The sequence below is a fragment of the Oncorhynchus gorbuscha genome, linkage group LG18 (assembly GCF_021184085.1).
Source record: "Oncorhynchus gorbuscha isolate QuinsamMale2020 ecotype Even-year linkage group LG18, OgorEven_v1.0, whole genome shotgun sequence".
NCBI classification, from domain to species: Eukaryota; Metazoa; Chordata; class Actinopteri; order Salmoniformes; family Salmonidae; genus Oncorhynchus; species Oncorhynchus gorbuscha.
This window is the reverse complement of record NC_060190.1, coordinates 46,566,778-46,710,956: the sequence shown is the minus strand read 5'-3', so window position 1 is coordinate 46,710,956 and position 144,179 is coordinate 46,566,778. Positions and strand designations below refer to the sequence as shown.

At 44.8% G+C, this 144,179-nt stretch overlaps 2 protein-coding genes and 1 long non-coding RNA gene across 5 annotated transcripts; all 3 read right to left on the bottom strand.

Annotated features, from left to right (window-relative positions):
• Nucleotides 1–21,090: 21,090 nt before the first annotated feature.
• LOC124002510 (collagen alpha-1(VII) chain-like) lies at nucleotides 21,091–46,952 on the bottom strand. Of its 3 annotated transcripts, XM_046309956.1 has the most exons (34): nucleotides 46,883–46,952; nucleotides 46,686–46,754; nucleotides 45,417–45,453; nucleotides 41,797–41,856; nucleotides 41,590–41,634; nucleotides 41,456–41,491; nucleotides 41,325–41,360; nucleotides 41,179–41,238; nucleotides 40,870–40,995; nucleotides 40,696–40,767; nucleotides 40,266–40,301; nucleotides 40,118–40,177; nucleotides 39,950–39,994; nucleotides 38,716–38,751; nucleotides 38,541–38,576; nucleotides 38,293–38,349; nucleotides 38,010–38,081; nucleotides 37,818–37,889; nucleotides 37,501–37,536; nucleotides 37,251–37,331; nucleotides 35,877–35,930; nucleotides 35,563–35,616; nucleotides 35,340–35,402; nucleotides 35,174–35,236; nucleotides 34,016–34,132; nucleotides 33,854–33,931; nucleotides 26,382–26,435; nucleotides 26,149–26,197; nucleotides 25,926–25,934; nucleotides 25,323–25,412; nucleotides 24,749–24,880; nucleotides 24,284–24,346; nucleotides 22,291–22,473; nucleotides 21,091–21,804 (listed from the first exon to the last, which is right to left on the bottom strand). In XM_046309956.1, exons 3-34 carry the CDS (start codon nucleotides 45,429–45,431, stop codon nucleotides 21,776–21,778), a joined length of 2,019 nt encoding a protein of 672 aa, XP_046165912.1. In that variant the 5' UTR covers nucleotides 45,432–45,453; nucleotides 46,686–46,754; nucleotides 46,883–46,952; the 3' UTR covers nucleotides 21,091–21,775. The 3 variants fall into 3 exon arrangements, with proteins under 3 accessions (XP_046165912.1, XP_046165913.1, XP_046165915.1); XM_046309957.1 differs by lacking the exon at nucleotides 24,284–24,346; XM_046309959.1 differs by lacking the exon at nucleotides 25,323–25,412.
• A 1,036-nt stretch (nucleotides 46,953–47,988) lies between these two features.
• LOC124002512 lies at nucleotides 47,989–50,937 on the bottom strand. The gene is made up of 4 exons (XR_006833042.1): nucleotides 50,271–50,937; nucleotides 48,337–48,372; nucleotides 48,206–48,250; nucleotides 47,989–48,018 (listed from the first exon to the last, which is right to left on the bottom strand). It is a non-coding gene; the product is annotated as an uncharacterized LOC124002512 (long non-coding RNA).
• Nucleotides 50,938–76,214: 25,277 nt separating this feature from the next.
• LOC124002509 (collagen alpha-1(VII) chain-like) lies at nucleotides 76,215–129,430 on the bottom strand. Its single transcript, XM_046309955.1, has 41 exons — nucleotides 129,046–129,430; nucleotides 110,707–110,779; nucleotides 110,442–110,622; nucleotides 110,110–110,266; nucleotides 109,856–109,949; nucleotides 109,297–109,455; nucleotides 109,010–109,167; nucleotides 100,199–100,328; nucleotides 99,573–99,692; nucleotides 95,827–95,982; nucleotides 93,461–93,580; nucleotides 92,650–92,799; nucleotides 90,739–90,855; nucleotides 90,273–90,419; nucleotides 90,013–90,138; nucleotides 89,770–89,916; nucleotides 89,271–89,393; nucleotides 88,899–89,171; nucleotides 86,867–87,010; nucleotides 86,512–86,643; nucleotides 85,499–85,645; nucleotides 84,954–85,085; nucleotides 84,596–84,742; nucleotides 84,215–84,334; nucleotides 83,902–84,051; nucleotides 83,649–83,785; nucleotides 83,428–83,554; nucleotides 82,758–82,901; nucleotides 82,298–82,473; nucleotides 82,059–82,097; nucleotides 81,888–81,914; nucleotides 81,737–81,781; nucleotides 81,525–81,638; nucleotides 81,106–81,177; nucleotides 80,645–80,680; nucleotides 80,323–80,376; nucleotides 80,143–80,217; nucleotides 79,919–80,033; nucleotides 76,596–76,622; nucleotides 76,404–76,457; nucleotides 76,215–76,270 (listed from the first exon to the last, which is right to left on the bottom strand). The coding sequence occupies exons 2-38, from the start codon at nucleotides 110,774–110,776 to the stop codon at nucleotides 79,920–79,922; spliced, it is 4,560 nt and encodes a 1,519-aa protein (XP_046165911.1). The 5' UTR covers nucleotides 110,777–110,779; nucleotides 129,046–129,430; the 3' UTR covers nucleotides 76,215–76,270; nucleotides 76,404–76,457; nucleotides 76,596–76,622; nucleotide 79,919.
• Between the last annotated feature and the right edge of the window lie 14,749 nt (nucleotides 129,431–144,179).

Below are 144,179 nucleotides of genomic sequence, written 5' to 3'. Positions count from 1 at the left end.
ATGCAGGCCATGGAAGAACTGGGACATTTTCAACTTCCAGGAATTGTGTACAGATCCTTGCAATATGGGGCTGTGCATTATCATGCTGAAACATGAGGTGATGGCGGCGGATGAATGACTCGACAATGGATCTCGTCATGGTATCTCTGTGCATTGAAATTGCCATCGATAAAATGCAATTGTGTTTGTTGTCCGTAGCTTAGCCAGGTTCACCAACTACCTCTCAGATAGAGTTCAGTGTGTCAAATCGGAGGGAGTGTTGTCCGGACCTCTGGTAGTCTTTATGGGGATGCAACAGGGATCAATTCTCAGCCGACTCTTTTCTCTGTATACATCAATGATATCGCTCTTCCTGCTGGTGATTCTCTGATCCACCTCTACGCAGACGACACCATTCTGTATACTTCTGGCCCTTCTTTGGACATGAATATTCTCATATTCTCAAAAATGTTGTCAACTAACCTCCAGACGAGCTTCAATGTCATTACAACTCTCCTTCTGTGGCCTCCAACCGCTCTTAAATGCAAGTAAAACTAAATGCATGCTCTTCAACCGATCGCTGCTCGCACATACCCGCCCGTCCAGCACCACTACTCTGGATGGTTCTGATTTAGAATATGTGGACAACTACAAATACCTACGTGTCTGGTTAGACTGTAAACTCTCGTTCCAGACTCACATTAAGCATCTCCAATCCATAATTAATTCTAGAATCGGCTTCCTATTTCGCAACAAAGCATCCTTCACTCATGCTGCCAAACATACCCTTGTAAAACTGGCCGTCCTACCAATCCTTGACTTCGGCGATGTCATTTACAAAATAGCCTCCGACACTCTACTCAGCAAATTGGATGCAGTCTATCACAGTGCCATCTGTTTTGTCATCAAAGCCTCATATACTACCCACCACTGCGACCTGTATGCTCTCATTGGCTGCCCCTCACTACATATTCATAGCCAAACCCACTGGCTCAAAGTCATCTATAAGTCTTTGTTAGGCAAATCCCTGGCTTATCTCAGCTCACTGGTCACGATAGCAGCACCCACCCATAGCACACGCTCCAGCAGGTATATTTCACTGGTCACCCACAAAGCCAATTAATCTTTGGCCGCCTTTCCTTCCAGTTCTCTGCTGCCAATGACTGGAACAAATTGCAAAAATCACTGAAGATGGAAACTCATATCTCCCTCACTAACTTTAAGCATTAGCTATCAGAGCAGCTTACAGATCATTGATGTCAATTTCCCACCCAACTACCTCATCCCCATATTGTTATTTTTTTATCTTGCTCCTTTGCACCCAAGCATCTCTACTTGCACATTCATCTCCTGCACATCTACCACTCCAGTGTTTTGATTGCTAAATTGTAGTTATTTCGCCACTATGGCCTATTTATTGCCTTACCTCCCTAATCTTACCTCATTTGCACACACTGTATATATACTTTGCTATTGTGTTATTGACTGTACGTTTGTTTATCCCACGTGTAACTCTGTGTTGTTGTTTGTGTCGCACTGCTTTGCTTTATCTTGGCCGCAGTTGTAAATGAGAACTTGTTCTCAACTGGCCGACCTGGTTAAATAAAGGCGGGGAAGAAAATGCCGGCCCATACCTTAAACCATAACCCCCACCGCCACCATGGGGCACTCTGTTCACAACGTTGACATCAGCAAACCACTCACCCACACGATGCAATACACGCCCTGCATGCCCAGTAGAGTTGAAACCAGGATTCATATGTGAAGAGCACACTTCCACAGCCTGCCAGTGGCCATCGAAGGTGAGCATTTGCACACTCAAGTCGGTTACAACCCCGAACTGCAGTCACCTTGGTGAGGACGACGAGCATGCAGATGAGCTTCCTTGAGACGGTTTCTGACAGTTTGTGCAGAAATTCTTTGGTTGTACAAACCCATAGTTTCATCAGCTGGTGGAGATTATAACAGAACATTGTCCCTAGAATTTCTAAGCAAACAGCTGGAGGCAGGGCTTTCTCCTATAGAGCTCCATTTTTATGGAACGGTCTGCCTACCCATGTCAGAGACGCAAACTCGGTCTCAACCTTTAAGTCTTTACTGAAGACTCATCTCTTCAGTGGGTCATATGATTGAGTGTAGTCTGGCCCAGGAGTGGGAAGGTGAACGGAAAGGCTCTGGAGCAACGAACCGCCCTTGCTGTCTCTGCCTGGCCGGTTCCCCTTTTTCCACTGGGATTCTCTGCCTCTAACCCTGTTACGGGGCTGAGTCACTGGCTTGCTGGGGCTCTCTCGTGCCGTCCCTGGGGGGATGCGTCACCTGGGTGGGTTGATTCACTGTTGTGGTCGGCCTGTCTGGGTTCCCCCCACCCCTTGGGTTGTACCGTGTCGGAGATCTTTGTGGGCTATACTCGGCCTTGTCTCAGGATGGTAAGTTGGTGGTTGAAGATTTCCCTCTAGTGGTGTGGGGGCTGTGCTTTGGCAAAGTGGGTGGGGTTATATCCTTCCTGTTTGGCCCTGTCCGGGGTGTCCTCGGATGGGGCCACAGTGTCTCCTGACCCCTCCTGTCTCAGCCTCCAGTATTTATGCTGCAGTAGTTTATGTGTCGGGGGGCTAGGGTCAGTTTGTTTATCTGGAGTACTTCTCCTGTCCTATTCGGTGTCCTGTGTAAATCTAAGTGTGCGTTCTCTAATTCTCTCCTTCTCTCTTTCTTTCTCTCTCTCGGAGGACCTGAGCCCTAGAACCATGCCCCAGGACTACCTGACATGATGACTCCTTGCTGTCCCCAGTCCACCTGGCCATGCTGCTGCTCCAGTTTCAACTGGCCTGGGCCCTAGGACCATGTCCCAGGACTACCTGACATGAGGACTCCTTGCTGTCCCCAGTCCACCTGGCCATGCTCCTGCTCCAGTTTCAACTGTTCTGCCTTACTATTATTCAACCATGCTGGTCATTTATGAACATTTGAACATCTTGGCCACGTTCTGTTATAATCTCCACCTGGCACAGCCAGAAGAGGACTGGCCACCCCACATATGCTCTCTCTAATTCTCTCTTTCTTTCTCTCTCTCGGAGGACCTGAGCCCTAGGACCGTGCCCCAGGACTACCTGACATGATGGCTCCTTGCTGTCCCCAGTCCATCTGACTGTGCTGCTGCTCCAGTTTCAACTGTTCTGCCTTATTATTATTTGACCATGCTGGTCATTTATGAACATTTGAACATCTTGGTCATGTTCTGTTATAATCTCTACCCGGCACAGCCAGAAGAGGACTGGCCACCCCACATAGCCCGGTTCCTCTCTAGGTTTCTTCCTAGGTTTTGGCCTTTCTAGGGAGTTTTTCCTAGCCACCGTGCTTTTACACCTGCATTGTTTGCTGTTTGGGGTTTTAGGCTGGGTTTCTGTACAGCACTTTGAGATATCAGCTGATGTACGAAGGGCTATATAAATAAATTTGATTTGATTTGATTTTGAAGATGTTCAAATGTTCATAAATGACCAGCATGGTCGAATAATAACAAGGCAGAACAGTTGAAACTGGAGCAGCAGCACAGTCAGGTGGACTGGGGACAGCAAGGAGTCATCATGTCAGGTCGTCCTGGGGCACGGTCCTTGGGCTCAGGTCCTCCGAGAGAGAGAAAGAAAGAGAGAATTAGAGAGAGCATATGTGGGGTGGCCAGTCCTCTTCTGGCTGTGCCGGGTGGAGATTATAACAGAACATGGCCAAGATGTTCAAATGTTCATAAATGACCAGCATGGTCAAATAATAGTAAGGCAGAACAGTTGAAACTGGAGCAGCAGCATGGCCAGGTGGACTGGGGACAGCAAGGAGTCATCATGTCAGGTAGTCCTGGGGCATGGTCCTAGGGCTCAGGTCAGTTGAAACTGGAGCAGCAGCATGGCCAGGTGGACTGGGGACAGCAAGGAGTCATCATGTCAGGTAGTCCTGGGGCATGGTCCTAGGGCTCAGGTCCTCCGAGAGAGAGAAAGAAAGAAGGAGAGAAATAGAGAACGCACACTTAGATTCACACAGGACAACGAATAGGACAGGAGAAGTACTCCAGATATAACAAACTGACCCTAGCCCCCCGTCACAAACTACTGCAGCATAAATACTGGAGGCTGAGACAGGAGGGGTCAGGAGACACTGTGGCCCCATCCGAGGACACCCCCGGACAGGGCCAAACAGGAAGGATATAACCCCACCCACTTTGCCAAAGCACAGCCCCCACACCACTTTTAATATTTTATTTATTTAACTAGGCAAGTCAGTTAAGAACAAATTCTTATTTTCAATGACAGCCTAGGAACAGTGGGTTAACTGCCTTGTTTAGGGGCAGAATGACATATTTGTACCTTGTCAGCTTGGGAATTCGATCTTGCAACCTTTCAGTTACTAGTCCAAAGCTCTAATCACTAGGCTACGCTGCCGCCCCCAAATGACATTGAAGGCGGCTTATGGTAAAGAAATTAACATTAAATTCTCTGGAAACACCTCTGGTGGACATTTCTGCAGTCAGCATGCCAACCGCACGCTTCCTCAAAACTTGAGGCATCTGTGGTATTGTGTGACAAAACTACTCATTTTAGAGCATATGATAGTTCATTACAAATATTTCCATGGTCATAACGTCAATGGGAAAAAACAACAGGCACAAGCAAGAGTATGAAAGAGTTGTATGAGTGAAATGAAAGCAATCAATTCAGCGATATTTAAGTGACAAGTGGATTTTGCACCCCTTATACACAGGAAATATAGATGGCTGAAAAAGACAGATCCTCAGATAGGTGGGGCACCCACATTGCTACTAATGGTAATTGAGAAAGGCAGATAGGGTATGTATAAAGAGGCAGAGAGTAAGGTGTGTAATATCCATTTCTAATTCTAATTAGTTTGTAGTGAAACTGCTTACTGGCAGTGGAGAGACAGCCAAAAGCACTGCAGGGCGCAACTAAGGTTCGGATCAATAGGCCAAATAAATGCTTACAGTGGCACTACTCTGAGTTAAATTCTTAGAGGACAGAGGGAACTTTGAATGCCCGCACTCACACACTCCTGCAGACACGCACAGGCACGCACACACACACACACACGCACACACACACACACACACACACACACGCACGCACGCACGCACGCACACACACACACACACACACACACACACACACACACACACACACACACACACACACACACACACACACACGATAGATAAAGGGAAAGGGGGATACCAAGTCAGTAGTACAACTGAATACATTCAACCGAAATGTGTCTTCCGTATTTAACCCAACCCCTCTGAATCAGATAAGACATGAGTTCGAAGCCTGAAAGGAGCTGACGGGTAAAGTAGGACACACGCATGTGCTCTCACACATGACATGTGCACACTCCTTCACACCAAACACACACACACGGTTATCTGAGGATTAAACAAAAGCATCATAGTTACATATATCACATGACAGAGGAGGGTAAAAAGCAATGGAAGCAAAAAATACATGCCAGTAAATGTTCATTGCCATGGCAATAGCCCTTGGGGTACTTGGATAGGGAAGTTGGCAGGAGAAGGAGTGAGCGGAGGAGAGAAGGAGGGAGGGAGAAAGAGTGACTTCTTGGCATGCGCTGTCCTCCTGTTGGCTTGTTCCTACCACTCTAGCGCTCTGCCAACCACAGACCCTGCGGCTTTAAGCAGACAAGGTCACTCAAGAGGAAAAATGAACAGCTTCAGAATGTGCCTCTGCTTCATGCTGATAGGTGTTAGGGTGCAGTACTGGCGCATGGAGACAGGGGGAGCCACCTCTGTCTAATACAGTCATTTTGGCAGCTATTTTAGATGTAGTCTTTATGATTAAAATACTTTTTAGTCTTAGCCTCATTTTAGTAATTTCATCCTTCTTAGTTTTAGTTGCTATTAGTAGACTAAAACTCTGCACAATTTTAGTCTAGTTTTAGTCACAGTTGTTTAGTCACATGTAGTCACAGTGCATTGTTTTCCATTTAATAATTCACCTTTAATAACTTTGATCATGTGCACATTAATATAGCCATGTCCAATTAGGCCCACTATCCCCTCATATACAGGTAACTAACAAAGTAAAGGAAACACTTGTGTAAATGACAGATATAAAGTATATTGAAAGCAGGTGCTTCCACACAGTTATGGTTCCTGAGTTAATTAAGCAATTAAAATCCCATCATGCTTATGGTCATGTATACAAATGCCCAGTTTCATATTATTTTGTCTACCATGGCTAGAAGAAGAGATCATATCCTGGTTACGCATTTGGACTAACAGCAGACATATCCATGAACGTGTCCTGTCTTGTTACCTGAAGGTATAAAGAAGAGATCTCAGTGACTTGAAAAAGAGGGGTCACAAAGGAGCATAGGGGGTTTAAAGTCAGTCAGTCAGTCAGTCAGTCAGTCAGTCAGTCAGTCAGTCAGTCAGTCAGTCAGTCAGTCAGTCAGTCAGTCAGTCAGTCAGTCTGTCTGTCTGTCTGTCTGTCTGTCTGTCTGTCTGTCTGTCTGTCTGTCTGTCTGTCTGTCTGTCTGTCTGTCTGTCTGTCTGTCTGTGTCATTAGATCTCATCCCAAATGAACACCTATGGGAGATTCTGGAGGGGTGCCGAAGAGAGAGTTTTCCACCACCATCAACAAAACACCAAATGATGGAATTTCTCATGGAAGGTTGATGTCGCATCCCTCCAATAAAGTTCCAGACACTTGTAGAATCTATGCCAAGGCGCATTGAAACTGTTCCGGCTGGTCGTGGTGGCCCAACGCCCTATTAAGACACTTTATGTTGATGTTTCCTTTATTTTGGCAGTTACCTGTAGCTGGCACATTGCTATTATGGTAGATTTTAACCAAAAACACCCAGAACAAAAATTATTTTTGCATGGGTTAATACATTTTTCAAATCAAGTCTGACATTTTAAAGTGGAAATGACTAACTTTAGAAGCATTTTTAAACCTCAAATACAATGCAAGCTTTATTTCCTGCGGCGAAGGAACATTTCTCTTGCAAAGGGGTGGTCAAATTAAGATCCTATATACTGTAGGTCTAACAACCAATTATATGTATTGACAACAACAAACAGCCCAGCAAACTGGGAACATTCCCAGAACATTAGCTAACGTTCCCATTAAGTTCTAGTTAGGGTTTGAGCTAACATAAGTATGAAAACGTCCCACAAACATTCAAAGAATGTTTTTGATCACCAAATATTATTTTCAAGAAAATGTTAGAAATTAAATATAATTGGAACGTTCTTATAACATTCACTAAAATGTTCACAACATCAGTAAAAACTACTACAGAACATTCCATTAAGGTTATCATTATGTTGCCAGGGAATGTAATAACAGTGTTCTGATAATGTTCTTAGAACATACTGGCAACAAAATGTGGGAGCAATAGAAGTGGTTCTGAGGAAACATTACAGGAGCATTCTGGATGTGTTATCCTTAACAACAAGCAGGGGATATTCCTACGATAATCTCATAAAATTATACTGTGACATTATGACATGATGGCTATAATAAAGTTCACTGGACATTCAATACTTCAGCAATAAAATGTTGGAGATTCCTGGATCATTCAGTTCGTCTTGATGGAGATATTACCACTAACACCTATAACAACAAACATTTGTGCTAGACCGTTATAAAGTTATTCTATAAGGTATATGATGATCCAGGGGCCTCATTTATCAACTGTACATATATGTCTTACTAAATTCTGGCGTACATGGAGATTCTAGGATTTGCGTGCACACACACAGCATATAGTATTGGCATGTTTTCATTGATAAATCAGAGCCATATTATATTTGTGCACTTGTGAGCGAGCTCTTACAACCCTCCTGGAAAACACCCTCTATTCACCTTTTGGTAACACTTTACTGGTCACTCAGCGCCATAACACATTAAGACACGGTCATAACATCTCACATAACCTGTTATAATATGGTCATAACACTGTCATGACACATTTAGACCTGTTGGGACATATATTGCGTTATTTTATGGCTATAATGGAAGTAGTGATGAAAACATTGCTGCAATGTTCTGCTAATATTGATGTGAAATGTAACATTAATGTTACGGTAAATGAGTGAAGAGGTGTGGAGTCAGGCGCAGAGAGCAAAGGATGTGGGAAAAACAACACGCTTTAATGTCCCGGGAAAAATAACGTGTACAAAAGAGGAAACACAAATGAACAGAAATATAAACGGACAGCGTGAAACCCAAATGCCAACAAAAATACACTCAAACAACAAAACAGACAAACAAGCCCGCACGAAACAGAAGCGGGCTAAACAGACTATATATAACCCTATCCCAACAACCAAACTAGAAACAGGTGCTACCAATTAGACAAAACTAAACGAACACAGAACAACGGATCGGCGATAGCTAGTAGACCGGCGACGACGACCGCCGAGCGCCACCCGAACAAGAAGGGGAGTCACCTTCGGTAATATTCGTGACAGTACCCCCCTCCTGACGCGCAGCTCCCGCAGCGCGCCGACGCCGGCCTCGGGGACGACCCGGAGGCCGAGGCGCTGGGAGATCCGGACGGAGGCGATGGAATTCACTCAACATGGATGGGTCTAGAATATCCCTCACCGGAACTCAGCACCTCTCCTCCGGACCGTACCCCTCCCAGTCGACGAGGTACTGCAAGCCTCTCACCCGGCGTCTCGTGTCCAGAATAGCTCGTATCTTGTACGCCGGGGACCCCTCGATGTCCAGAGGGGGCGGAGGAACCTCCGGTACCTCATTTTCCTGCTACCACCGGCCTGAGAAGAGACACATGAAATGAGGGGTTAATACGATAATACGAAGGAAGTAATAATCGATAACAAACCTCATTTATTCTCCTCAGGACTTTAAATGGCCCTATACACTGCGGACCCAGCTTCCGGCAGGGCAAGCGGAGAGGCAGGTTTCGGGTCGAGAGCCAGACCCTGTCCCCAGGTGCAAACACGGGGGCCTCACTGCGGTGACGGTCAGCGCTCTTCTTCTGCCTTATACTCGCTTGGCGTAATGACTCTTGGACTGCCCTCCAGGTCTCCTTAGAGCGCTGTACCCACTCCTCCACCGCAGGAGCCTCAGTCTGGCTCTGATGCCACGGTGCCAGGACCGGCTGGTACCCCAACACGCACTCAAATGGTGACATGTTGGTAGAAGAGTGGCTTAGTGAATTCTGGGCTATTTCTGCCCAGGGAATATATCTCGCCCACTCGCCTGGCCAGTCCTGGCAATACGACCGCAGAAACCTACCCACCTCCTGGTTAACTCTCTCCACCTGACCATTACTCTCCGGGTGATACCCTGAGGTAAGGCTGACCGAGACCCCCAGACGTTCCATAAATGCCCTCCAAACACGGGAGATAAATTGGGGGCCCCGATCAGAAACTATATCCTCGGGCACCCTGTAGTGCCGGAAGACATGGGTGAAAAGAGCTTCCGCAGTCTGTAGGGCCGTAGGGAGACCGGGCAATGGGATAAGACGGCAGGACTTAGAGAACCGATCCACAACGACCAGGATAGTAGTGTTACCCTGAGAGGGGGGAGGTCAGTAAGAAAATCCACCGAAAGATGGGTCCACGCCCGTTGTGGAACGGGAAGAGGTTGTAATTTACCTCTTGGCAGGTGTCTAGGAGCCTTACTCTGGGCGCACACCGAACAGGAGGAAACATAGAATCGCACATCCCTCCTCAAAGTGGGCCACCAGTACTTCCTCTCAAGACCTCTCACTGTCCTATAAATACCTTGGTGACCCGACGAGGGTAGACAATGAGCCCATCGAATCAATTGATCACGAACAGCCAGCGGCACGTACCTACGACCCTCCGGACACTGTGGAGGCATAGGTTCCCCCCTTAGCGCCCGCTCGATGTCCGCGTCCACATCCCATACTACCGGTGCCACCAGCTTAGCTGCCGGAATGATCGGAGTAGGATCGATGGACCTGTCCTCAGTGTCATAGAGTCTTGACAGCGCGTCAGCCTTAGTGTTGAGGGAACCTGGTCTATATGAGATAGTGAAACGAAATCTGGTGAAAAACATGGCCCACCTTGCCTGACGAGGATTCAGTCTCCTAGCTGATCGGATATACTCCAGGTTACGATGGTCAGTCCAGATAAGGAAAGGGTGCTTAGCCCCCTCAAGCCAGTGTCTCCACACCTTCAGGGCCTTAACCATAGCCAACAACTCCCTATCCCCCACATCATAATTCCGCTCCGCTGGCCCAAGTTTCTTAGAAAAAAAGGCACAGGGACGGAGCTTCGGTGGCACACCCGAACGCTGTGAGAGCACCGCTCCAACCCCAGCCTCGGATGCGTCCACCTCTACTATAAATGCCAAAGAAGGGTCTGGATGTGCCAACACCAGCGCCTTAGTAAACATCGCCTTCACCTTATGAAAAGCTCCGTTCGCCTCTGCTGACCACTGTAAACGCACCGGCCCCCCCTTCAGCAGTGAGGTAATAGGGGCAGCTACCTGACCAAAACCCCGGATAAACCTCCGGTAGTAATTGGCAAATCCCAAGAACCGCTGCACCTCCTTTACCGTGGTCGGAGTCGGCCAATTACGCACGGCCTTAACGCGGTCACCCTCCATTACCAAAACCAGAGCTGGAAATGCGATAACCCAGGAAGGAAACTGATTGTTTGGAAAACTCACATTTCTCCGCCTTCACATACAGGTCATGCTCCAGCAGTCGTCTAAGAACCTTGCGCACAAGAGATACATGCGCAGAGCGTGTAGCGGAGTAGATCAAAATATCGTCAATATAAACCACTACACCCTGTCCGTGCAGGTCTCTGAGTATTTCATCCACGAAGGATTGAAATATAGCTGGAGCATTCTTTAAACCGTATGGCATGACGAGGTACTCATAATGGCCCTACGTAGTGCTAAATGCAGTTTTCCACTCATCTCCCTCCCGAATACGCACCAAATTATAAGCACTCCTGAGATCCAGTTTAGTGAAGAACTGCGCTCCGTGAAATGATTCCACTACCGTAGCAATGAGAGGTAGTGGGTAACTAAAACCCACTGTGATGGAATTTAGACCTCTATAATCAATACACGGACGCAAACCACCATCTTTTTTCTTCACAAAAAAGAAACTCGAAGAGACAGGTGACATGGAGGGCTGAATGTACCCCTGTCCCAGAGCCTCGGTGATATAATTTTCCATAGCCACCTTCTCCTCCTGGGACAAAGGATACACATGACTCCTGGGGAGTGCAGCATTAACCTGGAGATTTATCACGCAATCCCCCTGCCTATGGGGTGGTAATTGGGTCGCTTTCTTTTTACTGAAAACGATAGCCAAATCATCATACTCAGCTGGAATGCGCACGGTGGAAACCTGGTCTGGACTCTCCACCATTGTAGCACCGATGGAAACCCCTACACACCTGCCTGAACACTCATCAGACCACCCCTGTAGAGTTCCCTGTTTCCACGAAATCGTAGGATTATGAATAGCTAGCCAGGGAATCCCCAGAACAACTGGAAACGCAGGTGAATCGATAAGGAACAAACTAATTCGCTCCTTGTGATTCCCCTGCGTAATCATCTCCAACGAAATTGTGGCTCTCTTCACCAGCCCTGACCCTAATGGTCGACTATCTAAAGAGTGCACGGGAAAAGGGGGGTTTACTTTTACTAACAGAATCCTCAACCTCTGAGCGAGTCCGCGATCTATAAAGTTTCCAGCTGCGCCTGAATCTACCAGTGCCTTATGCTGGAGAGAAGGAGAATAATTTAGGAAACAAATTAATAGGAACATGTGACCAACAGGAAACTCTGGGAGAGTGTGGTGCTTACTCACCTGGGGTGACCGATGAGTGTTCTGCCTGCCCTCATGATTCCCAGATGAATTCCTCCAGGACCGACCAGACGTGTGCCCTCTCCGGCCACAACTGGTACAGGAGGAGCTTCCTCCTCCGATCTCCCTTGACGCGGTACCTCCTAGCTCCATCGGGATAGGGGCAGGAGGATCAGGAGGTAAAACTGACAGGACCCTTTCAGAACGTCCACGAGCAGCTAGCAGATGGTCCAACCGGATCGACAGGTCTATCAGTCCATCCAGGCCAAGTGTAGTATCCCGACAGGCCAGCTCCCTACGGACGTCCTCTCAGGGCCCTGTCGTTCCACCCTGCTCCCGCAGCCAAGGTCCGGAACTCCAGCGCGAAGTCCTGCGCGCTCCTCGTCCCCTGTCTCAGAGGGAACAATCTCTCACCCGCCGCACGACCCTCTGGAGGGTGATCGAACGCGGCCCTGAAACGGCGGATGAACTCTGGGTAGTTGTCATTCGCCTAGTCGGGCCCGTTCCAGACCGCATTAGCCCACTCCAGGGCTCTACCGGTCAGGCAGGTGATGAGGACCCCTACTCTCTCCTCCTCCGAGGGGGCCGGTCGAACGGTGGCCAGGTAGAGGTCTAATTGCAGCAGGAATCCCTGGCACCCTGTCGCTGCTCCATCGTAATTCCTCGGAGGCGTCATGTGCAGAGCGCTGGAACCGGATCCAGATGGGGGAGATGGTAGAGTTGCTGGTGGGAGGGTCGGTGGGGTAGTAGGGAAACCATTCCTCTCCCAACGATCCATCCTCTCCATCATCTGATCCATCGCTGATCCTAGGCGATGGAGGATGGATGTGTGATGATGGACTCTCTCCTCCATAGTGGGAAGAGGAGTGGTCGCTGCTCCTGCTGACTCCATATCGAGGTGCGGGCTTCTGTTACGGTAAATGAGTGAAGAGGTGTGGAGTCAGGCGCAGAGAGCAAAAGATGTGGGAAAAACAACGCGCTTTAATGTCCCGGAAACATGTACAAAAGTGGAAACACAAATAAACAGAAATATAAACGGACAGCGTGAAACCCAAATGCCAACAAAAATACACTCAAACAACAAAACAGATGAACAAGCCCGCACGAAACAGAAGCGGGCTAAACAGACTATATATAACCCTATCCTAACAACCAAACTAGAACCAGGTGCTACCAATTAGACAAAACTAAACGAACACAGAACAACGGATCGGCGATAGCTAGTAGACCGGCGACGACGACCGCCGAGCGCCACCCGAACAAGAAGGGGAGTCACCTTCGGTAATATTCGTGACAATTAATATATCAAGTTGACTAACTTCGATTGGCATTTACATTTTCTTACAACATATTTTCTTAGATTATTGTCCAAACATATTTATTTAAAAGAATGACAATGAAGTACATAGATTTTAACCTGCGATTTGCCATCATCGAGCCTTGTAGGTTATTTAGTCTGCGGCACCACCAGGATCATAATGTTTCTAGTGGATTTCCCTTTGCACTGAAATGGCTATATGTCTTAGTACATACAGTGTGTTGGGAAAGTATTCAGACTCCTTGACTTTTTCCCAAAAATGTTCACATTACAGCCTTATTCTAAAATTGATGAAATTGTTTTTCCCCTAATCAATCTACTGTATACGCAATACCCCATAATGACAAAGCAAAAGCAGGTTTTTAGAAATAGTTGGTAATTTATGAGAAATTCCCCCCTGGAAATATCACATTTATATACATTTGAAGTCGGAAGTTAACATACACTTAGGTTAGAGTCATTAAAACTCGTTTTTTAAGCACTCCACAAATTTCTTGTTAACAAACTATAGTTTTGGCAAGTGGGTTAGGACATCTACTTTGCATTTACATTTACATTTAAGTCATTTAGCAGACACTCTTATCCAGAGCGACTTACAAATTGGTGCATTCACCTTATGACATCCAGTGGAACAGTCACTTTACAATAGTGCATCTAAATCTTAAAGGGGGGAGGGTGAGAGGGATTACTTATCCTATCCTAGGTATTCCTTAAAGAGGTGGGGTTTCAGGTGTCTCCGGAAGGTGGTGATTGACTCCGCTGTCCTGGCGTCGTGAGGGAGTTTGTTCCACCATTGGGGGGCCAGAGCAGCGAACAGTTTTGACTGGGCTGAGCGGGAGCTGTACTTCCTCAGTGGTAGGGAGGCGAGCAGGCCAGAGGTGGATGAAAGGAGTGCTCTTGTTTGGGTGTAGGGCCTGATCAGAGCCTGGAGGTACTGAGGTGCCGTTCCCCTCACAGCTCCGTAGGCAAGCACCATGGTCTTGTAGCGGATGCGAGCTTCAACTGGAAGCCAGTGGAGAGAACGGAGGAGCGGGGTGACGTGAGAGAACTTGGGAAGGTTGAACACCAGACGGGCTGCGGCGTTCTGGATGAGTTGAAGGGGTTTAATGGCACAGGCAGGGAGCCCAGCCAACAGCGAGTTGCAGTAATCCAAACGGGAGATGACAAGTGCCTGGATTAGGACCTGCGCCGCTTCCTGTGTGAGGCAGGGTGAACCTACAGGAACGGGCCACCGCCTTGATGTTGGTTGAGAACGACAGGGTGTTGTCCAGGATCACGCCAAGGTTCTTAGCGCTCTGGGAGGAGGACACAATGGAGTTGTCAACCGTGATGGCGAGATCATGGAACGGGCAGTCCTTCCCCGGGAGGAAGAGCAGCTCCGTCTTGCCGAGTTTCAGCTTGAGGTGGTGATCCGTCATCCACACCAGTGGTGAGAGCGCGTGGTGAGGAGACAGATTCTCACCACGCCACCTGATAGGAGCGACCTGTCAGGTAGGACGCAATCCAAGCGTGGGCCGCGCCGGAGATGCCCAACTCGGAGAGGGTGGAGAGGAGGATCTGATGGTTCACAGTATCGAAGGCAGCCGATAGATCTAGAAGGATGAGAGCAGAGGAGAGAGAGTTAGCTTTAGCAGTGCGGAGCGCCTCCGTGATACAGAGGAGAGCAGTCTCAGTTGAATGACTAGTCTTGAAACCTGACTGATTTGGATCAAGAAGGTCATTCAGAGAGAGATAGCGGGAGAGCTGGCCAAGGACGGCACATTCAAGAGTTTTGGAGAGAAAAGAAAGAAGGGATACTGGTCTGTAATTGTTGACATCGGAGGGATCGAGTGTAGGTTTTTTCAGAAGGGGTGCAACTCTCACTCTCTTGAAGACGGAAGGGACGTAGCCAACGGTCAGGGATGAGTTGATGAGCGAGGTGAGGTAAGGGAGAAGGTCTCCGGAAATGGTCTGGAGAAGAGAGGAGGGGATAGGGTCAAGCGGGCAGGTTGTTGGGCGGCCGGCCGTCACAAGACGCGAGATTTCATCTGGAGAGAGAGGGGAGAAAGAGGTCAGAGCACAGGGTAGGGCAGTGTGAGCAGAACCAGCGGTGTCGTTTGAATTAGCAAACGAGGATCGGATGTCGTCGACCTTCTTTTCAAAATGGTTGACGAAGTCATCTCCAGAGAGGGAGGAGGGGGGAGGATTCAGGAGGGAGGAGAAGGTGGCAAAGAGCTTCCTAGGGTTAGAGGCAGATGCTTGGAATTTAGAGTGGTAGAAAGTGGCTTTAGCAGCAGAGACAGAGGAGGAAAATGTAGAGAGGAGGGAGTGAAAGGATGCCAGGTCCGCAGGGAGGCGAGTTTTCCTCCATTTTCGCTCGGCTGCCCGGAGTCCTGTTCTGTGAGCTCGCAATGAGTCATCGAGCCACGGAGCGGGAGGGGAGGACCGAGCCGGCCTGGAGGATAGGGGACATAGAGAGTCAAAGGATGCAGAGAGGGAGGAGAGGAGGGTTGAGGAGGCAGAATCAGGAGATAGGATGGAGAAGGTTTGAGCAGAGGGAAGAGATGATAGGATGGAAGAGGAGAGAGTAGCGGGGGAGAGAGAGCGAAGGTTGGGACGGCGCGATACCATCCGAGTAGGGGCAGTGTGGGAGGTGTTGGATGAGAGCGAGAGGGAAAAGGATACAAGGTAGTGGTCGGAGACTTGGAGGGAGTTGCAATGAGGTTAGTGGAAGAACAGCATCTAGTAAAGATGAGGTCGAGCATATTGCCTGCCTTGTGAGTAGGGGGGGAAGGTGAGAGGGTGAGGTCAAAAGAGGAGAGGAGTGGAAAGAAGGAGGCAGAGAGGAATGAGTCAAAGGTAGACGTGGGGAGATTAAAGTCGCCCAGAACTGTGAGAGGTGAGCCGTCCTCAGGAAAGGAGCTTATCAAGGCATCAAGCTCATTGATGAACTCTCTGAGGGAACCTGGAGGGCGATAAATGATAAGGATGTTAAGCTTGAAAGGGCTGGTAACTGTGACAGCATGGAATTCAAAGGAGGCGATAGACAGATGGGTAAGGGGAGAAAGAGAGAATGACCACTTGGGAGAGATGAGGATCCCGGTGCCACCACCCCGCTGACCAGAAGCTCTCGGGGTGTGCGAGAACATGTGGGCGGACGAAGAGAGAGCAGTAGGAGTAGCAGTGTTGTCTGTGGTGATCCATGTTTCCGTCAGTGCCAAGAAGTCGAGGGACTGGAGGGAGGCATAGGCTGAGATGAACTCTGCCTTGTTGGCCGCAGATCGGCAGTTCCAGAGGCTACCGGAGACCTGGAACTCCACGTGGGTCGTGCACACTGGGACCACCAGATTAGGGTGGCCGCGGCCACGCGGTGTGGAGCGTTTGTATGGTCTGTGCAGAGAGGAGAGAACAGGGATAGACAGACACATAGTTGACAGGCTACAGAAGAGGCTACGCTAATGCAAAGGAGATTGGAATGACAAGTGGACTACACGTCTCGAATGTTCAGAAAGTTAAGCTTACGTAGCAAGAATCTTATTGACTAAAATGATTAAAATGATACAGTACTGCTGAAGTAGGTTAGCTGGCAGTGGGTGCGTTGTTGACACTACACTAATCAAGTCGTTCCGTTGAGTGTAATAGTTTCGACAGTGCTGCTATTCGGGGGCTAGCTGACTAGCTAGCAGTGTTGTTTACGTTACGTTGCGTTAAACGAACGACAATAGCTGGCTAGCTAACCTAGAAAATCGCTCTAGACTACACAATTATCTTTGATACAAAGCCGGCTATGTAGCTAGCTCTGTAGCTAGCTACGATCAAACAAATCAAACCGTTGTACTGTAATGAAATGAGATGAAAATGTGATACTACCTGTGAATGCGACCGGGTTGTGAGTCTATTCGGTAGACGTTGGCTAGCTGTTGGCTAGCTGTCGGCTAGCTGTTGGCTAGCTGTTGCCTAGCTAGCAGAGTCTCCTACGTTAAGGACGACAAATAGCTGGCTAGCTAACCTCGGTAAATTAAGATAATCACTCTAAACTACACAATTATCTTGGATACGAAGACAGCAAAGTCAGCTATGTAGCTAGCTAACACTACACTAATCAAGTCGTTCAGTTGAGTGTAATAGTTCTACAGTGCAGCTAATCGGTGGACGTTAGCTAGCTGGCTAGTGAAGACTACGTTAGGACGTGCATGACACAAGTAATTTTTCCAACAATAGTTTACAGACAGATTTTTTTCACTTATAATTCACTGTATCACAATTCCAGTGGGTCAGAGGTTTACATACAGTACGTTGACTGTGCCTTTAAACAGCTTGGAAAATTCCAGAGAATTATGTAATGGCTTTAGAAGCTTCTGATAGGCTAATTGACATGATTTGAGTCAATTGGTGGTGTACCTGTGGATGTATTTCAAGGCCTACCTTCAAACTCAGTGCCTCTGCTTGACATCATGGGAAAATCAAAAGAAATCAGCCAAGTCTGGTTCATCCTTGGGAGCAATTTACAAATGCCTGAAGGTACCACGTTCATCTGAACAAACAATAGTACACAAGTATAAACACCATGGGACCACACAGCTGTCATACCGCTCAGGAAGGAGATGTGCTCAGTCTCCTAGAGATGAACGTACTTTGGTGCGAAAAGTGCAAATCGGGAGGCTTGCTAGCTGAAGAACACCATCCCAACCGTGAAGCACGTGGGTGGCAGCATCATGTTGTGGGGGTGCTTTGCTGCAGGAGGGACTGGTGCTCTCCACAAAATAGATGGCATCATGAGGTAGGAAAGTGATGTAGCTATATTAAAGCAACATCTCAAGACATCAGTCAGGAAGTTAAAGCTTGATCGCAAATGGGCCTTCCACATGGACAATGACCCCAAGCATACTTCCCAAGTCGTGGCAAAATGGCTTAAGGACAACAAAGTCAAGGTATTGGAGTGGCCATCACAAAGCCCTGACCTAAATCCTATAGAAAATTTGTGGGCAGAACTGAAAAAGCACGTGCGAGCAAACAGGCCTAGAAAACCTGACTAAGTTACACCAGCTCTGTCAGGAGGAATGGGCCAAAATTCACCCAACTTATTGTGGGAAGCTTGTGGAAAGCTACCCGAAACATTTGACCCAGTTAAACAATTTAAAGGCAATGCTACCAAATACTAATTGAGTGTATGTAAACTTCTGACCCACTGCGAATGTGATGAAAGAAATGAAAGCTGGAAAAAAATAATTCTCTCTACTATTATTCTGACATTTCACATTCTTAAAATAAGTGGTGATCGTAACTGACCTAAGACAGGGAATTTTTTCTAGGATTAAATGTCAGGCAATGCGAAAAACTGAGTTTAAATATATTTGGCTAAGGTGTATGTAAACCTCCGACTTCAACTGTAAATATTCAGACCCTTTCTTTACTCAGTACTTTGTTGAAGCACCTTTGGCAATGATTACAGCCTCGAGTTTTCTTGGGTATGGCGCGTTACAAGCATGGCACACCTATATTTGGTACCTCTGAGGACAGCCCTTTGTCCTCAGAGGTACCACAGCCCCCCAGCCCATCTCCTCTGAGGTACAACAGTCCCCCAGCCCCCTTCTCCTCAGAGGTACCACAGCTCCCCTCTCCTCAGAGGTACCACAGCCTCCGAGCCCCTCTCTCCTCAGAGGTAGCTATTCCTCTTTAAGGAATACCTAGGATAGGATAAGTAATCCCTCTCACCCCCCCCCCCTTTAAGATTTAGATGCACTATTGTAAAGTGACTGTTCCACTGGATGTCATAAGGTGAATGCACCAATTTGTAAGTCGCTCTGGATAAGAGCGTCTGCTAAATGACTTAAATGTAAATGTAAGGTACCACAGCCCCCTCTTCTCAGAAGTACAACATCCTCCCAGCCCCGTCCTTAGAGGTACCACAGCCCCCTCTCCTCAGAGGTACCACAATCCCCCAGCCCCTCTCTCATCAGAAGTACCACATCCTCCCTCTCCTCAGAGGTACCACAACCTCCCAGCCCCCTTTCCCCAGAGGTACCACAACCTCCCAGCACCCCTCTCCTCACAGGTACCCCCATCCCCCCAGCCCCTCTCTCATCAGAAGTACCACATCCCCCTCTCCTCAGAGGTAACACAGCCCACCAGCCCCCTCTCCTCAAAGGTACCACAGCCCCCAGCCACCCTCTCCTCTATCAGATACCACAGCCACCCTCTCATTTCTCAGAGGTACCACAGCCCCCCTCTCCTCTCTAAGTTGGTACCACAGAGGAAAGCAGGAAAGAAGCCCCCCAGGCAGAGGCTCATGGGAAGGGTAACCCCCTCTCTTCCCTTGATCAGGCAGGGTGAGAAGATGTAACTGTATGCACCACCGGCTGCTAAAATCTGTATCATTCAATGCCCAGATGCTGTTGATCAGATATAAGGAGAGGAAAATATTTACTCTACACAGCAAATTGGCAAGTGTTACCTCGTGTTCATTTTTCAGTGAAACATTTCTAGTAAAAGAACCCCAGTGTTGGTGTTAATGACCAGTGTTGAGTATGAGAGTAAAACATTTCCAACAAAACCACACTCATCATTATCAGATTTCCCAGCATGCCCTACTGCATTTTTTGGGGGCAATGTTTTAAATATCTATGTTTTTGCATGTACATTGATTAATTAATCTTATGCTAGACAAAGATTTGGGAACATAGATTTTCGCAAACTAATACAATCAGTCCTAACTCTGGCTGGATTCAAATAAAAATGACACATCACTTTGCAAGCCAGCATAATGTTATTTGCAGAGCCAGCCTGATGTACTTGCAGTGCCTGATGTGAGTGACCTGTAAACCAGGAGTTTAGGGTAAAACTTGTCCATCAAAGTAAGGCCTTGATATACAGTATGTAATGTATTGTCAACTAAGGAACTCACTTTTTGACGGCCACAGGACTTTAAAAGGAACAAATTTAACAACCATGTCGCTGTCACTAACAAATAAAGTAATGGGTGGTAACGCTACAATTCACTTGAAAAGGCAAGGCACCCTGGGAAATATGCAAATTAGGCTTTACACCAGACAGTATTAAAACATCAAAAAATGAGTTACTGTAACACTATAGGTGTTACTTTCTTAGAGAAAGATGAACAGTATCAGCACTAAGCAAAGCGATAATTGTACACTGACATTTGTGAACCCATATAGACAGTGGAATAGTGTTAAACTTAACACTCTTAGTGTTGATTCAACACTGGAGAATTTGCTGTGCACCATAGACAACACACACACACACACACCCACCCTGAGTAACAGTAATAGACAGAGGAACTGAGCAGATTGAGGGCCAGGCTGGGTGCAGGCTGGGTGCAGAGAAGTGTGATGAATGCTAAAACACATCCAGATCTTAAGCCGCCCCCACACACAACTGTAATAGACATGATTAAACCTGTAATAACCATGTAATAACATTTATTTAAAATAGGGCTTGTCCTGAAGTGTCTCCCCAGGGGAAATCAGAGGAGAGAGAGAGAGAGAGAGAGAGAGAGAGAGAGAGAGAGAGAGAGAGAGAGAGAGAGAGAGAGAGAGAGAGAGAGAGAGAGAGAGAGAGAGAGAAAAAAAAAAAACAGGGGAGGATGAGTCACACCCAACTGTCAGAACATCCTTCGAACATTCAACGCAGTAAAGACGTGTGAAGGAGGGAAGTGTGAACAGATCGTAGCATCAGCCTCAACATGGTCATCATCAATATCCTCATCTTCTCTATGCTCAAGGTGGTGCCATCAATAATTCATCCTTACTCAGGTACAGGAACTGCACATGACATAGCTAAAACTAAGGCCAGGAATCTTTCCTGACCATGTAACCTGACCAGGAAAAACTCTTGTCTTCTCAGGACATTATCATATTTCCCAGTGTGCTGACCCAGGGCCCAAACAAACTACCACTTCAAAAAGTATCTTTCATTAAAAAACATTGTACAAATACTTTCTTTATATATTTAATAAAACAATTATTAATGTTGTCAAGCCAACATGTTTGTGTTCCTTTGCAATTTGAACATTAAACTTGATGAAAAAAACGAACTTAATTTTTTTCTTTGAAAACAACAAATGAAAAGTGCAATACAAATATACATTTTAAAATAGCACCTTACCTCTGTCAGGTAAAACAATGCAGAGTTTAACATGAATCATTAGGACACACAAAACACTTTTTCCCAGGTAATACAAATATACATTTATATGTACATCACATTGGCAAAATATTATAACATACTGTATAACGTATTGTGCGTGCCTCTTCATACATACAGAACAGCTCTGTTCTTTAGTGGACAGATTTGGAACTCATGAGCTGTACATCCACCAAAGGCAGATCCTGCTTTCTGTGGTAAGGTTGCGTCAATGTTTGGACAACATTGTCTTCCAGTAATACAGTACTGCTGTAATCGCTAGATGTAATTCTGAGAGGGATTAAAACGTTTGGCTGCAGTTAATGTAATATAAATGTACTTGAAATAAATAAGCAAATCAACAATGTGACCTGTGGCAATGAGACAAGATCCATCAAAGCTTTATATATATATATATTCAAAACCTTGCCAATGTTTATAGTTTTCAATATTAAACAACCATTTGTTGACATTCTTTAGGGTGGAGAGGTGGTCATGACATGCCGTTCATCATCGCCCCTTCTTCAAAGGAATAGCACCTGCAACAAAAGAAAATGTGCCGTTTTTGAAAATATATTTGCTTGTGTGTACGTGTGTATGTGCAGCATGAATGTATCTGTATTCAGCATAATGTACAGGTAACTGCCTAAATATAGGAAACACTTGAGTAAATGAGGAATACAAAGTATATGGAAAGCAGGCACGTCCACACAGGTGTGGTCCTTGAGTTAACTAAGCAATCAACATCCCATCATGCTTAGGGTCATGTATAAAAATGGCCAGTTTAAGTATAGGGGAGTGTATATCTGTCTGTGGGTGTGCACGCGCGTGTGTGTGTGTGTCTGTGTGTCATCAGCTCTCAACCCAATTGAACACTTATGGGAGATTCTGTAGAGATTCGTGGTGGCCCAACAACCTATTAAGACACTGCGATGGTGTTTCCTTTATTTTGCCAGTTAATTGTATGCACGTGTGTGTGTGTGTGTGCACAGTAGGTTACTATGTCTGCTTGTGTGTGTGTGTACCTGTGTCCTCCCCGAGGCAGCGCTCCTCACAGGTCTCCTGCTGGAGGAACCGGTTGGCATTGCCCTCACAGCCACTGTAGATGAAGGGTCGGCAGGCCTGGACCTGGCTGTTAAAGTACCAGCGCAGAGTAAATCTCCCACAGTTGCCCTCCTCCAGGGGCAACATACAAGGATCCACTGGAGCTGGAATACATCACACACACAATGAGGCAGATGGAGAGAGAGAGGCAGAGAGAGAGAGAGAGAGAGGCAGAGAGAAAGAGAGGCAGAGAGAGAGGGGCAGAGAGAGAAAGAGAGAGAGAGAGAGGCAGAGAGAGAGAGAGAAAGAGAGAGAGACAAGCGAGAGAAAAATCAAGCTTCAAAAGCTATAGGTGAATGTTAGTTGAATGTGATATTAGTATTAATGTTACTGTACAGTTGCTTAACATTCCATCATTATCATGAAATAAGTGATCATACAATTTAAGAGTTTATTTCCAAAATGCTATATCCACAAATGTTTCACATGTATGTTTTTCATCAGAAATGAATGCTTATGGGTACCTTTATGTGTTCGTAAAATACTACTGTCCTCAGATTTTGAATTCATTTAAAAAAAATGTGTATTGCAATAGATTTAGTTGCAAAACACTATATATCTAATGTTTAGCTTGAATGGAATTCTTGTTTCCCGCATAACAAGGTTATTATATTTTGGCGTTTTTATTTATATTATTCTAATTTTATTTTTTTCAAATTTAGTTTAGTTTCAGTTAGTTTTCAGACCTGATATGCTAGTTTGATTTAGTTTTGATTGTATAGTTGATTGTATAGTATTCCATATTTATATGATTTAGTTTCAGTTTTAGTGACTAAAAGCATGAGTAGGAGGCTAGGGGGGGCCGTAGTACACAGGGGATGGGTCAGGTCATAGGTTTAAAAGTCCTGAACAGTCAGTCTGATAAGTACTTTTTCCGCTCATGGCTAACTACCTGGAAGTTTGAAAAGACAGGCTCAGTGGGCGGTGTGCTTAGATTCATGAGCTCACCTTGACTGACAGTTCTTTGAAACGCTTATGTCACGCAAATTGGATGTCAAATCATCTCAAGCAAATTTGGTGACACACAAAGCAACTCAAACACATTCAAATTGCATCAATGATGTCATTTCTTTTTATACATTTTCCACTTGGCATGTCTCATGTGATGCAGTTCACAGCGGAACTGACGGATGTGTTGACATGACAACTGCGTCAGAGTTTTGAATGACCCTCCTCCCCTTTTGTTCCATGCTGGCTGGAGATTTAGCTAGCCTGTAACTAGCTAACACCAAACACAGATGAAAAGGGAAACATATAAGTATCTTTGCCATAGATGAATAGGGTAAACAGATAGTAAAAATATTAAGTTTGTGTGTCTGTCCTATATCTGAGAGATATAAGAAAGACTAATTTCTTTTTTTATACCCATATTTAACACCTTTTTTTGGCACTAAACTACTTCCATATATACTGTACTTCCATAAAATATTTGAACTTGTACCGGGCTACCGTCACACGAGTCTTATGGGTGTTATAGCGCAAAACAATGTACATGTTCATGAGAGTGTTCACATTAGTTTTGATGCCAAACCGCTCAGACACTACAGTCGTTTTTCTGACAAGATTTTCTGGATGCCTCCTGGTCTGACAAACATCGCTGTAGCTTGGCCACCTTCTACCGCAGACGCAGAAGGCCGACATTGGTGGATGCGGTGGATTGAGACGCAGCCCATACAAAACAAACAGCTCTCGCTTTGGTGTTTTGAATTGTTATCGACAGCAATCAAAGAAAAAAATATTTTCTCAATTGGTTATTTGGGATATTTTTTCTGCGAGTGTGTATGTGTGTGTTTGCGTGTTCTTCAGAACATCAATAACCATCATGCTGGAGAGGTCCATAACATACAAAGATGGCTGGTGGAGTAAGCCCTTGAAACACCCCAGTAGTGGAGAGGAGGAAGTGGGCGGGTTTACCTTCCCCTTTGACCTCTCTCCTGGGCCTCTTTGTTTTCAGAGGGTCAACAGTGACTCTCTCACCTGCCGACACGTAATCATACAACCAACATCAACATTTATCAACAGACATACTGTAATAAGCACCCTAACAACACAAAACAGAAACACTTCAGACACATTAACACAAACAAATACAATCCTAACTTGAGAAACATGAACATAATTGAACAATTCATGTAAATCCCCCATTGTTGGAAATGAGAAATTTGCAGACACCCAGGAACCTGCATGTTGACAGCAAGAGTGTGAAGGGGAAACAGGGTTGGTCTTAGTGTGGGTGGGACTGGGTTTAGTACTTGAAGGTTAGTTAAGTGGAGGGTTGGGCTGGGTATGTGAGAGGGATACAAGGGTGAGTTTGTGTGTTAGACTGACCTCAGTGTGTGAGGTTGGATCCAAGGTTAAGGGTGTGCGTGTGTGACGTACCATGGCTCTGATTGGCAGTGGGAGTCAGGTGGATGCTCTGCTCCATGGCCATGGGTTCGTCGTAACTCTCTATAGAGTAGAAGTGTTCGTAGTCGGGGTCGTTGGTGTTCACCACTACACGCAGCTCACGCCCTACAACATATCACAGGGCAGGGGCCGCCACAACGGTCAGAAACCTAACCCCCGACCCCTCACTGACCACCGCAACTCCTACAGCACAACGCTGGACTTTCACCAAGGGCTCAGTCCACCAAGGAACGGCGATGGCCTTTATTCAGCTGGAATACCCTCACTTACAAACCCCCTAACTTTAAAAATCAGACAAAACGCAGAGTTAAAAAGTGTGCAAAACTGTCAATAGACAGACATATTATTCCTAATGTTCAGAGACTATTGATGAGAAAACAGTGTTCACAGCATCCCCCTGGGCTGTTTGTTAAGACAGACCAACAGATACAGACAGACAGACGGACAGACCAACAGACACAGACAGACATACAAACAAACAGGCAGACAGACAAGAGGAGTGATGAGGGATAGAAGGACAGTTGGACGGATGGATGGACACACTCACCGTCCTTGCCCTGCTTGCCCTTCCGGGCCAGCTGTTGCTCTGGAGCAGGACGTACCCTGGGGCTGGGCAGGGTTTCTGTCACAACAATACCTGAGAGCCGGGCCGGAACAAGGTACAGGGGGGGAGGAAGAGGGTCCAGGAACATAAAAACAACAGGACATCCAGGTTGGTCAGTAAAACACAAACATAACAACCAGACACCACCGAAACCCACAGGCAGCCACACACTAACATATACACACACATGAGAACATACACTACAGCCAGTGCTTGACGTGGACTGAAATAGGTACCGGTACTCATTTTGGGTGCCGGTACTATTTATATTTAGTTGCCGATACTCATCATATTTTAGAACAATATTCTGTACAGGTCAGTTCTGTACTGGCCCACTTCAAGCACTGAGTAGAACACCTACATGGACCACACCACATGACAACAGAACCAAGACTACATATAGTACAAACACATGTCAGAACCAGAAACACACTGAGTACATACAACTAATAATAAAGCTAATCTAATTGAATAGTTCATGTCAAAGCGAACTACTGCTACTGCACTTAAACCACCTAGTCCACATGTCAGACTGAGCCCACTCACCTCCACAAGCTGAAAGACAAAGAGAGAAGGGAAGAGAAAATAGAATGTTACTCTCTCTTTCAGTCAACAGCACTGATGACAGAGGATCTGCATAATACTCTGTTAGCACCATTACTTGTTTCACTTGATGATGATGATGATGATGATGAACTGAAGTTCAACTGAGAACACCAGCATGTTAGTTTGGGACATTGTGTTTTTGGCAGGTGACTTTAAGACTTACCACAGTGTTGGCTCATCTCTGTGCGGACGTATGCACGAATCTCATCCTCCTGCCACAGAGAGCCAGAGGGGAAGAGGAGGAGAGTAAGGGACAGGCAGAGAGACATGACTACATTATAATGTGTGTGTGTGTGTGTGTGTTTGTGTGGTTGTGTGTGCGTGTGCATGTGTGTGTGGGCAGGTTGGTGGTAGAACCTGCAGATTTGGGCCCTGAGGCCAAGGTGAAGCACTGACCGTCAAGCCTGGCTCTCCTCTGTCTCCCTTGGCTCCATCTAGACCCAACTCCCCCTGCAGCAGAGACATGTATTAGAACACACAGCACACAACTGACATAAAGACACTGTTCTCAGAGCAGTTGGGCAAACTAATAGCTATACAACCCCAAGGTCAGATGTACTACACACTGGTTACCTACAGTGCCATGCGAAAGTATTCGGCCCCTTTGAACTTTGCGACCTTTTGCCACATTTACTGTCATGTTTTGTCATTGATTATCATGCCTTGTCCCTGTTCTTCTCCTTCTATTCGTTTCCCTCTGCTGGTCTTATTAGGTTCTTTCCCTCTTTCTATCCCTCTCTCTCCCCCTCCCTCTCTCACTCTCCCGCTCTCTCTTCTCTCTATCGTTCCGTTCCTGCTCCCAGCTGTTCCTATTCCCCTAATCAATCATTTAGTCTTCCCACACCTGTTCCCGATCCTTTTCCCTGATTAGAGTCCCTATTTCTCTCCTTGTTATTCGTTTCTGCCCTGTCGGTTCCTTGTCTAGAATTCACCGTGCTGTGTTTGTGTATCGCCCTGTCGTGTCGTGTTTTCCTCAGATGCTGCGTGGTGAGCAGGTGTCTGAGTCTGTTTGGTTCAAGTGCCTTCCCGAGGCAACCTGCTGTTCACCTGCTGTTCAAGATCGAGTCTCCAGTTTGTCCTCGTCATTTCGAGTGAAAGTTGTGTTTTTTGATTGTATTTACTTTACTGGATTAAAGACTCTGTTTTCGCCAAGTCGCTTTTGGGTCCTCTTTCACCTGCATGACAGAAGGAACCGACCAAGGAATGGACCCAGCGACTTCAGACGCTCGTTACACTGCCGTCGAGATCCAAGGAGCCATGCTCGGCAGACACGAGCAGGAATTGTCTGCTGCTCGCCATGCCGTGGAGAACCTGGCCGCTCAGGTTTCCGACCTCTCTGGACAGTTCCAGAGTCTTCGTCTCGTGCCACCTGTTACTTCCTGGCCTGCCGAGCCCCCAGAACCTAGGGTTAATAACCCACCTTGCTACTCCGGGCAGCCCACTGAGTGCCGCTCCTTTCTCACGCAGTGTGAGATTGTGTTCTCTCTCCAACCCAACACATACTCTAGAGAGAGAGCTCGGGTTGCTTACTTCATTTCACTCCTTACTGGCCGGGCTCGAGAATGGGGCACAGCTATCTGGGAGGCAAGGGCTGATTGCTCTAACAAGTACCAGAACTTTAAAGAGGAGATGATTCGGGTTTTTGACCGTTCAGTTTTTGGTAGGGAGGCTTCTAGGGCCCTGGCTTCCCTATGCCAAGGTGAACGGTCCATAACGGATTATTCTATTGAGTTTCGCACTCTTGCTGCCTCTAGTGAGTGGAACGAGCCGGCGCTGCTCGCTCGTTTTCTGGAGGGACTCCACGCAGTGGTTAAGGATGAGATTCTCTCCCGGGAGGTTCCTTCAGATGTGGACTCTTTGATTGCTCTCGCCATCCGCATAGAACGACGGGTAGATCTTCGTCACCGGGCTCGTGGAGGAGAGCTCGCATCAACGGTGTTTCCCTGCTCCGCATCGCAACCATCTCCCTCCTCTGGCTCAGAGACTGAGCCCATGCAGCTGGGAGGGATTCGCATCTCGACTAAGGAGAGGGAACGGAGGATCACCAACCGCCTGTGCCTCTATTGCGGAGTTGCTGGACATTTTGTTAATTCATGTCCAGTAAAAGCCAGAGCTCATCTGTAAGCGGAGGGCTACAGGTGAGCGCAACTACTCAAGTCTCTCCATCAAAATCCTGTACTACTTTGTCGGTCCATCTACGCTGGACCGGTTCGGGTGCTACATGTAGTGCCTTGATAGACTCTGGGGCTGAGGGTTGTTTCATGGACGAAGCATGGGTTCGGAAACATGACATTCCTTTCAGAGAGTTAGAGAAGCCTACGCCCATGTTCGCCTTAGATGGTAGTCATCTTCCCAGTATCAGATTTGAGACACTACCTTTAACCCTCACAGTATCTGGTAACCACAGTGAGACTATTTCTTTTTTGATTTTTCGTTCACCGTTTACACCTGTTGTTTTGGGTCATCCCTGGCTAGTATGTCATAATCCTTCTATTAATTGGTCTAGTAATTCTATCCTATCCTGGAACGTTTCTTGTCATGTGAAGTGTTTAATGTCTGCCATCCCTCCCGTTTCTTCTGTCCCTACTTCTCAGGAGGAACCTGGCGATTTGACAGGAGTGCCGGAGGAATATCATGATCTGCGCACGGTCTTCAGTCGGTCCCGAGCCAACTCCCTTCCTCCTCACCGGTCGTATGATTGTAGTATTGATCTCCTTCCGGGGACCACTCCTCCTCGGGGTAGACTATACTCTCTGTCGGCTCCCGAACGTAAGGCTCTCGAGGATTATTTGTCTGTGTCTCTTGACGCCGGTACCATAGTGCCTTCTTCCTCTCCGGCCGGGGCGGGGTTCTTTTTGTTAAGAAGAAGGACGGTACTCTGCGCCCCTGCGTGGATTATCGAGGGCTGAATGACATAACGGTTAAGAATCGTTATCCGCTTCCCCTTATGTCATCAGCCTTCGAGATTCTGCAGGGAGCCAGGTGCTTTACTAAGTTGGACCTTCGTAACGCTTACCATCTCGTGCGCATCAGAGAGGGGGACGAGTGGAAAACGGCGTTTAACACTCCGTTAGGGCATTTTGAGTACCGGGTTCTGCCGTTTGGTCTCGCCAATGCGCCAGCTGTTTTTCAGGCATTAGTTAATGATGTTCTGAGAGACATGCTGAACATCTTTGTTTTTGTCTATCTTGACGATATCCTGATTTTTTCTCCGTCACTCGAGATTCATGTTCAGCACGTTCGACGTGTTCTACAGCGCCTTTTAGAGAATTGTCTCTACGTAAAGGCTGAGAAGTGCTCTTTTCATGTCTCCTCCGTTACTTTTCTCGGTTCCGTTATTTCCGCTGAAGGCATTCAGATGGATTCTGCTAAGGTCCAAGCTGTCAGTGATTGGCCCGTTCCAAGGTCACGTGTCGAGTTGCAGCGCTTTTTAGGTTTCGCTAATTTCTATCGGCGTTTCATTCGTAATTTCGGTCAAGTTGCTGCCCCTCTCACAGCTCTTACTTCTGTCAAGACGTGTTTTAAGTGGTCCGGTTCCGCCCAGGGAGCTTTTGATCTTCTAAAAGAACGTTTTACGTCCGCTCCTATCCTCGTTACTCCTGACGTCACTAGACAATTCATTGTCGAGGTTGACGCTTCAGAGGTAGGCGTGGGAGCCATTCTATCCCAGCGCTTCCAGTCTGACGATAAGGTTCATCCTTGCGCTTATTTTTCTCATCGCCTGTCGCCATCTGAGCGCAACTATGATGTGGGTAACCGTGAACTGCTCGCCATCCGCTTAGCCCTAGGCGAATGGCGACAGTGGTTGGAGGGGGCGACCGTTCCTTTTGTCGTTTGGACAGACCATAAGAACCTTGAGTACATCCGTTCTGCCAAACGACTTAATGCCCGTCAAGCTCGTTGGGCGTTGTTTTTCGCTCGTTTCGAGTTTGTGATTTCTTACCGTCCGGGTAGCAAGAACACCAAGCCTGATGCCTTATCCCGTCTGTTTAGTTCTTCTGTGGCTTCTACTGATCCCGAGGGGATTCTTCCTTATGGGCGTGTTGTCGGGTTAACAGTCTGGGGAATTGAAAGACAGGTTAAGCAAGCACTCACGCACACTGCGTCGCCGCGCGCTTGTCCTAGTAACCTCCTTTTCGTTCCTGTTTCCACTCGTCTGGCTGTTCTTCAGTGGGCTCACTCTGCCAAGTTAGCTGGTCATCCCGGTGTTCGAGGCACTCTTGCGTCTATTCGCCAGCGCTTTTGGTGGCCGACTCAGGAGCGTGACACGCGCCGTTTCGTGGCTGCTTGTTCGGACTGCGCGCAGACTAAGTCGGGTAACTCTCCTCCTGCCGGTCGTCTCAGACCGCTCCCCATTCCTTCTCGACCATGGTCTCACATCGCCCTAGACTTCATTACCGGTCTGCCTTTGTCTGCGGGGAAGACTGTGATTCTTACGGTTGTCGATAGGTTCTCTAAGGCGGCACATTTCATTCCCCTCGCTAAACTTCCTTCCGCTAAGGAGACGGCACAAATCATTATCGAGAATGTATTCAGAATTCATGGCCTCCCGTTAGACGCCGTTTCAGACAGAGGCCCGCAATTCACGTCACAGTTTTGGAGGGAGTTCTGTCGTTTGATTGGTGCGTCCGTCAGTCTCTCTTCCGGGTTTCATCCCCAGTCTAACGGTCAAGCAGAGAGGGCCAATCAGACGATTGGTCGCATACTACGCAGCCTTTCTTTCAGAAACCCTGCGTCTTGGGCAGAACAGCTCCCCTGGGCAGAATACGCTCACAATTCGCTTCCTTCGTCTGCTACCGGGTTATCTCCGTTTCAGAGTAGTCTGGGTTACCAGCCTCCTCTGTTCTCATCCCAGCTTGCCGAGTCCAGCGTTCCCTCCGCTCAAGCGTTTGTCCAACGTTGTGAGCGCACCTGGAGGAGGGTGAGGTCTGCACTTTGCCGTTACAGGGCAGACTGTGAGAGCCGCCAATAAACGCAGGATTAAGAGTCCAAGGTATTGTTGCGGCCAGAGAGTGTGGCTTTCCACTCGCAACCTTCCTCTTACGACAGCTTCTCGTAAGTTGACTCCGCGGTTCATTGGTCCGTTCCGTGTCTCCCAGGTCGTCAATCCTGTCGCTGTGCGACTGCTTCTTCCGCGACATCTTCGTCGCGTCCATCCTGTCTTCCATGTCTCCTGTGTCAAGCCCTTTCTTCGCACTCCCGTTCGTCTTCCCTCCCCCCTCCCGTCCTTGTCGAGAGCGCACCTATTTACAAGGTACATAAGATCATGGACATGCGTTCTCGGGGACGGGGTCACCAATACTTAGTGGATTGGGAGGGTTACGGTCCTGAGGAGAGGAGTTGGGTTCCGTCTCGGGACGTGCTGGACCGTTCACTCATTGATGATTTCCTCCGTTGCCGCCAGGATTCCTCCTCGAGTGCGCCAGGAGGCGCTCGGTGAGTGGGGGGTACTGTCATGTTTTGTCATTGATTATCATGCCTTGTCCCTGTTCTTCTCCTTCTATTCGTTTCCCTCTGCTGGTCTTATTAGGTTCTTTCCCTCTTTCTATCCCTCTCTCTCCCCCTCCCTCTCTCACTCTCCCGCTCTCTCTTCTCTCTATCGTTCCGTTCCTGCTCCCAGCTGTTCCTATTCCCCTAATCAATCATTTAGTCTTCCCACACCTGTTCCCGATCCTTTTCCCTGATTAGAGTCCCTATTTCTCTCCTTGTTATTCGTTTCTGCCCTGTCGGTTCCTTGTCTAGAATTCACCGTGCTGTGTTTGTGTATCGCCCTGTCGTGTCGTGTTTTCCTCAGATGCTGCGTGGTGAGCAGGTGTCTGAGTCTGTTTGGTTCAAGTGCCTTCCCGAGGCAACCTGCTGTTCACCTGCTGTTCAAGATCGAGTCTCCAGTTTGTCCTCGTCATTTCGAGTGAAAGTTGTGTTTTTTGATTGTATTTACTTTACTGGATTAAAGACTCTGTTTTCGCCAAGTCGCTTTTGGGTCCTCTTTCACCTGCATGACATTTCAGGCTTCAAACATAAAGATATAAAACTGTATTTTTTTGTGAAGAATCAACAACAAGTGGGACACAATCATGAAGTGGAACGCCATTTATTTGATATATCAAACTTTTTTAACAAATCAAAAACTGAAAAATTGGGTGTGCAAAATTATTCAGCCCCTTCACTTTCAGTGCAACAAACTCTCTCCAGAAGTTCAGTGAGGATCTCTGAATGATCCAATGTTGACCTAAATGACTAATGATGATAAATACAATCCACCTGTGTGTAATCAAGTCTTCGTATAAATGCACCTGCACTGTGATAGTCTCAGAGGTCCGTTAAAAGCGCAGAGAGCATCATGAAGAACCAGGAACACACCAGGCAGGTCCGAGATACTGTTGTGAAGAAGTTTAAAGTCGGATTTGGACACAAAAAGATTTCCCAAGCTTTAAACATCCCAAGGAGCACTGTGCAAGCGATAATATTGAAATGCAAGGAGTATCAGACCACTGCAAATCTACCAAGACCTGGCCGTCCCTCTAAACTTTCAGCTCATACAAGGAGAAGACTGGTCAGAGATGCAGCCAAGAGGCACATGATCACTCTGGATGAACTGCAGAGATCTACAGCTGAGGTGGGACACTCTGTCCATAGGACAACAATCAGTCGTATATTGCACAAATCTGACCTTTATGGAAGAGTGGCAAGAAGAAAGCCATTTCTTAAAGATATCCATAAAAAGTGTTGTTTAAAGTTTGCCACAAGCCACCTGGGAGACACAAACATGTGGAAGAAGGTGCTCTGGTCAGAAACCAAAATTGAACTTTTTGGCAACAATGCAAAATGTTATGTTTGGCGTAAAAGCAACACAGCTTATCACCCTGAACACACCATCCCCACTGTCAAACATGGTGGTGGCAGCATCATGGTTTGGGCCTGCTTTTCTTTAGCAGGGACAGGGAAGATGGTTCAAATTGATGGGATGATTGATGGAGCCAAATACAGGACCATTCTGGAAGAAAACCTGATGGAGTCTGCAAAAGACCTGAGACTGGGACGGAGATTTGTCTTCCAACAAGACAATGATCCAAAACATAAAGCAAAATCTACAATGGAATGGTTCAAAAATAAACATATCCAGGTGTTAGAATGGCCAAGTCAAAGTCCAGACCTGAATCCAATCGAGAATCTGTGGAAAGAACTGAAAATTGCTGTTCACAAATGCTCTCCATCCAACCTCACTGAGCTCGAGCTGTTTTGCAAGGAGGAATGGGAAAAAATTGTCAGTCTCTCGATGTGCAAAACTGATAGAGACATACCCCAAGCGACTTACAGCTGTAATCGCAGCAAAAGGTGGCGCTACAAAGTATTAACTTAAGGGGGCTGAATAATTTTGCACGCCCAATTTTTCAGTTTTTGATTTGTTAAAAAAGTTTGGAATATCCAATAAATGTCGTTCCACTTCATGATTGTGTCCCACTTGTTGTTGATTCTTCACAAAAAAATACAGTTTTATATCTTTATGTTTGAAGCCTGAAATGTGACAAAAGGTCGCAAAGTTCAAGGGGGCCGAATACTTTCGCAAGGCACTGTATCTGGCTCAAACGACCAGAAATAAGCACTGGAAAGGAACAACAGCTGTTTTCTTCAGGGGTTAAATTCATAATTTCTTTACAAAACCTTTTCACAAAAACTTGTATTTGACCCTTTTCTACATTTTATGTTGAAGTCCCCAAATGTTCCATATAGTGCATAATGTTTAGTGATAGGCCCCCAGTGTCAGAGCTGTGTCTGTGCTGTGGCCAGTTTGAGGGAGTTATTGGGGGACAGTTGCAGTCTGATACTCTATGAGCAGAAATACCACACAGTAAAGTGGTGACACTCACCTGCCCGCCTCTTTCTCCTGGTATACCTGGGATACCACGTGGACCAATCTTGGCAGGACCAATAGGCCCCCTCTCCCCCTGACAACAACAACAATCACGTTGACCATGTTAAATTTACAACATCATACCTAGGTGGCATCAACAAACAAAGCAAGTGAGTACCTTCTGTCCTTGGAGCCCTTCTGGGCCCTTAGCTCCAGCGGGCCCCTGAGGCCCTGTCAGTCCAGAGGCCCCGTCCACTCCTGTAGGGCCCGGAGGGCCAGGGATACCCGAGGGGCCCTGTAGAGAGGAAGTGGAAGGGAGCCACAGTCAGATACCATTTACAACCAGTTGTTTTCATCAGACTTTATATACAGCAGGGGAGAGTGGGGTAAGTTGAGACTAGTTTTTATATTCAGCATCACTCCGTCAAGGATAATATAGTATTCTTTCTAACAAAGATATCCACATATATTTCAAGATGTTGTGTATCCCTGGAAATAATCAGAATTAATGTAAACATTACAGTTTTGAAAACATTGCTAGCACTTGGCACAACTTATCTCGAGTAAGGTTTTAGTTGATCCGCGGAACAGTTAAGCAGCCCACAAATTTCTGTACTAAATTAAATATGACCACTACCTTTTTAAAACCATGTCTGTCTTTATTTCCCAAACACAATTGAAAACAATCACAATTGCTTTTTTGTCATTTAATAATTTTAAGCATCTTTTAACACAGGCTTAACACCTAAGAAACACTGTACTTTAAAAAACATTTTTAACATGGGCCAGGCCCTGTTGTTACCTCATATCCCAGTGATAATGCCTTGCATTACACCTATGAAGAAAATGCTTCAATTTGCATAACTTGCCATTGACTCAACTTACCCCAAGGCAAACATTTTTACGATATTCGCCCACACAGCCACAAATATACACTTTCATGCTAGGTTTAGAACCTCATATAGAAGCTTATAGAGACCCTAACTGATGTATTGAACAATCTTAAAATATTTACTTTGGTTTAGATGCAAGCATCATGAAACCTCTAACACAATGAATTCATTTGACTCGGTCAAATCTGTTTACCACTTTTCCCATGTGGTTTATTCCTTCACCATGAAATGATGACCTCTTCCTAAATATTTAGTCAAATGAATCATTTTGTGTATGGTTTCCTAGAAACAAGGGTGACTCAACTTACCCCATTGGCTCAACCTACCCAACTCTCCCCTACATCTACAGTCAGCGGTCAGCTTCGGTTTGGCTGTGGTCACATTCAGAGTATTTGTGCCGATCTGCACTTCATGAGTGGATTCAATTGTGGTTAAAGACTCACCCTTTCGCCCTTCTCTCCCTGCGTTCCTTTGGGTCCTAGTACTCCATCAATGCCTCGGTCACCCTACAAACACACAGAGATTAAGTAACACATCAACACACAGTTCTCTTGATACACACACAATTAAGTACACACGCACACACAGACACCATACAAAGACAAATACCTTGGGGCCGATCAGTCCCTCCTTGCCAGGGGTTCCAATGGCCCCTGGAGGCCCCAAGTCTCCCTGAAACACACAGGTACAACACCTGGTAACATGTCTACCCTTTGATGATAAGGCTGAAAATACAGTTGTAATACTAAATTCCATATATCAGACTCAATGGTGTACTGTTTAGAGCCCTTTAAACATTATGTTACAGTGTACTTCATGGGATAATTCTTACCTGTTCACCTTTCCTTCCAGGCAACCCTGACCTCCCATGGATCCCTGAATCTCCCTGAACACACACAGAGCCAGGTCATTAGAAAGACACAGCATGGTGCATCCCCTACTGTTAATCTTATAAAATGTTCTCATTAACAACTAAAGTGAGAGAGGTCATAGTTACAGTTGTTATGACAGACTTTCATTATAAAACTTACCATGCAACTACAATAATGGCTCCTCTGGATAAATAAAGTTGATTCAATTTAACGTCCTGTCACACATTTCTTCCCCTCTAACCTCCTCATCCCTCCTCTTTCTCTCCCACTGTACCTTTTCTCCTTTCGGTCCGTCTGATCCACAAGCCCCCTTTGATCCTCGGTCGCCCTGGAAACGATCAGTTAGTTAGTTAGTCAGAGAGCAAGATGAGGGACCCTGTCAGTCAAAGTGGCACAAACTGCCAATTCAGAATGAAAGAAAACTTATAGATAGATTTTACAATCTTTTCAGCTGCCAAGAAAACCCAGCCTAATGCACACAACCCCTCATTCACCAAGTGACTCATCAATAACAACTTTCAATCAGATGGTTGCCAATAACAACCAGCTGGTCAGAACCGGTCTGTGTTGGGTGGGGGTCAACATGGGCTGGTCACAGTGACCAGCAGAACTGAGTTGGACCATGTTTGATCATGAACAGACCACTGGTCCAGTTTTAAAAGACTTAAAGCAGTCCATTCAGGATTTCACAGAATTTTTTTGTGATATTTGCAGGGAAAAAATATAACAATGTTATGATTTTGACAAATGTATTGCAAAAATGAGCCGACGAGGGAAATAGTTTGCTGACGTGTGGCTTGATTGAACCATATCATGCAGTAGATGTGTGTGATTGGTTGAAAACACAAGCCCTGTTTTTGTACTGTGGTGATGGGTCATTTTTTTGCAAAAATATTGCAATGATTTGACTGCTTTATGCACAAATAGTGCAATGACCGGTCAAATTCGCATAATATGCAGGATATTGTTGATTTAGCAAAAGAAATTGTGATCGCTGAATCCTGGATGGATTAAAGGATGAGTAACTGGGTGATTTGTGGAGAATAATAGCAAGTGACAGATAAGAGGAAATTGAGGGGGTTTGATAGCATGGTGAGACTGAGTGGGCTGGCAGATATTGTGCTGTCTGGATTAGTCATTTCTAAAACCAGATTATCATGCTGTGATTATATTGCCGTTAGTGTGGCAAGGTCATGTGAAGAAAACACAGAACACATCTCAAAGTTTTCCTCAGACACACTTTGCCTTTAGGACAGTGATTCACACAGTAGGAAGGTTAGAGGGCTCTGCAATAAGTCTGTCAGAATGCCACAGAAACACACAAATTATATTTCCAACAGTCATTAAAGGTATTTATAGAATATATGAGGATGAAAATCCATTTACAGCTGAATTTCAACTAATCCTCTACAACGTGACGTCAATTTGGAACCATTGAAGCGTTATGGCCCGGTGGCATCATCTGTGAGGCTGGCAGTCGCTTAGAGGACATCTCAGGGTTGGCACTAAACTTCTTCAAATGGGGATGCACTCAAAGTTGAAATATGAGGACAGGCTGTACACACACACAAACACACAAGCACCAGACACATACACACACAGATACATTGTGCTGCATACACACACACAAACACACGTGCATACAAACCTTAATTCCACGCATTCCAGTTATTCCAACGTCTCCCTTATCCCCTCTAAAGCCTGGCATTCCATCCTTTCCTGGGGTACCCTGGGAGAACACACACAATCAACCAGAGGCTTTAATCCACCAACAGGAGACTAAATGGGGAGCAGACCAGGAAGATCCTAGTTATAGGCTATAATATAGTTTTTCAGATCATGTGGTCAGGAAGATATACACATTGTTTTCATAACTGAAGGTTAAATGGGAGACTCACTGATTCTCCAGGTACACCAGGCTGTCCCGCCTCTCCCTTCAGACACAAAGACAAACCCATTAAAGCACTGCATTTTTAATGGGTCACCGACAGTATCCAGTCTGAGAAATACACTGCTCATTTTCACAGGGTACACTGTTGTGTGATGATATATTCCCATACGATGGGTGGGAAAACTGCGTGCAAAGTAATCCATAATACACAGAGGACTTTATGACATTGATGAATATTGATTGACTATTGATGCTATTGGTTCTGACATAGATGACACAGCAGTTTTGATGAAAGCATTGACACAGATCAGGTCATAAAGTCACCTTCTGTCCTCCTGGACCTCTGGCTCCTTGGAACCCTGTAGAGCCCCTGTCTCCTGGCTCACCCCTCAGACCCTGTGGAGACACACATATGCACGCACACACACAGTTATACAACTGTTATTAATAGCCTGCTCCCAGATCTGTTTATGCTCTTGAAAACTCCAATGGTGTCATTGTCAAGGCCAACCTCACCTGCTCCCCAGCTGGGCCGTCATTGCCTTTCAAGCCTTTCTCTCCCTGCACCCCTTTGGGCCCTCGGTCACCCTGATAAAGAAGAGAACAACAGTTGTAAATGACCATTCTGCACACGCACACACACAGACGCACATACACACATACGCACACACACACACAGACGCACAGAGAGATTAGTAGTGTCATAGTCAATACTTGGTGCTCTGCGGTATTTTTTTGATCAATTGTTTATTAGATTAGTCAATAATAAGTGTTGTGGGGTATATCGAGGGTCATTCACCGTCTCTCCTTTATTTCCTTTCTCTCCTGGAGGTCCTCCCACCAGGAGAGTATCACCCTGAAAGGGGACAACATCACTGTTAGGCAGAGCAGTATATGTCATTTTTTGTAATTCTTTTCACAGCTTTTTGATTTGAATGTTTTTTTTTCTCATTGTCTCTCCTTAGCTCTTTTTCTGCGCTTCTCCACATTATTCTACCACGCACGCGCACACAGACAATATTACTCATCACACATTAAAATTCATACCTTTTCTCCTTTGCCACCTTGCAGCCCCAATTCACCCTGAAATATATTGAGAGTAGGACTCACTAGTCAGACATGTCAATTTGATTCACTATTTTACATGAGCAGAATGCTCAGTGGACAGAGAGATAGAGAGCGAGCATGATGCAAAATACAACAATCTAATAATAATATTCACCTTATCTCCCCTGCCTCCTTTGCCACCTGGAGAGCCCTGGTGAACACACACAGACACACGCGAGCGCAACACACACACACCACACACACAGAGGAATACATTTAGTACAGAACACACACAGAAATCCCAACATTTGTACTCCAACATGCACATCCTCACCAGCAATCATCACCATTATGGTTGTAATCATCCAGAACTGCAATAAACAACTCTCTATATCCACACTGACTAGCACTCTCCTGTATGAGGAAGGACTGTACTTTAATAGAAGAGTTGCTGTCTGTTTCTCACCTGAGTTTTAAATGGCACTCTACAATATCCAACCCCCTTTCTAGAGGTTACCAGGCAACTAATGTGAGAGAGGCTGAGTATGTTCTAGGTGAGAGCTAGTGTTCCAGTCTGCTAATCATAAATGTATAGATTTTTCCGTATGTCTGGTCCCGGGAATCGAACCCTCTACGCTGGCGTTAGCGCCATGCTCTACCAACTGATCTACAAAGGACCAGGTTTAGTTGTCTCAGCCTAGAACAAAAGCCTTACTCTCAGTAGGACTAATGTACCGGAAGTGAAGAGGGTCAGAGCCTGGCTGGCAGCTTTTAAAAGAGCTATGTAGTACAAGGTCAATATCATTAAATGAAAGTGGAGGATAAAACATATCGTGAGGACAGATGAACTGCATTACTAGTGATATGTTCAGAGAAGCAGGATATACCTATGTTCTATGTTTGGAGCGGAAATGGGCATGACAATAATGGATTGCATTGATTGCTACAATCAAGATATACTAGGGATGGAGAGTGAAACGATTGAACTGTATACGCATGATGCTGACGATGATGTTGACGTCTTTTGCTTTCATTAGTTTTCCTTTCGTGCACTGCGTAAGCCACATCGTTTTTACAGGTCTTTTGAGCTCTATCTATGTCCACTTCAGCCTTCGCACATCCTTTCTCTCATTTTCACTCTCTCTATGAAGTCGGATCAATATCGAGGAATGGGCCAATGACCTCTAATAATAAACAAACACAAACAAATAAACACCATGTAGGCGGTAGAATCAAAATTGGTCAGGATGAATTGCCATTTGTGACCCGATTCAGGAAACTAGGCGTATGTCGTAAGTCACGACTTCACAGGAGAGCCGTTTGAAAGTAAAAATATTTATTTATCAAAATGCGTTTTATTACTTTCCCAGTAAAAAGACAGTGATGTTAACAGTAGGTAAGAGATTTACCGCTAGTCCTCTCTCCCCGTTCTGACCACCTCGACCCTCCTCCCCCTGCAAACATAAGACACACAGATCTGTAAATCCCCCAACACACACACAAATCTTGAATACAACATGTAACTGTCAAAATTAGATACAATTGAAATTCAAACTCAAATGGTGATGTGATTTTACCCTGGGTCCTGGGTCTCCTCTCTCGCCTCTCAATCCAGGTACTCCCGCTCCAATCGCTCCCTAAAGAGGGGGATTTATGAGCATCAACATCATATTTGATAATATATTATACAGTATAGAATACGTGTTTCTCTCGTTGTTAACTCACCTTATCCCCTTTGCCACCAGCAGTGCCCGGTGAACCCTGGTAAGGAAAAAAACGGTATACTCATGAACACTTACATCACAAAAACGCAAACACACATAGTCTTTCCCACTGGGCAAAGACGTCAGTTAAATGTCTAGCTTTGATTTACATTTGGTTGAGTTGTCAACTAACGTGAATTCAACAAAACATTTCACTATGTCATTGGATTTAGTTTAAAAGTTGGGTGAAAAAAATATGAAATGCTGTTACATTACTTTTTGCAAAGCCAATTAGTTTCCCACATTGTTTCAAAGTCATCGCATTGATTTCTTCGGTGGAAATGACGTGGAAACAATGAAGATTTAACCAGTTTCTGCCTAGTGAGTTCTCTCTCTCTCTCTCACACACACACTCAATTAAGTCATCATGATGCAATCCAAAGTCCACTCACAGCTAAGCCAGGGGGTCCGGGTGGCCCAGGAGCTCCAGGAGTCCCTGTCTGACCAGTAAAGCCTTGGATACCCTGGAGATGAGACATCATAAACATTCCACACAGGGCAAGGCTAAAAAGACACCAGTCACCCAAGTAATAACTATAGTATAGTGGCGATATAGGCCCTCTCACCCTGGGTCCTAGAGGTCCTGGGGGTCCTGGAGTTCCGTTCTCTCCTCTCAGGCCGGCCAGACCAGGGGTCCCTGCTACGCCCTGGGCTCCTGGAGGGCCTGCTGGGCCCGGGAGACCTGTGTCCCCCTAAAACACAAACATACAGTGGTTCACATTCACTGTGGCAATGGTGTAGTTATGGAGATGTTTAGCTCAGGGAAGATGAGATTGAGAAGTCTGCATATGTTAATATGAACATAGCTACATCATTTATGTGATTTACATGTTTATGAGAACATTTATATGTATTGTCAAGTTCATGATACTAACATTTAACCCTTGAGGTCCCAGCTGACCAGGAGGCCCTGCCAGTCCGATGCCTCTCTCTCCCTGAAACACATTTCCGGTCAGTACTGTCACATGGTTAGCAGCCAGGGAAACACAGACACAGGGAATCATCTGTTGATGTGTATTACCCTGTCTCCTTTAGGCCCTGCTGGTCCTCTGCCCCCCTGAGAGAGAGAAAGTGGATGGAGAAGTTATTAAGAGGGACATCTGTTAGATATGTGAAATATTTGATGTTACAAAATGTCAAAAGGTGACTCACATCTTCTCCAGGCTCTCCATTTTCACCAGCAGCTCCCTATTTCAACGGGACAGACACACACACACACAATAACTTCCCTGATCACTGTGTCTGTGAATGTTGAGTAACATTGTGTGTTAAGTGACTTTACTCACCCGGTCCCCTTTGATGCCTGCAGGACCCTTGTCTCCCCTCTCACCCTAAAGGACAACCATTTTAGAAAAATTGCATTTTAAAAATGTATAATTACGCCATCACTAAACATGTTCTTGTTATAATAATCTGTATAGTATAATGTGTGTAGTAAATGCCTGAATAATAGCTGAAATATGTTGATAATTGGTTCAACCAATGAGACTCACCCGTAGCCCTGGCAGCCCGCTCTCACCCACTGTCCCAGGTAAGGTCACACCAGGAGGTCCCTGAACCAATTTCAACCAATAGACTTCAAATACATTCAACTCTGTTCCATCCTATTATATTGCATCTAGTTCCTCACCTTAGTATTGCCATTCTGCTTTATTCTCTTATTATTAAAGTGATAACGCAAATTTTGGGCAATTAAGCCCCATGTTCCAGTAGACTTCACATCATTGCGCTAACATTAGTTAGCAATGGCTTGCGAAACTACCTTCAACTTCCTTCAAATTGCATGCAGGGATATAAAAATAGTATCCCTGAGTTCATCTGACTCTGGCATTATGGCACTATTCCTTTAAAGCAGGAATGGGCACACTTTTTGGTTTGAGTGTCCCACCGGGATATCGAAATTCAAAGGAGGGCCACACAGATTTCAAATCATATTCTATTTGTCACATGCGTCGAACAATAGGTGTAGACCTTACAGTGAAATGCTTACAAGCCCTTAACCAACAATGCAGTTTTAAGAAATAAATAAGTGTTAAGAAAGTATTTACTAAATAAACTGAAATAAACAATAAATAAATAATTAAAAGAGCAGCAATAAAATAACAGTAACGAGGATATATATAGGTATACAGGGTGTACCGGTACAGAGTCAATATGCAGAGACATAGGTTAGTCGAGGTAATATGTACAAGTAGGTAGAGGTAAAGTGACTATGCACAGATAATAAACAGAGAGTAGCAGCAGCTTAAAAAATGGGGTGGTCAATGCAAATAGTCTGGGTAGCCATTTGGTTATCTGTTCAGGAGTCTTATGGCTTGGGGGTAAAAACTGTTGAGAAGCCTTTTTGTCCTAGACTTGGCACTCTGGTACCGCTTGCCATTTAGTAGTAGAGAGAACAGTCTATGACTGGAGTGGCTGGGGTCTTTGACAATTTATAGGGCCGCTTAGCCCCAGTGAGGTACTGGGCTGTATGCACTACCCTCTGTAGTGCCTTGCGGTCGGAGGCCGAGCAATTTCCGTATCAGTCAGGATGTTCTCGATGTTGCAGCTGTAGAACCTTTTGAGGATCTGAGGACCCATGCCAAATCTTTTTAGTTTCCTGAGGGGGAATAGGCTTTGTCGTGCCCTCTTCACGACTGTCTTGGTGTGTTAGGACCATTCTAGTTTGTTGTTGATGTGGACACCAAGGAACTTGAAGCTCTCAACCTGCTTCACTACAGCCCCGTCGATGAGAATGAGGGGGTGCTCGGTCCTCCTTTTCCTGTAGTCCACAATCATCTCCTTAGTCTTGGTTACGTTGAGGGATAGGTTGTTATTCTGGAACCACCCGGCCAGGTCTCTGACCTTCTCCCTGTAGGCTGCCTCATCGTTGTCGGTGATCAGGCCTACCACTGTTGTGTCATCAACAAACCTAATGTTGGTGTTGAAGTCGTGCTTGGCCATGCCGTCATGGGTGAACAGGGAGTACAGGAGAGAGCACGCACCCCTGAGGGGCTCCAGTATTGAGTATCAGCATGGCAGATGTGTTGCTACCTACCCTCACCACCTGGGGGCAGCCCATCAGAAAGTCCAAGATCTAGTTGCAGAGGGAGGTGTTGAGTCCCAGGATCCTTAGCTTAGTGATGAGCTTTGATGGTACTATGGTGTTGAACGCTGACCTGTAGTCAATGAATAGCATTCTCACGTAGGTGTTCCTTTTGTCTAAGTGAGAAAGGGCAGTGTGGAGCGCAATAGAGAATGCATCATCTGTGGATCTGTTTGGGCGGTATGCAAATTGAAGTGGGTCTTGGGTTTCTGGGATAATGGTGTTGATGTGAGCCATTACCAGCCTTTCAAAGCACTTCATGGCTACGGACGTATCTGTAGTCATTTAGGCAAGTTGCCTTCGTGTTCTTGGGCACAGGGACTATGGTGGTCTGCTTGAAACATGTTGGCATTACAGACTCAATCAGGGACATGTTGAAAATGTCAGTGAAGACACCTGCCAGTTGGTCAGCACATGCCCGGAGGCCACGTCCTGGTAATCCATCTGGCTCCACAGCCTTGTGAATGTTGACCTGTTAAAAGATCTTATTCACGTCGACTACGGAGAGCGTGATCACACAGCTGATGCTCTCATGCATGCCTCAGTGTTGCTTGCCTCGAAGTGAGCATAGAAGTGATTTAGCTCATCTGGTATGCTCGTGTCACTGGGCAGCTCGCGGCTGTGCCTCCCTTTGTAGTCTGTAATAGTTTGCAAGCCCTGCCACATAGAGTCGTACAGTCGTACAGTCACTGTGGGGACGACGTCCTCGATGCACTTACTGATAAAGCCAGTGACTGATGTGGTGTATTCCTGAACGCCATCGGAAGAATCCCGGAACATGTTCCAGTCTGTGATAGCAAAGCAGTCCTGTAGTTTAGCATCTGCTTCACCTGACCACTTTTTTTAGACTGAGTCACTGGTGCTTCCTGCTTTAATTTTTGCTTGTAAGCAGGAATCAGGCAGATAGAACTGTGGCTAGATTTACCAAATGGAGGGTGAGGGAGAGCTTTGTACGCATCTCTGTGTATGGAGTACAGGTGATCTAGAATAGTTTTCCCTCTGGTTGCACATTTAACATGTTGATTGAAATTAGGTAGAACTAATTTAAGTTTCCCTGCATTAAAGTCTCCGGGCACTAGGAGCACCGCCTCTGGGTGAGCTGTTTCCTGTTTGCTTATTTCCTTATACAGCTGACTGAGTGCGGTCTTAGTGCCAGCATCCGTCTGTGGTGGTAAATAAGCCACGAAAAGTATAGCTGAAGGCAAATAGTGTGGTCTGCATTTTATCACAAGATACTCTACTTCAGACAAGCAAAATCTAGAGATTCCTTAGATTTCGTGCACCCAACTGTTGTTTACAAATGTGCACAGACCACTCCCCCTCGTCTTACCGGAGTGTGCTGTTCTATCTTGCCGGTGCAGTGTATATCCCGCTAGCTGAATATCCATGTCATCATTCAGCCACGATTCCGTGAAACATAAGATTTGACTGTTTTTGATGTCCCGTTTGTAGGATATTTGTGATCGTACCTCGTCTAATTTATTGTCCAATGATTGCAGGTTGGTGAGTAATATTGACGGTAACGGCAGCTTTCCCACTCTCCTTCGGCGGATCCTCACGAGGCATCCCGCTCTGTGTCCTCTGTACCTGCGTCTCTTCCTCTTGCAAATAACTGGGATGTTGGCCTTGTCGGAGAATGTCCTGTGCGTCCTGCTTGTTGAAGAAGAAATCTTTGTCTAATCCGAGGTGAGTGATCGTTGTCCTGATATCCAGCTCTTTTTTGCCGTAAGATACGGTTTCAGAAACATTATGTACAAAATAAGTTAAAAATAATGTGGAAAAACCCCACACAATAGCAGAATTGGTTGGGCGCCCGTAAAACTGCTGCCATTTCTTCCAGCGCCATTTTCTCAGAAATGTTTACAATACATCTGTTTGTTGGCCTATGATGCAGTTTATTTCAGTATTGTGATTTACTGATTCCGAGTTGTATCTATTGTGTCTCCATACACCAGTTAGACATGGTCAGGTTAGTCACGATGACTGGATGTTACCACGACTGGAAGAGTAAACATGACAATCACTCACCTGTGCTCCTTTCATACCAGGGGGGTCCTGCTACAGCCTGTGATGGGGATATGTAGGGAGAACATGACGTGATACTCACATATCTGGATTAGGTTGTTTACAAATGCACTGAAGATGGACAGCAATAGTAAACGATTGAGGAAACTCCTACCCACTATGTTATGCAAAGTATCACTTTTTTATTGTGCTATTGCTTTGGCCTTTTGACCTTCATTAGAGCATCAGACCATGAATGGGAGTTTTAATTTGGTTTTCACACAAACTAGAGGAAGAGTTTAACAGATGTGCTGTCTATAAGTACAGTACATCTCGTCCCTTTATTTCTCAAGAACCGTAGTACATCCTGCTAAAGCTTCCGGGAGAATGATGTGAATGAATGTGTGTGTGTATATATGTGTGTGTGTGTCTATATGTGTGCATCCGTGCTCATATGTTTGAGCATTGGTGTGTCCTTGTTTGTGTATTTGTACATGTGCCTCTGCCCTCCTATTCATGCCAATGATTTCCTCGTCTTTGAAATGGAGAGATGTTGGATAAAGAGGATGTGAGTCATGGCCATTTACAGTAAATACAAGAGGGAATCATGTGCAGATAGAGCTTTTGATTAAAGCACTCAAGAGTCCAAAACATGTTCTAGAATATTGGACTGTTGGCTTTCATAGTTTTCGATATCGCAGAGCAGCTCAAGCTATTTCTCCAACTGTCACCACAATCAAATGAATAGGCGCTGAGTACATGGAGCCGCGTTGGTTGGGAATTTATGGGAGGTGCTAGGTCAGGCTGTGCGTCCCCCGCGGATGGTAGTCTCACAATGGGCCGCCGGACTATCTAGGCTCTGCGGCTGTGGACTCCGAAAGTCCGAAAGCTGCAATATGTAACTTTTTGGGCGATCAGACCAAATTCACATAGAAATATGTGTTATAGATTTGTCATTCTCATTGAAAGCAAGTCTAAGAAGCGGTAGATCTGTTCCATGTGCTCTATGTCTATTCTTCCCGTTCTTCAGTTTAGTTTCTGCGCCTTTTACTTTCAGCTTCAAACAACTGAAAATATAATATTTGGGGTTATGGAAAATATATTTCACAGCCGTTTAGATGGTACAATGATTCTCTACACTATACTTGTATGTTTGGCCACATAAACTGACATTACGTGAATTTTAGCAACACAGAAGTAGCGGAGCAATTTCTGCATTGTGAGGTTGAATTGAGTACAGCTCAATTCAACCTCACGTCACTTCCCTGATCCCCTCTCACCCCACTGACTCACCTTTCCTGGGGGGCCACTGTCCCCCTGCTCCCCCTTCAACCCCGCGGACCCCATTGGTCCAGCGATACCCTGTAATAAAGATCCAACACAGCACTCAACAATTTCAAAGAAAAATCCACACTAAACCTGATGCCATCCTAACACATCCTAGAAACACAGTAGGATGTAGCGAGACAGATACCGTACACAGTACACACCTGTTTCCCTGGCAACCCTGGTGTTCCCTCTTTTCCAGGTATCCCGTCTCTTCCTGGGACCCCTGGCTTGCCCCCTTCCCCCTGTGGAGAGACACACTTAATGTCACCACCAGAACTGATGTTTGTGTGAATGGCTTGCTGTGTGCTAACCATGGCGATGATAGAGGTGTGTGTTTGTTGGCTCTACAGTACAGTATGTGAGTCCCACGGAGCTGCTGTACTCACTGTCTGCCCTGGTAGACCCGGAGGCCCAGATGGACCCTGGGAAGAGACGGTATCATTAAAATACATTAAACAACATTAAACACACATTATTGTGTCAATGGCATTTTTAATTACAGTAAGCTTAAAGGTAAAGGTGTGAGCATACGAGGAATCCCCAGTCCAATGGGAATGTACTACAACACCAGTTTAGTCAGTAAAACTATATAGTATGAGAGTTGGTTTATAGATGATTGATGCTGTGCCCTACCACAGCTCCAGGAGGCCCTGCAGGTCCACGCACTCCCATGTTGCCTTCGGGACCAGGAAGTCCCTGTGGAACAGGAGGGTCAATTCAAATAGATTATTATGAAGCTCTGTGACTTTCACTGTGAAAAGTGGGTAAGTAGTTCTAACAACACTGAGGCAATGAACATCTAATAGGAAAACATATAAGGTCAGTTTCTCAGACACAGATTAAGCCTAGTCCTGGACTAAAAAGCTCTCTCAATGGACAATCTATATTGATAACACTTTCTAGACTTGGACTAGCCTAAATCTCTGCCTGTGCCACGGATCCCTCAGATTTGTCATTATGCACACCTGGTCCCTATTCCCTGATGAGTAATTGTATAAGTGTGCCCTTGGTTCACCATTGTCTTGTCGATTATTGTTCCGATGTCCGTTGGTCGTGTGAGTACCTGTGCTGTGTTGTTTTGGCTTTCGTACCACGTGTATTGTGCAGATGATTACGGGTCTCGTCCCGTGTGATAATCATTTGGGTAAATAAAAACCCCTATTAGACATTCCTGCGCCTGTCTCCCGACCTTTTATGCCATCATGACAGCCTGGGAAACTGGCCCATAATATACAACACAATATTTATCATATAAAGTTCTCACCTGAACACCAACCCCAGGCACTCCTTGATTACCCTGTCAGAGATCAAAACACATTCTCAGAACAACAAATACAACACTTAAATGGATCATTCCAGTGCTGTAATACTAAGCTACTGTAGGCCAAAAAATATCAACACTACTAAATGCATCAGCAATAACCCCACAGAGCTAGAACTAAGAATGAATGATACTGTAGGCCTATGACGGAAGAAGTTCTCACCTTTACCCCTGACGGACCTGGAGGTCCATTGGTACCGATCGGACCCTACAATTACAAAAGAGATAGCATCAGTATAAGTGCAGCTCTGTGTGTGCACATGCGCATGTCGGATATTAAAATATCATACTTACAGTTGGCCCTCTAATTCCAGGGTCTCCAGGGTTTCCCTGCAAACAAGAGATAAGAGCATGCTGGATTAACATGCCCAAGACATAACACACACAGAGAACACACGCATGATACGACACACAAACACATACACAGAAAATTCTCCAGTGATAAATCAACACTACAAGTGTTAAATTAACACACTGCTTAGTGTAAAGCCTTAAAGTGCCTTGCCTTTCTGGTGAATTGTAGAGTTATCACTCATGACTGCATTTGTTAGTGACAGAGACATGGTTGTTGCACAATTATTATTTTGTCCTGTTGCCTTCACCAAGTGAGATCCTAAGCAAATATGTCATCATTAAAATGAAATTACTCAACAGAATACAAGTGCTCAATAAGGCCTTATTTTGAGGGCTTTGTTTACCCTAATATAGTGGCCTGAAACCCATGGTTTTCAGGCATACAAGTCACATTATGCTGGCTTGCAAATTGAAGTGTAATTCCTATTGGAATCCAGCCAGAGTGGGGATATCCAACAATTTGAATTTTTATTCACCCCATCATACTTATTTTCCACCATAATTTGCAAATAAATTCATAAAAAATCCTACAATGTGATTTTCTGGATTTTTGTTCCTCATTTTGTCTTTCATAGTTGAAGTGTACCTATGATGAAAATTACAGGCCTCTCTCATCTTTTTAAGTGGGAGAACTTGCACAATTGGTGGCTGACTAAATACTTTTCTGCCCCACTGTACATACTTGTAGGCTTTGTACAGACATACTTGCCTAGTTAAATAAAGGTTACAAATAAAAAATAAATAAGAAAAGACATACATTTCATACGTGAACATCAAAGAAAAAGTGTTCACACACAAACAAATACACAACTGCATACACACACAACTGCATACACACACAATACACGAAGACACACACAGGGTTTTCAATGTACAAACAGTGCTTTGGGAGGACTGAGAAGCAGACAAAAGAGCATGTGAAGCCACAAGCACAGAAAGCTAGCACACAATGCACAGAGAGCTATGACACTAAGCAAAATGCATCTGTTACAATTCTGACAGGGCAGGTAATCCATCTCAGTATTCACAACCCTATTGTGTCCAATTGATCTTGGTTAGTGTATGTGTCATATGTGTTACAAATGTGTGGTGTTTAATACATAAAACATTCCAGCCATCAGTGGTACTCTGGGAACAGGTGGTCCAGATTAATATTTCATGAGTTTCCTATCAAAGCCAAACTCTAGTCTCAGACCCCTGGGAGATGGGCCCTAATTCAAATGAAAGAAAATGAAAGTGGAGACATGAATGCAGAGGATGGTGCGGTGGAGGACTCTGTGACTGTGTGTGCATGTTGATACTGATGATACTAGCGTCCCCTGACAATATTCCCCTCGCTCCAAACCCCTCTGCTGCAGTGCGGTGGAAACTGGTACCGTCACAGCATCCTGGGGTCGTGCTTGTACCCCTCCACCTGACTCATGTACCCCCCCAGCCCCCATTTCCCTGGTCACAAGCATGCCAGCCAGCAGCACAGAACCTACCGGTCTACCCAGCACTCCAGGGAACCCAGGCAGGCCCTAGAGTCAGAGAGGGAGGAGAGGAAGAAGGAGAGGGGGAGAAGAAGAAGGGAAAGAGTAGGATAGTAGGACACAAGGGTAATTGGAAGTGTTGAAAAGAGAGGGAGGGACAGAAAGGGTGTAAAATATATCAAAATTAGACAGATTGATGGGGGGAGGTAAGAAGAAAGAGGGAGGAGTTGTTAGAAGCAGAGTTGCAAAAGGTTACAGTCTAAAGGTTCTACGTAGCCTCAGCCCAAAGGAAAACAGATACATCAGCTCCATCAGCGGCCTAGCACTGGCAGCCAATCCACAGGCTTTCCTACGCAGGGCCAGCCCTAAAGGAGGCTGCATGGCTGGGTTACTGTTACTCACTGAGCGGCCTTGAGGACCAGCTGGTCCTTGTGGACCCTGCTTCGAAACATTGTGGGAGGAAACAAGAAGCGTGAGTTATCTTATCATCTCTCCACCTCCACACCTTCAAATCTATTTATCTTTCTCCTTCTACCCATCTCTATCCTCCTCACGGTATGACTACTAGGGCTCTGAGTTCTTACAGACCAGGAGAAACTCTGGGCCCTAGTTAGTCATGGTTGATTACACAACATCAACATCAATGCTTCAGTTACTCACCTACTGTATGGTTGGACATGTTATGATCACTGGAACTCAAACACAACATTATCTGCTTAACTATATACTGCAGTGCAGCCATTCTACTGAAGACCTGAAAACTGTGTAACTCCAGTTTGTCCTTTGATGTCTGGGATCTGTCTCCTGGAAGCTGTCTCTTTGAAAACAGATGAGTGCACAGTATGCATAATGCATCCATGCAGTCACATCTAAATGGCATAATATATCAACAAAGAAGCACCACAGTATATCACTGTATAATTGTATGGTTATTGATATCAATCAAAATAAAAGCCTGACAGACCGACTTTATCTGAAAATGTATTAGGTAGCCTAGCTACAGTAACCTTATCATATGATTACAATATTATCATCATTTTAATCTTTCCTTCAACCCCACCCCTCCTCCTCTCACCGGCTTCCCATCCTGTCCCGGTTTGCCAGGTTCTCCTGCTGTCCCCTGAAATGATCAAAACACAACCTGGTTACTACTAGCTACCACTACAACACTGTCTTCACAACCTCCTCCGCACCATAATCACACAATGATGAGGGTAATACAACCTGGTATCAGTTAGTGCCAACTGTTAACCCATATGGTTAGAGCCAGTCACATCTCATCTCACAGTGTAGCACGGAGGTGTCAAAGTCCTTTTCACCAAGGGGTGCACAATGAATGCATGTTTGACACCTCAGTTGTAGATGAGGGATAGCCACTTATTGTAAAGCACACAGTCACCTGAAAACCATCGCGTCCCTGTTCTCCAGATGGACCCCGATCACCTTTATCTCCACGGAGCCCTGCAATACCCTGTAACACACACACACACACACACACACACACACACACACACACACACACACACACACACACACACACACACACACACACACACACACACACACACACACACACACACACACACACACACACACACACACACACACACAGCTTATTAAACACAGGGACTCACATCAGGCTGCATGATGAAGTACTGCAATATTAAGAGTGAGGTGTTCAGACCCTGTCGCCTTTGGATCCCTGTGGCCCTGAGGCGCCAGGCTCTCCCTTCGGCCCTGTGACCCCAGGGAGGCCCCTTGCTCCGGGGAGTCCAGATTCACCCGATACTGCAGCAGCACCCTTAAACACACACACACACACACACACCAATAAACACACTGCACTCAGTAACCTCTGGGTGAACTATGATATGTTTACTGTAATGACGACTTATTAGAAAAGTAGTCTATATGGGTCACCTTTGGTCCAGGAGGGCCCACTGAGCCACCTAGCCCGTTTTTCCCCTGGAGATGAGAACAGTCATGTTCTGGTCAACATCCATACAGTATACAGTACATTAAATGATGATTATTGTGGTGATGAATATACTCACAGCCTCTCCTTTGTCACCCTTCTCTCCTCTCTCCCCCTGGAAGTCAAAGTGGTATCACATGACACATCTCTAATCCACATGATCTTCCTCTCTTTTTCAATTTTTATTTCCTCCTTTCATATTCCTCTCCCTCTCTCTCTTCTTAAACCACTCCTTCCTCCTCCTCACCTTATCTCCAGGTCGTCCAGCCTCTCCCAGTTCTCCGGCTCTCCCTGGTACTCCAGGTATTCCAGGTTTTCCTGGCTCTCCAGCCTGTCCCGTGGGTCCTACTGGGCCCTTCTCTCCAATGGCCCTCCCTGTGGGTCCTGTGGCCCCTACAGGCCCCCGTTCCCCCTGCTCTCCCTTCACACCCCTCTCCCCAGACAGCCCGCGGGCACCCTGACATGGAAATGAGTAAAGACATTACTTACACATACTGTCCTAGAAATCATTGTTTTCAAAATCCATGCAGTCATACAGAGAATCACTTTTAGAGTAAGCAGAGAGTTATGCATTACATAATCGGTCAAATAAACACACTAACACCATGTTTTAGTTCACTCTAATACAACATTTGCATGGGGTCTTGATATCTCTTTGTTCCTCACACTGCCCCCAAATTGGAGACCGCTCACTCACATCTATCCCTGCTGGTCCTCTCTGCCCGGCCTCTCCCTTGTCTCCTCTCTGGCCCTTCTCAGCCTTCTCCAGCACACTCTTGCCTGGCACATTCCTGTTATCCACAAGCACCTTCAGGTCCTGCATCTACAGACAGGACAGTACAGGGACAGAAAGGTCGTATTCATCAGGCACCAAACTAAAGGAAGCAAACTGAAACAGGAGGGGCCTACATGGACTTCGTTTCAAGTTGAAGTAAAGGTTTCAACACTTTGATACAGTGTGTCCTAATGAATAGAACCCAGGCTTGGTAAAAGGGAAGGAGACTCAAATACAGCACAGCTATGCCTTAATGTCACATCGTTGCAAACATTTAATATCCACTTACCTCAATGCCAAGGTTAGAGAGGGCCTTCTGCACATCCTGATGGGAGAGAGGCACAAACAGTGTCAAGGAGGAGTGAATACAGTACATGGTCATGCCTTTATCAGTCACATGCTGGGGTTATTCTCCTTTCTTGAATGCGTATTTTCTTACCACTGCTGTTCCAGGCCTGCCCGGTTGCCCGTCCTCTCCTGGGTCACCCTGTCAATAACATCTCACATCAGTAATACTAAAGATGCACTAACACATACACAGACTCAGGAAACAGCATGTGTGCACATTCATATGTCAGACACACACACACACTTACCCTTTCACCTTTACTGCCCACTGCTCCTCTCTCCCCCTGAAATACAAGAGTGAATGGGTCAGAGATCAGACTGAAGGACAGATGGATGGATAGAGCTAGAGCAGACTGACTGACCATATAAATAAATCATAGTAAATGATCTCTATGGAAATGCCTTACTCTAGCTCCTGCGGTCCCTGGGATTCCAGGCACACCCTGAGAGACAGAGAGAGATGGGCATCAGAAACAGAGTGCATTAGAAATGTACTTAAGACAAGCACACAGTACTGCTAAATCAGGCTATGCTATACTGCTATACTGCACGGCTCATATCCAACATAGTAACTTACTGGGCTTCCTGGAGGCCCCTGAGGGCCAGGGATAGATGGTGATGGAGCTCCCTTCGCATAGACCACCTGAGAGAGAAGAGAGGGGAGAGAGAGATAACTGTATAATCAGAGCACCAAGTGACATACACACACATTCTAGGAAGCAGAGGCATATGACTGTTCTGTACCTGTCCTGGAGGTCCGATGGTGCCAGGGACCCCTTGGGGCCCAGATAGACCAGTTGGCCCTGCAGGCCCGCCAAGGCCCCGGTCCCCCTTCAGCCCATCACGGCCCTGAAACACACACACACACACACACACACACACACACACACACACACACACACACACACACACACACACACACACACACACACACACACACACACACACACACACACACACACACACACACACACACACACACACACACACACACACACACACACACTTGACAACTTCAGACCAGCACGGACACTCTATTCTATTCCTAAGGGGTCTGGCATGAACTAGAAAGGAGGCAGATGTCCTAGATCATTTCTATGAATTTGGACATGAAACCAAAGCCTTGACATTCTATGCCCGTGCGGATCCCCTCTCAGAAGCGTCTGGCCCTCAAAGGCAGAGCTTGATCATTACCCACCGTTGCATTTATACAGCTGCTGCTTAGAGCACTATTGATTCCACCGTGAAGGTAGGGTGTGATAGAAATATCAATGTCACAGGAGAGTACGCTTAATGAAAACACACTAGGAGGAGGATTGATGGCGAGAAAGAAACGGAACAGGGATAATCGAGAGATGCTCAGGAGCCGAGGAGAGCAGGATCGATAAAGACGGAGGCAAAGAGGGAGCGAGAGGAAGAGAGAGACAGCAGGGGAGGAAAGAAAGGACATTGTACAAACATAGAAAGAGAGCGAGAGGGGAGAGATAAAGATACAGGGTAACAAGTTACTAACGTCTCTTCCAGAAACCCCAGCCTCTCCTTTGTCACCCTGTGAGGTAGAGAAACATCATTTTCATTACACAACTAAAGACAACAGTGACACTGCAAAGACACTCACATTAACTCCAAATGATCATAAACAGCACAGCAATGGGAGGAAACCGTGATGTTTACAGGTCAGTGGACCACAGAATAAAGTTATGTAAATGTTGCCGTAACCAACACGGACCTTTCTGCCATCTTCCCCTGGTACGCCATCCTCACCCTGCGAAGAACAACACAAGAACAAACTTACAACACTGAAATGTGCATTTATAAAAGCTCACTGTGCTGTTATATCAAGCAAAGCCTCTCAGTTAGATAGATAATGTATTGCAGAGGCTTTGGTTGATCATCCTATCTCCTCTTCACTTAACATTACAACAGATGGGTAGCTCCCCAAATGGCTCCCTAACCCTACATAATGCATTCATTTTGACCAGAGCCCTATAGGCATGGTCAAAAGTAGTGCACTATATAGGGAATAGGGTGCCATTTGGAATGAACCCACAGTCAGCACAGCCACTCAGGTAGAATAAAAGCATCAGAGTTACATTTGATCAGTGCACTTTAACCTGAGGATGTGACAAACATGTTTAATGGTAATTACACAGACAGAGACACATAGGACTAACTGGTGACTATAAAACTCATAATGAATAGCACTGAATCGCATGCAATTGTTTTAATTCAGTTTGTTATTAATCAGAGGTTTGATGTAGTGTGGTAATGCCCTGCAGGATGTCAGGTCGGACTGATCCCTCACCATTTTCCCAGCAGCCCCTGGTTTTCCATCTTCTCCTGCTTTGCCCTGAAACACAACAATTAGGCTAATGAGACATCAATGAGACAGGTGCTTTGGAAAGTGGAGCTTTGTGTGTGTGTGTGTGTGGGTGCATCGTGCATGTATGTGTTTTTGTTTGTGTGGTTGACAGTGTTGGCAAACTCACAGGTGTGCCTGGATTTCCAGCGGGCCCAATAGGGCCTGGGAGGCCCTGTACACCTCTTAGTCCTGGCAGCCCCTGGTGAGACAGACAGACAGGGTGGAGGGGTGAGGGCTGAAACCACACAGCAACACAGTGCCCTCTAGTGTTCAAAAACAGTAAGTGACGGCTAGAATAAAAAATATATATTTTGGACAAACCCACATCACGACAAGAGAGACAACAACATAAAGAGAGACCTAAGACAACAACACATGACAAAAGCACAGTAGCAACACAACATAGCAGCAGAAAATGTTAGCAGCTCAAAACATGGTACAAACATTATTGGGCACAGACAATAGCACAAAGGGAAAGAAGTCTGAGACAACAATACAACACGTGAAGCAGCCACAACTGTCAGTAAGTGTCCATGATTGAGTCTTTGAATGAAGAGATGGAGATAAATAAGCATCAACCAGTGGGTCTTGTGACGGGTATACAGAGATGACCAGTTAACAGTGGAGTATAGAATGCAATGATGTGACCTATATGGAGCATTGGTGGCAAATCTGATGTCCGAATGGTAAAGAACATCTAGCCGCTCAAGAGCACCCTTACCTGCTGATCTATAAATTATGTCTCTGTAAACTAGCATGGGTAGGATGGTCGTCTGAATCAGGGTTAGTTTGGCAGCTGGGGTGAAAGACAAGCAATTATGATAGAGGAAACCAAGTCTAGATTTAACGTTATCCTGCAGCTTTGATATGTGCTGAGACAAAGAGTGTACCGTCTAGCCATACTCCCAAGTACTTGTATGAAGTGACTACCTCAAGCTCTAAACCTTCAGAGGAAGTAATCACACTGGTGGGAAGGGGCATTCTTCTTACCAAACCACACGACATTTGTTTTGGAGGTGTTCAGAAAAAGGTTAAGGGCAGAGAAAGCTTGTTGGGCACTAACAAAGCTTTGTTGTAGAGCATTTAAGAACAAAATCTGTGAAGGGGCCAGCTGAGTATGAGAATGCATATAAATGGATGAGAGAGCTTCCTACTGCCTGAGCTATGTTGTTGATGTAAATTGAGAAGAACTCCCTTGGTGACATACTCCTTAGCCGGCCCACAAGAATGGAATGGTCTACCGTATCAAAGGCTTTGGCCAAGTCAATAAAAACATGAATTAGAATCAAGGACAATGGTGACATCATTTAGGACCTTTAAGGTTGCAGTGAACCAGATGTTTTTTAGGGGTTCTTTAACACCACAGACTCAGTGACTGCCTGCAGGGAGAAACTTTGTAGTGGGACAGGGGAAAAAGAGTGAGGAGCATTAGGGATAGTTCTGTATAAGAAGGGGTGGGAGATGAGGAAATGTTAGATGGGCAATGAGGCATGGCTGAGTCAAATAGGAATCCAGACATAATGAAGTGGTGATTAAAGAGCTCAGCCATGTGCTCCTTGTCAGTAACAACCACATCATCAACATTAAGGGACATGGGCAGATGTGAGGAGGAGGGTTACTTCTCCAGGTCTTTAACGTCTTGGGGTTAGGCCCACAGAGAGAGAACTGCTCCTTAAAGTAACTAACTTTGGCCTTCTGGATAGCCTGAGTGCATTTATTTCTCATTTGCCTGAACAAGAGCTAGTCTGCAAATTGAAATTCTTGAGGTGGAGATACTCTGCCAGATCACGGTCGAACCTGAGCCTGAACCTGTTTTTAATTATAATTTTCATTATGGGGCATGTTTATTAACAATACCACTGAAAATACCAAAAAAGAAAGACCAAGCCTCTTCGACAGAGGTGATTCTATACCAATATACAGAGGTCATGAAGGTTTGCTCTTTAAAGTTTTTTTTAGCAAGCGTCAATGACAAGTCAGGACAGGTTGTTTCATTGAACAGCCATTACAAACACAGGCTGTAAAACAGTGATCACTAAAGTCAATACAGAAAACACCAGACTGATACCTATCAGGATTATTTGTGAGGATAACACCAAGGAGAGTAGCTATTTCTAGGTGTTTGGAGTCATACCTTGTGGGATTGGTAATAATCCGGGAAAGATTTAGGGAGTCCCATTGCTTTAGGACTTGGCCAGGTGCTTTAAGCATATCCCAGTTTAGGTCACCTAGCAGGACACATTCAGACTTAGTGTAAGGGGCCAGGAGAGATCTTAGAGCAGATAGGGCACAGGCCGGTGCTGATGGTTAATGCTTAAAAACAGCAAATAAAATTGATTGTAGACAGACTTGGTGGAGACAACCGAGCACTGAAGGTGATCCTTGGTAAAGATTGCCACTCCACCCAAAAAAGGTTAGAACCAGAAAAGTTAACATCAGTGTTGAAAACACTCTTTCTTAACCACGTTTCAGTAATGACCAACACATCTGGATTGGAGCTGTGAACCCACACTTTGAATTTATCCATTTTAGGTAATAAGCTTGAAGTGTCAACATGCAGAAAACCCAGACTTTTACGAGAGCAGAAATCAGTGAAACAGATATCAGAGAACAAGTCTGAATTGGGGCTAGCAACAGTAGATGGGCTAGGGTGTATATGCACATTTCCAGATATCATCAGCAGTAATACAATCAGGGCATGGCAGAGGACTGGGAGAACTCTGCAGTGTTGATTGTTTATGATATTTGGATGTGCATCAGATGTTAACAAGATAATATTGTACAGCAATTTCATCAGATAACATGAATACAAAGCCGGCAAGAGGTAGTTAGAATACGATGGGAGGCCAAGAGTCTGTGTAACCAATAGAGTCAGAGTCCAGAGCTCGGGAACAAACATAGTCTGTCACACCATTGGATAAATAAGCAAGTTCATATTCAATAAAGCACTGTTGATTGTAGCCTATAGAATGTTGTCTCACTCCTTTTCAATGGCTGTTCGAAGTTGCTGGTTATTGGCGGGAACTGGAACATGCTGTCGTACACGTCGATCCAGAGCATCCCAAACATGTGCAGCCATGGAAGAACTGGGATATTTTCAGTTTCCAGGAATTGTGTACAGATCCTTGCGCCATGGGGGTGTGCATTATCATGCTGAAACATGAGGTGATGGCGGCGGATGAAGGCCGGTTGGATAAAACATGAGGTGATGGCGGCGGATGAAGGCCGGTTGGATAAAACATGAGGTGATGGCGGCGGATGAAGGCCGGTTGGATAAAACATGAGGTGATGGCAGTTGTGAGGCCGGTTGGATGTACTGCCAAATTCTCTAAAATGATGTTGGAGGCGGCTTATGGTAGAGAAATTAACATCAACTTATCTGGCAACAGCTCTGGTGGACATTCCAGAAGTCAGCATGCCAATTGCATGCTTCTTCAAAACTTGAGACATCAGTAGCATTGTGTTGTGTGACAAAACTGCACATTTTAGGGTGGCCTTTTATTGTCTCCAGCACAAGGTGCACCTGTGCAATGATCATGCTGTTTAATCAGCTTCTTGATATGCCACACCAGTATGGAACATTTCTGGGTTATTTTATTTCAGCTCATGAAACATGGGACCAACACTTTACATGTTGCGTTTATATTTTTGTTACACGTACATTGACATTTTAGTAATTTGGCAGATGCGTTACTATCCTGAAGCTGAAAGCAAGAGGCAAAGTAAGAGGGTCGCCCAAAATCTGTCCACGCAGTTTTAGCAGATTTGTTCTGCTTAACGCTATAAGCAAGTGAGGTGTTTTTGTCTGGAGGGCAATGTGAAAGTGATGAATTTGTTTAAGATGAAAGTGAATTGCTATTTTGATAGCTGAGGCTTATTTGATTTCATAATGCTTTGGTTGTTACGAGAGTATTGATAAGTTTTCTACAAAAGATCATCAGAATGTTCCCACCTGATCTCGCCTCCTCCCACCTGCCTTTCACCTTTGCAAATATGTATTTCCATTGTTAAAGCGGCCAGTGGACCATCAATATAATAGATAATCTTTGCATGAAGTCCGTTCTCATTTCTTAATGGGACCTCTCCAAGGTTCAGATAAGACAAATGGTAACAGCTCCACTCACTGACTTTAACAGACTAATGAATGTACCAGAGAGCCACACAAGCCAGCAGAAGTGCAGCCCTCTGGGACTGGGGTTGTGCACCCCGAGTCTAGGGGTTGATTCTGGCCTGGAGAAACAGTGGTACTCACATCTCTTCCTGGATCCCCTAGTTTCCCTGGGTCTCCCTGTAACACCAAGGGAAAATAATTGAGGAGACAACTAAAGACAGTAATGTTTATGTCATGTTCACAGTACCCTGAGAATCTACAGCTGTTGTAATGTCTGTATGACAGAGACAGAGGTACTGACCCTCAGGCCGGCCGCTCCTGGTGCCCCTGGTTTGCCATCCAGACCGTTGCGTCCATCCAGCCCAGACGCACCTCTCTCTCCCTACAGAGAGGATCACATGATGCATAGAGTATGATCAGATAAAGGGCTGCACAGTGGTTGTATTGGACCTGGGAACATTTTGCACAAGAGGATAAAACTCTACTACTACTGTGGAAAGGCAATTCAGTGCTCCAGCGTCATTACTCAGAGTTAGTTCAATGTTTGAAAATTACTACAGTGAGGTATTTTTTAGGATGCAGAGCATGTGTGTATACAGTAGTAGGTTGCATGTCTCAGGCTATGGTGATGTTGTGAGCAGGCCCCACTGAGCTTCATCCCACTGGGAATCTGCAGACTGGTAAACAGGATCCGGTGGAATGAAGGACAGCGCAACCTACCAATCACCAGCCAGTTTGGAGAACCATATCCTATCAGGATTTGTCAATTCGAAAATCTGCCTGTGTGAGAATGTGAGAAGTCACTGTAGCATGTGTTGTTCAGACCTTCTCTCCTGGGCCTCCTCTTTCTCCTGTGTCACCCTGCAGAAAAATAAAAAAAGAGCCATGAGTGAAATAGAGAGGGGAGGAGAGAGGCATAGAGTGATTAGACAGACAGACAAACATAAAAGATAGACATACAGGCAGACAGAAAGACAGACACACTTGACAGAAAAACAGACAGACACACATGACAGACAGACAGTGACTTACTCTCGACCCTGGAGGTCCACGCTGTCCCTCGAGACCCTACACAGACAAACAACAGAGCAGGTGAGACAGGGAGAAGACAGGGTAAGAATTACACACACTACTGCACACAGACAGACAGACAGCCATCACAGGTCAGTATACTCAGTAACCGCCGAAGCTTAGGTTTCTCAAGAAACTAGATTTGGAAGGAGAGCCCCGTAAGACTCTGCTTAAAGTTTAGAGGTAGTTTAGAGGCAGTGACCCATCAAGGGTACTTGTCCATTGAAAACGTGTCATCCTACAAATACCTAGGTATATGGTTGGATGACAAGGTTTCTTTAAACCCAATTAGAAATTGGGTTTTTATTTTCGTAATAAGGCTTGCTTCCCCCTTATAGCTAGAAAGGAGACGAGTGGCGTAGCAGTCTAAGGCACTGTATCTCAGCGCTAGAGGCATCACTACAAACCCTGGTTTGATTCAAGGCTGTACCACAACCGACCGTTGGTTGGGAGTCCCATAGGGGGGCGTAAAATTGGCCCAGCGTCTTCCGGGTTTGGCCGGGGTAGGCTGTCATTGTAAATAAGAATTTGTTCTTATCTGACTTACCTAGTTAAATAAAAGGTCAACATAAATTTAAAAAAGCTTGTTCAGGCCACTTTTCTCTCTGTAATTGATTATGGTGACTTGTTGTATATGCATACAGCCTCAGTCTTACAGAGACTGGACATGTTTATCATGCATTCTTGTGCTTTATTACAAATGCCAAGTCACTCACCCACCATTGCACCTTTTACCAAATGGTGGGTTGGACCTCACTTTAAATGGCACTAAGCTACATTTGTATGTGTTCATCTACAGAATGTGTTAATCTACAAAGCCCTTTTGAGTAAACTTCCTCTTCACCTCTGTAGTCTGGTCACCATACCCGGTCTGCTAGGTGGTTGCTACTTAAAGTCCTCAGGACATTTACAGTATTAGGCAAGACTGCCTTCTCGTCTTGTGCATGGAATAGTCTACAATCTATGCTTCATCTAGATATGTTAGCGCCACTGAATTCATTTAAAATGTTGATGAGAGACTGTTACAGAGGAGTATTTTTAGGCTGGATCATGTTGTTGTATGTTTTAATTCTGTAATGTATTTATTGTTGCTGCCTTCTTGGCCAGGTCTCCCTTGAAAAAGAGACTCTGGGTCTCAATGGGATTTTCCTGGTTAAATAAAGGTTAGATAAGAGACAGAGACAGCAGTCTTACTCACCCGGAGCCCCGCAGCCCCTGAGGACCCTGCCTCGCCCTTCTGACCTTTGCCCCCATGCTCTCCCGGGTCACCAGCATCTCCCTAGACACAGGAAGTGACGTCAGACACTGGGAGGTTAGGTGTACTGAGAGAGAGAGCTGTGCTGTATACATACAAAGATGTGTTCGTACAATGTTAGAAGTAAGTAAGGGACATCTACATACCTTTTCTCCTCTTTCTCCTTTAAGCTTTTGCTCTGCATCGCCCTGTAGAAGTTAGAGACAGAGAGATGTAGGTAGCTATGTGGTTCTGATTGCTCATTCAGTTAGTATGGTGCTTGTAATACTATTTCTTTGGTATGATTCTCACAAGGGCCATATTTGTTGACTGAAAGTCACATTTAGCCTCTGCTAAATGAACATATTGTTAAAGAGTTATAATCTTATCAGGACTCACCACCTTCCCTGGAGGTCCTGGGCGGCCTTGAGCTCCCTATTGTGTCATAAACAACATATAGTTTTGTTACTTTGAGCAGATTGGAACTATTCTATCAGATTAGATAACAAACAGCATAACCTCTGACCTCAACTCCTTTCTCTCCTCTTGGTCCGATAGGTCCTGGGCTGCCCTGTGGATGACACACCATACACATCACACCACACACACACAAACTGTCACTACAGACAGACACCAACTGCTACTGTATTACTCACAGTAACCAACACAAATACTGACACATATAGAGTATCAGATGAATCTGGCAGAAGTGTCACATTAATTATTGACTGATTCATGGGTGTACAGAAGTGTCACGTCACAAACATGTGTCTCACATGTCTTCCATGCTCTCAATAACTATTACACAGAAGACACAGACAGTATATCAGCTCAATCTGTCAGAGGAGTGTCACATTGTCACATAAACATGTGTCTCACATTACGTCCATGCTCTCCAGGGTCTCCCAGGTCTCCCTTCTCTCCTGCTCGTCCAGGCTGACCCGCAAGGCCCTGAGGACGGGGAATAAAACCCACACAGATTATGCTTCGTTACCATGGTAGTCCTAAAAACATCTTAGAAATGAAAGGAAAAGCTGCACACTGATGGCTCAGATGCAAAACTGCATTTAATCAACGACAGCTAAGCAGTCTTCATCAGGGTTTCATCTGTCCTGACAACATCCACTTCATATCATGTTGGTCATGGTTCATCAAATCAAATTTTATTGGTCACATACACATGTTTAGCAGATCTTATTCCGAGTGTGGCGAAATGCTTGTGCTTCTTTTTCTGACAGTGCAGCAATATCTAACAAGTAATATCTAACAATTTCACAACAAATACCTAATACACACAAATCTAAGTAAAGGAATGTAATAATAATTTATAAATATATGGATAAGCAATTTCACTGATTGATCACTAATGTAGGTCATGATCAATCACCATATACAGTACAGCAAGACGATTCTGAAAAGAAGGCATAAAGAGAGTTTTTAAAATGTTTTATATTGCCCCCCTCTCATTGAAGCCACGGAAATTCAAGGCCGACTACGGTACTGCAGGCATTGTAAGCAGAAAACAGGACCCCCATTATAGTGAATGGAAAAATGGCAATCTTCATGGTCAATCTTTGTGTAAATCTATACTGAACAAAAATATAAACCAACATGTAAAGTGTTGGTCCCATGTTTCATGAGCTGAAATCAAATATCCCAGACATTTTTCATATGCACAAAAAGCTCATTTCTCTCAAATGTTAATGAGCATTTCTTCTTTGCCAAGATAACCCATCCACCTGTCATGTCAAGAAGCTGATTAAACAGCATGATCATTACACAGGTTCACCTTGTGCTGGGGACAATAAAAGGCCACTCTTAAAAGTGCAGTTTAGTCACACAACACAATGCCACAGATGTCTCCGGTTTTAAGAGACGTGCAATTGGCAGACTGCAGGAATGTCCACCAGAGCTGTTGCCAGATAATTGAATGTTAATTTCTCTACCATAAGCCAACTCCAACGTCATTTTAGAGAACTTGGCAGTATGTCCAAATGGCCTCAACCGGAGACCACGTGTATGTCATTGTGTGGGCGAGCGGTTTGCTGATGTCGACATTGTGAACAGAGTGCCCCATGGTGGTGGCGAGGTTATGGTATGGGCAGGCATAAACTACGGACAATGAACACAATTGCATTTCATCAATGGCAATTTGAATGCATAGAGATACCATGACGAGATCCTTTTAATGGTATCTATGACCAAAAAAATCAGTCATGTGAAATCCATAGATTAGGGCCAAATGTATTTATTCAATTGACTGATTTCCTTATATGAACTGTAACTCAGTAAAATCTTTGAAATTGTTGCATGTTGCATTTATATATATTTTTTAAATTATGCATGGTACAAAAAATGATATGTCCTTGAACCAAATCTTTTAAAATCACACACAGAAAAAGATATAAGGATAATTTAGTTGCCAATGGCAGCCTGCAGTACACAGGTCGGCCTTCAACAATGAGAGGTGGCAGCACTGAGCTAGCCTGCAACGTCCATTCCAGGAGTAGCTCAAACGGTGCATATTATGTCTCCTTGAGACGCCATCTTAACCGACTTCATTTGGCTTCAATATGCTATTGGAATGAATGGTGTCATGTGATCAATGGCTCTGTCCATTCATTTACACCATGTATGTGACACAGACATGTGACTACTCACCCTTAGTCCTCTCTCCCCTGCCTTCCCTGGGAGTCCAGACTCCCCCTGGTGGAGAGGCCGAGAACAGACGGAAAATTAGAGAGACCGATGGAGGAGAGGAAGATGGGAAGGAGGAAGTGAGGAGACATAGAAACAGATACATGCTATGCTATTGTCTGCTATTGTCTCTAGACTCCATCAATCCCCTGTCAGATGAGCAGAGGGTCTGAGGCGTGACTGAATCATGTGACAATAATTACACATCTCTCACTCACCAATATTAATAAAGAGAATGGGTGCCAGAGAGAGAAGTGGCATTCAAACATGGAACACTTTGAATGGAACTGATAGAACCAGATAAGGCAATAAGGGAGTGACAGAGAGAGACAGAGAGATAGAAACAGAAACAGATCGCGAGAGCGAGCGAGCAAACTTTGGAACTTTTATGAATAAAATGTTTACAGTAAATGTATTAATTGTTTATTTCACATTTGTTTATTACCTATTTAACTTTTTTTTTAAATCCAATGCCAATAAAGACCTTAAATTGAATTGAATTGAAAGAGAGAGAGAGAGAAAAAAATGAGATAACATGGTTTGTCACAGGACAAATGATATATAGAGAGCTGGAAGGAGAGATTGTTTCTTACGGGAGTGCCTTCGTCACCCTTGTCTCCTTTGGCTCCCTGCAAAACACAGTGATCCATAATTTAGTCCCATCATAGGGGGAGAACACCACACTGACACAGTCAAAATACATCAAACTTTTAAAACTGAACCCCACAACATCACACAGGGCAATGGTACGAATTCAGACCCCTTCTCCTTTTCCACATTTTGTTGCGTTACAGCTGTATTATAAAATTGATTAAATACAATTTTTCCTCATCAATCTACACACAATACCCCATAATGACAACATGAAAACAAGTTTAGAACACTCCTTAGCACATTACTTTTTTAAAATTACATAAGTATTCAGACCCTTTGATATGACACTCGAAATTGAGCTCAGGCGCATCCTGTTTTCAATTGATCATCCTGGAGATGTTTCTCCAACTTGATTTGAGTCCAGCTGTGGTAAATTCAATTGATTGGACATGATTTGGAAAGGCACATACCTGTCTATATAAGGTCCTACAGTTGACAATGCATGTCAGAGCAAAAACCAAGTCATGAGGTTGAAGGAATTGTCCATAGTGCTCCAAGACAGGATTGTGACGAGACACAGATTTGGCGAAGGGTACCAAAAAATGTCTGCAACCTTGAAGGTCTCCAAGAACACAGTCATTCTTAAACGGAAGAAGTTTTGAACCACCAAGACTCTTCCTAGAGCTGGCCACCCGGCTAAACTGAGCAATTGGGAGAGCAGGGCCTTGGTCAGGGAGGTGATCAAGAACCTGATGGTCACTCTGACAGAGCTCCTGAGTTCCTCTGTGGAGATGGGATTACCTCCCAGAAGGACAACCATCTCTGCAGCACTCCACCAATCAGGCCTTTATGGTAGAGCGATCTAGAAGAGCTCCCTTCGGTCTCAACGTAGATTTTGATCTGAAGCCATTCTTGTGATTATTGTGACTTTGCCATTGTAATTGTTTGTAAGCTTGTGTAGTCAAATGAATTTATGATCGTATGCTATCCATTTGTTGTTTGTATGCTGTTCTTTGTCTGCCATTTTAATATTTGATAATTAACCAATGATATTAGGCCACTCTTGGCCATGATTACAGACACCTGTGTCTTTTGCCACTACATAAACGAGATACTGCAGTGTTTGTGATTATACCCTGATGAAGACAGCTTGGCTGTCGAAATGTTGGTAATTAAATTATTGCATCTGAGCTCCAAGAGTGTGCGGCTATCTTTTATCTTTATGGTAAAGTGGCCAGACAGAAGCCACCCCTCAGTAAAAGGCACATGACAGCTTGGAGTTTGCCAAAAGGGACCTGAAGGACTCTTAGACCATGAGAAACAAGATTCTCTGGTCTGATGAAACCAAGATTGAACTAATTGGCCTGAATGCCAAGCGTCACATCTGGATGAAACGTGGCACCATCTCTAAGGTGAAGCATGGTGGTGGCAGCATCATGCTGTGGGGATACTTTTCAGCGGTAGGGACTGGTAGACTAGTCTGGATTGAGGGAAAGATGAACTGAGCAAATCCTTGATGAAGAGCGCTCAGGACCTCAGACTGAGAAAAAAAGGTTCACCTACCAACAGGACAACGACCCTAAACACACAGCCAAGACAACGCAGGAGGGGCTTTGGGACAAGTATTGGAATGTCCTTGAGTGGCCCAGCCAGAGCCCAGACTTGAACCCGATTGAACATCTCTGGAGAGACCTGAAAATAGCTGTCCAGCGATGCTCCCCATCCAACCTGACAGAGCTTGAGAGGATCTGCAGAGAAGAATTGGGGGGAACTCCCCAAATACAGGTGTGCCAAGTTTGTAGTGTCATACCCAAGAAGACTAGAGGCTGTAATCGCTGCCAAAGGTGCTTCAACAAAGTACTGAGTTAAGGGTCTGAATACTTAGGTAAATGTGATATTTCCATTTTTTATTTGGCATAGATTTGCAATGTCTAAAAAACAGTTTTTGCTTTGACATTATGGGGTATTGTGTGTAGACTGATGAGGGGAAAAAACAATTTAATACAATACTTTAGAATAAGGTTATAATGTAACAAAATGTAGGAAAAAAGTCAAGAGGGTTTGAATAATTCCGAATGCACTGTATATAGAAAAGAGATTGCGGTCGACATGAAATAGACTTAGTAGTAGTAGTAGTATTGTTTAGGTATTATTCCAAAAAGTATTTGTAGTAATAGTCATTAGTGGTGATGTACCTCTAGTGTCATCAGGTATGAGGGGGAGAGAGATAGAAAGAAAGCCTTATATGACTGGTTAGGTTATCGTTATATCATAACAACACTTACACAACAAAGAGGTCAGATTTAGGCACACTGTATTAGTACAGTTATTAGTTGCACTGGAATGGCAGTATGACATTCATTCCCTTTGTGGTACAGTCTTGAATAACATACTAATAGTTTAATTGTCACCAACCCATTCCTAATCAATCACCAAACATTTCTGTGAAAAACCCAACGATAGCTCTTGCGTTCCTATTTATTTTATTTTTTTCACGCTGTGGGTGGTAGCTGCACTTGATTCAGCAGCCCTAACATCAGGAAGGCAAATGTTCCCATTTTCAACCATTTCATGTAGAACTTCACCTACCCTTGTCAGGCCCAGAGGGAAAATCAAGTGCACTTATAGGCCTACCACTGGCCAATCAGATAGCTCAGATCACCGTGTCTGTACAGTTTCCTCGCACTATAGACTGTAAAAAGAAGCCTTCGAACAGATTTGAAAACTTTTAAAACCATGACTAGAGAGAGACACAATGAATACAGCAAAGAGCTGCTGAAGTTCATGTTCATGTTTCATTTGTTATTCAGCACTGCCAACACTTTGTTCGACGCAAAAAAAAAATGTTGCCTGCATTACAGTTGGCTATATCGGTCCGTTAATACAGGACTAGTAAAGGCCCAGTGCACCACTTTGTTTGCCCGCACTACAGTCAGCTATATCGGTCCGTTAATACAGGACTAGTAAAGGCCCAGTGCACCACTTTGTTTGCCTGTCAGCTATATCGGTCCGTTAATACAGGACTAGTAAAGGCCCAGTGCACCACTTTGTTTGCCTGCATTACAGTTGGCTATATCAGTCCGTTAATACAGGACTAGTAAAGGCCCAGTGCACCACTTTGTTTGCCTGCATTACAGTTGGCTATATCGGTCCGTTAATACAGGACTATTAAAGGCCCAGTGCACCACTTTGTTTGCCTGCATTACAGTTGGCTATATCGGTCCGTTAATACAGGACTAGTAAAGTTTGCCCAGTGCACCACTTTGCCCAGTGCACCACTTTGTTTGCCCGCACTACAGTCAGCTATATCGGTCCGTTAATACAGGACTAGTAAAGGCCCAGTGCACCACTTTGTTTGCCCGCACTACAGTCAGCTATATCGGTCCGTTAATACAGGACTAGTAAAGGCCCAGTGCACCACTTTGTTTGCCCGCACTACAGTCAGCTATATCGGTCCGTTAATACAGGACTAGTAAAGGCCCAGTGCACCACTTTGTTTGCCCGCACTACAGTCAGCTATATCGGTCCGTTAATACAGGACTAGTAAAGGCCCAGTGCACCACTTTGTTTGCCCGCACTACAGTCAGCTATATCGGTCCGTTAATACAGGACTAGTAAAGGCCCAGTGCACCACTTTGTTTGCCCGCACTACAGTCAGCTATATCGGTCCGTTAATACAGGACTAGTAAAGGCCCAGTGCACCACTTTGTTTGCCCGCACTACAGTCAGCTAGTAAAGGCCCAGTGCACCACTTTGTTTGTCCTATATCGGTTAATACAGGACTAGTAAAGGCCCAGTGCACCACTTTGTTTGCCCGCACTACAGTCAGCTATATCGGTCCGTTAATACAGGACTAGTAAAGGCCCCGTGCACTACTTTTGTAAGAATAAAATATACAAAAATGTACATTCTTACTTTTCAGGGCCTGCTGCAGCAACCTCAGCGTCCCTACTTCCCATGGCTATGTTTAAGTTGTTACTATTGGCAGCTTGTGTCTTTTTTTATATCAAGGAATATTTCACTTTCTCTGGCCATTGGAGTAACAACATGAATTGGTGCATGAAGCAGAAATAATGCAGTTTGACTTAAGTTTTGCCATGAGCTAAAAGTCTGTCCCTTTTCTCATGGAGGAAGGGAGAGAGCTGGGACGGTGAGTCGGGTGAGAGGCAGCCTCACCGCTGTTCCCTCCCTCCCCTCAGACTGACCAGCAGATGCAGTGCATCAGTCCAGCAAAAAAGCTATTTATTATGCTCACTCAGCTGTTCCTCACAAGTAATCTACCGGTATTACCAGTGTTATCATATACCTACATTTTTTAAATATAATGTCAAAATGGTCTGAGAAGAACAACATTGGCAGTGCAATTCAAGCGTAGCCAAAATGCAGTGAAAATATACAGTCGTGGCCAAAAGTTTTGAGAATGACACAAATATTAATTTTCACAAAGTTTTCTGCTTCAGTGTCTTTAGATATTTTCGTCAGATGTTACTATGGAATACTGAAGTATAATTCCAAGCATTTCATAGGTGTCAAGGGCTTTTATTGACAATTACATGAAGTTGATGCAAAGAGTCAATATTTGCAGTGTTGACCCTTCTTTTTCCAGACCTCTACAATCCACCCTGGCATGCTGTCAATTAACTTCTGGTCCACATCCTGACTGATGGCAGCCCATTCTTGCATAATCAATGCTTGGAGTTTGTCAGAATTTGTGGATTTTTGTTTGTCCACCCTCCTCTTGAGGATTGACCAAAAGTTCTCAATGGGATTAAGGTCTGGGGAGTTTCCTGGACATGGACCCAAAATATCGATGTTTTGTTTCCCCAGCCACTTAGTTATCACTTTTGCCTTATGGCAAGGTGCTCCATCATGCTCGAAAAGGCATTGTTCGTCTCCAAACTGTTCCTAGATGGTTGGGAGAAGTCAGCTGGTCCTTTTGTGGCAGGGCTGAAATGCAGTGCAAATGTTTTTTTTGCAGTGCAAATTCAGTTCATTTGCATGGCAACGAGGGACTTTGCAATGAATTGCAATTCATCTGATCACTATTCATAACATTCTGGAGTATATGTAAATTGCCATCATACAAACGGAGGCAGCAGACTTTGTGAAAATTAATATATGTGTGTCATTCTCAAAACTTTTGGCCACGACTGTATTGGTCCTGTAGCCTACTGCACGAACCTCATCACTGCAGAACTGTTTTTAATTGGTTAATGTTGCATAGGCTTACTTTTTTGAAGTCATGTTTTTAAAGAAATATGAGCGGTAGTTCTCGGGTTGCATTTTGGCTCACAAAGTGATTCTGGTTCAGAAAAGGTTGGTGACTACTGCTCTAGGTTGATTGAACTGGAGAAATAAACGTGTAGACGTAAAAAGGTAATGGGCCCAGTAGTGAAGAAGCAGAGTTTGAGAAAATACAATAGGTATAACATAATAGTAGTATCGTTATAAGAGAGTAGTAGTATTAGAGTGATAACAGGTCGTTAGCGCAGTAAGTGACTACTATTGAAACAGGGATGATTTGCATTGGGTGCGTGATAGTATAACATGCAGGGGTTTGGCAGAGGTGAAAAGCTCCAGGGTCGAATGAGTAGTGTCTCAGACCTCTTTCCCTGGGATGCCATTCTTTCCTGCGGGTCCGGCTCGTCCTGTCTCCCCTCTCTCTCCTGGTTCACCTGAATCTCCCTACATAACCAATAAGAACACATCAGCTGGACACGACACAGTAGTTTTACTATGAGAAAGCTAAGAATTACTTACAATAATGTACAAGTTACTTTATGAGAAAGCAACACTGATGCAATAGAAATACTAAATAGAAGTTCAAATACTAAAGACAAAAGCCAGTCAAGGCAAGTGTCTCACCTTGATCCCCAGTCTTCCAGCTAAGCCAGAGAGTCCCTAAAGGGGAAAGAACATGTTTAGGTGTTTACAGACTGTCAGTCTGAGTATGTAGGACATGACCTACATGCTGAGCATCTTTCAGCAGCTACACAGGGAAGCTCAATGAATGATACATATGTTTTACAATATACCTTTGGGGGCTTTCTGCAGAGACAGTACCAGTCAAAAGTTGGACATACCTACACATTCAAGGGTTTTTCTTTATTTTGACTATTTTCTATATTGTAGAATAACAGTGAAGACATCAAAACTATGTTAAACAAATCAGAACGACAGATTTTTACCCCGGGGATTCGATCTAGCAAACCTTCGGTTACTGGCCCAACACTATAACCACTAGACTACCCAACACCCCTTCATAAGGTAGTCACCGGGAATGCCTTTAAATTAACAGGTGTGCCTTGTTAAAAATGTATTTGTGGAATTTCTTTCTTTCTAAATGAGTTTAAGCCAATCTGTTGTGTTGTGACAAGGTAGGGGTGGTATACAGAAGATAGCCCTATTTGGTAAAAGACCAAGTCCATATTATGACAAGAACAGGTCAAATAAGCAAAGAGAAATGGCAGTCCATTATTACTTCAAGACATGAAGGTCAGTCAATCCAGAAAATTTAAAGAACTTTGAAAGTTTCTTCAAGTGCAGTAAAAACCATTAAGCGCTATGATGAAACTGGCATTGAGGAGGACTGCCACAGGAAAGGAAGACCTAGAGTTACCTCTGCTGCAAAGGATATGTTCATTAGAGTTGGTCCTTCTGTAGCTCATTTGGTAGAGCATGGCGCTTGTAACGCCAGGGTAGTGGGTTCAATCCCCGGGACCACCCATACGTAGAATGTATGCACACATGACTGTAAGTCGCTTTGGATAAAAGCGTCTGCTAAATGGCATATATTATTATTATTATTACCAGCCTCAGAAATTGCAGCTCAAAAAATGCTTCACAGAGTTCAAGTAACAGACATATCTCAACATCAACTGTTCAGAGGAGACTGCATGAATCAGGCCTTCATGGACAAATTGCTGAAAAGAACTACTAAAGGACACCAATAAGAATATAAGACTTGCTTGGGCCAAGAAACACGAGCAATGGACATTAGACTGGTGGAAATCTGTCCTTTGGTCTGAGTCCAAATCTGAGATTTTTGGTTACAACCGCCATGTCTTTGTGAGACACAGAGTAGGTGAACGGATGATCTTCGCATGTGTGGTTCCCACCGTGGAGCATGGAGGAGGAGGTGTGGTGGTGTGCGGGTGCTTTGCTGGTGACACTGTCAGTGATTTATTTAGATTTCAAGGCACACTTAACCAGCATGGCTACCACAGCATTCTGCAGCAATGCACCATCCCATCTGGTTGCGCTTAGTGGGACTATCATTTGTTTTTTAACAGGACAATGACGCAATACACCTCAAGGCTGTGTAAGGGCTATATGACCAAGGACAGTGATGAAGTGCTGCATCAGATGACCTGGTGTCATGTATTGTATTGTCATGTCTTGTCCCTGTGCTTTCTCTTCTCTTCTGTCCCCCTGCTAGGCGTATTAGGTTTCTTTCTCTCTCTTTATCCCTCTGTCTCTCTATCGGTCCGTTCCTGCTTCCAGCTGTTCCTCATTCTCCTAACGACCTCGTTTACACTCTCACACCTGTCCCCTATTTTGCCCTCTGATTAGGTCTCTATTTCTCTCTCTGTTTCTGCTTCTGTCCTTGTCGGATTCTTGTTTGCTTTGCCTTTGTTCCGTCCTGTTGTATTCTGCCTCGTCATCAGATACTGCGTGTGAGCAGGTGTCTCTATCCTCTACGGCCCGCGCCTACCCGAAGGGACCTGCAGTCTGTTGCCGCTAGCCCTGCAACTCTCCTCAACAACTAGAAGGGGGACTCTCCTGTTAAACTAGAGGATTTGTGTTTTCCCTGTTTGGACTTCCCCTGTAATGATTGAGGATTTATGTTTTCCCTGTTTGGACATTAAAAGACTCTGTTTCTGTTATATCGCTTTTGGGTCCTCACTCACCTGCATAACAACCTGGCATCCACAATCATCTAACCTCAAACCAATTGAGATAGTTTGGGTTGAGCTGGACCACAGAGTGACAGAAAAGCAGCCAACAAGTGTTCAGCATATGTGGGAACTCCTTCAAGAATGTTGGAAACGCATTCCAGGTGAAGCTGGTTGACAATGCCAAGAGTGTGCAAAGCTGTCATCAAGGCAACAGGTGGCTACTTTGAAGAATCTCAAATATAAAATATATTTTATTTGTTTAACACGTTTTTGGTGACTACATGATTCCATATCTTATTTCATAGTTTTGATGTCTTCACTATTATTCTACAATATAGAAAACAATAAAGAAAAAAATGTATATCAAGGAGATTTGTAGCTTAGATAAAGACTGATAAATTATCACAGCTTCCTCTGAACTCACCCGATCCCCCTGCTCTCCTTTAGATCCAGCCTGGCCAGGAGAGCCAGTACCTGGGGAACCCTGGAAGAATGAAAGAGGAGAGAAATTAGAGAATGAGAGACAGTGAGTAACAGAAAGACAGATGAACAGCATAAAACACTGATACCCGCTTGCATAGAGAACATCATTAAATCCCCTGTACACACACACATGCCGAGCACAAACACACACCACCGAAGGGCATGGAGTGCCTGTTTCATGCAGCGCACCATCATGTAACCGGTGGGTACCAACTCACTTTTTCACCTTTCTGGGCTGGATCGCCCTTCTGGCCCCTGGGCCCCTCTGGACCTGGCAGACCCGGTTCACCCTGAGGAAAGAGAGGAGCGGGGGAAGAGAGAATGAGTCTATGGAGAAAGTGTTGTAACTGTGTCCAGTACATCAACATATCAACCATTAATATGGAGATGGGAAGTATGAGGAAGTAAAAGTGAGAAACTTGCCTGTTCACCTTTCTTCCCACCTAATCCTGGCCCCTGGATGTGTAGAAATATACAAAAGGAGGAAATATCATTACAATGACCAATACTGATCTCTGCCTTTTCAATTACTGTAGAGAAGTACTTCCATAAAAATCCATAAAAATAAAACATATCGGTCCATCTAATTATGAGGCATCAAGATAAACCATATATGAGGTGACTTACACTCCGGCCAGGTTCTCCTTTTGCGCCCTCACTGCCCTGGAGACAGACAGGTTAGGGTGTTTTTATCTGATGTTCATCTATGTTTAGTTGATGTCATTGTTCTGATTACATTACATAGTTCACTCATGTTTATTTTGTGGAGATTCAATTTAAATGATCAGAGTCAGTCAGACTGTATTAGCCTCACCTTCTCTCCTGGTAATCCACTGGTGCCAGGCAAACCCTGTGAGCAAGTCAACACACACTTACTCACATACACACACACATGACTCACACACTCAAGCATTGTAATAAAATATCACAAATATTTAAAGACTCTGCGTGCATCATCAAATCCTATAACTGAACAACATCAATCAATAGTGGTGAGTCACGATGTGAAGATGACTCAAATCATGTAGAGGTACAGTAAGACATGGTTACTCACCCTCAGGCCAGGAGCCCCTGTAGAGCCTGGCTGTCCACTCTCCCCCTGAAACACACAGCGCCACACTGTGGTCAGAACAACACACAGCATGACAACCCTCATTTCCGATACCTGTGACCTTCATGCTAATACAAATTGATTCGGTTCAGTGTAGGAGTAAAAGTGAGCGAGCAAGGATAAGGATAAATACTAGTGAACACATGAAAACGGAAAACAAATGTGAAACTCCTATACTGTAGCTGTACAATATCTAGCGTCATGGTCATGAACAAGGTCACAGTGAAAAGAGGCATAACCAAATGCATGGTACTGTACTCACCCTCTCCGCTGCCAAGCCAGCAAGTCCTCTCTCCCCCTGGAAAGACAACACAGTCAGTTACAACCCACAGCAGACAAACCAGTTTAACAGCAGCAGTCTGACTGGGTTAGAGGGGTTGTATCCATACTCACCCTGTCACCTTGTGATCCAGGTTCACCTGGCTGGCCCCGGTCCCCCTGAGAAGATAGAGAGAGCAGGGTCATCCATCCACCCAAACCCACCCAACCACCCAAATATACTTTCTATTTGATTCAATGTTTTGCATTGTCTAACCTTGAGTCCAATGCTCCCAGCAGGCCCACGGGGACCCTAAAACACACAAACGTGTTGGAATATGTTGTACATGACTTGAGTATGTCCTTCATTTTACAGTAAAAATATATTTATGTACGCATGTATGTACTGTACAAAGGTATGTGGACACCCTTTCAAATTAGTGGATTTGGCTATTTCAGTCACACCCGTTGCTGACAGGTGTATAAAATCGAGCAGAGGATGGCCTTACTGAAGAAAGAGCTCAGTGACTTTCAACGTGGCACCGTCATAGCATGCCACCTTTCCAACAAGTCAGTTCGTCAAATGTCTGCCCTGCTAGAGCTGCCTCAGTCAACTGTAAGTGCTGTTATTGTGAAGTGGAAATGTCTAGAAGCAACAACGTCTCAGCCGCGAAGTGATAGGACACACAAGCTCACAGAACGCGACCGGCGAGTGCTGATGCACGTAGAGCGTAAAAATCGTCTGTCCTCGGTTGCAACACTCACTACCGAGTTCCAAACTGCCTCTGGAAGCAACATCAGCACAATAAATGTTTGTTGGGAGCTTCATGAAATGTGTTCCCATGGCCGAGCAGCTGCACACAAGCCTTAGATCACCATGTGAAATGCAAAGGGTCGGCTGGAGTGGCTCACTGCCATTGGACTCTGGAGCACTTAAAAAGCGTTCTCTGGAGTGATGAATCACACTTCACCATCTGGCAGTCCGTTTGGGTTTGGCGGATGCCAGGAGAACGCTACCTGCATAGTGCCGACTGTACAGTTTGGTGGAGTCGGAATAATGGTCTGGCTCTGATTTTCAGGGTTTGGGCAAGGCCCCTTAGCTCCAGTGAAGGGAAATCTTAACGCTACAGCATACAGTGACATTCTAGTTGAGTCTATGCTTCCAACATTGTGGCAACAGTTTGGGAAAGGACCTTTCCGGTAACAAAATGTGGAAAAAGTCAAGGGGTCTGAATACTTCCCGAATGCACTGTATGTAAATGTGTATCCTACCCGATCACCAGGCTCTCCTGCCTTCCCAGGCAGTCCTGGCAACCCCTCTGCACTCTCCCCCTGAAACATAAAAAACACTCAGTACACATACATATACTGTACACACACAGGCGCACACACACAGGCACACACAGTACCAACCTTGTCTCCTTTGGCTCCTTGTTGTCCTGTAGATCCTCTGAGACCCTGAGCTCCTGGGTTTCCATTAGACCCCTGAACACAACAAGATATGGTAAATAAGTCAGTTATGGTAACACATCAAACCATAGATGTGTACAGTATAATTATCACCCCAGAGATCTGCAGGATACAAATGTAGGCACATATACACACACGTCGAGCTTACCAGTGATCCCTTCTCTCCCTTCACAGCCAAGCCACTGCCCACTCCTGGAGGTCCCTGTCAGCAGGACAAACAGACACACAGACAGAGAGAGACAGATAACAGAGAGGTCACAATCATTATGCCCCATCATTCCTCCAGAGATGTATGCAATGAATCTACAAGACAAGCTAGGGATAGCCCTGTACTACTCACCCTCTCTCCGGTGCTGCCCTTGTCTCCCTGAAAGGAGAGAGGGAGAGGAAGAGAGAGAGGGATAGAGAGAGCGAGATAGAGAGAGAGTGAGAGAGAGAGAGAGAGAGAGAGAGAGAGAGAGAGAGAGAGAGAGAGAGAGAGAGAGAGAGAGAGAGAGAGAGAGAGAGAGATAGAAATGATTAGTGATTGAGCTTTGTAGTTTCGCAGACTCTACATCCCAGTATAGGAATACATTTGAATTCTAGACACGCACATGTGCGCCAACACACACCCACAGAAACACGCACACAATGCCAGTCTACTGCACTATGACAAAACATCAAGGCCTCTCTAAGTCTAAAGATGCTGGTTGTCAAGGAAACTGATGGAAGGGCATGATCAGGTGGAAGATGAAAACATAAAGAGGATGGTGACGGATATACTCAAAGGCAGAGAATGAAAAGAACCTAGACATTTAAAATGTAATCCCACATTATCATATCACAACCATACTGTTGGGGGGTTACTCTTAGGGTGAAGATATATTTTACATGAGGAAGTAAAAGATATATGAACATCCCCCACAGCACTTCAACCATTCCAAGTTAGAACCATCTGAGAACTTTTGAAAAGGGGGCATGTTTTAGGGAGAAACTTGAATTGAACTTGAACTGATAAGGTGCCTGTTAGTGGTGCGCAGGTCAGCTGTTTGTTCACTGCTCACCCGCCCGCAATTGCTAATACCATATCAGCAACCGCCCGACTTTATGTGATCAAGTGAAATCTGAGGCCCTATAATTAGATACATGTAGCTTCTCTTCTGTCATTACGTTGCCCTAGAAGACTAAATAAACCCTTGCCCAACAGAATAATTTTATATATCGATAGAATAAATGCTTCAATCTAGTTGACATCGGTACAATTTTCTCTGTCATCTTTAGCAGAACAAAGATGTTTAGGAACTTGGGAGAAAATACAATAAAGCAACCAAAAAAAAACCTGAACGGTTTCCTACGCAAAATGTCCAATTACATCAGTTTGACCAGTTGTAAGGGAAAAGAAAGCTGTGAAAACGACCCAACATGTTTCTGATAAGATTTCATTTTGGCATACTTTTGTGGTTGAAATACTATCAGCTTTTATGATAAAGACAGCACCTCTACAGATGCTATCTAACTGAGCATTGCATGTTCTCAAGATGCAGAAGAAAAAATATATATATTTCTCCACTCCTGCTCCCAAGTACAAAACACAATATTTAATGACCCTAAACCCATCCCCCTTGCAGATATAACTGTGGGCACTGCAGGTTATGAGTCAACCCCCGCATCACTAGTGCCTGTGAAACGAGTAACAACTCTTTCACCTCAATGTGGCCATGTCAAATCAAATGTTATTTGTCACATGCTTTGTAAACAACAGATGTACACTAACAGTGCAATGCTTAATTATGCCTCCTTATCCAACAATGCAGAGTTAAAGATAAAGAATAAAATAAAAATGTGACATGAGGAATAAATAGATGGATTAGCTGACAACATCAGGGAACCGATGCAAGCACTTTAATGGGGCAGAAGTCTGTACGTGTTGTGATTCTGGATGGCCAGCTAGCAACCGACAATGACAAGAAACTGCCATGTGGGGAATCGTAAGTGACTCGTTCCATCTAGTTTCATTTTGATCTTGATACCATGTCTTGTTTTGAGGTGTTTTGACTGATTTCATGTCAATGTTATAATGGCAAAATTTCACGAGTGAGCTAACCAACAACTGTAGTGATGTATTTGAGAGACAACAAGTGCTTATTGTGCAAATGTATTTATGTTTTCAAAAAACATTGTAGACAAAATATAGTTTACCTGTTGTCAACCATCTAAGCCAGGGGTAGGCAACCCTGGTCCTGGAGTGCTGCAGGTACTTCATGTTTTTGATTTAACTGACCTAGAAGACCAGGTGTGTTGAATTTAGGCAATCACTGAACTGATAAATTAGCTCAGTTGTTCATGTGTGGTGCATAGTTGGAACAACATCCTACAGCACCAGAGGCACTCCAGAAACAGGGTTGCCTACCCCTTGACCCAGTTTGTTTTGCCCCATAGTTGCACAAACGTCAGTTTTGTTGCTGAACAACCAACCCATCTATACACAATAACATGCCTCTCTCTCTCTCTATATATACAGGGAGTACCTGTCAATGTGCATGGTGCGTGGTAACTACATACATATTTTTGTTTTTAACTAGGCAAGTCAGTTAAGAACAAATTCCTATTTACAACAATAGCCTAGGAACAGTGGGTTGACAGCCTTGTTCAGGGGCAGAACAACAGATTTTTACCTTGTCAGCTCAGAGATTCGATCTAGCAACCTTCCAGTTACTAGTCCAACGCGCTAACCACTTGGCTACCTACCAACCCACATATAGGTAGGGTTAAAGTGACTAGGCAAGAGGACAGATAATAAAGAGTAGCAGCAGCGTATGTGGTGAGTGTGAAAGTGTGTGTGTGTGTATGAGTGTTTGGCATCAGTATGCATGTGTGCACATGTTATGCGTGTGTGAGCGTATGTAGTGTGTGTGTGTTGGGCTGTCAGTGTAAACATGTGTGAGTGTGTGGGTAGAGTGCAGTGTGTGTCAGTGTCAGTACAAGAGAGCAAAAAAGTGTCCATACAGGTAGTCTGGGTATTTAGCGGTCTTGTTCAGCAGCCTTAATATGGCTTGGGGGTAACCACTGTTCAGGGTCCTGTTGATTCCAGACTTGGTGCACTGGTACCGCTTGCAGTGCGATAGCAGAGAGAAATGTTGGGTGGGTAGAGAAATGTTTTTGGGCCTTCCACCACCTGGTATAGACGTCCTGGATGGCAGGGAGCTCGGACCCAGTGATGTACTGAGCCGTACTTTTACCACCCTCTGTAGCGCCTTGCGGTTGGGTGCCTTGCAGATAACTTACTAAGCAGTGATGCAGCCAGTCAAGATGCTCTCAATGGTGCAGCTGTAGAACTTTTTTGAGGATCTGACAGCCCATGCCAAATCTTTTCAGCCTCCTGAAGGGGAAGAGGTGCTGTCGTGCCCTCTTCCCAATTGTGTGGGTGTGTGTGGACCATGTTAATTCCTTAGTGATGTGAACACTGAGGAACCTGAAGCTTTCGACCCGCTCCACTACAGCAGCCCCATTGATGTGGATGGGGGCGTGCTCGCTCCTCCATTTCCTGTAGTCCACGAAAGGCCCTAACAGGTTATACAGGTTACAGGCTGCTGGTACCCCTCTGCTGGTACTCATCTCTCCCCCCCCCATGTGTTCTGTTACTAGTTACTGTGTCAAGGGCCAGACCTGACCAGGGTAACTGACCTTAATGGAGAGGCCGGGGGGTGCCTGGTATCCCTGGGCGACCATCCTGTCCAGGGCTCCCTGCAGGTCCCACAAAGCCCTTGGCCCCGTCATTCCCTGGACGCCCTAGGGTACCCTAGGTAACAGAGAGAACGTCATTCATCGTCATTCAGAATTATTTAAACTGAAGAGAATATGACTTACCATCACACGTGTCTGACTGTGTGTGTGTGTGTGTCTCTCACTGGTATTCCTGGGATCCCTGGTTCCCCTTTCCTTCCGGGCAGACCTCCTCCTGAAACAGCTGACCCTGGCTCACCCTTGAACAACACCAGAGAAACAACTTTGTGAACATCCAACACACACACAGCAGATGGGATTACCTACGATAGTTCACAGAGGATAAAGAGATGTGCTGTACTCACCCTGTCGCCCCTGTCACCCTTTGTCCCTGGTGTTCCTGTAACCCCAGGATCACCCTGCCACAGAGAAAACATCAAACTTCATAATACAACAACACACACATAAAGACAAGATACAGTATAAACAGATCCCATTTACATTTACATTTAAGTCATTTAGCAGACGCTCTTATCCAGAGCGACTTACAAATTGGTGCATTCACCTTATGACATCCAGTGGAACAGTCACTTTACAATAGTGCATCTAAATCTTAAAGGGGGGGGGTGAGAAGGATTACTTATCCTATCCTATCCTATCCCATTGGCGTTGCTGAGGAATACTCACAGGATCTCCTCTGACACCCGGTAGCCCCTGTGAACCCTGAAAAAGACAAAAGAGCAAAACATAAATAGCAAAACATAAAACAATATTTTCTTAAACCACATCTACAGCAGGTTGGACCAATTCAGTGGCAATGTGGTTAGAGTGCCACCCTGAGATTGAAAGGTTGGGGGTTTGATAACTCCAAAAATGGGACCAGATGCCTCTCTGCTTGGCACTCAGCATTAAGGAGATGGATTGGGGCTAAGGCCCTGTGACAGCCTAGTGTCCTCTCCAGGGGATGTACTTGTACATCAAGCTGCCTGCCCTTATGGGCCACTCAGAAAAGGCTTACATACTTACAGCAGGTTGACCATCAACTACTTACAGTATTAGAACATCAGGATAAAAAACCTATGTTATTGGCAAGTTGATTTACACATTGTGATTGCCCCTGGCAGTAACTGTGTCCCCTGACTACTCACCGGGACACCTCCAGGGCCTGGGGTCCCTGGTCGCCCTGGCAACCCTGGATTCCCATCCAGACCAGGAAAACCCTGGAGAATAAACAACAGTAAATACAGCAGTACAGATGTAGGATCTTAATTTGAGCCAGTTTGCTACAGCAGGAAAATAATCCTACAGCAGGAAAATAATCCTACAGGAAATTATAATTGGTTGATACATTTTTAGTTGGGGTAAATCAAATCTGACATTTTAAAGTGGAAATTACAAACTTTAGAAGGCTTTTTAAACCTCAGATACACTACAAGTTTGCGTATTCTCAGCAACATTCTTAGCAATAAGAGTGATCAAATTAAGATCCTACATCTGTTCACTACATCACTACAGCAGTACACTACAACAGTACAAGTGTTGAGTATAAGTGTTCATGTGTACTCACCCTCTCCCCCTTCTCCCCTCTGACCCCCACTGAGGGGTCCTCACTTCGGCCAGGCTGACCCTGTCGCCCCTCAGGCCCTCTGGGGCCCTCCCTGCCAGGCAAACCATCACGACCCTGGAAATCACACACACACACAATCTCAGTGGATGATACGTGGATGCTAATGTTTGAGCTATCGGTATTAGATCAGTAATCAGTGGTGAAAGACCCACAGGCTCTCCTTTGCGTCCGTCAGCACCGTCTCTTCCACTCTCTCCCTGTAACAGAGTAACTGATCAGGACATCTGACACAACTACTGACCATAGAGCTTCCAAGACAACATACAGTAACAGAAAATGGTATTAAAACAATTCAATTGTTACCTTTCCTCCTCGCTCCCCCCGGTCACCCTAGAGAGTAAAATGGACAGATATGAGAGATAGCAGGGCAAAGAGGGATGAAAAAGGGAGCACACAGAAGTTGAAAGGTGTGGTGAGAGTGTAATGATGGCTATGTGTGTGTGTGGATGGATGAGGTAAAGTACAGTAACTCACCCGAGGACACTGTACAGTACACTGCTCTGTCACTGGCCCCTGATATAGAAAACAGCAACATACACACTGAGACACAGAGCACTCCACCATATTGTTGTCACTGAGTCCCTGGAAATGATTCACTGACTGACCGGGAGAGGTTACATTGACAGCAAAATCATGGGATCTACAGCATGGTCTGACTTCTAATCTCTCTCTCTCGCCTCCCCTCCCCACCAACTTTTCCCCTCTTATCTCACCACTCCCTCTGGTATCCTGGCGACGCCACACAGCAGGTCAGCCAGGTCGGCGTGCAGGGTGCCCAGCTGGGTGGCATCACGGGCATATAGAAGGTTCTGGGTGCTGCCATCTGTCACTGCCTGGCGCAGCTCCTCAGAGTCCGCCCTACCTATACCCACCGCCATCACCGTCACTCCTGATACACACACACAAAATATTGGGCATGTTTCTATTTCTTGTTCAAAATGTTAGTTTGAAAACAGTGTGTGACAAGGGACTGTAGGTTAAAATTTACTGTAGAAAATTCCATTAGTAGAGATGTGCAGTTGCTGTATATGTGCTTATGTGCTTCCACTGGATGTCATAAGGTGAATGCACCAATTTGTAAGTCGCTCTGGATAAGAGCGTCTGCTAAATGACTTAAATGTAAATGTAAATGTTGTGTGTTTAACGCTCTCAACACAGTCTGTGTGAGGCTACCTGAGGCTTTGACAACACTGGCTGGGACAGTGATGTTGTCGGAGGATTTTTCATCTGCAATGATCACCACCGCACCAGGGACTCTGGGTCTACGACCAGCTGTGGGGCTGAGAAGGAACTGTCTGGTGAAAGTCATTGCCTGGCCTGCAGGGGGAGATATACATTTAAATATCACCATAGAGATGTATAGAGATCTCAACTTTGTATCTGTGCCATTATGGTATCTGTGACAGCATTGGAATCGCCACTGAGGTTATCTCTATTTTAAAGTAGTACGTTTTCTTCTTCTTTTGATGTTTGAAAAAAGTGTATAGCTAATATTGGTGATTTAATGCCACCTGCAGTGCTGGAGTCTTCAACCAAATGTTATGTGTCATTCATTTATTGTGGCCACTAGATGGCGGTGATATAGCTTAAAACCATTTACAAACTAGGCAAACCAATTTGAAGAAGGCAATGCTCTGAGCATTGGCTGATCACTCCCAACCTATAAATATCCCCACCAAGTTAACACTAAAATGGCAGAAGCCCTCAATGGCAATGTCCATGCAAAAATGGGTTATTTGAAGTAAGGATCTCTATACCTCTCAATGTTACATATACACATGCACAGGCATCCACACTCACACAAACTCACACACACACACAAGTACGTACAAAGCACACACACCTATAGCATTCCCTGGGCCATCCTCAAAAGGCGTGGACAGGATCTCCTGAAGCAGCGTCTCACTGTTGCTATGGCGATTTAGCAGGAACCAGACCTTGGGTCGGGCGCCGTATACTACAATCCCCAGCTGGAGGATACAGAAGGAACATGCCACAGAATCACACAGAAGAAAACTAGCAGCCAACACACACATATCACAGACGTCTGTATGTGTACAGTACCTGTGAGTCCCGTTCTCCAATGGTGGTGAGGGAGCCAGCAGCGCTGGTCAGGAGGGAGAGCAGAGAATCAGCCAGGCTGGCCCGGTCCCTGGAAGCTGGAACCAGGAATACCACGTCGAGACGACCACCCACACACACTGAAGACAGAGACACAGTGAGAGAGGAGGGGTTGGAACATAATGGGCCAGTATGAGGACTAAGGAGAAGGGATGGAATGGAGTGACTGGTTAAAAAGGAGTGATATCAGTCTTACCAGTGCGTTCGTCCACTGAGGTCTCAGGGCCCACCTCCCTCTGGAAGTTGGGCTGCAGTGTGAAGCGGTATCTCAGGCCCAGACGTAGCCCTGTCACCCTGTAGGAGCTGGATGACCCAGGCAGCGTGGTGGATTGACCCGGACCAGTATCTGGTTAGAGACCAAACACACACAGGCACCCACACAGACAAGTACGTACAAGTACATACACACACAATCACACACAAACAACGATTAGCGATCAACCTTTCATTGTGGAACATAGTCAATAAACTACCAAATGTGACCCCATTATGCAGTGTTTTTGTTTCACCTCTCTCATCTTTCCAGCGCAGGATATATCCTGTGGCACCAGTCAGTGGAACCCAGCCTAACAACACAGAATTCTGGGTAACCTCTGCCACACGCAGACCTGTTACAGGCTGTAGGGGAGCTAAAGGGAGGAGAGGAGGAGTGAGTGATCAGTTAAGAGAGAGAGAGAGAGAGACAACCGAATGTGAGTGACTTCAGTAATCGTGTGATAGAGAACATTAAGAGGTTGTGACTATACAATAGTTAGAACCTATAGCCATAACCACAAAAACCTTGGGCTTTTATAAGGTTTGATATTAGTCTGGTCACATGGCCAGGAAAACTCCAGTCCATAACTATAGTGAATGAAAGGAGAGGAGATGGTGTGGGCAGAGAAGTGTACCTGTGGAGGCTGTGATAGTGACAGCTTGACTCTCTCTGTCCCTGAAGATGGCAGCCAGCCTTATTGTGTAGCTCACCCCAGGCCGCAGACCATCCAGGTCAAACGAGGTCGCATCTCGACGTATCAGACGGCTCGATTCAGCCTCACCTGCATGGAACCAGTAGAGAATATTAGAAAACGTAAATAAATATTATTTATCTACGTATCTGTGTGTGTGTGTGTGTGTGTGTGTGTGTGTGTGTGTGTGTGTGTGTGTGTGTGTGTGTGTGTGTGTGTGTGTGTGTGTGTGTGTGTGTGTGTGTGTGTGTGTGTGTGTGTGTGTGTGTGTGTGTGTGTGTGTGTGTGTGTATGTGTTTACCCAGGGCTGATCTCCAGTAGATGCGGTACCCTGTGACCCCAGCCATTCCTCTCCAGACCAGACGCAGCACCCTTGGGGTAGCCTCCAGCACCCTGACCCCCTCCACACGGTCCACCGCAACAGGTTCCCCAGCTACACACACACACACACACACACACACACACACACACACACACACACACACACACACACACACACACACACACACACACACACACACACACACACACACACACACACAGAAAATGCACAATGAGCAAGGAAATACTGAGAAAATTGAAAGAGGGAATACAGTACAGAGCAGTACGCTTTCCAGTGAATTCAGGAAGTACACTGACATTCCAATTATCTTCAGTGCTTTTCAATGAGGACCATTTGGAATAGGAATTTAGTTTACTTTCTGATTTGACTGTAATTTACCCCAACCTTGCTACATAGTAATTCTGTAAAGTTGTACCTTCCAATGTTTTCATATCCATTCTAATCAAACAGAGGTACAATGTAACTGCACAGTCTCTCTTCTTTAAGACTGTAGTGTAACTCACGTGTTGTGACTCTGACAGAGACGGGGGATCCCTCTCTGTTCTGAACCAGGGCCATGACCTGCACCTCATACTGAGCCCCTGGGTCCAGCTGCTCCAGGTCCACCGCTGTGAGGTCACCACCTACCAGCTGGCTCCTCTCCTCCCCACCTATACCAAGACAGAAGGGGTGGTGGTGAGTGGTCTGCCATGTTGGCTGCCATGTTTTATTAATACACAGCAAATTCTCCACTGTTAAATCAACAGTGACAGTGTGACATTTAACACTGGTCCAGTGTCTATACAGAGTGTTAAATTAACAAACTGCTTAGGTTCAAGCCTTATTTACATATTTCCCAGAGTGCTTTGCCTTTCGAGTGAAGTGTAAAATTACCACCTACGACTGTATTTGTTAGTGACAAAGACATATATCCATCCATTTTCATATATCCATCCATTTTCAGGCAATCCTAGTGAGATCCTAAGTGAATATGTCATCATTAAAATGTAATTATTTAACACAATACAAAGCATATGTCATAAAGCCTTAAGACTCTTATGGGTTAACTAGAACAACCTTTCAGTAACGGATGCAACGTCTAAGTAACAGAAAAATGTATACTATTTATATTTGAGTAACACAAGGTGAATTAGTCAATCAAAAACATAGAAATTGAAAACAGCAATTCTAAAAATCCACCTGCATTAGAGGATGCTGGTAAATATGATAATGATGGGTGTGGTTTTGCTTTAACACTGGTTATTAACACCAACAGCGGGGTTATTTTACAACAATGAGTGTTAATTTAACATCTGAATCAACACTAGAAATGTTACACCGAAAACTCAACACGGGGTAACACTGGCCAATTTTCTGTGTGTGTGTATATATATATATATTTATGTTAAGTGTGGCTGGTGTGAATAGAGGTCATTCCTATATTATAATGAGCTATGGATAGTACACTATTTAATAATGAAACATCATGGGAATATCATTCACATTTCAAAAGAGTAAAGCAAATCAAATCTCTCACCGTCAATTCGCTTCCAAGCCACACGATAGGCTGTCGCTCCCTGCACACCCACCCATGTTACTCTGACGACCTCACCGCGGGACTCTTGGGCTTTGAGTGAAGTCACTGTTCCCACCACCAACTGGTCTGACTCTTGAGGACAGAGAAGTGGAAGAGATCAGTCACCAATTTACAAGCATTGTTCTATAGGATAGCACTCATTTAATTAATTCAATCCATTTTTTAATTTACTAAGTGAGGGCTAAGTGAAGCTGTTACCATATTGTTGACAGTTAACCAACTCATTCAAATCTATTATGGGTTATCAAGAAGAGAAGGGGTTAGGGGTCAATTTGGTAATGGAGTGATAAAGTACCTGTTCTGGTGTTCAGGGAGGTGGGGTATCCTTCCCGAGACCCAATCAGTGAGGAGACTGAGACCCGGTAGGAGGAGTCTTCCTGAAGGCTGTCGATGGTGAAAGAAGTGACATCAGCGGCCACCGTGCGGGACGACTCCACTCCTGTAGACAGATGGGGTCAGGCCATAAAGAATGATAGAGAAAGCATCCCTCAGCAAAAAAAAGAAATGTCCTCTCTGTCAACTGCGTTTATTTTCGGGCAAACTTTACATGTGTAAATATTTGTATGAACTTAACAACATTCAATAACTGAGACAAACTGAACAAGTTCCACAGACATGTGACTAACAGAAATGGAATAATGTGTCCCTGAACACATTGCCAGTTCTTCCTGTGAGATGTTACCCCATTCTTCTACCAAGGCACCTGCAAGTTCCCAGACATTTCTGAGGAGAATGGTCCTAGCCCTCACCCTCCAATCCAACAGGTCCCAGACGTGCTCAGTGGGATTGAGATCCGGGCTCTTCACTGGCCATGGCAGAACACTGACATTCCTGTCTTCCAGGAAATCACGCACAGAAGGAGCAGTATGGCTGGTGGCATTGTCATGCTGGAGGTTCATGTCAGAATGAGCCTGCAGGAAGGGTACCACATGAGGGAGGAGGATGTCTTCCCTGTAACGCACAGCGTTGAGATTGCCTGCAATGACAACAAGCTCGGTCCGATGATACTGTGACACACCGCCCCAGACCATGACGGACCCTCTACCTCCAAATCGATCTCGCTCCAGAGTATAGGCCTCGTTGTAACGCTCATTCCTTCGACGATAAACGCCAATCTGACCATCACCCCTGGTGAGACAAAACTGTGACTCGTCAGTGAAGAGCACTTTTTGCCAGTCCTGTCTGGTCCAGCGATGGTGGGTTTGTGCCCATAGGCGACATTGTTGCTGGTGATGTCTGGTGAGGACCTGCCTTACAACAGGCCTACAAGCCCTCAGTCCAGCCTCTCTCAGCCTATTGCAGACAGTCTGAGCATTGATGGAGGGATTGTGCGTTCCTGGTGTAACTCGAGCAGTTGTTGTTGCCATCCTGTACCTGTCCCGGAGGTGTGATGTTCGGATGTACCAATCCTGTGCAGGTGTTGTTATACGTGGTCTGCCACTGCGAGGACGATCAGCTGTCCATCCTGTCTCCCTGTAGCGCTGACTTAGGCATCTCACAGTACGGACATTGCAATTTATTACTCTGGCCACATCTGCAGTCCTCATGCCTCCTTGCAGCATGCCTAAGGCACGTTCACGCAGATGAGCAGGGACCCTGGGAATCTTTCTTTTGGTGTTTTTCAGAGTCAGTAGAAAGGCCTCTTTAGTGTCCTAAGTTTTCATAACTGTGACCTTAATTGCCTACCATCTGTAAGCTGTTAGTGTCTTAACGACTGTCCCACAGGTGCATGTTCATTAATTGTTTATGGTTCATTGAACAAGCATGGGAAACAGTGTTTAAACCCTTTACAATGAAGATCTGTGAAGTTATTTGGATTTTTACGAATTATCTTTAAAAGACAGGGTCCTGAAAAAGGGACGTTTCTTTTTTTGCTGAGTTTAGTTCCAATTATGCGGTCTGGGAGTGCACAGGTAGCGCCATTGAGGCAATCTCCATTTTGAAGTAGTAAATGTGTTTCTTTACAATTGGCTGATCCCTCCTGATGACCTGCTTGAACATGACTCCAACAGGGATATCAGCCAATAAAGTTGTAAGCCACACACAGTTGACTACATTAAAATGTTGTAAGCCCTCAATGGTTCTGGCCATGCTAAAACAGCCTTTTGGCCACTAGAGGCCTCTATCATTCTCTATGAGTCAGGCAACGAGGTGAACGCTACTGGGGATTGCTATTACTGTATTACTAGACTACAGCAACTACTAGACAATCCCAATACAATGTGTTCTTTGAGCCTTAATGTGCTTTGAGACCTAAGGTAAGGATCCTTAGGAATGTAATTTATATGTCAGATAACACCCATCTCACTTATCCTAACCACGCCTACCATTTCCACTGCGCCAGGTAATCTTGTAGCCAGTTGCCCTGGAGACTGGTGACCATGTGATGCGTATCCTCTGAGAGGTGACATCAATGATACGCAGGCCGCTAACCGTGCTTGAGCCGTTGTTGCCATTGGTCCTAGCCGAGAGGGTGACCACCTCCCCGATACGTTGACCAATCACAGCCGCCACGCCCAGGACCACAGCTGTGTCTGGCTGCAGCCCCTCCACCGTGTAGGACGAGGCCTCTGGCCCCAGAACACGGGACTGCTCCGCATCTAGGAGAGATACACAATGTTAAAGACACACACTGGGACACTGCTCTATATAAAAGACAAGGTGAGAGAAAGTAACAACATAATTCAGCTGACACTTACTGTTGCCTTGTCTCCAAGTGACCCTGTACCCTGTCGCCCCGGAAACCCCTGTCCAGGCGATTCGGAGTCGCCGACCATTGGTGTTTGTCACACGCAGGTTTGTCACTCTCTCCAATGCTTGTTCTGAAATCACACATCGATAAGAACATTGCGGTTCAGTGCAACACCAAACTATTTCCCATGCACAATATCAAACTTACATTTCCCATTTCAAAACATTTTGCAAACTAAACACAGCCCTCTTCTTTTATCTCAGTCTGTGCTTGCCTCAGCTCAACTCCCCTCAGTATCACTATTCACCACCTATTCACATTGACAATCAGCTGCCAGCCATTCATCACACAGCCACAGCAAAGCACTGTTTACCAAACTGGCAAACACCCTGCAGCCCTTAGCCAAGATCTGCACGCATTCAATCCATCCACATCCTCTCTCTCACAGGCTGGAGCGTGCACTAGCATACAATCAGTGTGTGTGTGTGTGTGTGTGTGTGTCTCACCTGATTTGATGTAGACAGTGACTGGGTCCCCCTCGCTGTCTCCCACCACAGCTGTCACGCTGACCCCATAAGACACGCCCTCTGTCAGACCCCTAAGGTCAAGGGTCGTCTGGCTTCCAGGGATACTGCGGGTTTCCTCTGTTTGCGCTGTAAGTACAGAGTGTTAAAACATATGTGAGATCCGGTCTAAAGTAGTGCACTATATAGGGAGAGAATAGAGCGTCATTTGAGATGTGCCCTTACCTTCAGTGTTGACCATGAGGATACGGTACTGCGTTGCCCCGGCTACCCCTGTCCATCCCAGTCGCACAGTGCTGCCCAGGTACTCTACCACTCGCAGGTTGGACACCCTCCCCACCGGCTGTTCCACTGTACACATGAGGGGGGGGAAGTCAGTAAAATGGTGAAACAAATAAGATACAAATAATAAGTGAAATATAGAAGTAAATATAAAATACAAAGGGGCTAAAACAAAGCGGGTCGCGCCTGCCTCTATCTCTGACCTGTGGGAGAGGTGGAGACAGGGGTGGCCTCTTCTCGTCCCTCATACAGGGTGAACAAGGTGATGACATACTCAGTGCTGGGCTGCAGCCCTGACAGATCATAAATAGTGGTGTTCCTGGAGAATGACTGACTCTGCATTCTGCCACCTGAGGAGAGAGAGACTACAGTAAGGCAGTTTGACGTTGACAGTCAGTCAGCGCGGGTACATCTATGTTTGTGTGCGTGGATCGGTGTACTCAATGTTGAGGGGTTCGAAAGTACATGAAACTTTCGCTTGTATGTGTGAGTGTACGTGTGTATGCAAGCATGAGTGTGTGTGTGTGTGTGTGTGTGTGTGTGTGTGTGTGTGTGTGTGTGTGTGTGTGTGTGTGTGTGTGTGTGTGTGTGTGTGTGTGTGTGTGTGTGTGTGTGTGTGTGTGTGTGTGTGTGTGTGTGTGTGTGTGTGTGTGTGTGTGTGTGTCTGACCTTCCCCCTGCCTCCACTCCAGGCGGTATCCCCTGGCAGACTGGATGTAGTTCCAGGTGAGGCGGATGGAGGAGGGACCGGTGGTGGCTGCCCTCAGCACCTGCTGCTCCAGACGCTCTGTATGGGGGGAACAGAGACACAACCCAACCATGGGTCTTATCAACTGATATATCATGGTATGCCAGAACCTCTTAAAAACCCATTCAGGGTGATGGGGTCAAATTGGGGTCATGATAGGGGCTGCACCAAATGTTTGATGTAATATAATAATTGACTATGCTTATGTTGTATTAATAGAAGGGGGGGGGCTATGGGACCCCTCCTCCTCCACATTTATAGGGTCCTAGACTACTAATTAACGATATACAGTATATATTCATTTGAAGTTTTTTAAATTGTTCCACAGTCTTTACTAAGTCTCTGCATATTATAAAGAAATTGTCTGAGAAATGTGTTAATTATTGCATGGGGTCTGTGAGAAAGCACTTCAAAGATAAACATAGAACCCTGCAGGGGAGTAAAATAGATAAGAGGCTAGTCAGACATACTTCTATAAATCAACTTGGGGGAGTGGACATTTACTGCTGAGGCTTTAGAAAACACTGGAACTATTGTTTCTCTCTTGTAAGTTTGTATAGCTGCGTATGCATGGGCTTGGTCGGATGAGTAGCAGGTAATGACGAATGCAGTAACATCACTAGGGCTGGACTTCGGGCTTAATAAAATAACTTGGGACTTTTCCTATGGGGCAGAACTCAGGAGAGACATCAGTTGTATGTGTGATGTTTGATCTTTGACTTCTGTCTACAGCTGTATTTTGATTCAAATTGTTATGATTTATAAGTGCACATTTTGAGTGTTCCTTATTTGATAAGTAAATAAAACGGAGCACAGAAAAACGGAACCAACAAGGGGATATTTAAGCAATAAGGCACAAGGGGGTGTGGTATATGGCCAATATACCACAGCTAAGGGCTGTTCTTACTGCAAACGCCCAAGGTGCCTTGCTATTATAAACTGGTTACCAACGTATTTAGAACAGTAAAAATAAATGTTTCGTAATACCCGTGCTATAGCTGATATACCACGGCTTTCAGCCAATCAGCATTCAGGGCTCGAACCACCCAGTTTATAATCAGCTATTAGAGGGTATTTCAATTCATAATGCATCTTAGTTGGACTGCCGGTACACTTATTTAGAACAACTCTTAGCTACACAAACATTGTGTGTTTCCCCTTTCATTTGAGATCAAAGATCCCAGAGAGGAGCATTAGGAGGCATTCTGTATTAAATAACTACAGTACGCTACCCCCTCTCTGATTATAATCCAGACCAATAAACATGATGATGACTCAGCTTTAACTCAAACAACACAAATCCCTGTTAAGTGAAGACATCCCTCAAATATGTGTCATACACAGGAAGCTGTATGTGTGTGTTTGTGTGTGTGTTTTCTGCACAGTATGCATGTGTGCAACAGATTTAACTTCCAAAAAAGGATCAACTGTAAATATTTAGTAAGCAGAATAATATCATTATCTCTCTTCCTCTATTTCCTCTATTTTCTACTGCCTCTATTATCCTCCTTTACACTATGGTCTGTTGGACGCAGCAGAAATAGTCTTTCATAAAGGCATTCTTTCATCGGCTAAAATGAACCACAAGTGGAAGTTAATGGGACAAAGACAGAAGAAAATAGAGTGAGAGGAAAATAGAACGAGGAAAATAGAATGAGAGCAAGAGAGGAGGAGAGGGAAATCTGTTTGTGTTTCAGTGATCTCTCCAAATTTGCTTAACTTTGTAAAGTGCTTAGGATGTTACTGAATTGTGTGTGTGTGTTGTGTATGTGTGTTGTGTGTGTGTGTATGCATGTCTGCCATGCATACATGGGTGTGTGTGTAGCTCTATACCTATCTTGAACCTGGTGGTAGCACCAGGACCCTCTGTGTTGCCTTCGTAGAGAGCGATGACAGTGACAATGTACTCAGTGTCTGGCTGCAGGTTCAAAAGGGTGTGAGTCTCACTGTCACCAGCCACCTCCACAGATTCCACATCACGACCTGGGAGAGACACAGAGGCAGGGGGAGAGGAGAGAGTGATGGAGGGAGAGGAGGCAGGAGAGATGGGTGGGAGGAGAGGAGGGTGGGGGGAAAGGAGGAGAGAGGGGTGGGGGGAAGGAGAGAGGGGAGTGGGGAGAGGAGAGGGGGTGGGGTGAGAGGAGAGATGGGTGGGTGGGTGGGTGGGGGAGAGGAGAGAGAGAGGAGAGAGGGGTGGGGAGAAGGAGAGAGGGGAGAGGAGAGGGGGTAGGGGGAGGGGGAGAGAGGAGAGATGGGGGAGATGAGAGAGGGGTGTGGGGAGAGGAGAGAGGGTGGAGAGGAGAGATGGGGAGAGAGGAGAGATGGGGGAGAGGAGAGAGGGAGAGATGAGAGATGGGTGGGGGAGAGGAGAGCAGAGGAGAGAAGATAGAGGAAGGTATGGAGGGGTGAAATAAAAGGACAGTTGTTGTGCACATATAAATTGTGTCACTGACTGCATTAACAGCCTTGCATTAGTATTAACAGCCTTGCTGGTTCTCTCAAATTCCATTCTGTGTCACTATAAATTTCGGAAGAACAACCTCTCTGTGTAAATATACATGTTAATAAGCTAAGTCTATATTGATTGGTGCATGGGTATACTGGCACATAATCTGCTGTCAAATGTCACTGTCTCTCTCCTTACCGGTGAATGGTCCCCAGACCAGTCTGTAGGCCCTGGCTCCACCCACTCCTCTCCACAACACCCGGACACTACGCTCTGACACAGTATCCACTGACAGCTGCTGGGCCGCTTCTAGACGCACTGCAAGACAGACATAACACGCACACGCAAACACACACAAAAATAGTTGTAAACACAGTGCACATACTGAAATAGGGGCACAGAAGAACAATATATGAGAGCTTCAGACTTTTTATGTTTACTGCAGCGCAAATAGTCACCACCAGATGGAAGTATGACTTTCTAACAATTTGAAAGAATAGTGTCAGAGAAAGATGTGCAAAGCTCCCTATCTGGCGATGACAACCTTTCTGATCACTGTTACCTTTCCACCTATGGTTCAAATAAAGTCATGGTTTACATGGCATGAAATCCATCCATCCAAAAACAGTTCCAAATGATTTCCTCTTAATGTAGCCTTCACATGACTGCCACAAGGCACTGTGTTTGCTGTGAGGTTAGGCTCAGGAGCATGATAACTGTAGAACATCTGTTCTCCTCTTCCATTCACAAACAATGGCCCACAACAATGGCTCAAACTGTGTTTGACCAGATACAATGCTATTTCACAGGAAACAAATTGACAACAGAATTTCAGCATGCTTATAGGGAAGGACACTCAACAAGCACAGCACACAGCACACACAAATGACTGATGATTGGCTGAGAGAAATTGATCATAAAATGATTATGGGGACTGTCTTGTTAGACAGTGCAGCTTTTGACATTATCGATCATAGTCTGCTGCTGGAAAAACATATGTGTTATAGCTTTACACCCCCTGCTATTATGTGGATAAAGAGTTACCTGTCTAACAGAAAACAGAGGGTGTTCTTTAATGGAAACCTCTCAAATATAATCTAGTTAGAATCAGGAATTCCCCAGGGTAGCTGTTTAGGCCACTTGTTTTTTTCAATGTTTACTAATGACATGACACTGACTTTAAATAAAGCTAGTGTGTCTAAGTATGCGGATGACTCAACACTTTACACATCAGCTACCACAGCGACTGAAATGACTGCAACACTCAACAAAGAGCTGCTGTTAGTTTCAGAGTGGGTGGCAAGGAATAAGTTAGCCCTATATATTTCTAAAACTAAAAGCATTGTATTTGGAACAAAACACTCACTAAACCCTAAACCTCAACTAAATCTATAATGTGGAAACTGAGAAAGTTGAGATGACTAAACTGCTTGGAGTAACCCTGGATTGTAAACTGTCATGGTCAAAAATGATTGATACAACAGTAGCTAAGATGGGGAGAAGTCTGTTTATAATAAAGTGATGCTCTGCCTTCTTTTTTATTTTACTAGGCAAGTCAGTTAAGAACAAATTCTTATTTTCAATGACGGCCTAGGAAGGGGGGTAACTGCCTGTTCAAGGGCAGAACGACAGATTTTGTACCTTGTCAGCTCGGGGATTTGAACTTGCAACCTTTCGGTTACTAGTCCAATGCTCTAACCACTAGGATACCCTGCCGCCCCTTAACAACACTATCAGCAAGGCAGGTCCTACAGGCCCTTGTTTTGTCGCACCTTGACTACTGTTCAGTCATGTGGTCAGTTGCCACAAAAAGGACTTAAGAAAATTGCAATTGGCTCAGAACAGGGCAGCACGGCTGGCCCTTGGATGTACACAGAGAGCTAATATTAATAATATGCATGTCAATCTCTCCTTGCTCACAGTGGAGGAGAGACTGACTTCATCACTACTTTTATTTATGAGAGGTATTGACATGTTGAACGCACCAAGCTGTCTGTCTAAACTACTGGCACACAGCTCGGACACCCATGCATAACCCACAAGACATGCCACAAGGGTCTCTTCACAGTCCCCAAGTCCAGAACAGACTATGGGAGGTGCACAGTACTACATAGAGCCATGACTACATGGAACGTTATTCCACATCAAGTAACTGACGCGAGCCGTAAAATTATATTTACAAAATAAGATTTAAAAAACACCTTATGGAACAGCGGGGACTGTGAAGCAGCACAAACATTGGCACAGACACACACACACACATGATAACATACGCACTATACATACACATGGATTTAGTACTGTAGATATGTGGTAGTGGTGGAGGAGGGGCCTGAGGGCACACAGTGTGTTGTGAAATCTGTGAATGTCTTGTAATGTTTTAAAAATGGTATAAACTGCCTTACTTTTGCTGGACCCCAGAAAGAATAGGGATCCATAACAATGGGGATCCATAACAACTACAAATACACCAATAATGTGAAGTTAATGTTAAACAGAAGATGATATGATGCATCATGCAGTACTGACTGAGGGTAATGGGAAAGAGGGTGTGGTGTACTTACATGTCCGGGAGGTGAGGGTGGCGGGGGAGGCAGAGTTTCGGGGGAACAGCGGGTAGAGGGTGAGGACGTACTCTGTGTCGGGCAGTAGCCTCTCCAGGGTGACAGAAGTAGAGTCTGCAGCCAGAGACTGCTCCAATAGCTGGGCCTTGGGCTGACCTGTCAATCAATCACAGCCAGCCATTCACAAGGGTTAGAGCAGGCAACAGGCAAGTAAATACACAGCTGACTATACACATCTTTAAATGCACATGCTTGTACTTGTAGTGTATGTGTATAATATGAGGAAAATCAAGAGCAGTTTGGAGAACTGTGTGTGTGTGTGTGTGTGTGTGTGTGTGTGTGTGTGTGTGTGTGTGTGTGTGTGTGTGTGTGTGTGTGTGTGTGTGTGTGTGTGTGTGTGTGTGTGTGTGTGTGTGTGTGTGTGTGTGTGTGCGTGCCTGCCTCTCTGTATGTCTGTCTGTCTGACCTGCAATCTGAGGCAACCCCAGCCCCACCCAGCTCCACACGCACTTTCAGGCTGTTGCCAAGGCAATGCGCCAGCCTGAGAGGAATGTGTAGCCTGGCGAAATGGGCACAGATCTTCATCCTACCACAGACAAGGCATACACGGGGTGTGTGTGTGTGTGTGTGTGTGTGTGTGTGTGTGTGTGTGTGTGTGTGTGTGTGTGTGTGTGTGTGTGTGTGTGTGTGTGTGTGTGTGTGTGTGTGTGTGTGTGTGTGTGTGTGTGTGTGTGTGTGTGTGTGTGTGTGTGTGTGTGTGCGTGCCTGCCTCTCTGTATGTCTGTCTGTCTGACCTGCAGTCTGAGGCAACCCCAGCCCCACCCAGCTCCACACACACTTTCAGTCTGTTGCCAAGGCAATGCGCCAGCCTGAGAGGAATGTGTAGCCTGGCGAAATGGGCACAGATCTTCATCCTACCACAGACAAGGCATACACTGGGTGTGTGTGTGTGTGTGTGTGTGTGTGTGTGTGTGTGTGTGTGTGTGTGTGTGTGTGTGTGTGTGTGTGTGTGTGTGTGTGTGTGTGTGTGTGTGTGTGTGTGTGTGTGTGTGTGTGTGTGTGTGTGTGTGTGTGTGTGTGTGTGTGTGTGTGTGTAGAGATTGGCAGTATTGTTGTTAGTGAGAGGAAAATACGTATTTCAATTACTTTTGAGTATTTTGTCATATGTATGTCATTGGCTTAAACTACAATCCACATATTTTGTGACAAGATACTTTCAAGACCTATAATTTATATTTTTGAAATACAAAATACTTATTCTATATCATTTTTTATAACAGTGACCCCCTTTCACCCTGCATTAGTATCAGAAGTCTGATGACACTATGGTGTGATAAGTCTGCTAAATGACCAAAATGTAAATATGAACACTTGCAAAGCATGCTTGGTCATTTAGCAGACACTCTTATCCAGAGCGACTTACAGTCAGTGCATACTGCATTCAACTAAAGTAGATAAACAACCACATATCACAGTCATAGCAAGTGGAATTTTTTTTGTTACCATTACTGAGAATGTTGTTGTAGTCCTTGCAAATGTATTTTGTATTTAGAAAATACAAAATACCTGTATTTTAGTTTGATACATTGGTCTTTAGAGTATCTTGTATTTGTAACAAGACACATCAAAATGTATCTTTTGCCCATCTCTGTGGGTGTGGGTGTACTGGGTGCATGAATTAGGGCCTGCAGTTGCTTGCTCCTACTCAAAGAATGGCTCCCCCATGTGAAAACTAGGTGAATTACAACAGTACTAGACTGCATTCAAAACAAATCTCCCGCCTTTTTGCATCCCATTTCCCGTAACGGTGAGTTTTTATGGGGTTAAGAATTAACATAAAGTCGGGAGAAAGGACCAGACTTGAATGCAACAATTTGACTAGTTGCCCTCAACGCAGCTACTTACTAACTCAACAAACACCAACTGCTACTAACTGCCAATCAGCTTCCACGCCTGTTGCAACGTTTTAACTTGTTGACGTGACCGCAGCTCCTCAACATCATCAGCTGCAACTCATTGCTAATCAGCCTCCACACCTGTTCTCACTCTCCGTAATCACCACTGCCATCCTACTTAAACCTCACCAAACTAAGATTCCTGCTCTGTGTTGTGCAGTGCATGTCGCTTTCTATGGCACTGTGTGGTACTAGCCTTATCAGGTGTCTCTTAGGTTCTTCCTGGGGGGGGTTGCCATCACCACAGCAGCCTAACTACCATGGCGTGATGATGTCTACCTGCCTTAGGCTTCATCCAGCCCATTCTCATCCCCTCCTGAATCCTTCTTGCATCCATTCAAATTTTTCCATAAATATTCTAAACCCATTTCAATGTCTGATCCTTTAACTCGATAAAAACCAGAGTCAATCCTCCTCTTGACAACGCTTTGCTTGAAATGTTCATAAACTAGTGAAGAGCTCAACTTTTTCTGGCGCCAGCATGGTTCTCACCACTCACAATCCCCCAAACATTTCTCTGCATGCCCTTGTTGACAATGAATGAGGGCAGAAATTCTCCTGCTGAATTCCTTGTTGATAAATACCCTACATAACATGGTGGAGACTCGCACCTGAGCCGTTTAACACACCGGCTTCAAACGGCTATAAAAACTGTAAAAATATGTGTTTTTATATTGAAAATATATTTCACAGCGATTTAGATGGTGCAAAAGAATGATTTCCTACACTATTCAGTGATTGTTTTCTGAAATTGAGCGAACAGTGTAGAATTTTAGAAACCAGGAAATGACAGAGCGATGTTTACACTGTGTAATTTAGTGGAAACGGCCAGTCACAAATTCAAAACGGATTTCCCTTTTTGACAACAGAAGCCCTTTGTTGTAAAATAGAAATTCTGCATTTTAGAATGCGATTTTGCATGTGTCCAAATATTTTTTTTGGGGGGGGGATATTATGAAACACTATCATTCCACTATTACTGCAGATATATTATGGAAATTGTGTGTAGCACCCTTAAAGAATACACACTGACCTAAATTTAAAACAAACACACAAGAGTGCCAATCTGTCCTCCTAAACGTTCTCCATGTGAGACTGGTACTCCTGCCACACCCTGACTCAGGGATGGAGCTGCCTCGCTGAGTTATGTTGTGTGCGTGCGTATGGTGGTAGTTCCTCTGGGGCATGTCACACCACGCACCTCAACACACCCCATAAATAGATCTATCTGACATAACACACCCTTTCCCTGTATAGAATTGCAGCCACATTCAATCCCTACTACACACCTGAAGTTTCCCTGTCTCTCCTGCATAGTTTTTAACGTCTCTGTAAAAGTGTAAGTGATATTTGTGGTAATGATTGGGTAATACAACTCTTCGTTGCCAGGCAGGGAGCGACGGAGGGCGGTATAAGGTGAGACGTCGTATCTCCACCATAGTACTGCATAATACCCTGCTGTCCTTAAAACTACACACAGATTTACATTTCTCAACTTGCCACATGTAGGTTTTTATCCCCATCCCTCCCTCTCTCCCCCCTTTCTGTGTCTGTTACACTCTCACCTGCAAAGAAAAGATGTAAGGAGTTTAGTGTTTTGTAACATGAAAGCATGTATTTCTCCTTCATCTGTGAACAATCAATCAAATGTATGTTATAAATCCATGTTTACATCAGCAGTTGTCACAAAGAATGAGAGTATGCTTGACTGAGCAGTAGTCGGAGTATAGGTGTGTCTGTGTGAGTGTGAGCATGAGTGTGTGTGTTTGTACATGTGTGCACGTGTCTCACCTCGGGGACCATAGGTGAGTCGGTAGCCCTGGAACTGTGAGGTGGGAGCGTCCCAGGTCAGCGAGAGGGAGAAGAAACCAGCCTGGACCAGACGAAGACCGGACACCCCCGGTAGCGAGTCTGAGAAACAAGGGGTGGAGAGGGAGGGATGAGAGGGATGAGAGGCAGATGAGACATACTTGTGTTCTACGAGGATGGTTTGGCTTCACATTGGAGAGTGACACATTGAGGAGAAACGGGAGAGAACTTGTTAGTGCCTAAAGAAAGAGATGTGGAGAGAGGAGATGATATGACATGTCATTGAGAGGTAAGAAAGACTGTGTTGGTATGGTATCCAGAACTCATCTAAAATATACTTAGGTTGAAAGTAAAGATAAAGCTCCATTCATAAAGTGGTCTTGCTTCTTCCTGTCATCCCCATATCCTCCCCTTCCACGCCCGTCTGTGAAATGGAATTGAAATGCATTGACATTTTACTCTCTCCTTCTCTCCTCCAAGCTTCCATCCCCCCTCTTCCCCTCTGCATCTTTCCGTGTGTACTCACTGATTTGTGCATTGGTTTCTAATTATCTCAGCTTATCCCCCCTCCCTCTGCTGCCTCTGTCCCACCCTCTCTGTGAACTCACTGGTTCTTGCCTTGGCGGACACAGGCTCTCCCACACTGTTGGGATACTGGGCGATGACCGTCACCAGGTAGTCTGTCCCTGACTTCAGCTCTCTAGCCACGAAGCTCCTCTGACTTGCAGACACCGTCTCCTGCAGGGGGGAGAAGGAGGGCTTAGAACATGAGACAGAGGTGCTCTGTTCTGCTCCCCTGAGGGGCTGCAGCGTCATCTGAATTGAAGAGACTGGTTTCTACCTGAAAAACTAGGCGTGTGTGTGCACTTTCTAGCCAAACAGGATCACAAAGAAAAGAAGAGCAGCAGGATTGCAGAACTTGAGGATTGCACTTGTGCACCCCTGAGGTTAGCACTTGTGCACCCCTGAGGTTAGCTAGCCAGCTATTTGTCGTCCTTAACGTAGGAGACTCTGCTAGCTAGCCAACAGCTAGCCAACGCTAGCCAACGTCTTCTGAATAGAACTCAACAACCCGGTCGCATTCACAGGTAGTATCACATTTTCATCTCATTTCATTACAGTACAACGGTTTGATTTGTTTGATCGTAGCTAGCTACATAGCCATCTTTGTATCAAAGATAATTGTGTAGCCTAGAGCGATTTTCTAGGTTCGCTAGCCAGCTATTGTCGTTCTTTTAACGCAACGTAACGTAAACAACACTACTAGCTAGCCAGCTAGCCCCCGAATTGCAGCACTGTAGAAACTATTACACTCAACGGAACGACTTGATTAGTGTAGTGTCAACAACGCACCCACTGCCAGCTAGCCTACTTCAGCAGTACTGTATCATTTTAATCATTTTAGTCAATAAGATTCTTGCTACGTAGCTTAACTTTCTGAACATTCGAGACGTGTAGTCCACTTGTCATTCCAATCTCCTTTGCATTAGCGTAGCCTCTTCTGTAGCCTGTTAACTATGTGTCTGTTTATCCCTGTTCTCTCCTCTCTGCACAGACCATACAAACGCTCCACACCGCGTGGCCGCGGCCACCCTAATCTGGTGGTCCCAGCGCGCACGACCCACGTGGAGTTCCAGGTCTCCGGTAGCCTCTGGAATTGCCGATCTGTGGTCAACAAGGCAGAGTTCATCTCAGCCTATGCCTCCCTCCAGTCCCTCGACTTCTTGGCACTAACGGAAACATGGATCACCACAGACAACACTGCTACTCCTGCTGCTCTCTCTTCGTCCGCCCACGTGTTCTCGCACACCCCGAGAGCTTCTGGTCAGCGGGGTGGTGGCACCGGGATCCTCATCTCTCCCAAGTGGTCATTCTCTCTTTCTCCCCTTACCCATCTGTCTATCGCCTCCTTTGAATTCCATGCTGTCACAGTTACCAGCCCTTTCAAGCTTAACATCCTTATCATTTATCGCCCTCCAGGTTCCCTCGGAGAGTTCATCAATGAGCTTGATGCCTTGATAAGCTCCTTTCCTGAGGACGGCTCACCTCTCACAGTTCTGGGCGACTTTAACCTCCCCACGTCTACCTTTGACTCATTCCTCTCTGCCTCCTTCTTTCCACTCCTCTCCTCTTTTGACCTCACCCTCTCACCCTCCCCCTACTCACAAGGCAGGCAATACGCTCGACCTCATCTTTACTAGATGCTGTTCTTCCACTAACCTCATTGCAACTCCCCTCCAAGTCTCCGACCACTACCTTGTATCCTTTTCCCTCTCGCTCTCATCCAACACCTCCCACACTGCCCCTACTCGGATGGTATCGCGCCGTCCCAACCTTCGCTCTCTCTCCCCCGCTACTCTCTCCTCTTCCATCCTATCATCTCTTCCCTCCGCTCAAACCTTCTCCAACCTATCTCCTGATTCTGCCTCCTCAACCCTCCTCTCCTCCCTCTCTGCATCCTTTGACTCTCTATGTCCCCTATCCTCCAGGCCGGCTCGGTCCTCCCCTCCCGCTCCGTGGCTCGATGACTCATTGCGAGCTCACAGAACAGGGCTCCGGGCAGCCGAGCGGAAATGGAGGAAAACTCGCCTCCCTGCGGACCTGGCATCCTTTCACTCCCTCCTCTCTACATTTTCCTCCTCTGTCTCTGCTGCTAAAGCCACTTTCTACCACGCTAAATTCCAAGCATCTGCCTCTAACCCTAGGAAGCTCTTTGCCACCTTCTCCTCCCTCCTGAATCCTCCTCCCCCTCCCCCCCTCCTCCCTCTCTGCAGACGACTTCGTCAACCATTTTGAAAAGAAGGTCGACGACATCCGATCCTCGTTTGCTAAGTCAAACGACACCGCTGGTTCTGCTCACACTGCCCTACCCTGTGCTCTGACCTCTTTCTCCCCTCTCTCTCCAGATGAAATCTCGCGTCTTGTGACGGCCGGCCGCCCAACAACCTGCCCGCTTGACCCTATCCCCTCCCCTCTTCTCCAGACCATTTCCGGAGACCTCCTCCCTTACCTCACCTCGCTCATCAACTCATCACTGACCGCTGGCTACGTCCCTTCCGTCTTCAAGAGAGCGAGAGTTGCACCCCTTCTGAAAAAACCTACACTCGATCCCTCCAATGTCAACAATTACAGACCAGTATCCCTTCTTTCTTTTCTCTCCAAAACTCTTGAACGTGCCGTCCTTGGCCAGCTCTCCCGCTATCTCTCTCTGAATGACCTTCTTGATCCAAATCAGTCAGGTTTCAAGACTAGTCATTCAACTGAGACTGCTCTCCTCTGTATCACGGAGGCGCTCCGCACTGCTAAAGCTAACTCTCTCTCCTCTGCTCTCATCCTTCTAGATCTATCGGCTGCCTTCGATACTGTGAACCATCAGATCCTCCTCTCCACCCTCTCCGAGTTGGGCATCTCCGGCGCGGCTCACGCTTGGATTGCGTCCTACCTGACAGGTCGCTCCTACCAGGTGGCGTGGCGAGAATCTGTCTCCTCACCACGCGCTCTCACCACTGGTGTCCCCCAGGGCTCTGTTCTAGGCCCTCTCCTATTCTCGCTATACACCAAGTCACTTGGCTCTGTCATAACCTCACATGGTCTCTCCTATCATTGCTATGCAGACGACACACAACTAATCTTCTCCTTTCCCTCTTCTGACGACCAGGTGGCGAATCGCATCTCTGCATGTCTGGCAGACATATCAGTGTGGATGACGGATCACCACCTCAAGCTGAACCTCGGCAAGATGGAGCTGCTCTTCCTCCCGGGGAAGGACTGCCCGTTCCATGATCTCGCCATCACGGTTGACAACTCCATTGTGTCCTCCTCCCAGAGCGCTAAGAACCTTGGTGTGATCCTGGACAACACCCTGTCGTTCTCAACCAACATCAAGGCGGTGGCCCGTTCCTGTAGGTTCATGCTCTACAACATCCGCAGAGTACGACCCTGCCTCACACAGGAAGCGGCGCAGGTCCTAATCCAGGCACTTGTCATCTCCCGTCTGGATTACTGCAACTCGCTGTTGGCTGGGCTCCCTGCCTGTGCCATTAAACCCCTTCAACTCATCCAGAACGCCGCAGCCCGTCTGGTGTTCAACCTTCCCAAGTTCTCTCACGTCACCCCGCTCCTCCGTTCTCTCCACTGGCTTCCAGTTGAAGCTCGCATCCGCTACCAGACCATGGTGCTTGCCTACGGAGCTGTGAGGGGAACGGCACCTCAGTACCTCCAGGCTCTGATCAGGCCCTACACCCAAACAAGGGCACTGCGTTCATCCACCTCTGGCCTGCTCGCCTCCCTACCACTGAGGAAGTACAGCTCCCGCTCAGCCCAGTCAAAACTGTTCGCTGCTCTGGCCCCCCAATGGTGGAACAAACTCCCTCACGACGCCAGGACAGCGGAGTCAATCACCACCTTCCGGAGACACCTGAAACCCCACCTCTTTAAGGAATACCTAGGATAGGATAAGTATTCCCTCTTCCCCCCCCCACTTTAAGATTTAGATGCACTATTGTAAAGTGACTGTTCCACTGGATGTCATAAGGTGAATGCACCAATTTGTAAGTCGCTCTGGATAAGAGCGTCTGCTAAATGACTTAAATGTAATGTAAATGTAAATGTAATACATGTAAGCTGACATACAAAGCTACTGCTGTAAATGGGTCTTCAATGTAATAACATAGCAACAGGTTTTGTCAAAGGCTTTGACTGGGGTAAATGTTTCCTTTAATCTATGTCATTCCTCATTATGATCATGAGTAGGGTTCCAAAGGGAGGGTATACTACTGGAAACATTCTAAGTTTACAGTAAACTACCAGAATTTTGGTAACTTTAAAGGATTTTATGTATTTATCACAAGACATCTAGTGGCCCTTTAGGGTTCTTCAGATTATCAAAAGTGTAATTACCTCTGGCTCTCCGTGTGGCCTCATCACATCAAATATATCAAATATTAAAATAAGATGATTTTAAAAAGAAAAGAATGACAAAGCTGTAGAACTTTATACTAAATATAAACCATCAACTTAGTGAATACCATTGGTGTTCAATCTGAGGGATTCAGTATGAAATCTATTTATTTATTTTACTAATGTATGTCAATATCTCTTTGTTGTTGTAAATGTTTTGGCACCAAACTGGTGGCAGTTGTGAAAAAAGTCAAAGTTGGAAGAGTTGCAGAGTTAATTACAAATACTGCAATTGTTGATTAGATGCTTTTTTTATTAATTAGGCAATTTTCTCTTGAACCATATGGTCTATCCACTAGAAACTCATGAACCATATGGTCTATCCACTAGAAACTCATGAACCATATGGTCTATCCACTAGAAACCCATGAACCATATGGTCTATCCTCTAGAAACTCATGAACCATATGGTCTATCCATTAGAAACTCATGAACCATATGGTCTATCCTCTTGAAACTCATGAACCATATGGTCTATCCATTAGAAACTCATGAACCATATGGTCTATCCACTAGAAACTCATGAACCATATGGTCTATCCTCTAGAAACTCATGAACCATATGGTCTATCCTCTAGAAACTCATGAACCATATGGTCTATCCTCTAGAAACTCATGAACCATATGGTCTATCCACTAGAAACTCATGAACCATATGGTCTATCCTCTAGAAACTCATGAACCATATGGTCTATCCTTTAGCACACTCTGCCAACCCGGATGTTCTAGCTGTGTCTGAATCCTGGCTTAGGAAGACCACCAAAAATTCTGAAATTTTAATTCCAAACTATAACATTTTCAGATAAGATAGAACTGCCAAAGGGGGCGGTGTTGCAATCTACTGCAAAGATAGCCTGCAGAGTTCTGTCCTACTATCCAGGTCTGTACCCAAACAATTTGAACTTCTACTTTTAAAAATCCACCTCTCTAAAAACAAGTCTCTCACCGTTGCTGCCTGCTATAGACCACCCTCTGCCCCCAGCTGTGCTCTGGACACCATATGTGAACTGATTGCCCCCCATCTATCTTCAGAGCTCGTGCTGCTAGGCGACCTAAACTGGAACATGCTTAACACCCCAGCTATCCTACAATCTAAACTTGATGCCCTCAATCTCACACAAATTATCAATGAACCTACCAGGTACCTCCCCAAAGCCTTAAACACGGGCACCCTTATAGATATCATCCTAACCAACTTGCCCTCTAAATACACCTCTGCTGTCTTCAACTAAGATCTCAACGATCACTGCCTCATTGCCTGCATCCGTAATGGGTCAGCGGTCAAACGACCTCCACTCATCACTGTAAAATGCTCCCTGATACACTTCAGCGAGCAGGCCTTTCTAATCGACCTGGCCGGGGTATCCTGGAAGGATATTGATCTCATCCCATCAGTAGAGGATGCCTGGATTTTTTTTAAATGCCTTCCTAACCATCTTGAATAAACATGCCCCATTCAAGAAATTTAGAACCAGGAACAGATATAGCCCTTGGTTCTCCCCAGACCTTACTGCCCTTAACCAACACAAAAACATCCTATGGCGTTCTGCATTAGCATCGAACAGCCCCCGTGATATGCAGCTGTTCAGGGAAGCTAGAAACCATTATACACAGGCAGTTAGAAAAGCCAAGGCTAGCTTTTTCAAGCAGAAATTAGCTTCCTGCAACACTAACTCAAAAAAGTTCTGGGACACTGTAAAGTCCATGGAGAATAAGCACACCTCCTCCCAGCTGCCCACTGCACTGAAGATAGGAAACACTGTCACCACTGATAAATCCACCATAATTGAGAATTTCAATAAGCATTTTTCTACGGCTGGCCATGCTTTCCACCTGGGTACTCCTACCCCGGTCAACAGCACTGCACTCCCAACAGCAACTTGCCCAAGCCTTCCCCATTTCTCCTTCTCCCAAATCCGTTCAGCTGATGTTCTGAAAGAGCTGCAAAATCTGGACCCCTACAAATCAGCCGGGCTAGACAATCTGGACCCTTTCTTTCTAAAATTATCTGCCGAAATTGTTGCCACCCCTATTACTAGCCTGTTCAACCTCTCTTTCGTGTGGTCTGAGATTCCCAAAGATTGGAAAGCAGCTGCGGTCATCCCCCTCTTCAAAGGGGGGGACACTCTTGACCCAAACTGCTACAGACCTATATTTATGCTACCATGCCTTTCTAAGGTCTTCGAAAGCCAAGTCAACGAACATATTACCGACCATTTCGAATCTCACCATACCTTCTTTGCTATGAAATCTGGTTTCAGAGCTGGTCATGGGTGCACCTCAGCCACGCTCAAGGTCCTAAATGATATCTTAACCGCCATCGATAAGAAACATTACTGTGCAGCCGTATTCATTGATCTGGCCAAGGCTTTCGACTCTGTCAATCACCACATCCTCATCGGCAGACTCGACAGCCTTGGTTTCTCAAATGATTGCCTCGCCTGGTTCACCAACTACTTCTCTGATAGAGTTCAGTGTGTCAAATCGGAGGGTCTGCTGTCCGGACCTCTGGCAGTCTCTATGGGGGTGCTACAGGGTTCAATTCTTGGACCGACTCTCTTCTCTGTATATATCAATGAGGTCGCTCTTGCTGCTGGTGAGTCTCTGATCCACCTCTACGCAGACAACACCATTCTGTATACTTCTGGCCCTTCTTTGGACACTGTGTTAACAACCCTCCAGGCAAGCTTCAATGCTATACAACTCTCCTTCCGTGGCCTCCAATTGCTCTTAAATACAAGTAAAACTAAATGCATGCTCTTCAACCGATCGCTACCTGCACCTACCCGCCTGTCCAACATCACTACTCTGGACGGCTCTGACTTAGAATACGTGGACAACTACAAATACTTAGGTGTCTGGTTAGACTGTAAACTCTCCTTCCAGACCCATATCAAACATCTCCAATCCAAAGTTAAATCTAGAATTGGCTTCCTATTTCGCAACAAAGCATCCTTCACTCATGCTGCCAAACATACCCTTGTAAAACTGACCATCCTACCAATCCTCGACTTTGGCGATGTCATTTACAAAATAGCCTCCAATACCCTACTCAACAAATTGGATGCAGTCTATCACAGCAAAGCCCCATATACTACTCACCATTGCGACCTGTACGCTCTCGTTGGCTGGCCCTCGCTTCATACTCGTCGCCAAACCCACTGGCTCCATGTCATCTACAAGACCCTGCTAGGTAAAGTCCCCCCTTATCTCAGCTCGCTGGTCACCATAGTATCTCCCACCTGTAGCACACGCTCCAGCAGGTATATCTCTCTAGTCACCACCAAAACCAATTCTTTCTTTGGCCGCCTCTCCTTCCAGTTCTCTGCTGCCAATGACTGGAACGAACTACAAAAATCTCTGAAACTGGAAACACTTATCTCCCTCACTAGCTTTAAGCACCAACTGTCAGAGTAGCTCACAGATTACTGCACCTGTACATAGCCCACCTATAATTTAGCCCAAACAACTACCTCTTTCCCAACTGTATTTCATTTATTTATGTATTTTGCTCCTTTGCACCCCATTATTTTTATTTCTACTTTGCACATTCTTCCATTGCAAAACTACCATTCCAGTGTTTTACTTGCTATATTGTATTTACTTTGCCACCATGGCCTTTTTTGCCTTTACCTCCCTTCTCACCTCATTTTCTCACATCGTATATAGACTTGTTTATACTGTATTATTGAATGTATGTTTGTTTTACTCCATGTGTAACTCTGTGTCGTTGTATCTGTTGAACTGCTTTGCTTTATCTTGGCCAGGTCGCAATTGTAAATGAGAACTTGTTCTCAACTTGCCTACCTGGTTAAATAAAGGTGAAATAAATCAAATAAATTAAAATCCTCTAGAAACTCATGAACCATATGGTCTATCCACTAGAAACTCATGAACCATATGGTCTATCCTCTAGAAACTCATGAACCATATGGTCTATCCTCTAGAAACTCATGAACCATATGGTCTATCCACTAGAAACTCATGAACCATATGGTCTATCCACTAGAAACTCATGAACCATATGGAAACAGATACAGTATAACAAATGGATGCTGTATATGACCAACATTACCAGAGATGACCTGTTAATTACCAGAATTACAGAGGATTCTGGTAACTTTGGTAAATTACCAGTAGCTTTGCAACCCTAGTCATGATTGCCAAAACACACACCCAGTCACAGAGGTGGAATTTCACTCTTTTCCTGCCAATGTTTAATCTGCACAGACACAGAAATTAAATTAAAATCCAGATCCACCCATTGAAACATGTTCCTACTCAACCCAATCCCTCTCTCTTTGCCTGTCTGCCATGTAAGCAGGCTCCCTGGCTGCACCCACTCCCAGAACTGCAATGAGCCATTAGAATCTGGGTCACATCTACAGTATGAGCTGCTGCCCATCCCCTGAGTCAGGAATGAACACCACACCCCCCACCACCCAACCAGCAATGCCCACCTGACGCAGCTCCGCTGTGATTGGCTGGCCAAGGCCAGAGAGGGGCGTGTACTGCACCACATAGCCAGTCACAGGCCCCCCTGCGGGAGTCCACCGGAACCTGAGCGAATCAGAGGTCTGGCTTGAGAACTGGAGGTTAGAGGGACCGGAGAAGGCATCTGCAAAAAAAGAGAGAAAGAGAGGTAGAGTGGAGGAGAGGTAAGACAATGAAAGGGAGATAAATATAGAGAGGGGATGTTTATAGTGTAATAGACTGTAATGTATTGTACTGAGCTGTGTGTGTTTACCATCGCTAGCGTACACTCCACCAGAGCTGGAACAAACACGCGGGCCCACCAGGGAGAGCAGTGTGTTAAGCAACTTAAAGTCCCCCACAAAGAATGTGTAGTCTCTCTGAGGAGGAGTGGCTATCAGAGCCAACTCAGTCTGGTCTGCACTCTTTATACCTGACAGAGACAAAAACAACCAGTTAAATACTGTACACACCCAAACTATCAAGATATACAGCCTGAGGCTTGTGGTCGGGTTTAATGAGTCAATTTGACATTTGGCAGACGGTGTTGGAACATCAGGTCATGGAACATCAGGTTCTACCTCCAGGCCATAAGACTGCGGAACAGTTAAACCTAGCTATATACCTGCACAGACCTTCTATTCGCCTACTTCTAGTGCTTTTCTATATTTCTTGTTAATATTTCGATTTTGTCATCTGACTTTGATATTTCCCTATTTCTACTAGGCTATTGAGGAGCGCTTGCTAGTAAGCATTTCACTGTACTGTTTACACCTGCTGCATCCTGTGCATGTGACAAATAAACTTTGATTTGAATGTCTTCCCAAACCTACCCACTGCAAACATCTCCACTCCCAGACTCCGTAGCTTCTGAGCTGTGTCGCTTACACTGTCTTGAGACTTCCCATCTGTGATCAGTATACAGACCTGTATATATATGAGAGAGAGAGAGAGAGAGAGAGAGAGAGAGAGAGAGAGAGAGAGAGAGAGAGAGAGAGAGAGAGAGAGAGAGAGGGAGAAATATGTCATGGTCTGTCACAGGACAAAATATAGTCTGTCTTTCAGCCCTCTCTATCCCCCCTCAAACCTTTGAGACGTTCCGGATAGAAGTGGGGTTGAAGAAGTTGTCAGCGACAAATTTGAGGCCAGCACCGGTGCGAGTGTTGCCTCCCTTATAGTTGAGGTTCTCCACAGCACTGACCAGCTCTGTGCCATTCAGGTATGTGGTGAAGGTGAACTCCACTCTGAACGGGACAAAACACACAACAATAAATAACTTAATTACCTGGGAAAAACCATACACTATTATTATGGCAGTAAGAAAGAAAGAGAGGAAGAGACAAGAATGGAGAGTCAAGTGTTATAGATAGATATTGTCACTAGAAACAAACATAACAGACAAGACTCTCAGTGTCTGACCTTGAGGTGTCGCTGTACTGCACAGCGCCGAAGCGGATCCCTGATTGGCCCACGGAGCTGGTGAAGGGCTTGATGATACCGGCCATGAAGCCCTTGACCTGCAGGAAGTTGGCCCTGCCGATACTGGACGAGCCATCTATCAGGAACACTATGTCTGCTGGTCCAACATTATTACACCTGCCTGAGGAGAGGTGCATTAGTGAGTCTCTGTATCTTAGCTCTGGGAGTCGTAGCTCTTTTACTGTAGGCAGAGGGGTCAATTTACCTTGGGCTTCAGCCTGGTGCACTGAGGACAGCAGGAACGCCAGGGGGAAAACCCAGCACCACATCTTCATAACCTGCACACAGGCACACACAACCGTTACAAAATACACATTCACATGCACATCTACACTGTAGACACACATCTACACTGAGTTGTAAAATATACACATAAACACAGCCTGAGTGTGGTCTGCCTCACAGCTGTCCCACAGTCTATCCTCAATAAGTCAGTGAGGCCTCTCTGAGGGTCACAGAGTTGAGGGACACATCACTCTACAGCCTGCCTTGCATCCCCCTCACTTCCCTACAAGGACCTCACCATATCACAGGTCAATGGAGCTAACTAACTAACTAACATTCAGTGAAGAAAGACTACTCACATTGAACACCAATATCACAACAACAAAAAACTCCTGGCCTTAGTCTGAGGCCTTAGTCAGGAGGAAAAGGATACAAGTTATTATTTATTTTGGAATTTTTTAACCAAGCTATTAAGCACAGGCCTCAGACGATTAGCTAGTGATCACTGTTCAGAGCCATCTCTTATTTATCATGCAATACCTTGCCTCATGATATACCTTGCGTCATCCAATGGTTTAGGATCTGGCAATAGGGTCTGTTTCTTTCCGCGACATGGCTGTTCAGGCAAGGTGATGCACAACAGAAGTAGGGGTGGACATTTGAAATTATTTCACTATTCAAATAATATAATGATTAGTCTAAAAATGAATAACTACAATTCTCTACTCTGTTGCCCAATCGGAATAATGCAATATGCCACAACAGGGTGCTATTCCAGTAGTATTTGGCTAACAGGAGCTTAGGCTAACATCAACAGTGAAAGAGTCTGATATTCACCATCATAGAACTAATTCTGTTTTTTTTTAAATAGTTTTCAGTTGAGTGTTTAGCATTGATCTGTGTCAGGTCTTCTGGACCCTCTGTTGGTGTGCGCCTATAGGTTATTTCCTATTTGAAGAGGTGAAAATAGCATACCGCTGTTAGGTCTGACCGGAGGGCTAAATGCTCTATGATAGTAAAATGCCTTTTCATGTAAAACCCATCCCATAACCCATGATAGAAAATGAGCTTCAACATTAAAAGAATCAGTTATCAACATCCTCAGAACTGTAGGTTACACTTAGAGTTCACAATGGACAGTCAAAGACACGTGACATCTGAAGCAGGGTAACGTGTGTGTGCCGTATAATGTGCCGTATAAACACTACATTCTAAAGTTTGCTGTTTCATTCAATTAAGCATTTCAAATGTCATGGTATATCGTTCTGTGTAACAATATAACATGGACAATTTCATTTAAACAAAGCTTTTTCGTTATTAAAAATGTGCCTTAAAAAATATATCCACAAATGGATAGCCTACTCTCATAAGTGTTTAAACACTAACGTCTGTTCGGAAATCCGGATTCTCGATTAACCGTGACCATCCCCAGAGATCTACCATAGTGACATCTGCTGGTCAATAAATAGCAGCGTGTGAATACCAGACGGAAGCTATTTATTTGTTGATTAAAACTCCATGGAACAGCCTAGAATAAGTTGGAATACCAGGTTCGCATTTTACATCATGCATCATCCCTTTTTCGCCTTCTAGTTTAATATTTTTCAAAAAACAGAATCTATGGCATTATTTAGGATGCTTATTAAAACCTGTTATGGATTATGCGCATTTTCGCAGCTTTTTGTTAAAAATCGCGCAACATTTCAGTGTCCTGCTACTCATGCCAGGAATATAGTATATGCATATGATTAGTATGTGTGGATAATAAACACTCTGACGTTTCTAAAACTGGTTAAATCACGGCTGAAACTATAACAGAATGTGCGTTTGATCGAAAAGTGCAGGAAAATCTGATCACTGAAAACTGGAAAATATATCAATGCGCCACTTGAATGTATTGTTGAATAGAAACCACATTAAATGGGGCCGAGGTTGCAATACCTACAGCTTCCACACGATGTCAACAGTCTTGTCATTTGTCTCGGATTTGTTTCCTGGTCAAACGGACACGAGGCAGCGCATTTCTTCCGGTCTCCGACAGGATGTTTTGGTTGAGAAATATTTGGACATGATATCAAGACGTGGAGCTATTGAATATACATCGCCCCGTGATCATTTTGATAGATTATTAATGTTTACTAATACCTAAAGTTGCATTACAAAAGTATTTTGAAGTGTTTTGTGAAAGTTTATCGTCGACTTTTTGAATTTTAAAAAATGACGTTGCGTTATCAAATTCAGTTTTTTCTTTGATTACACAGTCTTCATAGATCGATATCTAGGCTATATATGGAACGATTTAATTGAAAAAAAGACCCAATAGTGATGTTTATGGGACATCTTGTAGTGCCAAGAAAGAAGCTCGTCAAAGGTATTTTATTTCTGCGTTTTGGGTAGCGCCGGCTACCGCAAAAACTGTCGTTTTAGGTGACGTTGCAGTATTTTGGGGGTGCATGCTATCAGATAGTAGCTTCTCATGCTTTCGCCGAAAAGTATTTTACAAATCTGACTTGGTGGATAGATTCACAACGAGTGTAGCTTTAATTCATTACCTTGAATGTGTGTTGTAATGAAAGTTTGAGTTTTATCAAAAACTATAGGTGGCGCTCTGAAATTTACGCTGATTGATGTTCCTACAGTGGAACTATATTCTGCGTCATCCTTAAGAAGTTTTAAGACAGAAGCTTATACTATACTAAATAAAACTAATTATTTGAACAGTGCAGAAAGTGTGGTTTCACATGAAAAAAAATCTAAATAGTGTGTATTTTTAATGGGTTTCACCCTCACGTCCCTGAATATTCCATAGTTCCCTACTCTGCTAAACTACCGGTCAGGTGAAACAGTTTGTACAAAATCCTAACTAGATTTGTAAGTACAGTGTCCAGTAGGGGTCGGTGTTTGAAATCAGCATGGAATCGAAAGAAAGCACCGGAACCACAGCAAAATCATTGGGATCTCGCATTTTCCAACACAAGGTTTGAAAAAGCATGTGATCAAACTAAGCTTCGGAAGTCATTACTTTTGATAAAGTGATACACACATTGGCACACTGCTTCGAAGTTAGTTGCTTAGCGATTTCGAGACATGCCTCAGAGCTCCGGTATCAAATGTAACATCACTAGAATCCAGCCAGAGTGAGGATATCCAACATGTTTTTTTATTTTTTATATAACCCACAAACTGCATTCAGAATGACTGCCAGACTGGGACAACTACGAAATGAAACGACCTAAACTGGAACAACCATTTCAGTAACAGGTGCAAAAGTCCAAGTAACAGATTGGATTAGTTTAGAAAGATGTATGTTATTAATATTTGAATAGCATGAGATTAATTCTAAAAATCAATAGATTAGGCTAGGAAATATGACAATGATGGGCGTGGTTTTGGTTTAACACTGGTAATTAACACCAGCACTGGTTTATTTTACACCAACAAATGTTAATTTAACACTTACATAGTTAATTTAACACCTGAATCTACACTAGAAATGTTACACTGAAAACTCAACACGAGGTAATACTGGCCAATTTGCAGTGCAGATTTTGGCGAGAGTGAAACCTCTCACTTCGCAATCCTTCAACAGAAGAGCGACTACAGATAACAACCAGACGCTACTTTGGTACAAGTCGTACCAACAGGGACCACTTCAAACCTGCCATGGGTTAAGAGAGGGAAAAAGCCATGTTCTGTTCTGATACCATAACAAACGTAGACCTTCATAATCATAACTACTGTAGGCTATACAGATTCCAAACCTTTGAATTAAATACAGTTGAAGTCGGAAGTTTACATACACTTAGGTTGGAGTCAATAAAACTAGTTTTTCAACCACTCCACAAATGTCTTGTTAACAAACAATAGTTATGGCAAGTCGGTTAGGACATCTACTTTGTGCATGACACAAGTAATTTTCCTACAATTGTTTATAGAGAGATTATTTCACTTATTATTCACTGTATCACAATTCCAGTGGGTCAGAAGTTTACATACAGTAAGTTGACTGTGCCTTTAAACAGCATGGAAAATTCCAGAACATGATGTCATGGCTTTAGAAGCTTCTGATAGGCTAATTGACATGATTTGAGTCAATTGGAGGTGTACCTGTGGATGTATTTCAAGGCCTACCTTCAAACACAGTGGCTCTTTGCTTGACATCATGGGAAAATCAAAAGAAATCAGCCAAGACCTCAGGAAAAAAATTGGAGACCTCCACAAGTCTGGTTCATCCTTGGGAGAAATTTCCAAATGGGACCACGCATGGGACCACGCAGCCATCATACTGCTCAGGAAGGAGAAGCGTTCTGTCTTCTAGAGATGAACGTACTTTGGTGTGAAAAGTGCAAATCAATTCCAGAAAAGTCAGACTACGGTTTGCAACTGCACATGGGGACAAAGATTGTACTTTTTGGAGAAATGTCCTCTGGTCTGATGAAACAAAAATAGAAATGTTTGGCCATAATGACCATTGTTATGTTTGGAGGGAAAAGGGGAGGCTTGCAAGCTGAATAACACCATCCCAACCGTGAAGCACAGGGGTGGCAGCATCATGTTGTGGGGGTGCTTTGCTGCAGGAGGGACTGGTGCACTTCACAAAATACATACCATCATGAGAAAGGAAAAGTACGTGGATATATTGAAGCAACATCTCACGACATCAGTCAGGAAGTTAAAGCTTGGTCGCAAATGGGTCTTCCAAATGGACAATGACCCCAAGCATACTTCCAAAGCTGTGGCAGAATGGCTTAAGGACAACAAAGTCAAGGTCTTGGAGTGGCCATCAAAGCCCTGACCTCAATCCTATAGACAATTTGTGGGCAGAATTGAAAAAGCGTGTTCTAACAAGGAGGCCTACAAACCTGACTCAGTTACACCAGCTCTGTCAGGAGGAATGGGCCAAAATTCACCCAATTTATTGTGGGAAGCTTGTGGAAAGCTAACCGAAACGTTTGACCCAAGTTAAACAATTTAAAGGCAATGCTACCAAATACGAATTAAGTGTATATAAACTTCTGACCCACTTTGAATGTGTTGAATGAAATAAAAGCTGAAATAAATCATTTTCTCTACTATTATTCTGACATTTCCCATTCTTAAAATAAAGTGGTGATCCTAACTGACCTATGACAGGGAATTTTTAAAACTGAGTTTAAATGTATTTGGCTATGGTGTACGTAAAATTCCGACTTCAACTGTATGTTTATATGTAGGTATGACAGAGTAACAGAGGCAGAGAGGACAAAGTATATGTATTGGTCTGTAAAGTGAATCAAAATCCCAGCATCTGTAACTATTTACAGTAGCATAGCATGTCACACTAATGAACTAACCCTAGCCCATAGAGCAGACAATGTCAAGCTGTTCTCACACATGAAAGAGGTCATGTTGGGACTCACCAATTAACACGCAAATAAACTGCCAGACTCACTAACAACTACATTAGACTGGAGACCTTTAGAAGCTGACACTGCATTACTTTGTGTAGTCTACAATATGTCCATAAAGACACACACACGCATTCACATACACAACACACATACACACATGCACGCACACATACATATTGGGTACACACACATATACAGCCCGTGGCTTGTGGTTGGGATGAATGAGTCAATGTCCGACTCATGCTATCAGTCACTAAACACAGACAAGCACACCTGCCTTCAGCAAGGGTCGAATTTATTTAGAGTTGCGATTTGAGTATCTAACCCAAAGCTCACTCTATTTGTGAAGGAGTAAATGTTTGTCCTGGTACTGGTATGCAGAACTCGTGCTGAACTTCTTGTATCTCAACAATCGACAGCAGGACAAATTTAGAAACATACACAATGTTAGATCCTTTAGGTGACTAAGTCGCTTTGGATAAAAGCATCTGCGAAATGGCACATATTATATTATATTATTATTATTGCTATGTGTCAGTGCACAGTTCATTAAAAAGTGCATAATATATTTATTTTTCATAGGATAGGGGAGCAGATTAAATAAACAACCCTTTTAGATAATTGTCTGAAGGCAGAAACTCATGGGTCTGAAATGTTTGTTCCCCTTGAATGATTTAAAAACCACATAACCGCCATTTCCTGAACTTTTCTCTTAAGCAACCGACATACATATTTAATTCCAGATGTAGTGTCCCTTTCCCCTCTAAAACCCTAGACAAATCGAGATCCTCACCTATAAAATGAAATTACTCACAATTGCGCAATAACAGAAACCAAATCCACCCTCTTACATTTCATGTTATTTTTTACATTTTATGTGGAATCCATAAAGTTACAGTTCTTTTATGGTCAAATTAAATCAAATCAAATTGTATTTGTCACCTGCGCCAAATACAACAGGTGTAGACCTTACAGTGAAATGCTTACTTACAAGCCCTTAACCAACAATGCAGCTTTAAGAAGTTAAGAAGAAAAAAAGTATTAAGAAGAAAAAAAGTATTAAGTAAAAAATTGATCTTAAATTTACAACTGAAACACTATATGTCGATGACAGTTAGATATAAAAACAATACCAGTTGAAAACTATATGATCAGTTGTAGCATGGTAAACATCCTACAAAGTGCATTCACATGGTCTCTCTTGTCTTCTCTCTCCCCTCTTAGTTTTTTATTTTACCTTTATTTCACCAGGTAGGCAAGTTGAGAACAAGTTCTCATTTACAATTGCGACCTGGCCAAGATAAAGTAAAGCAGTTCGACAGGTACAACAACACAGAGGTAACATGGAGTAAAACAAACACACAGTCAATAATACAGTAGAAAAATAAGTCTATATACAATGTGAGAAAATGAGGTGAGATAAGGGAGGTAAAGGCAAAAAAGGCCATGGTGGCAAAGTAAATACAATATAACAAGTAAAAAGATAATAATAATAAAAATGTATATGCCAGCTTCTCTCTTCCTTTGACTCTCCATCCTTTCTGACTCTATCGCTCAAATTTTTGTTGACCTTCTGAGACAGCACCTGTCCTTCTGGTATTCATCAATGTAACATAGCTATTAAAAGCTTTATAACACCATCATTTATTACCACATGGTGTGTTCCAAGGACACCCCCATAAGAGTCCATACTTATGCTACGTTCACAATGAAGTGGAAAGATGGTATTTACCACATACGACTGGGGAAAATCCACTTGAACACCCTTCCAACTTGTAACTACTAGTGGGAAAATCATCAATCATCCCTGAACTCCGACTTCTCCCACAACTGACCTCTGACGTCACCTACTAAAGAAATGACCTCGATAACAGCATTTTCTGCAGTTAAATGTAACAAAACATTATTTATAAAAAGCTATCAATTAATATATGCTTAGAAAAACGCTAAACTTTTAATTCTTTATATCTCTGAAAACTACCAACTGTCCCAAATCCAGATTTGTTTTTAAATCACTGAGATAGCTTTATCAGAACTCGAGTTATTAGCTTTTAAAGTTGACTTCAGCCAAAATGAAAATGGCAATGAAAGATTCCTTTAAGATTATTTCTAATTCCATTGAGACGAATGAGAGAAAAACACCAACACTCAGCTTGATTGTTTCAAAAGAGATTGTCACTATACTTATTATTTTTAAAACAGAAACTGCTGGTATTATTTGCATTAAATAATCAAATTATTATACTTAAGAGATAATCAACGAAGGGGCTATGAGTTCTATGAAAAATAATGAATGACATAGAAGGTGTTTCCAAGACGCCCTAGTGGAGTGGAACTGACCTTCAACGGACTTACATTATTTTCCAGAGAAAGCATAGAGCCAGGAGTTGATTATCCCTTTTATACTGTACCATGGCTATAATTTAACACATTTGCCACTAGAAATGGTTATTTGACAGTAGAACTGTATTCAACAATCACCAATAAATTAGCAGCAAATTAGTAGTTGCCTTGATAACCAAACAAACAGACTTGCTACAGTAGTTTAGCTAACCAAACCATCAGTCCTAGCTTGCTATTATGAAAATTGAATTCAACAATGCCAATAATGTTTTTAATACAACTTTTCATTCAAAAGCAGCTCAAACAGAACATGTAAGAAGCGTCAACAACAAATTCATCAAAAGAAAAACAGTAAAGAAAGATCTGTTTGATTTGGCTATATACAACACTGGAAGGCATGAAAGATGGCAAAAAGAATGATCATTTAAATTCAGCTTGCAGGAATGGGTACTGGAACGAGTTGCCCATGTTTCTCCTGGTCATGGAGACAATCTCATCTGCTGAGAGATTAGATTCATTTGTCATTTAGGAAAAGTAAAAACAATACAAATACTCACAATCACACAAAACATCAATATAACTGTGGAGAGGCAAGGAAAATAGTATAGTAAGTGTGAAAAGGCCAATAAAGTGACTGAGTAGTTTTGTGTGTTGACTGATACCTGGTTTTGTTGAAGGCCCGGATGGCAATATGAAAGAAGGATTTAATTCATATTGATAATAATGAATTTGACTCTCTATGACAAAAATACAATCAAAGAGATCTCTAAAACATTCAGACAAAAACTACTCGTTCATAATTATTACCTTAGCTGAATGCTCAATGGTGACAGCCACCTCAGATCCAGCTCTGGCCACCAGAACCATGAGCCGGCCCCTTCCCTTCACCATCTTACCCTGGGGGGGGGTGTCCACAATAAAGTAAATTGTCATGGAGACAACTGTTTTAAAACAAAGTGGCTCTATTCCTGTTGAAACCATTGTGTGTCTCTAATCTGTATCTCGCTTTCAATGAATTAACATGAACTTGTTAGCTAGCTAACTTGTTGTGTGGGATATAAGGATGACAAATACCATGGCACTGAAAATAGTGAGTAAAACATTTAGGCTAATGTTAGCTATACCAGCATGTCTTCAAACCTGTCTTCAGTTGTATTCACTCCAACAACATTGGCCATAGCTTACCTTAAACAAATACAAAGTAGATGCAGGTAGTGAAGGCCTGATAGTTTATAAAGTCTAGGTAATGCATTGTGTACTTACAGTAACTAACTAGCTAGATAATTAACTAGTGTAACATACCTTGCTCGTCAGTGAAGATACTTTCTCATCTCTCCACTCATGATGAGGTGACAGACGATTGTAAAATAATCCTTGATTACCGGTAATTCAGCGCATACTGGCAGCTTTGCTCAAAGTAATGACAACTAACTATGTAAATCAAACAACAAGCAATGTCGCTATTTTTCGGAAAAGTCAGCTGTCAGCTGATTACAACTAGAAAATGGGAAGATGGCGTACGTGTGCTACGATGACAGGAACCCAATCCCAATTGCACCCCTTCTTACCTGGGCACTAATTCACACCCCCTCAAATATTAAAAGCAGTGGATTGTTGTACCTGTGTTGGTAGATAATTAATCTACACCTATCCAATGCTTTTACATCTTGAGGGGAGTGAAGGTGATTGGCCAGGGCTAGCAAGAAATTGAATGCGGCTCAAAATGACAGAAAAATGATCGCAAGATTACAACAAGTTTTAGGATACTGCAATACTGTTAATATATTTGGATCACTTTTCATGTCATTTTGGCCAGCTAATAGACCTACCCACTGATCAAGCAACACCGGAAGAAAGTGCGGACCTCTTTTATGAACATTTGGATTTTGCTCCAGGTCTACGGCTACTTGTAGACAAAATGAAAATCTGACCCACTTGTATTGATAACTACATTACATTGATTGTAAATTACAACTTTATACTACTACATTACTAACTAGCTAGCTAATTCTTCTGTGTCTAAATCAGCTGATTCCATTCATCTGTAGCATGTTAGGCTATCTTGAATGGACCAAGTCAGCTGTGACACTCTGGGAAGTTTGAGATAGAGTGTTCACATTGGGCATGCTAGCTAATGTAAAAAAACTTGGAAATGAACCATTTTCCTTAAGTAATCATACAATATTGTTATATTACAATAAAGTAAAGGATTTAAAGTATCAAAAAAAAAAATCGCAAATTCCACAGAAACGGAATTTCATTGCATTTGGCTTTTTCCCCAGCAAAAACTCAATGCGACATCCGACGGGTTCTTGTAGGCCGATTCATGTTTTTTTTTTAAACTATAATTTATTTACAAGCATGATAGCTGTACTTTTAGTTAATGTTTGATGCAGATTGTTGGCCATTAGCTAACCTGCATTTCTAAATGAGTTCAAAGCACGTGAATGCATCCAACTGGTATTTATGACTTCACAACTGGTAATTACCACCTTCCCACATGGTTATGAACGCAGCATTAGCACATTCCGGGAGCAGCTTTCACACCTGTGTATGACCACACCCACTGTAACCCACCTGGGGTATGAAGCATAGCACTGAGGTCATAAGGTCTTCCCTTTTGTAACAATGACACTGCTGCCCTGGGGTGACCTAATAGACCACTGACTGATTGAGCTGTGTTCCATACATAGTCATTGATGGAGAGGCGGGGTGTGTGTGTGTGAGAGAGAGAGAGAGACAGAGAGAGAGAGAGAGAGAGAGAGAGAGAGAGAGAGAGAGAGAGAGAGAGAGAGAGGAGAGAGAGAGAGAGAGAGAGAGAGAGAGAGAGAGAGAGAGAGAGAGAGAGAGAGAGAGAGAGAGAGGGGCAGGGGAAAGAGAATGAGAGGGTCTGAGTGAGAGATAGAAAGAAATGAACAAGAAAAGGAAAGAGTAGCTAAGGGAGAAAGGAAGAGATGGAAGGAAAGTAAGGAGACAGTGAACACACACTGTACTTTCTCCCAAGAGAGCAGCTGTGAAATGGCAGTGTTACAGTTGGTGAGAGATGCCATTCGCCTGGAGTGACAGAGAGGACTGTTGTGTAACAGCAAGGTTCCCTTGGCGTGACATCAACACAGGGACAGAGGGGGACAGAGGGGAGGGGGACAGGGGGGGGAAATGTCGTAGTCAATTATCACACTATTTTACTCACCGGTGAGATGTCGTGTAGGCCTAAGTGTTCTGTACAGTCTACTGTACACTGGGTAACACAGCATTTGTCCGATTTTATAATGGGAGTCACGTTAAAGAGGAACTCTACTGTATAGTCCTACAGTACATGCCTGAAGTCAAGAAAAGGACAGACAACCCAGTCAGTGACCTCCATGGTAATGCCCCATTAAAGTGCATATCGGAACTCTGAAATGTCCGACTTGCTAACTGGTTGTAGTTAAACACGTGCCGCGTTCAACGAATTACCAGGTTGGAAATGTATCAGTTTCCTAGTTCCGACTATCAGGGAACGCACTACAGCATCAAGCTCGGTCATGTCCACGCTCTCTTATCAGCCAAACTAAACAAAGAGACTCCATTTTGATCAATTGTCTTTGAGAAGTCCGTAACCCTGTTTGCACAAGCTCCCAACATGCCCCTGGGGATTACAAGATGTAGCAGATGAAATGTCAGGGACCTCATGAACTTGTCTCCAAACATGAAGACTTTTCACTGTAAGAAATGTTTAGGTTTCTTTAAGCTCTGCAAGTTTCCCTGCCTCTGGTGCATCTTCACCTGGCTCGCTGTGAGAACATCTATAAGAAAGTCATGAGTCACTTTCGCCACATAGACACAGAGAAGGAGAGAGAAGCCCGAGGCAAACATACAAAGAGACTCTTTCCTGTCTAGATTATAGCCTTTGTCCTGTTCATTTTCCATGAGACATTAATGACCACTTAAGAGTCAGCTATCTAACACTAAACCCACACAAGAGTCAGATCATTTCTATACTACCGTATGTCTAGACCTCCCCAACCTTTATAAATACCTTACACTACCTCAGCTTTACTTCATTTCTATTCTGAAACTCTCTGAAGACAATAGAGAATCAGCTCCCTGACAACACCAACATGGACTAACACAGCAAACAGACAGTAACCAACAGCAGTCTTCCCTTCCACAGATGACACGCTTGGTAACTGTCCAGGTCTCTACACAACACAGCCCAGGAAAGTGGCACGCCATGAGCAGCAAACAAACCATGGATGAGGAGTAGCAGAATGAATGGATGAAAAAGAAGGATAGAGGGGTGAAAGTGAAGTCTGAGAGGAAGGGAGAGACAGGAAAGTGATTATTGAGAGAAGGTGAGGAGGAAATAAAGACAATTCAGAGAAGGGGGGACTTTTCAGTCTGTCGCTGTGGCACTGGGAGGTTAAAAAAAACAGCAAAAGGCAGAAACCCACAGCAAAGACAGAAGTTTCCCAGGGAATGGAACACACGATTGAAACCATTGATACAGATGACCGCTTAATTCATAACAGCTCACAGAAAGGGATGGAATGAGACAGCCAGCCAGCCAGCCAGCCAGCCAGCCAGCCAGCCAGACAGACAGACAGACAGACAGACAGACAGACAGACAGACAGACAGACAGACAGACAGACAGACAGACAGACAGACAGACAGACAGACAGACAGACAGACAGACAGACAGACAGACAGACAGACAGACAGACAGACAGACAGACAGACAGACAGACAGACAGACAGACAGACAGACAGACAGACAGACAGACAGACAGACAGACAGACAGACAGACAGACAGACAGACAGACAGACAGACAGACAGACAGACAGACAGACAGACAGACAGACAGACAGAAAAAAATTGAGGAGAAAAGAACATAGCAGGGAGAAAGAGAGTGAGAAAAAATGAAAGAGAGATGAGGGGAAAAACAGAGGGAGAGGAGGGGCTTTGCACAGCAAATTAAAGTTGTCTCATTGGGATCTGGTCGCCATATTTGTCATGGTAGCATGCCAGTGTCAGATAATAGCAGGGGAAACAACAGGATGTTGGCAGAGTTGTTCTCAGATGGGCCAGTGTGGCTCAACCCGGGCAGGCAGGTGTGGGGTGGGATGTGGTGGCTGATGCTGAGGCTTCCTCTGACATTGTTAAACCGCTGCCAGGGGCAGGGTGGTGGTGGTAACTAACTGGTGCTTTCTGACTCATCACACTTCCCCCATGCTAGTCTCTTTGATGTGGTGGAATGAAACAGCGTAGGAATCCTAGCTGTTTTTGATATACTCCAAACTTCCTGCAAAATCCTGACAACAATTTCAGTCACGACATACAGTACATGGATATTGCAGATAGTTTGGAGTATAAGCTACAACAGCTAAGATTCCTGCACTGTTCCATTCCAGCACATCAAAGAGAATAGCATGGGGAAAATGAGACCACCTGAGAACAACTATCTGCCAGCATATAGGCCTGGCTGTAGTTTTCCCTACTATTACTTAAATAGGGTGGGGTGGGCCCGCTGCATTGTCGCCAGCCTGATATCAAATGGCTACAATTTATTTCAAAATAACATTTAAATGGACCTTTGGAAATAAACCTCTTGAAATAAACACCAGTGGCACCAGTTCCTAACATGGGTAGACACATAAAGCTCTTCAGTGTGAAATATCTTATTTTTAAGACTTTTACACAAAGTGTGAAATATCTAATGTCGCCAAGCAGACAAAGTCAACGCTTATGTCATCACCTGAGTCGAACACCGCACCTACTCTATATTCACAGTAACTGTATGCCACAGAATACGATACCAATGTAGAAAGAACATAGGCTGATACTTGATCAAAGACATCCAGTTCTTTTAAATGAACAGGAGGGTTGTTCCACGAAATGAGTTGGTGGGATTTAATTTAAAAATGTAACTTAATTTTAACATTCAAAGCTGGTTTTATGCAACAGGGATGGGCAATTGAATGCAAACTTCACCCCCCAAAAATGTAGTAGTTCAAACATTTCTAGCCTGTCTATACATGGTAACGGGGTTGACGTGTTATGCTCGACCCATTTAGTTTTCCACCAAAAAACACCAGAAAATTGCCAAAAAGAGTAGAACCAGCTTACCTGCTTTTACACTATGATGATTTGACTATTAGAGATTCAATGTTTCTTCATTTTGTTGTTTTTAAAGAGGAACAGTTTCACCAAATTAAAACAATAGTTCAGTTCAAGTAAAAGGGGTGACCCTAAAATGAGGGACAGTTTGAATCATATTAAATAAATAACTTTGAAATGACTTCGTCAAAGCAACAAAATACCTCGGGCTTTACAATTAAACTTGAAGAAATGTTGGGGTCAAGTGGGTTAAAATCTTCAGAGATGTCACAGAGAGTGCACAGAGGGGCAGAAATTCTGAATTTCGGCCCTTTAGCATGTCTTTATTCATATAAAAAAACGGATTAATTAAATTGTCCATGTGATCTATATTAAAGGGCAACTGAAAATGGCGCCGGAGGAGATGGCCGCCGTTTTACGGTCTCCTAACCAATTGTGCTATTATGTGGGGGTTTTCGCGATATTTGTAAATTATTTTGTATATAATGTTTCTGCAACCACATCTTATGGAAGAAAAGAGCTTCTGGATATCAGGACAGTGATCACTCACCTCGGATTAGACAAAGATTTCTTCAACAACAACAACAACAGCAGCAAGCAGGACTCACACGACATTCTCCAAACACCCAACAGGGCAGACATCCCAATTATTCACAAAAGGAAGCGACGCAGAGGGCAAAGAGCTGGATGCCTCGTCCGGACCCGCAGAAGACAACTAGGAATGCTGCCTTTACCGTCAATATTACTCGCCAACGTGCAATCATTAGACAATAAACTAGGTAAGATCACGAATATCCTACCAACGGGACATCAAAAACGGTAATATACTATGCTTCACGGAATTGTGGCTGAATGACGACATGGATATTCAGCTAGCGGGTGTAACGATTTTCGTTGGTGGAAGGAAAGGAGGACCAAAGTGCAGTGTGGTATGTATTCATAATACTTTGAATCAAGAATGAATACACGAACAAAACCGATAAACGAACAGTTCTGACAGGTGCAACAAACACTAACCAGAAAATAACTACCCACTCCTCATAGTGGGAAAACATGCTACCTAAGTATGGTTCTCAACCAGAGACAACAATTGACAGCTGCCTCTGATTGGGAACCATACCAGGTCAAAACCAGAAATACAAAACCTAGAACAAAAACATAGAATGCTCACCCCAACTCACGCTCTGACCAAACTAAAATAGAGACATACAAAAGGAACTACGGTCAGGACGTACACGCTGCACCGTCAGGATAGAACAGCACCCTCCGGTAAGATGAGGAGGGGCAGTCTGTGCATATTTTTAAACAACAGCTGGTGCACAAAATCTAAGGAAGTCTCTAGATTTTGCTCGCCTGAAGTAGAGTATATTGCAATAAACTGCAGGCCACACTACATGCCTAGTGAGTTCTCAGCTATACTTTTCGTGGCTGTTAATTTACCACCACAGACAGATGCTGGCACTAAGACTGCATTCAGTCAGCTGTATAAGGAAATAAACAAACAGGAAACTATTCACCCAGAGGCGGCGCTCCTAGTGGCCGGAGACTTTAATGCAGGGAAACTTAAATCAGTTCTACCAAATCTCTATCAACATGTCAAATGTGCAACCAGAGGGAAAAAACATCTAGACCACCTGTACTCCACACACAGAGACGCGTACAAAGCTCTCCCTCGCACTCCATTTGGTAAATCTGACCACAACTATCCTCCTGATTCATGCTTACAAGCAAAAACTAAAGCAGGAAGCATCAGTGACTCGGTCTATAAAAACATGGTCAGATGAAGCAGATGCTAAACTACAGGACTGCTTTGCTATCACAGACTGGAACATGTTCCGGGATTCTTCCTATGATATTGAGGAATACACCACTTCAGTCACTGGCTTTATCAATAAGTGCATTGAGGACGTCGTCCCCACAGTGACTGTACGTACATACCCCATACCGCTAAAGGGTAGAGCAGCCGCTTTCAAGTTGCGGGACTCTAACCCGGAAGTTTACAAGAAATCCCGCTATGCCCTGCGACGAACCATCAAACAGGCAAACATGTCCCTGATTGAGTCTGTAATACCAACATGCTTCAAGCAGACCACCATAGTCCCTGTGCCCAAGAACACAAAGGTAACCTGCCTAAATGACTACAGACCCGTAGCACTCAAGTCCGTAGCCATGAAGTGCTTTGAAAGGCTGGTAATGGCTCACATCAACACCATTATCCCAGAAACCCTAGACCCACTCCAATTTGCATAGCGCCCAAACAGAAACACAGATGATGCAATCTCTATTGCACTCCACACTGCCCTTTCCCCCCTATACAAAAGGAACACCTATGTGAGAATGCTGTTCATTGACTACAGCTCAGCGTTCTACACCATAGTACCCTCAAAGCTCATCACGAAGCTAAGGATCCTGGGACTAAACACCTCCCTCTGCAACTGGATCATGGACTTCCTGACAGGCCGCCCCCAGGTGATGAGGGTAAGTAGCAACACATCTGCCACGCTGATCCTCAACACTGGAGCTCCCCAGGGGTGTGTGCTCAGTCCCCTCCTCTACTCCCTGTTCACCCGCGACTGCATGGCAAGGCACGACTCCAACACTATCATTAAGTTTGCTGACGACACAACAGTGGTAGGCCTGATCACCGACATGACAGCCTATAGGGAGGAGGTCAGAGACCTGACCGGGTGGTGCCAGAATAACAACCTATCCCTCAACGTAACCAAGACATCAACAACAAACTAGATTGGTCCAAACACACCAAGACAGTTGTGAAGAGGGCACGACAAAGCCTATTCCCCCTCAGGAAACTAAATAGATTTGGCATGGGTCCTGAGATCCTCAAAAGGTTCTACAGCTGCAACACCGAGAGCATCCTGACCGGTTGCATCACTGCCTGCTACGGCAATTGCATCACTGCGTGGTACGGCAATATTGGTGTACATTTTCTACTCAAAGGTAGACTCTGTGATATGACGTTGATGCAGAAAGTATACAGCATAGTGGGTAAATTTCCGCAACAACTAATAGCGTTAAAGCGCAAGGCTCAACTTCGCCACTGTTTTGGTTCTCTGGCTACCACACTGTAACAGTGTGAAGCGAACCAGTGCACATACGAACCAGTGCACATACGCAGATACTGTGTGTGAGAGCGAAGTCTTACATTTCGCTCATCTCAATACCTACAGTGCTGCTCGTGGCAACATCATTTCACTGAGTCTACATTGAAAATATCAAAGGGACTAATTTTGTGAAATGACCCATGACCCAATGCCTGCTTTTAGAAGGTTCTTCTCTCTTCTCTAAGAGGTCAGGCCAGGTGCATAAAAACCTATTCACTTACTCTCTCTGTGTTTCAAACTCATCTTTTTTCTTCTTCGGATTATAAAATCTAATGAACCAGGTGATTTCAGCATTCTGATGCTGGATGCTGAGGTAATGAGATATGCTTACCCCGAAGGCTACAATTTGAGTGTGTCTGAGACTGTGAAGCAATAGAAGTAGCCTACACTGTAAAACCATGAAACATGTGACACGTTTATAACCTAAACGTCAGTGTTTAAAACTTAAACTTTAGGCATTTAGATTTGCCAATAAGTGTTCTCATCTTAAACACATTCGCTTAGAATGCAAGATTAAACATGATAGTCAGCTTTTTCCAGTCAGTTTCCAACCAGGAAAGGATAAAAGGATAAATACTTTCCAACCAGGAAAGGATAAATACCTTTATCTCCCAAGTGTTCAGATTTTAAACACCAGTGTGTTTAATTTCCAATCATCCCGTTTAGAGTGCATTTAATCATTAGAAACTTGCCTTTACGGCTTTACACCCTACAGTGTTAAAACAACACCCCCAGTGTTTAGTGTTTAACCTAACCACCTTGTGCTGAATACATATATGAGTGTGTTTAAAAGTGTTACAGCAATCTAAACACTTACGTGTTTTCATTTACATTCTAAATGCCTTGATGCCTTCAAAAAGTGTTACAGACAGGTTTTTAGTTATGTTTTCAGATCCTCAACACTTGGTTTGACAGTGTAGTCTGACTGTATCAAAAACCTGATTTCAAAACAATTAGCCAGCATTTTGCACACCAGGAAGAATAGTTGCTGCCTCGGCAAAAGCTAATGGGATCCGAATAAATTTGAATTAAAAAAAATATATGAAATAAAAAATGTACAATTTAAATCATTTGACAAGTAAACAGCAAATCAGTTGTCTGGTCTTGTTCAAGTGCTTTTGCCTCAGGGAGACTGGTGATTTGTGGTTGATTGATTGACATAGGCATATATTTCTGTGTTTAAACACCACCGGGCTAGAGCAGACATGAGTAAACCAAATAAGCATGCACCACAGAAACGGTAGCACTTTTATTAAGTGAGTAAGAACCATGCGTAATGCATGTCCCGAACCTCTCAGCCGCAGCATCCGAGCTCACAACGGACCGCAACGACCTCACCTGGCAACCTTCCAAGTCCTCACTCACCTTTCCACTTGTTGCATAATAATCCACCGTCTCCCCGTTCTTCCTCCACGTCTACTGCGAGTTAGTAAATTAATAGGCAAACTGTATATTCACTCTGTCACTCCAGTCCGTTGTCAGATAGCCTCCTCTGCTGCACAAAGTTTACGAAGCGTCCCGTGGCGCATGCCAGGTCCCACGAAAAGATAGTCAGTGTCGTGTTTAGTTTAGCTGTAACACAGGCAGATTGGATGGCTCAAATTGGGCAGAAACTGCAGCACTGGGAGGACAGATTTGTTCGGATGCTTGAACGAGAGTCCTGAGCAATTCCCTCGTTTTCCTTTTTTTTGTCTCACTTTTCTCGCTCCCTCACAGTCCGGAGCTGGGGTTCGCACGCTCTACCCGCCCTCATCAGCAGCAGCCAATGGCGCGAAGACCTCGTGCGTTGATGAAATATTTGCCTCTATACCAAACCCTTTACATTGGAATAAGAGATACAGTAACAGTCAAAAGTTTGTACACACCTACTCATTCAAGGGTTTTTCTTTATTTGGACTATTTTCTACATTGTAGAATAATAGTGAAGACATCAAAACTATGAAATAACCAGAGGCGATTTTAGCATGTAAATCTCAGTGGGGCATAAAATGCCAGCAAAGCCACTACACAGCACAACACTAAACAATACATGAATTGCACTGTAACGGTAACAAACGGTGCCCACAAACTGTTAGGGTCTACATAAAACTGTCCCAACAGCAGAGTCCCAACAGCAGTCCCAACACTTTACCACTGCTACTGTACACCTGGCTATCAGCAGAGCCTTGTCTTACAGCAAAACAGTTAATTCAGCCTCCTTTGCTGCCTTTAAAAAAATAATCTATGGACAATTGAGATTTCTTCAGCACTTTTGAAAAGTACAGTGACAGAATTCAGAACATGGGCCATTCTTACAGTGTTCTCCCTGTACACCAAGTCAGAACCGTAGGATAAATAAAGGGGCCATATAAGCAGACAATGAAAGAAGAGGGGTAAATAGACAAAATTATTAGGGTGAGGCACATTGGCTGCTAACAGCTTACTACACTTAGTATTACTTTCTTAGCTACAGTATACATACAGTACCAGTCAAAAGTTTGGACACACCTACTCATTCAAGGGTTTTTCTTTATTTTTACTATTTTCTATATTGTAGAATAATAGTTAAAACATCAAAACTATGTTAAACAAATCAAAATATATTTTATATTTGAAATTCTTCTTGATGACAGCTTTGCAAACCCTTGGCATTCTCTCAACCAGCTCCATGAGGTAGTCACCTGGAATCCATTTCAATTAACAGGTGTGCCTTGTTAAAAGTTCATTGTGGAAATTATTTTTCGTTCTTGAGCCAATTAGTTGTGTTGTGACAAGGTAGGGGTGGTATACAGAAGATAGGGTGGCGCACAATTGGCCCAGCGTCGTCCGGGTTAGGGTTTGGCCGGGGTAGGCCGTCATTGTAAATAAGAATCCGTTCCTAACTGACTTGCATAGTTAAATAAAGGTTAAATAAACATTTCAAAAATTGCCCTATTTGGTAAAAGACCAAGTCCATATTTTGGCAAGAACAGCTCAAATAAGCAAAAATAAATTACTTACTTTAAGACATGAAGGTCAGTCAGTTTATTATTTTTTTTACCCCGTTTTCCTCCACAATTGGTAGTAGTTACAGTCTTGTCTCACTGCAACTCCTGTACAGACTCAGGAGAGGTGAAGGTCGAGAGCCATGCATCCTCTGAAACACAACCCAACCTAGCCACAATCCACATCCAATCCAGAAGCCAGCCACACCAATGTGTCAGAGGAAACACTGTGGGCCTGGCGACCTGGTCAGTGCACACTGCCCGCCACAGGGGTCACTGGTGTATCCCACTAGGATATCCCTGCCAGCCAAGCTCTCCCTAACAACACTGGGCCAATTGTGCATCGCCCCATGGACCTCCCGGGCCACAGCCGGCTGCGACAGAGCCTGGGCTCAAACCCAGAATCTCTGGTGGCATAGTTAGCACTGCGATGCAGTGCCTTAGACCACTGCGCCACCGGGAGGCCCTCTTTGAAAGCTTCTTCAAGTGCAGTTGCAAAAACCATTAAGTGCTATGATGAAACTGGCTCTCGTGAGGACCTCCACAGGAAAAGAAGACCCAGAGTTAGAGTTACCAGCCTCAAAAATTGCAGCCAAAATAAATGCTTCACAGAGTTCAAGTAACAGACACATCTCAACATCAACTGTTCAGAGGAGACTGTGAATCAGGCCAAATCATGATCAAATTGCTGTAAAAAAAACACTACTAAAGGACACCAGTAAGAAGAAGAGACTTGATTGGGCCAAGAAACACGAGCAATGGACATTAGACCGGTGGAAATCTGTCCTTTGTTCTGATGAGTCCAAATTGGAGATCTTTGATTCCAACCGCAGTGTGAGACACAGAGTAGGTAGTAGTAGTAGTCTTTGTGAGATGCAGAGTAGGTGAACAGATGATCTCCGCATGTGTGGTTCCCACCGTGAAGCATGGAGGAGGAGGTGTGATGGTGTGGGGGTGCTGTGGGGGTGCTTTGCTGGTGACACTGTCAGTGATTTATCTAGAATTCAAGGCACACTTAACCAGCATGGCTACCACAGCATTCTGCAGCGATACACCATCCCATCTGGTTTGGACTTAGTGGGACTATCTTTTGTTTTTCAACAGGACAATGACCCAACACACCTCCAGGCTGTGTAAGGGCTATTTGACCAAGAAAGGGAGTGATGGAGTGCTGCATCAGATGACCTGGCCTCCACAATCACCCAAGTTCCCAGTTGTGTTGAACTCACTAAAGTCAGATTTCACAGTTCCGAGTTAAGTTGTTTTGAGTGTGACAGAAATCCTGATGGATTGACAGCTTGGCCAATGTTGAATGTTTATAATTTAAAGCTTGGAAATAGACCCTTAAACCCAGAATTGGGACCACACACACACACAATGTCCAATGGCCGATGAGCACCGATACATTTATCTATAATTTCTCTTCATATGACAAGGATTAAAAACGATCTATCTATTATTATTATCTATCTATTTATCTATTATTTCTCTTCATATGACAAGGATTAAAAACGATTCGCCAGTAGATTTTCGACTTGATTCATCATGATGACTGATGACTGATAGCTAAGATTTTGAAAGTATGTGTCCAATCAAAGCCAATCAAAGCTACTGTAGATATAATGTGATTTGAAGTTATTATATCTGTGGTCAATGACCTTGAGCCTTCTTGGATGGGCACTTCTGATGTAACTCTATGGCATCACCCAAGGGGCTTGAATTTTTGAGCTCTACTCTTAGATTTGGCAGTGATGTAGTGTCCCCACGAGTGACAGAACACTAAGCCAATCATGGCGCAAATAGAGAACATTACCAACCCCTACGCTCCGTATTTTCCGCTGGCTGCCCCACCACCACAGAAAGCACTGATCTAGGTTGAAACACCTGCATTTTGGATTTGCTTTACTCAAGAAAGCAAAAAAGAGAGTATATTTGTATGGAGGCTTTATGAACTCAATTATTTTTTATCTATTTTTTACATTGTTGGTAAACTGATATGTTTATTTTATTTTTTTATTTCATCTTTATTTAACCAGGTAGGCAAGTTGAGAACAAGTTCTCATTTACAATTGCGACCTGGCCAAGATAAAGCAAAGCAGTTCGACACATACAACAACACAGAGTTACACACGGAGTAAAACAAACATACAGTCAATAATAAAGTAGAAAGATAAGTCTATATACAATGTGAGCAAATGAGGTGAGATAAGGGAGGTAATGTCATGTTTTGTCTTAGATTGTCTTGTCATTTTGCTTTTCCCTCTGTTCATTTTCCCCCTGCTGGTCTTTTTAGGTTCGTTCCCCTTTTTCTCTCTCCCTTCCTCTCTCTCTTCTCTCTATCGTTCCGTTCCTGCTCCCAGCTGTTCCTATTCCCCTAATCAATCATTTAGTCTTCCCACACCTGTTCCCGATCCTTTTCCCTGATTAGAGTCCCTATTTCTCTCCTTGTTTTCCGTTCCTGCCCTGTCGGATCCTTGTCTATTGTTCACCGTGCTGTGTCTATGTATCGCCCTGTCGTGTCGTGTTTCCCTCAGATGCTGCGTGGTGAGCAGGTGTCTGAGTCTGCTACGTTCAAGTGCCTTCCCGAGGCAACCTGCAGTTCTTGATCAAGTCTCCAGTCTGTTCTCGTCATTACGAGTAGAATTATGCCTTTTGATTGTAAAGTTACTTTACTGGATTAAAAACTCTGTTTTCGCCAAGTCGCTTTTGGGTCCTCATTCACCTGCATAACAGAAGGATCCGACCAAGGAATGGACCCAGCGACTACAGATGCTCGTAACACTGCCGTCGAGATCCAAGGAGCCATGCTCGGCAGACACGAGCAGGAATTGTCTGCTGCTCGCCATGCCGTGGAGAACCTGGCCGCTCAGGTTTCCGACCTCTCTGGACAGTTCCAGAGTCTTCGTCTCGTGCCACCTGTTACATCCTGGCCTGCCGAGCCTCCGGAACCTAGGGTTAATAACCCACCTTGCTACTCCGGGCAGCCCACGGAGTGCCGCTCCTTTCTCACCCAGTGTGATATTGTGTTCTCTCTCAACCCAACACATACTCTAGCGAGAGAGCTCGGGTTGCTTACGTCATTTCACTCCTTACTGGCCGGGCTCGAGAGTGGGGCACAGCTATCTGGGAGGCAAGGGCTGATTGTTCTAACAATTACCAGAACTTTAAAGAGGAGATGATTCGGGTTTTTGACCGTTCAGTTTTTGGTAGGGAGGCTTCTAGGGCCCTGGCTTCCCTATGCCAAGGTGATCGATCCATAACGGATTACTCTATAGAGTTTCGCACTCTTGCTGCCTCTAGTGACTGGAACGAGCCGGCGCTGCTCGCTCGTTTTCTGGAGGGACTCCACACAGTGGTCAAAGATGAGATTCTCTCTCGGGAGGTTCCTTCCAGTGTGGACTCTTTGATTGCTCTCGCCATCCGCATAGAACGACGGGTAGATCTTCGTCACCAAGCTCGTGGAAGAGAGCTCGCGTCAACGGTGTTTCCCTGCTCCGCATCGCAACCATCTCCCTCCTCTGGCTCAGAGACTGAGCCCATGCAGCTGGGAGGTATTCGCATCTCGAACAAGGAGAGGGAACGGAGGATCACCAACCGCCTGTGCCTCTATTGCGGATTTGATGGACATTTTGTCAATTCATGTCCAGTAAAGGCCAGAGCTCATCAGTAAGCGGAGGGCTACTGGTGAGCGCTACTACTCAGGTCTCTTCATCTAGATCCTGTACTACTATGTCGGTCCATCTACGCTGGACCGGTTCGGGTGCTACATGCAGTGCCTTGATTGACTCTGGGGCTGAGGGTTGTTTCATGGACGAAGCATGGGCTCGGAAACATGACATTCCTTTCAGACAGTTAGACAAGCCTACGCCCATGTTTGCCTTAGATGGTAGTCATCTTCCCAGTATCAGATTTGAGACACTACCTTTAACTCTCACAGTATCTGGTAACCACAGTGAGACTATTTCTTTTTTGATTTTTCGTTCACCTTTTACACCTGTTGTTTTGGGTCATCCCTGGCTAGTATGTCATAATCCTTCTATTAATTGGTCTAGTAATTCTATCCTATCCTGGAACGTTTCTTGTCATGTGAAGTGTTTAATGTCTGCCATCCCTCCCATTTCTTCTGTCCCCACTTCTCAGGAGGAACCTGGCGATTTGACAGGAGTGCCGGAGGAATATCATGATCTGCGCACGGTCTTCAGTCGGTCCCGAGCCAACTCCCTTCCTCCTCACCGGTCGTATGATTGTAGTATTGATCTCCTTCCGGGGACCACTCCTCCTCGGGGTAGACTATACTCTCTGTCGGCTCCCGAACGTAAGGCTCTCGAGGATTATTTATCTGTGTCTCTTGACGCCGGTACCATAGTGCCTTCTTCCTCTCCGGCCGGGGCGGGGTTCTTTTTGTTAAGAAGAAGGACGGTACTCTGCGCCCCTGCGTGGATTATCGAGGGCTGAATGACATAACGGTTAAGAATCGTTATCCGCTTCCCCTTATGTCATCAGCCTTCGAGATTCTGCAGGGAGCCAGGTGCTTTACTAAGTTGGACCTTCGTAACGCTTACCATCTCGTGCGCATCAGAGAGGGGGATGAGTGGAAAACGGCGTTTAACACTCCGTTAGGGCATTTTGAGTACCGGGTTCTGCCGTTTGGTCTCGCCAATGCGCCAGCTGTTTTTCAGGCATTAGTTAATGATGTTCTGAGAGACATGCTGAACATCTTTGTTTTTGTCTATCTTGACGATATCCTGATTTTTTCACCGTCACTCGAGATTCATGTTCAGCACGTTCGACGTGTTCTACAGCGCCTTTTAGAGAATTGTCTCTACGTGAAGGCTGAGAAGTGCTCTTTTCATGTCTCCTCCGTTACTTTTCTCGGTTCCGTTATTTCCGCTGAAGGCATTCAGATGGATTCCGCTAAGGTCCAAGCTGTCAGTGATTGGCCCGTTCCAAGGTCACGTGTCGAGTTGCAGCGCTTTTTAGGTTTCGCTAATTTCTATCGGCGTTTCATTCGTAATTTCGGTCAAGTTGCTGCCCCTCTCACAGCTCTTACTTCTGTCAAGACGTGTTTTAAGTGGTCCGGTTCCGCCCAGGGAGCTTTTGATCTTCTAAAAGAACGTTTTACGTCCGCTCCTATCCTCGTTACTCCTGACGTCACTAGACAATTCATTGTCGAGGTTGACGCTTCAGAGGTAGGCGTGGGAGCCATTCTATCCCAGCGCTTCCAGTCTGACGATAAGGTTCATCCTTGCGCTTATTTTCTCATCGCCTGTCGCCATCTGAGCGCAACTATGATGTGGGTAACCGCGAACTGCTCGCCATCCGCTTAGCCCTAGGCGAATGGCGACAGTGGTTGGAGGGGGCGACCGTTCCTTTTGTCGTTTGGACAGACCATAAGAACCTTGAGTACATCCGTTCTGCCAAACGACTTAATGCCCGTCAAGCTCGTTGGGCGTTGTTTTTCGCTCGTTTCGAGTTTGTGATTTCTTACCGTCCGGGTAGCAAAAACACCAAGCCTGATGCCTTATCCCGTCTGTTTAGTTCTTCTGTGGCTTCTACTGATCCCGAGGGATTCTTCCTTATGGGCGTGTTGTCGGGTTGACAGTCTGGGGAATTGAAAGACAGGTTAAGCAAGCACTCACGCACACTGCGTCGCCGCGCGCTTGTCCTAGTAACCTCCTTTTCGTTCCTGTTTCCACTCGTCTGGCTGTTCTTCAGTGGGCTCACTCTGCCAAGTTAGCTGGTCATCCCGGTGTTCGAGGCACTCTTGCGTCTATTCGCCAGCGCTTTTGGTGGCCGACTCAGGAGCGTGACACGCGCCGTTTCGTGGCTGCTTGTTCGGACTGCGCGCAGACTAAGTCGGGTAACTCTCCTCCTGCCGGTCGTCTCAGACCGCTCCCCATTCCTTCTCGACCATGGTCTCACATCGCCCTAGACTTCATTACCGGTCTGCCTTTGTCTGCGGGGAAGACTGTGATTCTTACGGTTGTCGATAGGTTCTCTAAGGCGGCACATTTCATTCCCCTCGCTAAACTTCCTTCCGCTAAGGAGACGGCACAAATCATCATCGAGAATGTGTTCAGAATTCATGGCCTCCCGTTAGACGCCGTTTCAGACAGAGGCCCGCAATTCACGTCACAGTTTTGGAGGGAGTTCTGTCGTTTGATTGGTGCGTCCGTCAGTCTCTCTTCCGGGTTTCATCCCCAGTCTAACGGTCAAGCAGAGAGGGCCAATCAGACGATTGGTCGCATACTACGCAGCCTTTCTTTCAGAAACCCTGCGTCTTGGGCAGAACAGCTCCCCTGGGCAGAATACGCTCACAACTCGCTTCCTTCGTCTGCTACCGGGTTATCTCCGTTTCAGAGTAGTCTGGGTTACCAGCCTCCTCTGTTCTCATCCCAGCTTGCCGAGTCCAGCGTTCCCTCCGCTCAAGCGTTTGTCCAACGTTGTGAGCGCACCTGGAGGAGGGTGAGGTCTGCACTTTGCCGTTACAGGGCACAGACTGTGAGAGCCGCCAATAAACGCAGGATTAAGAGTCCAAGGTATTGTTGCGGCCAGAGAGTGTGGCTTTCCACTCGCAACCTTCCTCTTACGACAGCTTCTCGTAAGTTGACTCCGCGGTTCATTGGTCCGTTCCGTGTCTCCCAGGTCGTCAATCCTGTCGCTGTGCGACTGCTTCTTCCGCGACATCTTCGTCGCGTCCATCCTGTCTTCCATGTCTCCTGTGTCAAGCCCTTTCTTCGCACCCCCGTTCGTCTTCCCTCCCCCCTCCCGTCCTTGTCGAGAGCGCACCTATTTACAAGGTACGTAGGATCATGGACATGCGTTCTCGGGGACGGGGTCACCAATACTTAGTGGATTGGGAGGGTTACGGTCCTGAGGAGAGGAGTTGGGTTCCGTCTCGGGACGTGCTGGACCGTTCACTTATTGATGATTTCCTCCGTTGCCGCCAGGATTCCTCTCGAGTGCGCCAGGAGGCGCTCGGTGAGTGGGGGGTACTGTCATGTTTTGTCTTAGATTGTCTTGTCATTTTGCTTTTCCCTCTGTTCATTTTCCCCCTGCTGGTCTTTTTAGGTTCGTTCCCCTTTTTCTCTCTCCCTTCCTCTCTCTCTTCTCTCTATCGTTCCGTTCCTGCTCCCAGCTGTTCCTATTCCCCTAATCAATCATTTAGTCTTCCCACACCTGTTCCCGATCCTTTTCCCTGATTAGAGTCCCTATTTCTCTCCTTGTTTTCCGTTCCTGCCCTGTCGGATCCTTGTCTATTGTTCACCGTGCTGTGTCTATGTATCGCCCTGTCGTGTCGTGTTTCCCTCAGATGCTGCGTGGTGAGCAGGTGTCTGAGTCTGCTACGTTCAAGTGCCTTCCCGAGGCAACCTGCAGTTCTTGATCAAGTCTCCAGTCTGTTCTCGTCATTACGAGTAGAATTATGCCTTTTGATTGTAAAGTTACTTTACTGGATTAAAAACTCTGTTTTCGCCAAGTCGCTTTTGGGTCCTCATTCACCTGCATAACAGGCAAAGGCAATAAAAGGCCATGGTGGCGAGGTAAATACAATATAGCATAATATGTGACACATGTTGATGCAAAAATAACATGCAAAATAGGCAACCCCCCTGAATGATGAGTCGCCACTAAACATGCTGGTTTGCAAAGTGTAATTGAATTTCCAGCAAGCGTGGGGATATCCAACATTTGAAATGTTTATTCACCTGCAACCTGCATTCAGAATTACTTCTTCTTCTTTAAATTTGTATTGGCGGTCTTTAAACTGGCTTCAAATGATTGCTGTGTCCCTGGGGGTTTCACCAGGCAAGTCATATCAGACGGCACAAAGCCCATACCTCTCTGGAGGACTTCCCTGCTAAATTCCAGGCGGGTCATGGTTTCTGGTCTGGTGGTTGTTGCTGTTGCTGCTGCTGCTCCTGGTGCTGCTTCTGCTGCTGCTTCTGCGCTCCGGCGATTGGCGGCTCCGTCCCTGGCAGCCTCCTCTTAGGGGACTAGTGTCAGCCACACCACGTTGTAGCGGTGCGTCACTCCTGGGTTCATTATGGACATCTTGCTCAGGTGGGAGATGGTGGTTTTGGTTATGGTCTTTGGTCCTTCCGCCACGCATCTGGTTCGCATGGTGTCTGGTCTGGTCACTACTTCTGTTGGTCTGCGCCTGGTGATTGCTGGTCAGCTGGTCCTGTTCTGGTCGGTGGTGGCCGTTGGAGGGCAGATAGGAAAAAAGAAAGGCAGGGGAGGAGAGCTGCAGGCCAAGGGTAGAGGAAATAAGGCTTGCCTCACAAGCACTTTACACTTTACTCAAAGCCTGCAGTCTGTCGTCTCTTCCTCAGGCAGCCGGTCCGCTTCTGTTTCTGGATGGTCCGTGGAGTCAGGTTTCGGCCTTGTCCGATGGAACAGAGAGACCGCGTCAGCAGTGGTCAAGCCACTGGTACCGTTGCTGCCATCTGGTCTGTCCAAAGAAAAGGTTAGTGAGAGAAGGTAGAGAGAGAGAGAGAGAGAGAGAGAGGGACACAACCCCAGAAAATATCCACCATGCAGGGTTGTGTTTAATGAAGAGAAACCAGAGTAGAAAAGGGATTCAGAATGACTGTCGGGTTGGGAAGACTGAGATATGAGACTACCTAAACCATCTAAACTGGAACATCCATTTCAGTAATACGGTGCCATAAGTCAAAGTAACAGATTGGATTTGTTTAGAAAAATGTATGTTATTTATAATTCAGTAACATAAGGTGAATTAATCGATGCAGAAACATAGATGTTGAAACAAATAATTTTAAAAATCTACCTTCAATAGAGTATGCTCGGAAATATGATAATGATGGGTGTGGTTTTGGTTTAACACTGGTTATTAACACCAACACAGGGGTTAATTTACACCAATGGGTGTTAATTTAACACTTACAGAGTTCATTTAACATCTGAATCAACACAGGCCAATAATACACAGCAGGCCAATAATACAGCCCACCGTAGCTTGTTCGGAAGGGAAGAAAACATTTCATAGAGGCGGGTGCATGGGAGGAGGAAGAAGAAGATTATAAAACAGTAGATCATTGCCTGTCATTCTGTTTTGTTTTCATGACTGTGCAGTAAGAACTTGGTAGGTGTATTCTTACTAGTGCTTAGTATGTTTTGGGTGGGGTTGACATGGGTCAAAGTAGCGTGAGTTCTCAGTTGACAGACGTGCATGTTTAAGCATATCAGTGAGGGGGTAAAAAATGCCATTACTGTCTTGGCATGCTGTATAGATTTACAGTGCCTTCTATTTTTGACCCTGGTTTAAAATCTATGCAAGGTATACTATAGGTGTGTGTGGGTGTGTATGCCTGTGTGTGTGTCAGTAAAGAAGGGGAAACTGTGCTAGGCAGATGTGAAGCTCTGACTCTCTTGAAGCAGTCAACAAATCTAAAACCACAACCAAAACACATTCCAGTCCAGGACTCTCTCCATGTTCTACTGATGCTTCTGCTTTAAGTTGTGGTGGGAAGAGGAGACAGGAACAAGGGAATTGACTGGGTATACTGTGGTTAGCACTCTGCCTCCCTAAACCCTACCAGTCATACAGTCACTGACCCAAGTCATGCTTCTTTATGCATATTTATACAACGGGTGGCTTTAATCCTAAATGCTGATTGGTTAAAACAACATTCTAGTCCGTGTCTATTCTACAAGTTATCACTGGCTAAATCTATGACGTTAGAATGCCTACTTACTCTGTTCCATCTGACTGCGCAATCCACTGTCTCATCAGCCTAGCCAAGCAATTTATAAACTTGAACTACACAGTAAAAATGTAATAAAGATCAAATTAAACGTGCAGCTAGTTTGCAGTGTTTTACAGCTTCAGTTTGAAGTGATTGTGTTAGCTGTGTTGTTGGCTAGCTCCCCTGAACAACAGTGTCCTGACAAGAGAGCACATGTTGTATGTAAGGTGAAATCGCGCCTCATTAGCTTATAAAAGTCACTAGAAAACAGCTTAAACAAGTGCAAATGCAGCTACTGTTGTTAGTTGGTAATCCATTGTACAAAGGTGATAATGCCCTCGAAGCCGGTGTTTGGAGGATATATTGACATGGTTTGCCAGCTCTCAACTTCTTCTCGGGCCTAACAATACTTGTGCGAATATATTCTCCAAACACCGGCTTCTAAGGCGTTCTAATGCTCTACAACAAAGCTTTCTTAGTGTCCAACAAGCTTTCTTTACCCGTAACCTTGTTCTAAACACCTCCAAAACAAAGGTAATGTGGTTTGGTAAGAAGAATGCCCCACTGCCCACAGATGTTATTATACCTCTGAGGGTTTAGAGCTTGAGGTAGTCACCTCATATAAGTACTTGGGAGTATGGCTAGACGGTGCATTGTCCTTCTCTCAGCACATATCACAGCTGCAGGCTAACGTTAAATCTAGACTTGGTTTCCTCTATCCTAATCGCTCCTCTTTCACCCCAGCTGCCAAACTAACCTGGATTCAGATGACCATCCTACCCATGCTAGACATCATTTATAGATCAGCAGGTAAGGATGCTCTCGAGCTGCTTCTTTACCATTCGGCCATCAGATTTGCCACCAATGCTCATTATAGGACACATCACTGCACTCTCTACTCCTCTGTAAACTGGTCATCTCTGTACACCCGTCGCAAGACCCACTGGTTGATGCTTATTTATAAAAACCCTCTTAGGCCTCACTCCCTCCTATGTGAGAAATCTACTGCAGCCCTCATCCTCCCCATACAACACCCGTTCTGCCAGTCACATTCTGTTAAAGGTCCCCAAAGCACACACATGCCTGGTCGCTCCTCTTTTCAGTTCGCTGCAGCTAGCGACTGGAACGAGCTGCAACAAACACTCAAACTGGACAGTTTTATCTCAATCTCTTCATTCAAAGATTTAATCATGGACACTCTTACTGGCAGTTGTGGCTGCTTTGTGTGATGTATTGTTTTCTCTACCTTCTTGACCTTTGTGCTGTTGACTATGCCTAATAATGTTTGTACCATGTTATGTGCTGCTACCATGTTGTGTTGGTACCATGTTGTTGTTATGTTGTGTTGCTACCATGCTGTGTTGTCATGTGTTACTGTCTTGCTATTTTGTTGTCTGCAGTCTCTTTGTATGTAGTGTTGTGTTGTCTTTCTTGTTGTGATGTGTGTTTTGTCCTGTATTTATTTATGTATTTTAATCCCAGGCCTCCGTCCCCGCAGGAGGCCTTTTGGTAGACTGTCATTGTAAATAAGAATTTGTTCTTAACTGACTTGCCTAGTTAAATAAAGGTTAAATAAAAACATTTTAAACAATTATCCCTTAAGTAAAGGACGTCACGCTGCATGCTTAGTGAGTACCACTTCCTCCAGATTCGGCTAACACCGAGGCTTGAACCCAGGACCTCAGCTTTGCTAGCACATGTGATCACCCTCCAGAAGTGTCTTACCAGTTGGTGCTACCAAAAAGTTAACAATTCGAGAGTGTAAGGAAGATGTTAGGGAAGATGGTGAAAATGGGTCACAGAACCTGTGTACAATATATGGCCCAGCTTTGTGGTTTAGCATTCCTGACCATTTAGTCAATTCATTGTTCTTATGTGATGGGCAACTTGATGTGTCAGTACATTGTGTACTTCTAGGACAATAATAGAGCAATAGAAAGGGGTTATTGTCAGGGTTTTTCCTCTATTTACCAACATCCTCTAACCGAGGATGTGTGAAGAAGACAGGAGGACAGATCAGGCAGGATGTATGAAGAAGACAGGAGGACAGATCAGGCAGGATGTATGAAGAAGACAGATCAGGCAGGATGTGTGAAGAAGACAGGAGGACAGATCAGGCAGGATGTGTGAAGAAGACAGGAGGACAGATCAGGCAGGATGTATGAAGAAGACAGGAGGACAGATCAGGCAGGATGTATGAAGAATCAGAAGAAGACAGGAGAGGCGGGACAGAAGAATACAGGAGGACAGATCAGGCAGGATGAAGACAGGAGGACAGATCAGGCAGGATGTATGAAGAATACAGGAGGACAGATCAGGCAGGATGCATGAAGAATACAGGAGGACAGATCAGGCAGGATGCATGAAGAAGACAGGAGGACAGATCAGGCAGGATGTAAGAAGAAGACATGGAGACAGATCAGGCAGGATGTATGAAGAAGACAGGAGGACAGATCAGGCAGGATGTATGAAGAAGACAGGAGGACAGATCAGGCAGGATGTATGAAGAATACAGGAGGACAGATCAGGCAGGATGCATGAAGAATACAGGAGGACAGATCAGGCAGGATGCATGAAGAAGACAGGAGGACAGATCAGGCAGGATGCATGAAGAAGACAGGAGGACAGATCAGGCAGGATGTAAGAAGAAGACATGGAGACAGATCAGGCAGGATATATGAAAAAGACAGGAGGACAGATCAGGCAGGATGCATGAAGAAGACAGGAGGACAGATCAGGCAGGATGTATGAAGAAGACAGGGGGACAGATCAGGCAGGATATATGAAGAAGACAGGAGGACAGATCAGGCAGGATGGATACAAAATAGAGAATGTTTAGAAGGAATCGAAAAAGAGGCAACAGAATACAATACTACTGTACCTGATGACTGACAACAAAAGAGTGCTATATAAAGGGAGTAAGTAATCAAGGGAGTACTGAAGTCCAGGTGTGACTAATGATAATAAGATGCAGGTGTGCATAATGATGGTTGCCAGGTGTGTGTAAAGATGGGTTACCAGGACTGGTGTTTAGTAGACTGGTCATGTCGAGCGCAGGAGAGGTAGTGAACGTGACAGAGCGTAATATGTGTGTGTTCGATACTGCATGCCAGCTGTTGACCAAATAACAGACAGAAAAGTAGGGTTGGTTACCTTTGACTAAGGGAGGCCATTTTGAATACATTTACGCCATGCAGCCGAGTCACTGCTCCATGGGGGATAGGGGGATCAGATAGAGTGCGGTGCTCCCAGTTGCAATGTAGATGTTCTGAGTGTGGTGTGTCGCGTTGTAAATCATCCCTTGCAAAAGCCATAATCTGGAGGCATGATGTCATCCTTCTCTGTAGTTCCTTATGGATCCAGGAGGTTTAGGGGCCCGATACCAGTTCCCCATCCGAGGGAATTTGGGAGGGAGTAGGGCAGGGGAGAGAGTATTGCTGGGAGAGGGTGCTTAGAGAGAATAGAATATATAGAATATAACTTAATTGTCCATCGAGGATGGAATAATTCCTTTGGCAAGATCTTACAAAATAGGATTCACAGGGAGGAGGATGCCGACTCTCTAGGAATAAGGATTTGAAGCACTGTCCAGAACAGAGTCATCAATTGCCTATAGTCCTTGATCAAAGGCATGAGAAAGGAAGAAAGGATGTGATGTGAAGTTTGAAGAAGAGTTTGATGTTCTCAGAAAAAAACATTCTAGTGGTTTTGTCACCTGTAGTCTAATAACTGCAATTCATTCTGTTCATTCTGTGTACTGTGGAGGCATTGTTAGGTACTTGCAAAAAACATAAACATCACAACCAAGTAGAACACTGAGATTCTG

Bases quoted from the DNA above. Each gene is read 5' to 3' on its own strand.
- LOC124002509 (XM_046309955.1), bottom strand. From the start codon at position 110,776: ATGAAGATGTGGTGCTGGGTTTTCCCCCTGGCGTTCCTGCTGTCCTCA. The intron at 82,902-83,427 runs GTGTGTGTGCTT...CTCCCCCTGCAG, and splicing joins TGGCCCAGGGAATGCTATAG to GCCAGGCAATGACTTTCACC. The intron at 81,178-81,524 runs GTGAGTACACAT...TTTATTCTCCAG, and splicing joins GAGGGGAGAAGGGGGAGAGG to GGTTTTCCTGGTCTGGATGG.
- LOC124002510 (XM_046309956.1), bottom strand. The intron at 35,617-35,876 runs GTACAGTGGGAG...GTGTGTGTTCAG, and splicing joins ACGGACCGAAAGGAGAAAAG to GGAGATTCAGGGATCCATGG. The intron at 24,347-24,748 runs GTACGTCACACA...ACGTGTCGGCAG, and splicing joins CACTGCCAATCAGAGCCATG to GTGAGAGAGTCACTGTTGAC.